Source organism: Tenebrio molitor, chromosome X (assembly GCF_963966145.1).
Source record: "Tenebrio molitor chromosome X, icTenMoli1.1, whole genome shotgun sequence".
NCBI lineage: Eukaryota > Metazoa > Arthropoda > Insecta > Coleoptera > Tenebrionidae > Tenebrio > Tenebrio molitor.
In genome coordinates this window covers 9,459,414-9,603,592 of record NC_091055.1, presented here as the reverse complement: position 1 = coordinate 9,603,592, position 144,179 = coordinate 9,459,414, and the positions used below count along the sequence as shown (strand labels likewise).

The 144,179-nt window shown below is 34.8% G+C and overlaps 3 protein-coding genes and 1 long non-coding RNA gene across 9 annotated transcripts; all 4 read left to right on the top strand.

Annotated features, from left to right (window-relative positions):
• Positions 1 to 55,634: 55,634 nt before the first annotated feature.
• LOC138139789 (uncharacterized) lies at positions 55,635 to 106,712 on the top strand. Its single transcript, XR_011162376.1, has 3 exons — positions 55,635 to 55,961; positions 56,072 to 56,172; positions 103,346 to 106,712. It is a non-coding gene; the product is annotated as an uncharacterized lncRNA (long non-coding RNA).
• Positions 106,713 to 123,266: 16,554 nt separating this feature from the next.
• On the top strand, positions 123,267 to 126,039 carry LOC138139788 (M-phase inducer phosphatase-like). Its single transcript, XM_069060276.1, has 3 exons — positions 123,267 to 123,468; positions 123,982 to 125,043; positions 125,100 to 126,039. The coding sequence occupies exons 1-3, from the start codon at positions 123,416 to 123,418 to the stop codon at positions 125,377 to 125,379; spliced, it is 1,395 nt and encodes a 464-aa protein (XP_068916377.1). The 5' UTR covers positions 123,267 to 123,415; the 3' UTR covers positions 125,380 to 126,039.
• A 555-nt stretch (positions 126,040 to 126,594) lies between these two features.
• On the top strand, positions 126,595 to 129,220 carry VhaAC45 (Vacuolar H[+] ATPase AC45 accessory subunit). Its single transcript, XM_069060090.1, has 8 exons — positions 126,595 to 126,802; positions 126,948 to 127,059; positions 127,111 to 127,381; positions 127,431 to 127,516; positions 127,571 to 127,725; positions 127,779 to 127,871; positions 127,924 to 128,116; positions 128,169 to 129,220. The coding sequence occupies exons 1-8, from the start codon at positions 126,699 to 126,701 to the stop codon at positions 128,373 to 128,375; spliced, it is 1,221 nt and encodes a 406-aa protein (XP_068916191.1). The 5' UTR covers positions 126,595 to 126,698; the 3' UTR covers positions 128,376 to 129,220.
• A 278-nt stretch (positions 129,221 to 129,498) lies between these two features.
• On the top strand, positions 129,499 to 133,944 carry Strip (striatin interacting protein). 6 transcript variants are annotated; one of them, XM_069060089.1, is made up of 12 exons: positions 129,500 to 129,645; positions 129,705 to 129,783; positions 130,232 to 130,635; positions 130,687 to 130,862; positions 130,911 to 131,224; positions 131,722 to 132,087; positions 132,140 to 132,384; positions 132,436 to 132,663; positions 132,714 to 132,885; positions 132,940 to 133,144; positions 133,200 to 133,294; positions 133,350 to 133,944. In XM_069060089.1, exons 2-12 carry the CDS (start codon positions 129,706 to 129,708, stop codon positions 133,512 to 133,514), a joined length of 2,448 nt encoding a protein of 815 aa, XP_068916190.1. In that variant the 5' UTR covers positions 129,500 to 129,645; position 129,705; the 3' UTR covers positions 133,515 to 133,944. The 6 variants fall into 6 exon arrangements, with proteins under 6 accessions (XP_068916188.1, XP_068916190.1, XP_068916187.1 ...); XM_069060087.1 differs by having other exon boundaries at positions 129,499 to 129,645; positions 130,687 to 131,224; XM_069060086.1 differs by having other exon boundaries at positions 129,566 to 129,645; positions 129,705 to 130,635; positions 131,737 to 132,087.
• Positions 133,945 to 144,179: the final 10,235 nt, after the last annotated feature.

The window sequence follows — 144,179 nt, the reverse complement described above, 5'->3', positions numbered from 1 at the left end:
ATGTGCAAAAACGTTACTCAAACTCTTCCGTTTTAATCACTTACCTACACCCTCAACACACTCTCCAATTTCCAACCCAACTCAAACTGTCGTTCTTGGGAAACTTTCTATTTTATCGCGCGCCTTTGCTCCCGAAACATCCACCGAACATGCAACGGGGAACTCACACGAACCGAAACTGCAGAAATAATTAAAACACTACAACCGACGGCATCAACCTCCCAAATCAACACAACAGCCTGATAACAAAAATTAAACTAGTGGCTGGCGACACACCAAAGACCACTCTCTGATTGATTCGTACCGATTTAACTGTCACATTAAAAATGAGTCAGAGGTGTCGATTAAGATTGTTTTCTTATTTTTGTAAATGAGACAAGTGTGATGTGACTAAAACTAAACGATATATTAAAATTTTGTTGTTTCTTAATAGATGGAGCAACATTAATATGGATCATCGACAGAGAAAGATGACGTGGATCTTGAGATACTTGAAAACTAAGCATCCCTTATCTGAGCTTTAAGCTCGTCGGCCTCGATGGCATTGATTGGGTGACAAGTAGTGGTCGTAGTCGAATCGAAAAGCTAATAAAAGATGTCGGTTTGATGTGATAAGAGTGTTTATGCAAGTCGATTTTACGTCCAGCTGTAAATATACCACAAAGTCAAAAATTATCGGCGGCCGAACTGATGGCGGTAATCGGAGGGAAAGGAATGAAAACAATTCATTTTCGCCTCGCCTTCGGCCGCGTTTACTACGGAGTAATTGCCAATAATAGCAATTACTTGTACTTGAATCGCTAAATTGTTCCCTCTCACTTGCTCCAACACGTACAAGATTGCGAAAAAGAAAAATACCAACTTGGAAGGAACTGGTGGTGACGTTAAATTGAGCTACGTTCGGAAAAAAGTTATAAAACAACTGATATTGTCATGTTCTTTGTCAAGTCAGCTTCAAGTGTCGAACTGCACTAAAGTGACCGGAGGTAATCCTATAACTCACCGACGGCCGTAAATTATCAACAACTGAAACTATCCGACGACGACACTTCTATTACAAAAATAGATAAATTCACGATTTGCCACGAAAGTTTCAAGTCTCCAGAGACCAAATCTTGACGCAAGAAAATAATTAATCGAACGTACGGAACGCTTGACCGCATTGTTTCTACAAATTTTCATTGCCCAGCAAAGAGAAGAATATCACTTGGTTGATCTACAAAACTCTGATCACTCCTTCCGACACGGTGTTCACCTAGTTCCAAGTATTAACACACCCCAGTTCCTATTTAACACACATGAGGGTCACGACTCCCTATTTAACATTCGCGGGGGATGTAAGCAGTTATTACCGCGTTTTGCAGTGAAATTGCTTTAATAAGACTCCAAGCTCCTCGGGAAATTTACGAAAATTCAACTCCATTTTTAAATCCCGGAAAGGAGATTCTCGAAGGATATAAAAAATTATAATTTAGAATTTATTGTCATGCGGTTGTCGCTACTCCACCACAAGGCGTAAAATCACCTACCAATCGCTTATGTGTCTGGAATACCTAATAGAGTCGCTTTCTGTTAGACCAAAGCTGCGATAGATTTTTACTGTCACAATAACGAAAATTTGGACAAAGCGAAAGTCTGCGAAAATGAATTTATGTGTAGTGACTGCTGTTGACAATATTTCTCTTAGCTGTAATTGTTCACGATCAAAAAGCCCAGGAAGCGACAACCTGGTTTGTTGCGAGCTGGATAAAATCTCTGAATTCGCTCTCACAGATCAGGAAACGAATTTCATAAGCCAATTATTCGAGGATGTTTGTTAACATATCTAACAAATACAAACGAAAAGCACGATTTCCAAGTCGTAAATGAATAAGCTGTTTAAAAAAATTAATTAACACTGGGACAATTTTTAAATCTATTAAAATTTGATAGATATAGACTTGTGTTTTTAATATTTTTTATTAAATGTTAAAACTGAAAGATTTGTTAAATATTTTTTGATAAAAAGTATCTATTTGTTTAATTTTAGTGAGTGTAAGGTTTGACTTTTGTTAGTTGTTGTTTGGTAGGTTCGTGTTGTTAGGAATTCCTCAATCAGCGTGGACTAATAATATTATCTCGACAAAGAAACGTTGAACGGAGTGAAAGTGAAGAAAGAATGTCGTGGAAAATATTATATTAAGATACAAGAAAGCAGTTAAAGGAACAATAAGAAATGTATTAAATAAAAATTTATTACGAAAAATTCTTTTATTTCTTGGAGGCCAATAACGTCATTCTGGTACGGTTATTTAATTAATTACGCCTTACATTGGAGAATTTCGTGAAATTCTCATGTTTTATTATTAAAAAACTGCTGACGCTTTTATTACATTCCAACAAATAAACATGAATTCCGCAGTGTTTAGACATCCCACTTCTTATGCAAGCAGATATGCAGTTTTGCAAGTGAAATTACTTTTTTATGTGGGTAAGAAAATAAATCTCTCGGTTTCTACACGTCCCTAAATGGCCAATCCATATAATTCAATTTCAATACTGCTATTGCTATTGCAATGCTACACTCGCTATCACTATAACTGAAGCCTACAGTCATTTTCTCTTTAGCATGTTTGTTATTCTTGCATTATTTAATCTGAGTTTATGGCAACGTATACGTTCGAGTTTTATGGGTCTTTATTTGTACAGGTAGTTTCCAGGAGCAGACACTTCTAAAATAATTAATTCCACTTCGATTGGTTGTCGTTTATGATCGCTGAGCATTGCATTGCATTGCGTTAGGGTGACTTTAAATCGCCTGATTTGGCCGAAGGAAGTTTAGTTTTTCCGAGTCTATAATTTAAGCTAGCATCTAGATGGAGAAAAGGAGAGAACATAAGCAATAAACTTGCGGTAGTCGTGATATTAGATCCTTTTTGTGGAGTATGGCTACAGCCAGGTCGCGCTTACTTGTACAATATCCCATGAATCTCTGTCAACATTCGCGCTTTCGCTTTTAGCATCGTCCTTTTTCCGGCATTCACAACCAAATTATTGAAATCTTATTAAATTCGTCATGAATTCCGAGCCATTTATTTCCCGGAATTAGAAGCACAAAAATCGCGTGTAGAAGACTAATGAGTCGGCTGTCAGATTTTCCAAAAAACGACACTCAATGAACCGATTCATTGTTGAGAGTCTTCCTAACCGTGAAAATATCCGCTGGACTGGCGCTACTTCGTGCATGGTTAGACACAATTCTATCGTGAAATGTTTTTATAGATAATTATTAATTAGAGATGGTACATTTGGTGGGAATGTATGGAAAAAGTTTTATTCGAAGTGCGTGCTCCTGTCGAAAGTTGGGGGAATCATTTAGTGGGAAAACGTTAATGCGTCTGCTTATCTATGGTTGGCAGTACTTCACTGTTCCCATTCAGACAACTTTAGATAGAGAATTTTCTTTAAGCCAATTGTTGCTATTCAGAATTTCCATTAATATACTTTAGAGTTTGGTTTACCTTCAAACTCTTGAATCACTTACCTCGATTCTGTGTGGGCACAGTAACAAAAACAATATTGGATAGAATAGGGATGATTTTATCGCTTTAATTACTGACGTTAAAATAATTTGTGTGGCCGTATTTAAGGAGGCTTTAATTAAACAGCTCACAATCAATATATTCGTAATTTTCGGAATTAAACGATCAACTTGATTAACTCTAAAGACTCGCCACCATTCACCAACATATTCATTTCATCAGTGACGGCTCGTGTTCCGCGAATATGGGTCGGCCGAACATGGGTAGATCGGTAAAGCTCTAATTAGTCAATTTAACTTTTTGATAGGCATCCGCATGGCAAATGTAGGTGCATAATTAAAAAAAATTCACATAGCAAAACAAGAGCAAGTTACTATTGCGAGCAAAAAAAGAGGGACATCAACGTCATTGTCTTGCCTTTTTATGTGAAATAACCCTTATCTGATTCTAACCCTACTTTGAATTGATTGACGTTGTCATTAAGTACTGTAGGTTGTAGGGAATGATTGTGAGTAAGCAAGTATATAGTGAGAATCGCCCTCAAATGTCACATGATTTATATTGACAAATCACAACTCCGAATTGTTTGAATAGCAACCAATCACAATTTAATTAAGCGGAAATTTTCCCTAGGGAAAATTTCCGATGTAATTGACCTAGGGAAAAAATGTTTCGGGCGATTCTCTTCCAAATATACCTCGGGGCAGATATATATCGCCAGAAATTTTTTCTTGCAGTCCAACACTCGTGTTTGTCGCTCAAAATTACCCTCGGGCTAGCGCCCTCGTGTAATTTTCTTGCTACAAACACTCGTGTGTGAGGACTGCTCGAAAAAATTTCCAGCAATATATCTGTCCCTTGGTATATTATATATGAATATTTATTTAATGCAAAGTTCCAATCAAAATCTACCTTTATCAAAAGAAGAGGGCATTTGGAAAAGGAAAATAGGAGTATAAAATAAATGTTTAAACTGTCAGCTGGAATAGTGTCAAAAAAAAATGACAATAAAGCTTACGCAATACGGCACTGTTAATTCCGTCATAAATGGTTTTCATTAGAATTTTTGTTACCGAGTCGATTAAATCGTGGTAATTGTTCACTTTAACTACTTCTGGAATTTTCGCGTTTTTTCTGGCTAGACAGCCTCAGGACGTCCTCCTACATCGTTTCCCACCAGTCAAACCTTGTGCAAATGAAAATTTTCCTTACCCTTTAGTTATACTAAGACTTGGCGCGACCTTGACGCGACCTTGAAACACAACAAGAGAGAAAAAAAAAAGCATTTGCACAAGGTTTGAATGGTAGGACACGATCTAGGAGGACGCCCTGAGGTTGTCTAGCCAGAAAAAACGCGAAAATTCCAGAAGTAGTTAAAGTGAACAATTACCTAAATCGTTTTGCATTGTTTTTGATAGCCCAGTCAAAACAGGAGATAAAGAAGGATCTATAAATTTTCTTCTAAAGTAGCGGCAAATTTGGCTAACTCTTTAAAATTACCTTCATTATCTGATTCATCATTACCCCGAAATGCCAATTCTTGTGCAGACAAAAAAATTGTCATATTTATTAAATGTTTAACCATTTCTCGATTTTCCCGGACCTTTTCATTGTATTTTTTAATATATTCTTTATGATCGGATTGACCACTGTCGATTGTGTTTACAATATTTTGTTTATCGAATAATTTAAATTTTATTGCCGAATGTGTATATTCTTTAGGTATTTCCTGTTTAACTAAAGCGCGATGAATTTCTTTTAAATTGTCGTACCCTATCGAATTGTAAGGATTTTTATTTACCGAAAAGAGTACACAATACCAGCAAAACAATTTATTACGAACCTGGCTGCCCGTTTCTGGTACAGAGTTTTAGAAAACTTTTTGATTGTATTAAATCAACCATTGAGGGTGTGGAACTGGCAATTTCTTCACAAATATTTTGTCATCATAAGACAATGTATGAAATTTATTTACCAATAAATAATTAACCAAATCGGCATTGGTACTCACTACATCTTTTAGATTTGCCATTGTCGGTGTCTTTACCTACTTACCACTTACACTCACAATTTAAATAATACTATAATAATTACATAATAACAGATTAAACACACAAAACGGAAACAAAAGACGATACATTAAACGGTTAGGAGCAGACGAGCATTTGAAGTTAAGGAATTAATTAATTAAACTACGCAAACGCAAACTCTAAGGTTCTCGATGATAAATAAGGTATAATGTTTTATGGGATGTTTGTATCGTGTCACGCGTCACGGGATGTTTGTATCGTCTCAGTCTAGCAGCGCCACAGCGCTGCAACGGAATCTCGGCCAAATTAACTTTTGCCGGGGTTGTGTGAAACGAGCTAAGTTATCCGTTACAAGTTACAGCAACATAACTTAAGATTGGTGAGACGAGACAGCTGGACGTACTTCTGAATGTATTCATCGTTTCAAAATCGCAGTGCAAAGATTGGTCTGTGTGCACTCGGCAAATACGTCACTGGCCGAGCCTTCCCCTTCCTTGACCGAATGTATTTATTATTTACTAAACACTTGCCGCAGGAGCCTAGGAACGGCTTTGTCAATTATTGTCATAGTTTTGTAAATATTCATATGCATTTAATTTTTGTAATGGTGAAAAAATAACTTTAACTTCAATATGTAATTTAAATTGGTCTTTACTGAGGCAATTAAAAAAAAAGATGAAGGCGAACAGACATCATAATTTATGTTTAGAAGAATTTTGCGTTTATTAAGTGGATTTTTATTTACACACATTTTTTTTTATCAAAACTATCCTGGAAGCGTTTAGGTATTTATAGGTACTAATATGTGTATTTACAAAACATACGGTACACAGTACAATGTAATTAGGTACGAGACAGAAATGAAAATTAAGTTGTTATTTGGGTTTGAAGAAAAATAACGTAAACATTTTTTTATCAGAAAATATGAAAATAAAATTCGTAATTTTGTGTGGTACGGCCCGGCCGACTCTGCCGCCCCTAACGAGCCGTCACTGCATTTCATTACTCTTGATAGTTGTAAAAAATCTCTAGAGACATATTTACACTCCAACGACAATTTATCAGTCAGACAACACTTTTTCATGTTTTTCACTAATCAAATTAGAACTGGTATTTTAGTTCGTTCGAGAAAGAAAGCGTGAACCCGATGATATCGTATTTATAGAGAATAATTTGAGAAGTAAATGACGAGCTATTGTGTTCAAGTTGACTATAAATTATTGTGACTAAGTGAAAACATGCAGAAAAATCATTAAAATCATTACAATACAAAGTAAGAGCCGCAATGTTCGCTATTAAGTGTCATTAAATATGTTCGATTGAAATTATGTTACAACAATTACAATAAGAGTCATAAATTATTCATTTAATAGGTTCCCCGGGCAAGTGACATTTAAATTCATAGAAAAGATATCAACATTGCCTTAGGAGATTACGTGATTCGAAATGAAGAAATGTATGCAGAGTTCGGTAAAAAATGACAAATCTGCATTTCTCCTAGCCGTTAGTCGCCCTAAACGACGATTTATTTCGAATCGAACTGTACATATTAAACGATAAATTGGCACATGTAAGTGTACGCAATGGTAGAAGCGTCCGTTATCTCTCATACTACACGTAAACATTATTTTCTACAAAAATATTTAATCAGTGTAGTTTACACCGGATGAAGCCGGGAGAATCTGAAAAAATTCACTAAAACCCTGTAGCAACTTTTTGCATTTTCTTTTCAAAAAAAAGTATTTTATCATTATAGCACTTACAACTACATAACTTACAACTTTATCTTCAAAATGATGCATTTATTTGGCTCCCGAGCTTTTCCGACTCAACAAATTGAAATGTGGAGTACTTTTTAACGATAAAAATAATAAATGCTACGAGTAAGTAATGTAGTAAGTAATAGATTATAAATGATCAGTGAAGAGTCATAAATGCACAGTAACACTGAACCTGCAGAAACATTTATACCGTTTATTATTTTTACCGTGCATTTATTATTTCTACTATGCATTTATTATTTTTCCTTAGCTTGTTGGAATGGAATGCTGTGCATGTTTTACTGCTTACTTTTAATTCTTTACTCTACCAAATGTAAAATTTCACTGATAATTTCTATCTTTTTAATGTAGAGAAATGAATGTAGTATTTTTTAGTAAACAAAGGAGAATTGATTAGTGAACGTTCCACTATTACCATTCTAACTTGCGTCTGCACTGCCAAAATGGTAGACCATTACATATTTTAGTTGCAACATGAACACACAAAGTTCGAAACTGCTCCGCGATGAATTATAAACATGTTCACAAAATCACTGCAACGGCCACTAAAATATCAACACTATACTGTAATTATTGCATTAATTCTCATTTTGTTCTTAATCCCATTAGACATTTGTCCCGGGTCGCGGCTAATTGTTCACCCCATTGAGTCCAAGTTAACACATTCTATTGCTGTTTAAATAACTGTAAATACTTTACGTTATTTAACTAGATGGCATTTTGGGCGTTTCTTTGTGATACATTCTCGGGCAAGATTTTCGAGATCAAACCCCGTATATACATATCACATATTCGTTACGCTAAAGCTCTACCCAATCGAAAATTTGTTCAACGGTTTAAATAATATGTCTGAAATTTTTCATTTGTTGGAGCAAAACAAGCTTTTAAAGCACATCCGGTGTTGAATTTCCTATTGAGAGATAAATCGTTCTCGCATAAACCAGCTATTTTATACAGAATCAGAAAGTATAAAAACATTATTTGTACGGATTGTAATTAATAGCATTTTCTGATATTGTACCATTTTCGTATTTTTGGCTTCACGTACACGCTTAAAATAGTAAGTAATATACTGTCTCCGATTATCTTTTTATTATTACTTTGGATTCCACTATTAAAAATACGTAGTTTTTAGTGCCTCACAGTAGGTGTCACAAGATATTTTAAAAAGCAAAACAATAATAAGAAAACGGTACGACGCCATTTACCGCAAAATAATATAATTCTTGTGTAACTAGTGTTGGTACCAATGTGATTGTGTAGTCTCTTTTGGTTTAAATCGGAGTAAATGTTTCGATTGGTTGTAATTCCTGAATTTTGACAGCTTTTCAATCGGTATTTGTTTTAAAGCAAATATGTATTATTAAAATAACATTTCAGTACATACAAATGTTTTAAAAGCAGAGTTTGCATTAAAACTTTTAATAAACATTCAAGTCCAGTTCAACATAACTTGTTCAAAAATCAATCACTATAACGATACGAAACGGATATTTTCCGTGGAAGGAAACCGATTTTACATTTTTATTATTCCTTGTGACATGTCAAAACAACTACAAATTGGTGACGGCTGCAAATTGGATTAATAACTACTTTATCAGATGGATTTCTACATTTGCCAACATTGAATGTTGTTTATTCACTTCTACGTTCGCCTTTCATTTCACTTCGTTTTTTATTATTCCGGTTCTCATAACAAAACTATTTGTTACATAAGCGTTTTGTTTAGTTATTTACATAAAGCATTGTTGTTAGCATTAGGACCGTAACATTTAAGACATTTTCATATTCTTGAAATTTGATAAAATGAGACAAAGTGTACGGTCGACAAGGTTTTACCATCTGTTCTGTATATACATACTTTTTATATAACGCAAGGAAATTTTTACGAGCCAATGGGCACAAGTCAATAGTGAAATAATTTGGAAAAGGTCTAGAGGCAGATCAAAGATCGAGCTGGTTCGAGTGGGCCTTTTATCATTTTCGTTAATACTTTAAAACAATTGTAAATTAGGTATCTGAAGTGGGTAGTTAAGTAAAACGAGTTAAAAAAATTGTTTTAAAGTGTGCATTGTTTACAATTGTCGCTACACTTTCACACAATTACTACTAATTTGGGTGAACATCTCCGAACCTAATGACTTAATCCGCTCGAAATTTCGTATAATGAGCACTTTTATACTTGGGCGTAATTATGCAAAAAATTGTATAATTAGAACAATATAATACAAGAGTAACAAAAGCAATTAAATTATTTTCAAATTAAAAAGTAAGCTCTCCCCTTCGACTTAATTTCATATTCATAAAGTTCGATCTTTTTTTGATTAAATCAATTCGGAGTTGAAATTTCTTCCATGTTCTTGCAGTTTGGAATTGTTTTTTATCACCAAGTCCAATTAATTTTCCGCTGATTGTTGAAAAATTTCACACGACGTGGACGTAATGAACGAACGAAATCATTCGACTGAAGAGCGAAACAACTGATGGGCTTAGCAGTTGATCGTTTCGATATTTCGTAATTTTTCGTCATTCTCTGCTGAATAAAATATGTCGTATAAAGTAAACAGTCGAGTCGCGGATAATAAAAGTGATATTAAAATGAGTAGCGGAGTCGGCAAATTTTTCCGTTTAAATTACCGCAAACCCACTTCACTTTTGTCGATATTAGCTTTGATCAATACCAGAGAACTGCAAATAACGGCAGAAGTGGTCGAGAACAAGAGTTCCTTAACAGTAACATAAAATATTTTTATGGACATTGGTTTTTCGGCTATTAATTTCTCTTGCGACAATTCACCAAAATAAGGCGACCTCCAATTATTGTACAAATGAATCAATTCGAAGAAACGGCGCGCTTTTTGATATTTATTTTAGAAAAATCATTTCTTCGAATTTTAATCTCATATAACTGTCTTCCCATTCTGAGGAGATAATTAGGCACTGGTAATTTAACACGATCATCTTTCACCAACCGTGATAACATCCATTTCGTCAGAAAAGCCTTTTCATTCATCAATCTCTAAAATCATTCAGGAATTGATTATCTCCACCGCAGCTTGTTCATTCAGAATTTTGGGACATTGTCAAAACGGAAAAATTGTCCACTCTAATAATAATTAATTTGTCTCTGACACGTTTCACTTGTCTCCAATTTTCTACGCTTTCCATTTTATTTAGATTACTAAATAGAAAAACTTGTGGTGGCAAATGATAAAAAATTATTTGCAACGGATATAACTGTATTAATAAATTGCAGCAATTAATGACACAATTAATGCTGTTTTTAAACATTTTCTTGTATAATTCTGTGTATAGTAATGACACGCTTTGTTGGACCTGATATGCGGCAATTACACCTGAGCTCATGGCCATACCATGGTATCTATCGGGGTGTTTTCTCTCTACATACTTATTATTCACAACTGTGATGTATGATTTGCGTTACGATTAATTAATAAGGCAATTACTTGTATAAACATTTGAGAGGAATTTACAAGAAAATATGGCGATAAAGTTTTACATTTAATCCCAAAGATGACTGATAGAGCTTCGTACTTGGAACGTGGAATTAAATTTCGTCGGATCTTATATTACAACGAAATAATTCGAGAAATTAAAAAAAAAACTCTCACCCAGCAGCTTTGTATATTATTAAGAACGGCGAATTATGAAGTTTGGTTGAAATTGAGTTTTAGGTAACAGGTGACTGGGCAACTATTTAGTCTTTCTCAATATTAGAAATAAAAAGTGTTAAATGAGATAAGAGCAGCTCATTTAGATGTAAATTACAGTTATTAAAACAAGATTTTAATTATTTTAAAATGTTCATAAAGAATAATAAAAAATGAAAATTTTGATTTTGTTCGTAATTAATGAATAATTCATTAAGACGGTGGATTAAAATTTATATTTCTATTTAAAATTAGTTGTTGAATTACGAGTCGGTGGGGATTTGAGGAAAAATGTGTACATATTTGTTGAACCACTCGTTATAGAATAATCCGAGTAATAAATGTTGAAGCAACCTCAGACATCAGAATACCCCAACATTACAGAAATTGCCGCAGTCAATATAATGAGCCCAATATTTTAGATTTCCCAAATGTAAATCAGCTCTTATTTAGCCGAAATGGTGATGGGCGGCTTAAAATATTCTGGGGGCGGTTTACTGAATATTTAAGCAAACTGCTCCCTTGTATAAGCGAGATCGCAGAGGGAAATATATTTTTTGTTTGTTTTAAGTTTGTTTAAATTGAGATTCGATTCTTATTAAAAATAATGAATGTAATCCAGTAATTTAAGATGATCTTAATTTAAATTGGCCGCGGTCATTAATCAAACTGCATTATTATAATAAGATTAATAAGACAAATATAATATGTGAAATACGTGTTTAAAAAAAGCCAGTAATAATAGGTTTTAGAAATGAAGTCGTGTTAAATGAGGTGTTCGGTGCGTAATTTGCAAAATTTATTTGTGGGTTAATTAAAGTGTTTTGAAAGGAAGAAAATGTATTATCCCTGTAACGGATATAACTGTAATAATAAAATGACCGGTGTAAATAAAAAAAAATATATTAATAAGTCTTTTCGTGTCGATGAATTTTGGTAAAAATTCGAACCGGTCCGTCAATTAATATTGCTCTGTTTAAAAATACGCTAATGGTTCGATGTGGATTCGACGAAAAAAATCGTATTTTTTTGAATTGGCCAGAATTGTACGAAGGCCGTCCACATTTGGTCCTTCTTGTGGGAGCGCGAGAAGGACGGACGACGAGGACCGACGAACAACTTCATGCCTTCTAATAAAGATTGCCGACGAGGAACGTTTATAAAGAATCTTACATTAATTGCATATGGACACACATGCAGCGCGACCATGGGCGCCCCAACGGGGCCACGCATCCATTTATTCCGACAACGTACACAAACCGACACAATACAAACCGAACCCTTCACAATAAAAAAAAAACGCATAAACTAAATAACACATTTACTCTACTCCTTCCTCCGCTCTTAACAATGAACACTTATTAAATATAATTTACAATAATAAACGCAAATTATTTGAAAATAATCCATGGGTGGGTTTTCGCAATATATATTTAATGGAGGAATTGTGTGTGAAAACATAATTGGGGACGCCCATGGAGCCACAGAAAAGGGAGTGGTCAACAGAAACGCCGTGTGGTCATTTTCCAAAATTCCTCGCGCTGAGAATTATGTCATTTTTTTTGTTTAATTGAGGTGGTCCCCGCATTTTTTGACTTCAACTGTGTTTTTTATGTCTTTGTTGATGGAATGTCTTTTTTAACTGTGCTCACTTGGATCATAATAGCGTTCGGGACTAGTTTATTCAATTTTAACTCTGCACCTCTCATTATCTTATCTAATATTAAAATATCTCAATTTACTGTTAGGGTTATTACTCGAAAATAATTTACATACGGTGGGTCAAGGGACGAGCCAAAGAAGACATTTACGAGAATCATAAATGTACGCTTATCTGGTCCTTCATTAAAATTAAATCATTTAATTTTTTTAATTTTTACGAGTCGTTTACAAGTTTTAATATATTCATTAGCCTAAAACGCCTAAAAACATGTAACTTTGGCATCGTACCATCTGAAAAAAATCATTTGCCAACTGTTTCACCTAATTTATAAAAAAATTGAAATATGTACTTATTTTTTAATTCAATAGATTTATACAAGGTGTCCAAAAATGGCGCACTAACGGTGCACTACGGTATAGAACAGATTGCCGTAAACGTCAGAAAAATGTTAAAAAAATTCTATTGGACTTCTTTGCTAATTTGGCGGTCTTTGAAAGTGCCATGAAAACTACCTTGAATCGTACGTATTATCATAAAGTACAAGATCACGCTACCAATATCTAATCCTGCATAATAGAGAATTTAGAAGCTTTGAAAATAGTTTTTTTTTGTCTGAAAAAATTTTTCCATATTTTTTTCATGTACCTACATTTAAACATCCTTGATAAGGTAGTAAGTAGTTAGTGCGCCAATTTTGGGACACCTGTATATCCGATTAATTTATTTAATCATATTTTTCCACATCTAGTAGTAGAATCTATTTTATTAAAGCTGACTCTACATCATTAATAAAAAGATAAAGAGAGGACCGAGTGCACCGCCCTGCGTAACACCAGATACAGAACAAATTTCTTTTGATTTGTATCCATCACACAACACATGCTGTTTTCTTCCTTGTATGGATAATGAAGTCTTATAATTAACATGTTGATTTTTCTTTTTATTGAACGACTTCTTTTTCTGACAGTGAACCTTCGTCATATTCTTTTTAGTCATCACCATTCAATATTCTTCGATGACTCCTTTAAGAATACATTTTGCTTTAAATCTCTCGTATCTGTTCTGCGTTAAATTCCAATTGAAATTTTTTGCAATTTTTGACTTTGACCTACACTTTTACGTACCACTGGATAAAATGAAAACAACTACTCAACATATGCAATGTTACAAGCCTTACTTTACTTTGCTCTCACCAAGTAGATTATTAATTAATCCTTATTGCAGTTCAAAAACAGAGCATGTTCTATGATTTTTATTTGTAAATAAAAAATTGTATAATTTTAATGACAATTTCCATTTCATCACTATAAATAATGACTTTTTTCATGGTAAATCTTCACCGTTATCTTTTAATTACCGAATTTTCATTCTTCCGATGTTTGTTTTACGTTTGGTAAAATATTTATTCTGAATGATCTAAAACATGTTTTGAATTAATTTTTTAACTGAAAAAATGAATTGTAGATTATTTGTGCGATAGTGTACCTACATTGTGATCGGAAAAAGTTGAAAGGATTTGAAAATTTCGGGTTAATTAAATTTGCATAATAGATCATATTTGGGTAACTAGAATCAATATTTGAAAATATGTAAATGTAAAAAGTTAATATAGGTATTGGAACAACAATTGAAACCTTGTTCCCGATAATTGAATACGTTTATTTGTGAGTCGGTATGAGCTTTTAATTCTTTTGTCGAAGGTAATTTTAATTAGACTTCCTTTGTGGGGTTTCAGCTGGTGCCCCTGATGGAGCAAGTAGGTGATGTACTTTTCGATTGCGTAGATTTCTACCCGAGGATATTGGAATTATTTGAAATAAAATCGTTGAGCCGAGGCGACCAACGGAATAGCTCAAATTCGAGTTAATTGCGTTGTTGGCGTTTGTTTTTTCGGAAAAAAGTTCTAGATTTTTACAATATAGAGAGGTTGACGAGTTTTGCTTTGAGCAACTCTTTCGGCGAGAACAGCGTTTTAGCCACACGTTATGTGCGAGCGTATTTCGGATTCCAGTTATTGTTTATGACAGGCTATATAGTGAGGGGAGGAAAATAATAGCCCCTCATATTTTTAAATTCCAGTGTATATTATATTGATCATGTGTGCAGTGTGCGTGAGTGGTACACAGGCTGCACAGATCATGTTTCACCTATTATTTAATGCTTCCAGACTATGAAACTCTCCACTCTAACACAATGTCCGTAAATTAATTGAGGAAATCTCATTGTTTTTGTGCTTACCTCCCCACAAATCTACAGCTAATTTCATAACCCGTCGCAAAGCTCGTCAAGGGCTTTCCACCTCCGTGCCTTAAAAATATAATTAATAAACTTTCGAGGAAGTTTCCGAATATTTCCGAATGAAACGTGGCCAATAACTTCCTTTAATGTATCTGATCAACATTAATTATCTCGTTGGCCACCTGGATCAGAGCTATGCCGTGGTACCCCATCGAGAACTTTTACCAGCAGCTAAACAATCAACTCTGTAACCGAGACTTATGTAATTATCGATTCAAAATTAATTGAGGAAATTTCACCTCCATACAAATTTAAAGCTTATTTTATAATCAACCTCAATCTACCCGAGGTATAAACGCTTTTGAGCTTTGTGTTCCAAAAATATAATTAATAAACTTTTTATGCGGTTCCCCAGTACAAATACATAACTAACATTATGCTTTGATGTATCTGATATCTAGTAATTATTTACATACATATCGCAGCTCAGGGGCATATCATAGTAATTTCAGAGACTAAACATTGACTAATGCTTTTTAAAAAATAACTCCAGCTATTTCGTATTCCAAGCATGATTAATTATTAATTGGCTAATATTCGATATTGTGGAACACAATCCGCCTCAACCCTTATCACAGCCTTCTTCGCCTAATTACCACCAACTATAATTAACAAACTTTTTAGGACGTTGTAGATATAATTTTACATGGAAACAACGAAGCTCCTGTTGTACTTAATTAACAGAAACTATTTCACTGGCCACTTAAATCCAATCCCGTGGCGCCGTATTTATCACCTAAACTTCACCAATCATGACACAATAAACCACTGAAACATCGCTTAATTACAGATCACACCCTTTTTAATTGAAATTTTCAAACCTGTTTTCTTTTTGTTGATTCCCAAAGTAAAAATTGCAAGTGACATTTCGAAATTGTAGCTCTTTGACATCAATTTTAAATTAAAAAATCGCTTTGTCCTTTAACATGAGCTAATTTTCCATACGCTTTTACCACACAAGAGCACTTTTTCCCTTAATTAGAAATTAATTGAGTAAATTGCATTATTGTATACTTGCCGCCACACAAAGTACCAAAAGCTAATTTTATAGTCCATCACAACCCGCTAAAATGTTTTTCACTTCGCTCTCTAAAATATAATTACTAAAGTTTCCTGGCACATAATTTAATACTGGAACTAAGGCTTGGTGCATCTGACCAACGCTAATTATTTCAATAGACACTTGCTTTAAATTAATATTACCGTGACAAAGCAGTTATATTTACTGCTTAATCCGCAAAACTACCGAAAATCTGTCTACAAAGCTCTACGAATTACATCTCAAAAAAATGTTGTCCGCTCTTGTTACTACATTCCTTTGTCAGTATAAAAAAAAATCAAAAAATTATATTTCACTAGGTCTAAAGTCCATCAAGTGTAAAAATTTTGCATTAATAATTATTATTGAAGTGAATTGTCCAAACAAGGAAATTTGTTATGTCGTTGTCATAGCTACGTTTCAAACACATGCACCAAGACTTGTAGTTATTTTAATTGGACATAATTCTTCTTGAGTCTTCCCATAAAGCATGGTCTTTAATATGGTGGCATCTTTATTTGTCTAATTAGGTTTGATTACATCACATCGCATTAACATCTGCTCTACATTATTTGATGTAAACAAAACTGGTCTCGTCATTTACTCGAAAACAACATAAGAAATTTTTATGAAAATTTTGACACGTTTGAGGAAATTCCTTTTGGTAAATTGGGTTCATTTTCATAACGAGAGTAGTGAAAATGATCTTTCCTTACAAGAGTCTGTCAAAAAAGTGATTTCATAATCGTTCATGTATAGTATGGAAGATAAAACATTTTGATAACGTTTATAAATCAAATATATTTTAACAATAGATCACTATCTAACACGTCCGTATTTTGTATTAATAAAAATTCACTTCTTATTGACGTGTTTTATTAAATACTCTACAAACACGAGACTAAAAACACTTCGATTTAATCCTGATATTAGGCTACTACGATTAATTCAGCGTCAATAAACAGCTTCACTGCATTTCTAGGTTGATTTCACGCTTCCTGGTTTAACCCAATATAAAAGACCTATACTGATGGAAAGGAAAAGTCAGACTAAGCGATATTTGCAATCTCGACACATCTAATTTAAGGACGAAAACTAATAGAAAAATAAGTAAACAATTTTTTCCAGATTACTGAAGCGGCATTGATATTTTATAAGAAATAATTTTTGTTCGTTTGATTCTGTAGTAGTCCGGAATTATCGATACTGCTCCTGCACCAAGCACTTAATCACCCTGTAATTCAATTGTGACTCATTATCAACGAATCAATAAACTCTGAAACAGAAGTGAATCGGTAAAATCCCCTTTTAATGAATTTTTTTGTGTGGCATCATTGAAAATTTTAACGTTGGCAATAAAGTTGGTGTTGTAAGGGCTGGCGGGTTTTTATTGATCTTTTAACTTTCACTAACTTAAAACGCCTTCGGTTAAAAATTAGTGTGTACCAGGAAATTTGCGAGGTTTTAGCGAATTAAAGAATGAAGATAATAACACATTGTTGTACTACATCGGCGATTAGGAGTTGCGTGGATTTTAACCGTTTCCGCTTTTCACGGAGGATATTAAAAAAGTGTTTTTATTGGAAACTTCGTTTCTCAATGGATGAAAAACAGAATATTGGTTCCGGTCCGACAATCTTCCTGAAAGAGAAAATTGTTATAGATTTTCATAAAGCTGGATATATTCCCAAATCTGGCGCACAATATTGAACCGGAATTAGTTCGCTGAATAACAAATAATTTTTATTTTACGGACACGGTGCAACAGATTTTTTAGTGCTATTGACAATGGATATGAACGACTGTCACTTACTATCAACGGAGCCCTTCGGCAGAATCATTACAAATAAAAAAAAGTTTTCACATTATTTTGTCGATGCCATAACGGTCAACATTTGTTCGTTATTTCGTATCGATCACTCTCCTCAAGAATTTCAAACTAATCACCAACAAAAATCTCCTGATTATTTAATTTATACATGTAAGGAATATTGGCAATAATTAAAATAGACCTGAAGCCAAAACTTTATTTTAAAAATCAAATATTTATTCATAATTATACCGGTTACAAAAAGAATTTTTCACGTATCATATGATAAATATTATTCTATGTATTTTACTGTGACCATGAGATATTGTTTTTCTAATAATACACTCGTTAAATTATTTGGTGTCGATCACATTTTCTCTATTAATTATTTATCAGTCGAGTCTGATAAAACCTAGACGTAACACGTTGCTGTGAAGCAGCACGAAAAAAAAATGTAACAAGGATCTGTATCCTTTTCGGCGAAGCACAATCGCCGTTGATCAAAGGCGCGAAGAGACTGGAGTTTTTCTACTTAGGATTATGTTATTATTACGTCTGGAAACTAGAAACTTTTTTTATTAGCAACAATCAGTTAAAACACCCTTTATGTGTCGTAAAAGCCTGTCAGAGGCTGCATTAGAGAGTCCGACATTTTATCCCTCTTCTGCGTCATAAATTATTCAGAAACATCGCCCCGTAATTACGAATAAAACCTTAACCGCGGATTATTATTGAAAAATTGAGATTTTAGCCTTCTAGGGTGATTTTTTTACGTTCCTTTGTTTACGATATGATTATTAACTCGTTTTATGTTTAAAATGGCTTTTATCGGTGTCATAATTTATGCCATTAAATGAACTTTTTGTATCGCAATTACCTACTTGTTTACAGCTTTTGTAATACATTGTTAATTCCGACAATTCATTAATCAAATACTGTCTTCCGGTATGGGCCTGTGACAAAATCGGGTCAACAATTATTCTAATTATTTTTTAGTGTCGACGTTTTATGAATGTTCGTTTTTACGATTCCTTGAAAATTGTCGTATAAGCTGTATTCGATTTTGCTAACAAGGCTATGAATATGTATTAAGAGACTAACATGCAATTCTGATTGTGGGTAAATATAGGAATTAAAATAATAACACAAACTTTTATTGACGGAGATAACTGACTTATCAATATGGCGTGTACGTTGTCATCTCGAATATCTATCTGCCATTATGGATCTCTTCGTAATAGTACTTTCAAGATGAGGTGTTTCGACGTTTCGTATAAAAGCTTTTCCACACTTATAGAGCTTATTCAATTAGGTTTTTATTAGGCAAATAAAATGATTGATGCGCCATTCTTACTTACCCTTCTATCGAACTAACATTATTTGACGGTAAAATCGCAAAAATCCATCATCTCTCTTATCTAATTGATACAAAAATTTCTCAAATCCAATGATGAAATTTACATACGCCGCAATAAACAATAAACTTCCCTTGACCCCTTTGTTTTTATCTTTATAGCGAACTGTTTTAAGTATATCAAGTTGTCGTAAATTTTCCGGATGTTTCATAAACTTTATAACGTCACTCTACTATAAGTCTCGAGTAAAAATTCCACTAGACCTTATTTTTTCATACCACAATACAAAGAAAAAATTCCACTATTACCTTTTAGATTTCAAATTAGTCGTTGGTTGCTTTATTATTTTTAAGCTAAGTCTATTTGCATAAAATTAACGTAGTTCAAAAATTCAATGTGTCTTGGTCGTTACTAATAAGTTAAAACAAATTAGATACTGTTACTAAATTGGTAAGAGAACTGTCAAATTATTGATCCTTTTCGGCTATTTTTGCAACTACATATGTTGCTTATTTAATTTAAATCGCAGAGTGCTATTCGTCATTAACTGGAAAATTGAATATGCCAAATATGCAACAGTTCCCATGACATATTTCAGTTTGGCATGTCCATAATTATTTAGAATAACAATAAGTGAATCTGATTCTAATTATCGATAAAAGTAAACTTTTTACACAAACATTGTATTATAAATTATACACAATTATGCTTCACCTGTGTTTTGTTTTAATTTAAACAAAAACTTTGCTTCTATTGATTTTTTTACAAAGAAGCACAAAATCGACAATTGTTGTTTTCAAAACAAAACAGCTTTCTCCTTTGTTTAAATCCAAATTTATAATATTTAGTAAGGATGGATGCCTTATTTACCCAACAGTTTATAGTAGCGGCCGGGCAAAATGGGAATCTGACTTCTGTTGTAAACAAACAGTCGCCCTTTTATCAGATAGGTATACAGGTACTGGCAGGTAAAAATTTGTCCCCGTCCTAAATCTTAATAATGATAATCCTTACACTTTTATTTAAATAGAGCCCAAAGTTACTTAAATCAAAAAGTCAGATTCCCATTTTGCCCGGCCGCTACTATACATAATTTTTTTTATAAAACAAAATGTAAAATATAAGAAAAGTAATTAGAGAATTGAGTAAGAAATTAAATAAAAATATAAAATTACCTAGGTATTGTATATGCATATAACGGCCTAACAGGTGACTAAAAATAAAACGAGTCAAAAATATGAATCGAGGATTTCATGGTATCATATATTGAAGCTAAGTGACAAACCAATAAACCATGAATTTGTTTCAAGATATCTCAAAACTAAACATAACCCCACTAAACCTTATAAGAATAGGGCATGAAGTAAGAGTAATTTATGGTATTTTATTATCAATGGAACAAAAAATAGAATCATAATGTGTCACGAGGAAGGTGGTGAACTCTTTCAACACCTTCCTCATGACACATTCTGATTCTATTTCTTATTCCATTTATAACATTTTGGAGTCCACGTGTTGTATTATTACACTCACCGGCACAAAAAACGACTCACTTTGAATTTTATTAATATAATTAAGTAATTCATTGTCTTAGAATTTTTTTTTGATATCATGTTGCATTGATAAGTGTTATTTAAGTTATTCTTTTCCAAAGAATATCCGACAAACAAAACATTAAACACAGCAAATAAAATTTTAATGAAACAAAAATAAAAGTAATTTTTTAGAAAAATTTTTATGTTATAAAAAATTGCCAAAATTTGAACAGCATTTTGAATTAGTATCTCGTATTGTCAAATTAAATCTTTTAACACGTAAATCAACCGACAAAAACACAACATGGAAGTAGCACAAATTTTCTAATAATTTATTTAAACAAAATGATTCAGTTGCCATGGTGACCATAGCACCCCCGATCATTGAAAATATCCCAATTTAACACTAATAAAGAAAAATAAGCACAAATATAATTTCAAAATCATTTACATACTAAAAAAATCATAATGAGTCGTTATTTGTGCTGGTCAGTGTACTTTGCTAACATCTTATTAGTTGTCTTTAATCATTCAAATGGTTAACTAGAATATAAGTATGGAACTTTTTTAGGCCAGCGTCCAGAGGTAGAAATCACAGAAAGTTAAGTCACATGAAAGTGGGGGCCATGCAATTTTTGGTTTTCGATTGATGGCTGATTATCAAAAAATAGTGCCTCCAAACTATGTATATATTTGGAATAGAATGAGGTGTTCTTACTGAAAATATTCCTCTCGCACCTCATCCTCTTCAATAAATGGTACATAGTATGATTTCCTCCCCTGAGGTTTAGTTTTGTTAATTATATTGGTCTCCCCGCTAATGGTTACCAGGGTTTCTCCGGATCTAAAGGGGACTTAAGGTACAAGTGTAATTTTTCTGCATTCGGATGTAAATAAATTGTAAATTCACATATCCCGTGTAATAAAACCAAGCTTCATCAGTAAAAAAAGTTTTGTTTAAAGTTGAATCATTATTGTGCAGCGTGTTTAAAAACCATTCACAAAATCTTTAAGCCGAATCATCAGCTAACGCTTTTCGAGACAAAAATCATGCCGTATTATGCGACACAAAATATTCCACAGAGATATTCACTTATTGAGATAAATGACCGAAGGAAGTTCTTGGTACATTCCCCATAATTTCCCCAACTACCTATAGTAAATTAATTTTTCTAATGACGAACTAGAGTTACTAAATTTAGTAACTTGTGTATGTGAACACACCTTTTTACCGCGAATTTGGGCCTTTAAAATGTAAGGTTATGGGTTACGTCATTTGCTTCTACAATTTTGTACTTTTTCATTACGTTTTCATTATCTCTTGAGTAATTTCTTTTATTTTGTTGAAAGCCTTTAAAATGTGCTACTTCGTCTGCTTGTTTATTGACTCCGTTTTGGAAATTCTTTCATTATGGCAGCGACAATAATATGACAATTTAAATCTTTACCAACTGTCCAATTTTTATTTATTTTGTAAAAAAATCTAACAAAAAAAAGTTCCAACTAGGTAGTTCGTCATTACAAAATCTATCTACCATTTTTTCCAAATCGGCAATTTTTTTTAGCATTACCAGTTAAAATTAATGTATGTACTTATTTCTATTACAGGCTGTATATTGACAACTTCTGGAGTGCATTTTATTGGCTTCACGTTACCCTTTTTCTTGTTATATGTACTTGGAGTCTGCCAAAACAATTTTACAGTATGATCTAAACACTCCCGAAATTGTTTATGATCAACGACAACCTGCATAAACTGAAGCTGAAATTCTTGCAAACAATCGGTGCGATTCTAATTCAACATGGTTATCCCTTAGCAATTCCAGAAATGGTTATGTAAACATTTTCTGGTTATGTAAAAAGTTTTGTCAAAAAATGCTATTCTAATTTGCCAAATCATAACCAATTTTTTAACAATCATGGTTATGAAAGATTGTTATATAAACGTGTGACAAATCATCTTGCTAATTTGAAAGTTGGACTTGGTTGCAGCAAATTTTCTTATGCATTTTCAAAATAACGTGGAAAATGTTGAAAATCTGTAAGAGTAATACATATTTAGGTCAAATAATTGAATAACATATCTCTGATAACATGTACCTTTTTGCCATTATGAAGTTCTGTTGTGCTTTCAAGGCCAGTTTGAGATTAGAATATAAATTGATAAGAAATTAAAATAAATTAAAAATTACTAAAATATGCTCCTTCTCCAACGTTTGGACCATAATTTCCATTTGCTGGAAATTAGTCTTCTTGTTCCTATTTTTAACGTTAGCAGAAGAACGTCGAAAATCAATTTTTAATTTAACTGATACGGGTTTGACGTTTAACTTGAGCAATGTCCACTAGGTAAGCAAATTGCGCATACGCGACGCTTGTTAAATAACGATGTTCATAATAGACCGCCGCAATAACAATCATTGCTCAAATTTTGTGGGTAGAATAGGAGAAAATCATAAAATGGTTATCGACATTGTTACAACATTGCAGAGATAGCAATGTTGTTACTTAGCAATCTTGAATTAGATGAAAATCAGAATCGCACCGAATGTTGTACTGAATAGTGCCTCTCGTCGCTGGCCTTACCATTGCGAAAATAACTTTCTATGAAAAAAACTTTTTTGCTCAGTTGCGTAAATTGAGCACAGTAATCTACGAAATAGAAAACGAGTGGAATGAAAGCTGTAGAAAAACTGACGACTAGAAAAGTAGGATAAACTACGCGAAGAAAATTTCCAAAATTTTTGAAAAAATGGAAGGGAAATCGGTTGATGATATAATTTTTATAAATAACACATAGTTCCTGATTAGAAAACTGGGAATAAGATCCGGACCATTGCTAAAAAATTGTGTCGGATTGACGTGTATTTAAAAATCCAATTGGAATGTTATTGCGAATATAGATGTTACTATTGCAAGCTAATTAAATGGTTCAACATGGAATTCATTTTAAACTAATTAAATCGGCCTGAAATAAAGTTTTGGGAAGGGTTTTCGACTAGCTCTAAATTCAGTCATTCATGTTAGTCGAGCAATAATTATTTAATTAACCAATTTGTAACTGTTGATACCTAGCTAAATTAGCTGTTGCAATTAAATGTGATCGGTTTTAGTATGTGGAGTGTTGGGCGAACATAATTTAAATATTTTTCGGATAGGTACATTATCCGAGCACACAGGCAAGGGCATAATAAACAATTAATTTGAGGAAATAAATACGGAGCTCCTTGTATAAATGTATATTAATGTATTCTTTTAGAACGTGTACATGCAAATGAAATCAGTATGTTAATGTTAAAGTCGCCAAATAATATGCAAAATAGCGTCCGGCTTTCTGATTTTCTGTAGGTAATTTATTATTTCATGAAATCGCGCAAACGTAACCACCCAATAAGTCCGAAAGGACATGATTAGTGAGCAAGTATCTGGTGGAAATTTAAAGTTCCTCGCATCCAGCTGCTTTTCTCGTTTTCATTTGTCTTCACGTCCAGCTTTCCCTTGTCCTTTTCCGTTCTCGCTTATTATTATTATTAATTTCCTGGCGTATTTGCCGTGCAAAAGTAAAACAATGCAAAAACACAATAATTGAGCGAAAACACAGGTATTGCTGTTCGGTCCAAACAAAACTGATTATTAGTGACGGCGTGCTAAAATGCAAAAACATGTTTTGCGATATTTCATGCATTTTAATTTGTTTTGGTTACAAGGTTCGATTGGGAAAAATCATGATCACCACGAAAATTGATAGTTGATGGTTATTTTTCTGTTTATACCCCGCAAGTACGTTTAGTAGGTAATCGACCTGTGAAATTCAAATTTTCATGACCACGCCAAATCACTATTTAATATGTATTGTTGTCGGGAACGTGATATATTTAGGTAACGTTATAAATTTAGAAATCCGATAATTCAATTTTTTATTGGACCGCTAATGATTGTTTTTCGAAAGGCTCACCCACATACATTTATTTATATTTTCAATTTAAATTATTCAGAATGGATGGCGTGTTTTATTCGATAATTACCAGACTGTCGATACCAGTCGTAAGAAATAACACTTGTTATAAAAGGGGTTTGTTACCCTCCCGCCTAGATAGATACAGGTTGTTAAATTTCGACATCGCAAACAAAGACGATTGGCGAAGATAAGAAAACTGATGACGCATCTTTGTCAGTCGAAAGGTTTGCAATTTTGCAGTAATGTATATCGAATTGGCCGTAAACCTTGCTCTTTTATATCGCCATATTATTTGACGAAAATTTCTAATTCTATTTGTGACGGAAAAACATCGATAAATTCAAGTTGGACCTGATGAGAAAATAAAGACGAGCCAGTAAGACACAATTTTTCTGAAAACCTGTTGAATTACACTTTATCACGAATTCTGCAACGACTTTTTTAATATTAAAAAATATTGTCCGCGAATAAATCAAATTAGATTAATTAAATTGTTCAGAAAATGGGTGGGAATTATTGTCGGAACATATTCGGTGTAATATTAAAGCAATGTTGGTTCCTTGGCAAAATTAATGGTTAGGTGGCCGATGTGTGTAATGGAGCGACTTCGTAATTTGCACCAATAAATAAGTGAAATTTAGAATAATGGCTATGTAGAATAAGTGGTAAAGCTACATTTCTTAATTAAAATCAGCGTAAAGTGTATCATAAACTTTATCGCACCCTTTACGATATAGTTTCAAAATTTATGTCTCTTGTAGTTACGAAATGAAACCATACAAATAATTCGGTCCAGGTAATTCGTCTAATAAGACAGGAAAAAATCCTTTATCAAAAGTGACCACACAAAAACCCAACAGCTGTTATTATAAATATTAAATGTAATAAATGGAATGCAGTTAATAATTTCGTAACGACAAAATAGCGTGACGTAAGAAAAAATATTTTTAAATTAAATATTAATTTATAATTATAGAGGAGATACGACAGGAAAATTTTAAATGGAGACGAAGTTTTGAGCGGTCTTGTAAAACTTCCTTATGTCGTAAACCACCTATATAAAATATTTACTTACATACTAGTTACACTATTAGAAGCACTTTTACGTCAGAAAGGTCAAACTCGGGTTCATTACCTCCACTTATATTTTATAACCTATTCTTAAAAAATGTAATAACCACCGAGTTTTAATGTGGCGGGACTAAATGTTTCCTCCCTAATATTGTCAACGCTTTAAAATAAAATGTATAATTAACCGGATAACTCGACACTCAAAATGGCGACGATCGACACTTCCATATTTTTATCCACGAGTGTTGTTTTTACGGTGAATGGTATTTATTAGAAATCAAATGTAAAGCCCTGGCTTTAGTGCGCTCTTAAAATTTGGCATAAAAAGTGTATCTCGAGAAAGGCTGTAAAAAGACTATTAGGAATTTTGATGGATGCTCTTAAACGATATCGAAATGTATTCCAAAGAATTTCTTATATTACATGAATTACTTCTAACAATGACATCTCTGAAGGACCGTAATCAGCCATAAGTATCTGGTAAGTTGTAGGTTTAAAAAGCGCAAACAATTACGTACTGAACCAATTAAAAATTGTAATATAAAAGACGTTTTCAAAGACTACGTGTCTCACTGTACCTGTGCCTTATCAGATCTGCATTTGCATTATTCCCGTGAAACCATTAAGAGAGATTATCTGTAAAAATTTAAATAGCCTGGACAGATAACTAGTACAAACTGATAAAATCGTTCTAACGGAATTTATTTATTGTAATCTCACTTTAAAAAAATAAATTAGTTTTTAACGTATCAATCTGTACACGGGAAATATTTTAAATAAATTTTACAAATCGTTGTTTATCAAATATAACTTTTGTAGATCGACTTTCTGTGTATTGCATCCGTGACAACAATGATAATAAATCAATACGTTTTAATGTGTTAACTCCTGAACAATAATGTAGATCTGTGAGGGGTGTCCAATGACTGATCAAGACTTGTCAACGTGATGAACTAATTTAACAATCAAATCAAAGCTGCTATTTGCTCAATTTTGCATAAATATTTGTAAATCGGATATGGAATTATGTTGTAATTAAATCTGTTCCTGATTAGTGGTTTAAATTATTACGGTTGTAAAATTTAAACGGTCTAACAATATATTTATGCACGTTTCTAGGCAACTGATAAAAATCGATTATTTTGTTAAAAATAATTTGGTAATTTACGATTAGCATTTTAAATGGATGTTTTGTTGTCCCGCCCATGTACGATATGTTTGTCAGTGCTGTCAGAAAAAATATTTGTAAAAGCACGTGGTAAATGATTCGTAGGATTTTTATTTTTATAAAAATAGCAGGAAACCACAACAAAAACACAATATTATTTACTATAGGAAATGTGTACTTATTGATGGATTTTTTTTGTGTGAAATCTTACAAGGATCAAATGTTGTTAAAGCTGTGTCTAAACGCTTTGGCTGGCTTATTTCTTCATAAAAGTAAATAAAAGAAAAGTCCGAATAAAAGAAATAACTGCTTTAAGACATAACATATAGAGTGAGAATATGTATGTTTGAGATTTATGTAAAAAACGGTTTAAAATATTTCGATTTAATCCGGTGCATATAAGAGAGCTTAGCTTAATAATAACGCATCAGCATTCCTTTTAACGGCTAATAAATTGAAGAAGAGTATTAGTGGCGTTATAATAAATATAAAAAGTGATTATAACAATTTTGTGACTTGATGTGGATCAAAATCGAAAACGGTCGATATTGCAATGTCGTGTGTTTAAATAAATTTATGGTCGAGAACCTTTCGACAAAAATTTTGGTTTTGTCACGTATCTCGTAACTTAAACTTAGAGAACGTCAGGCGTTCAGTTTATCCTCAAAATTTTGTGTTTGGACGGAATATTCATTCACAAATTATACGAACATGGAGCGCAGAGAACCTACACTTGTGTCTTGACACCCAGAGATACTTGGTGTAGGGGTAGCTATTAGTAGTAGGAGACTGATAGGATCAAGTAGGTACATTTTTAAAGATAATAATCCATGTCATTGCAAAAAAAAACCGAAATGAAGATGGTAATAAATCGAAATTGAAGATGAGCTGCAAGGGTGATTTTCCAGTGCAACACCTTATTCTACTTCAGATAGTTCAGATGGTCTAAGACAATTTTTTGATAATCAGCTTATCAGTATAAATACAGAAATTACATGACCTCCATATTCATATGACCAACCACTTGCGATTTTTATTTCTGATCTTACCTAAAAAATACCATTTATTCTGCATTAGTTAACAATTTGGATAATCTAAGACAACAGATAATAGATAAGTGAAAGCAAATTAATAACATACCTTGTGTGCTCCCAAAATGTCATAATAATGTGTCATGAAGAAGGTGGTGGGCACTTTTATTAAAGTACCATAATTTACTTCTTGTTTTATTCCCTGTTCTTACAAGGTTTAATGAGGTTATGTTTAGTTTTGACATATGTATCTTGACACAAATTCATGGTTTGTCACTGGGTTAAAATACATATATATGATACGATGAAATCCTCGATATACATTTTTTTTTCATAGAATTGTTGACCAGTTTCATTTTTAGACACTGGTTACTTCTTTTTTATATGTAATATGGATGTATACCGGGTGTCCCAAAATTCACGGAACAACTCAATGGGGCAATGTCAACTCGTGTTAAAAATAATAAAAAAAATCTATATCTTATAGATTTCAAGATATGAGGGTTCAAAAGGCGCAGTTTGATCTCGTTTATTTTAAATATTAAAAAAGATTTTGACTATTTGTTTTTCACTAGTCAGTGCTATAATAATTCTGAATTATTATGATCAGGTTTGCAATTATTTACTTCATTATTTCCAGCATTTCCAAGAAGTGATTTTATGTTGATTTGAGCTCAAATAACGCATGGCAACATGGTTTTGATTTTTCTTTTTTATTTCCATGGATACAACAAAAATGAAATATTTGCAGACTATTGGGATACATGGAATGTATATATTCCCATATTTAGCGTAACAAATAGGTCTTCTACAAAAAATATGATTGATTTTTTGAAACATTTTTACCAGATATTTTAATGACTACTTAAGAACGTACTGCTAAGCTGTTCCGCGAATTTTGGAGCACCCGGTTACAATATGTTTTTTTTTTTAATTTAATTTTTTACTCTCTCCAGTTACTTTTCTTGTATTTCTCATTTTGTTGGTTCTGTAAATAGTGTACACTGTTGGGTAAATACACCATTATAATTAATTATTATAAATATGGATTTAAAAAAATGGGAAGGCTGTTTTGTTTTGAAAACAACAATTCTCGGTTTGTTGCGTATTAATAAAAAAATCGATAAAAGCAAATGTTTTGTTTAAATTGAAATAAAACATACCTGGAGCATAATTGTGTATAATTTATAACGCACTGCCAAATTCTACAACGGCCTTTCTACACTTGCAAAAAAATAAAAAAATAATCTAAATATTTTTATTATTTTCAACTTCTTAAAAAACGCATTTTACCATGCAGTGTGAACATAAAGTTTAGAACAAAATTCATAAAGAACGTTATTTGATTTTTTTAAGAAAATTGCTCGGATAGGTCGATTTTATTTCAAAAAATATCATCGTGTGACAGGCAATTTGTTTACATAACTTCATTGGTTTTTGCGCAATGACGTCATTACCAACTCTCACTTTTTTCTTCTCTTTCTGACAGACCTTCCTACTACCCAAACGATGAATGAAGAAAATTAGTACCTTACATAACAATTTTTTTGAGAAAATGACAAATCTTACTTCAAAAATTTAATTTAATTTTTAATACTTATATTTTTTTTGTATGAGTTTGTTTAAAACAGAAGGTTTATGTTAATAGACCCAACAATTTAGAGGATTTACGGCAGAGAATTCGCGCTGAAATGGAACAAATAAGCCCTGACATTATTGAGCGCAGTGTACAAAGTGTGGGTAAGTGCCAAATGGTTGGCGGGGAACAATTTCAACACTTGCGTTAAATTTTATTGTTAACCTTAGATGTTTGTTTGTTTTTGTTTGACGTCAATTAAAATTAGCACACTAATAAAAATTAGGTTAAAATTTTGAAGTAAAATTTGTCATTTTCTCAGAAAAAATGTTATGCAAGGTAACAAATTTTTTCATTCATCGTTTAGGGAGTAGGAAGATCTATCAGAAAGAGAAGAAAAAAATGGCAGTTGTCATTAAAAAAATAAGTGATGACGTCATTGCGCAAAAACCAATGACGTCGTCACTTAAACAAATTGTGCTTCACAGGTGGCATTTTTCGAAGGTAAAATAATAAGACCTAACTTTTTTATCGGATAAATTTTTCAATTTTACGAAAACTTTTTGCTTTTGCATTTTTATTCTGGTTAGGCTCAAGAGCTTTAGCTCGAGGGTTTAATCTTTGAATAAAAATGACCAAATATCAATGAGTAAAATTGTCTAAACCAAAAATGTTTAAGTGCAAATTGGGAAATGTATCAGAAATAAAAAATTTGGTCGTGTTATTTTTGGCAAAATTAATTGCAGGATACAAACTTTAACGTTAGGTAATTATTTATTTATAATATAGTTATTAAAAACACTTCGAATTATTAAAAACAATTTGAGAATCTGACAGGAGTAGCATGCAATTATCAATTTTGACAGATGAGAGAGTAGTAGGACGTTTTTACCGCGATAAACATTTTTGATTGGATGAAAGCAGGCGCTCTGATTGGCTGAACACGCACTGTCCGAGCGATTATGAATTTTGTTCCAAATTTTATCTTCACACTGTAGGTACATACGTACATGGATTTTGCTTCAATGAACCCTTAGTTTTCTATTCTTATAAAAGTATTTTAAATTAACTTTAAATTATATACATAATTCTTAATAAAAAAAATATTGTTTTTATTTCAATTTCCTACCGATGTTTTTTTTTAAACTGCGATTTTATGAAAATAACATAATGATGAAAATTGTAGTTAATTTTTCTACACATTTTGATGTGGTGATCCGGAATTGGTACTTTGATACAGATTAAATAATAGCTTCCATGAAATACAAGACTATTGTTTGGCTGACACAGTCTCTAAATTAATAAAACGTTAACAATGCAATGCAACCAAAGCGTAAAAATGTTGAAAATCGTCGACACAAGAGCGCCGTATTATATTTGTGAAAAACTTTTTTTCAATTGGGATTTTTTCATGAATTTTTTTCCAACGATTTGATCGGGTAATTCATCAACGTCTTGTACGGCTCGAAGTTGATATTTCGCGATAGTTAATGAATATGCAAAAAATTATGGACAAAATAAATATTTGACAGTGTTTGTTGGGCGTTGTTAGTGGCGAATAGAGGCAGTTTGTACTTTGCAAAACGTATTATGTATATTTTTTCGCTATTGTACGTTTCATTGTTCTTTTAGCGAATTCATTGGAAAGCGTGGCGTAAACGCGCCGTTTAACGGCGTTAATAATTTGAAAGCAATCCACCCGGCAAAATATTTAAAAAATTCATACCCGCCCATAAAAAAACCGCCGACCACATTGTATGACAATGTTCCCACATATTTTCCAGGTATTTATTATTTCACTACCGAGTAGTGGTCCAGACATGTCTGTTTCGTGTTTTTGCCAGTTTGTTTATCTCTTTCAAGTTCTGTTTTCCTCCGACATTTCTTGTATGTTTACGTTATTTTCGTATCAAGCAGTTTGTTTATCGTTGTCTACATCTCATGTGCTCCTCTCCCCAGCTGTTAATTAGTCCCTAACTAAAATACTGGAGGCTTCCTGAAGGATATATTTATACAAGGAATAAATAATGGTGCACACTATATAGCGAAACTAGACGTTCCAAAACGCATCCAGTTTCATCACAATTAGAACTGAAGTCGGACGAGTTCAAAACAGACCGATCGTATCGAATTTATGTTTACCATAATTACATCACAGACACATCATGGGATTCGCACGAAAACGTACAATTCCTACCTTGTTTATTTTAAACTGAACGCATACAGATTTTCCGACTGAAATAAATGACGACAACACTCAATAATCATTATCTGATATAGATTACCTACCTGAACTTTCAATCTAGATAATACGTATAATTTCATTCCTATATTATTTCTGTAGCATTGATTGTTTAGAAACTCAGACAACAACCAAAATACCACTCAACATGAAAAGGAAAATGTGTCAGCTTTACCTAACACATTCAAGCGAAAACTTTTATAAATAGCGTACTACAAATACTGTACAGACGTTGCTTACATATTGAGAAGCGGAAATGAAAACAAGACCATTTCAGAATCATTTAATGACCATCAAAGTCGTTATCTTCAAATTTTCAATAACTGCGAATTTCAGAATACGTTATGTTATGTTTCATAACGAGAAGCGGAGGCTCTTCGGACTGCGTCGTGTACACAAGTGATTGCTATATTGCTCAACTGAACAGGGTATAGTTCGGTATTTATTTTATCAGTTGAAGATTTAAAATACATATTAACATACATATTATTGGTGATATTTTAAAGGAACGACAAAATTAATATGATATTAGAAGTGAACTAATTTTATACATTAAGTTGTCCGGATTCGTTTAAGTCTAAATAAATAAATGATATTTACTTCATGTACAATTTGCATTGTTGAGATTTTGATGGAAAAATTGTATAGGTGTGTATAATAATGAATCAATTAATAAAATATTTTGAATAATTTTTGAAGAGATCCAAACGTTTCACTTATAAATGTGGAAAACGAGAATGTTTCATGAAAAACAATGAATTTTATGTATGAATGTAAAGTAGATAAAATATTACGTTTACAAATGGTAAATATTTAAAAATTTTGAAACGTGATATCGAGTCAAATGCGGTTATGTTTTATGTTTTTTGTTTTTTTGAAAGGACAAAATGTGGAGCGATAAAAATCGTTCGCTTTGTGGTGTTCAAAGTAGATTTGTAGAATGGAGATTTGAATATATTATCAGCTTATAGCGAGTGTGTCTCTTGTATGATATTTTCCCCCTATCCCAGGTATATGGCTTGTAACAATAAACGTATCATTTTAAAGTGTTGAACGATGATTAAGTAATAAAGCATGTGATAATAAAAACGGCGTCCATTTTAGCACGGTTTAGGTCAGCCGGTGGTTGACTACCACCAGAATGAAGCGGAAAACGTATAAAGGAAGCAGGAACGGGGGTAGATTATGTTATGTAATTATAACGGCAAGCCAACACGCTCGATTGCCCACTTTACCCTGATGCATTCTGCAATCTACAAGGGTAGCGGTGCAAATCAACCCTCGCGCCATTTTACATGCAATTAGTAGCATAAAAGAAATTTGACGCCATTAGGTATTGTGTTCAACGAGCGCTTTTTCCTCCCGTGTTTCCATCAATTTCAATATATTTGATAGAGTATATTATACACCACCGCGGAACTTCGTTACCCTTATTACTCCATATCTGCATTACACAAATAACAACAATTGTTGTATTGTTAAGCGGAGCCTCTATTATGGCACACAAACGATCTTTGGTCGATATCGACTTCAATCACCTCTACAACACCACCAATTTTACACATCCAACCATTATTAACAACAGAATTAACCACACCTTTGTTACTTTGGCGTCAGGTTTCGCGATTTTAAGTCGACTAAACTTAAACCTGCTAGACTTTCAACGTTCAATCATTCCTCCAAATGCGTCTCGTTCTGTTTGGGAACAAGCCAGGAACAATGGAAAGACATTCTCCTTCCGCTCTATATTTGACTTTAGCATGTTTCACAAAATTGATACGGATATTGTTGTTTTCGGAGCTAAATTTCTTACACCTTATATTTTCTCCGATGCAGACGTCAAATCTCCGTTTGATTAAATACCAAACGGGAATTAACCTGATTTTGTACCATTAATTGATCTAATCCTCACGACAGACTAATTCACTTTTTAAGCCGATTTCTGGCGATTTTAGCACATGGAGAAGACTAAGAAACAAATTGGTGGCACCGCCACTTACCCTTCGTGAGAAAGTCGAGAAAACAAGATTAGGTGTTCTAAACTTACAAAGATTAAACACCACATTACAGCGAGAGGAGCTATACATATTTTACAGAGAGAAACGCGTGAGGTTTACGTACAACCGATTAGCTAAAGTAACAAAAAATAAACAACACAGAACTACTCCAATAAAACTAATAATAAATATTTCTACCAATTCAAACAGGAAAGTACGTATCCTAAAAACAACACAAAACAAACAACTTTTAAAATAATTTATTTTAGAATCTACACACTACTAGGACACAAGGTTGCAGGAAACTACTTCTCTAATAACAAATACTTCTGGATCTCAGATCTTTCGAAGACCTCGTCAATCCTCTTATTATCAGTCTTTCAATCCAAAATGATAGTAACAGGAGAGTCAAGTGTAAAGTAGAGAATTTTAAATTAAACAAACAGTTATTTGTAAGTACCTACTTATAAATAATGTCTTACTTCTTATTCTTCATTTGAAGATTTGACGTGAGGACTGAAAAATAATTAGACGGAAATTGACAATCAGTAGATATGGACAATCAAAATGACAACCGCTGTCAAGTAGACTAGAATACCCCGCGAAAATTATTTGCTCGTTTATTTTTCGTTTACAGCTAACAAGAATTTGCTTTTTTTCATATAGGCGCCGCAAGTACTGACGGGAATGGGCTGTTTAATAAATAAGTGGAGGAAATACGTTTTTGTGAGCATCTAATTTATTGTTGTTTCCGGTTAAGAGACATGATATTATTTAGATCGTAGCCCCAGTCACCGGTTGGTGGTGATGCTTAATCCGAAATAAATTACGGAATAAAGGTCAGCACGTATAGGCGTGAATGAATTTCCCCTCAATAAAGGATGAATGGGGCATTTAAATAAATTTTAATTTTCTCTATTGTATATCCGATGAATTTGCTACAACCGCAGATTCTTACATACTGTCAAATCATTTTCGAACCATTTTCTGACCCCATCACATTCTAGTGAAAGTTTTAAATCGCGAGATCGCGATGGGTGTACCGCCAAATATTTCGGTTTTTCTGGAACAATTTTCCGCCCAATTTACCTCTAATTGGATAAAATCCGACAAGGTGCGATAAACTTTTTTTACACAAACTATAAACTTGTTACACTCTAAGAGAATTTACTTACAATTCTAATAAATGATACGCCAGTGGCGTCCAACTGACACTGATATATTTGTAACAAATTGAACTTACCTAACTAGTTCTTGTGGTGATTTTTTATAATGCGGGAAATTAATATCGGAGAAGCGTCTAGAGAAAGTGCATCGAGACCGACATCGTAGTCAATAGACATATTTTAGCACAGTCATACAAGAAATTAAAACTGCCACGGTCCCATCTAAATCAGTTGCGGTACTCTGCAATCCCTAACCTAATCCAATGACGTAACCGCAAAATCGCATTTCAATATTCCGATAATTGTTCGAACCATCGCCCTCCGGCTAAAACTATCACACTTTCACCAATGAAACAGTTTGCATTTTATTCCTGAGGAAGAGTGTCCCATAAAAAATGTAAAATTTTTGAAAAAAGTCGTGCAAGAGTTTGCGGTCGTACATCAGGTTTGATTGAGTCATTTGCGGTCCTAGTTTTGTGATGTGTTATTACTCGTCATGACGTAGTGTAAAGTGTGGCTACGCGATAGGGCCCTAAAGTGTATTAATTTTCTATGCAACGATAATGAAGGCGTTATCACATGAAATCGACGAAATATAGGTACGCAACATTAAACATTTCCAACACGAATCCGTGTTTTCTCCCTTTATAATTTCCTGCCATATCGAAAATAACGACTCGAATATGAGAACAAAGGGTGTATTTATTTAAATCGCTTCTAATTCGTAATCTTTTTACGAGACTCTTAGGTAAACGATATCAAATTAGATGTTCGGCGACTATGTGGTTCTTTTTTCGAGTAAATTAAAGGGCAAGCTGTATAAATCACCGAGACAGCCAAATGGATGCCAATAACACCCACCATTGCATATTAATATGGACCGCCACAAAAATACTTCCACTGCCACTACACCACGTATTTAAAAACTCAACTCCAATTTCGAAATTCATTTCACGCAAGAAAAAAGAAAAATAAACTTATATAAATAAAAAGTTTGGCGAAGTATATTCGGGTTGCCAGTCACGTACTGTGACGTTTATTTAACTAGATTTCTCTTAATTCGTCCGTGAAATGATTTTAGGATAATTGTTTTCCCCACGAAATGACATTTTTGTCAACCACCCGTTTATGACTTTCGATTCGTATCATCATGACTCTCCTTCCTCATTACCTTACACTACACTTTCATCTTGTAGGAGTGAAACTGTCAAAAGATCACAAAAGACGATGTGCACCCCAGACGGTTACTCGTTAAAGTGCATACTAATGTCCTTGAAACGCAGTAGATTTGTGTAAATTAGGTGATTCTGCACTTTTCTTCTTCAAGTTGTTATTATTCATTGAGAAAACTGGAAAGCTTTTTTTAGTTTCTATTTTGCAAACGCTTGTCTTACTAGCAGGTGGTGGAAAGCTTCGCATACAAAGCTCCTATTTTAAAAAGCGGCTTTTAAGCTGAAACAAAATAAAAAGCGCGCAAGTGCAAGCTCTGAGGATTTCTACAATCGGCTTCAAACGGTGAGCGGCAATTATCAGCGACGAATGCATCATAGACAGGAGTCATCAAAGAATCATTTTCCCGATTTGCATTAGAAAAAGATTGGCCGGTTTTACGTTTGCATAAAAATCATTTTTATAGTATTAAAACTTAACTGAAACGTCCCACTGTTGGATGTTTACAAAGCTTCATAAACATTTTTACAACTTTGGGCTTTTCGATTGTCTGTGTACAATGTGCAACAACTTTATTTTTCATGACAATACTAAAATGAACCTCCGCAGATTTTCACTCGACTTGTAATAAATTTTTAGGGGCTACTATCTCGCCTTAAAAACGAATGGACATCAGCATAAAATTTTCTTTTACAAGGAGGAAATAAAATAATCTCGCCCCGCAATATTCCAGTTTGTGGACCAAGAGAGGGTCGTAACGTTCAATAAGTTACGTAACAAACTTTCCACGCCACAATTCCAAAATTGTTAATTGCTAGCTCAATCCGGAATAATCTAATTCACTGTATCTCGAATTAAAAAAAAAACACAACAACCGAGAAGATAAGAAATGGACAGGAAATTTTAAAACAAGACAGTTTTCAATGAAAATTTCTAGGACTAAGTAGCTCAGAACACGAATATTTCAAAAATAACTGTTCACTTTCTAATTTACCATTGTAGTGATTTATTTCTAAATCTGGAATCATTAACTGTATTCGTTGTGAGTTTTACAGCATGACCCTTGATCACAGTTTGAATTATTAAGGAAACGTTCATGACCCTCAGAAAATGACAGCACGCTTAGGAGTAGCTCTAATAAATGAATAATATCGTCGATTCTAATTTTCGATTAAAACATTTTAGATTAAATATTGATAAAAGCAAGAATTTTAATTTGCTGCAATGAGCACTGCTCCAACTTAAATAATTTATTTGATTTGTTAATTAATAATTCTGTTTGTAATTATTCCAATTAACTTTCAATCAATCTATATTTAATTTGGCATTTGTGAAAAATCTCCTGTCAAATTATAAAAACATTAACTGTTGGTGGCGTGCATAATTATAAATTTAATACTAAAAATAAATTGGTCATTTTATAGCCTGCAGATCTTGCGAGAATTTTTATTGTCAGACACTTTTTGATCCACTGTTGAAGTCTGCATGAAAAGTATTTCATCTAGCGAGACTAGAAAGTGTTTGGTTTGTTTTATTTACAAATGTTTGCCGCCAAAAGATGCATATTTAATGACCACTATAAATGTAAAAAACTTGGCATAAAAAAATGTTGTTATTAATCTTTTTTAGTTTTTTGCCGGGTATGGAGCTATCGGTAAAACATTAAGAGGAGGTTTGCAATTCAGGTCAAAGACATTATCAAACAAATTGAATACATCCGCTCGAATCGATTAAATATAATACAATTAAAGGAGGCATTACTGTGAAACTTTTTACAACTATACAACACATGTCGTAATGGAATTTAAAATACAATCTAATTCGAGGTAATTATCTTTATATTATACCCACTTATTCTTTCTTTATGCATTTAATAGTCCCCAATTTGCGTCTTCGTACATTGACGAAACTGTAATTTTCGTTGTTAGATCGTGCGCAAAAATGGCGTTAATTTCGAAATAAATAATGCAAGCCGGTGCAGTTGCATAAATATGGAGCTAGTGTAAATTATAATGAAGTAATTTGTATGTATGATTGGATATGTAATGCGGTGCGAGAGCGAAAAAATGTGGATAAAAAAATTGGGTCTGTGGGGCCGTTTGAAAAATAATTATTGTTGTTGGTGATATAAATATTGCTGACACGTTAGAATATATTACATAAAGAAGCATGTATTACCCGTACATTTATTCATAATTTGAAGATATAAAATAAATAACGCCTGACTACCACCTACCAACACGGTAATACCATGAACATAAAATTTAATTAAAACAAAAACCGTACAAATAACAGTCGGAATATACGCGGCAAAATTAAACATACTGTAAATATGAAATACGAATTAATAACAACCACATCGCTCGGGTTGAAGAAACTCACTATGATTTTTCACAGAATGGGTCCAAGCGAAGAACAAATAAACTGACCGCTGGACTATGGATCTGTCGCGAACAGAGCTGGATTAGTGTCATTTCCCAATATGTAATAAAATTATTTCAGATTTGTTCAGTTTGTTTTATCCGCCAATTTAAATCTGATAGCTAGTCGATAAATAACGGAGCGATCTGCTTTTAACACGACCTACGCAAATGGCAAAATCTTATTTTTTTTTATTCTGTTGTCAATACTGATTATTCGTGAAGTTGCAACAGGAGCTGACTCTCACACAGTAAAAAATAAACAAGGACACACTCGTGTCCACATCCGTTTCAGTTTTTTATTTTAAAACAAATATGTGCATGTTTTTGGGAAATTTTGACGTTTTTCAAAATTCGAAAAATATTTCCGGTTTCAAAAAGGTTGTTATTTTTGTGTGGGCAGCGACCACATTGAAGATCTGACCGAAAATACGCTACCAGTTTGTTGTTTTGGTATTGAGTCGTCGTGGAGAGTAATCCAGCCCTGTGTGAAGCCGGTCCTGTATCTGTAAGCTAATGGTCAGCGGGATAATGCAATTTAAGACCACGCTGTTATAGTAGTCGCACACAATCTGGGTGCATGCATCTCCATGTGGCTCCTCGAACTAAGCTACTAATTAATTTGAACTCTTAAGGATCTAAAACCTATTGATAAAGCGCTTAGTTGCGGTTGACTGTGGGACTTTATTGGCTTTGCTAAATTCCTACTGACTGCAAATTAAAAACAATTACGCATTCGGTTATCACTGTTGTTGTCGTACGACATCGAAAATACGCTGGATCGAGTTAATTATCCTGGAGGTCGGTTATCTGCAATTCTTGTTAACCAATTAATTCATTAATTAATTTATGACACCATGCCTGGTTACTACATAGGTCATGCTAAAATATCGTGACAGCCGACACTGTAAAGTATTAGTGACAGTATTGATTCCCAAGTAACGACAGGAATTATTCAATCCGGTAATTTGAATAATTTACGTTGCAGCACGGACAAAAGTATAATTTGAATATGTCACTTAGTTACAACATGTAATTTCTTAATTTGTGATTCTTTCACCTTTCAATTATTCAATCTTTCAAGACTTTTAACCGCACTGACGTGGTATTTTATCTTTGACTCCAAAGAAAACTCCCCAAAAACTTACACCCTTCCAATACTTTCAATAAAAAATAATCGTCTTTTATTAATTCGTAATGAATATTTTAAGGAAGTAGATTATATCTTTTAAAAGAATCTACCAGTAATAAAGATGAATCAATATGGGTTAATAACTACGCAAATAAAACAAAACATATATACAGCGCATATGTAACATACAGCATATATACAGCATTTATACAACAGATATACGACGTATATAGAGCATACAGAGTGTTTCTGAAATACGTGTGTTAATTTTAACCAGTGGAAGAACTCCCCAATTTATGAAACTTTTCTCTATAACATTTTGTAAAATTCGTAAAAGTATTCCAAGATTTTTTGCCCCACAATTTTTACCAAACGAGTCGTTTTTTGTGATTAACTAGTTTCTATTTTTTGTAACCATGAGAATCTAAATTTTTATTATTTATTTTTTTCTACAACAATGGAACTTTTTAACAAAGCTGTGTTTCTATCACAACAGAAAATTTTCGCCCTACCCACAGGCGGGTATACACTTTGATGGTTAATTTATTCCAAATTTTAAGTCAATTTGTATTGCTTTTTCGTAAAAATGTTATAGAGAAAAGTTCCATGATTTGGCGCGTTCTTCCATTGGTTAAAATTAACACACGTATTTCAGAAACACCCTGTATATACAGTGCGTTCATAAAGTTCGGGATAAATTCGATAAAACTGTAAGTATTAATTTCTGAGAAAAATCCTCGAAGAGGTCAACTTTGTTTTTAAAAAGTGCATTTTCTTCAGTACTTTACTTATAATTTTTTTAAATGACAACCCCCGCTTTTTTCTTCTTTTGCTGATAGGCCTTCGTAGTAGCTAAACGATGAATGAAAAAAATTGATACCTTACAGAACAATTTGTCAACATAAGTAAAGTACTGAAGAATATGCACTTTTAAAAACAAAGTTGATCTCTTTTAGGATTTTTCTCAGAAATTAATACTTACAGTTTTATCGAATTTATTCCGAACTTTACGAACGCACTGTATATGCGGCATATATGCAACATACTCGTATATGCAGCAAATATACAACATGCATACTGTATATCTACAGCATATACAGCGGATACATAAGGCAAATACAGCATAATTATATACCTACAGTTACAGTTACAGTTGTTCCTACCCCTAATAAATATTTTTTAAATCTGTGCACAGTCTATAGTAGATTCGAACTTAACATTGTGGGAGTTAAGTAGACATGAGTCAGTTTGAGTTGTCAGTAAAGTGAGTTTTTTATTTTACGGTGTACCTAGGTAGAAAAACATAGTTTGAGTCTGTTTTTTAATCAAAGAATCGCGACCTGTTGATTTACGTTTACAAATATAAAATTTTACTAAATTTAGGGAAGTTAATGATATCTATTGGCTATACCAACCAACGCCTGTCATTTTTAATGTCCTTGAAAATACTCAAATTCGCATTTAAAATTTGAAGGTGTTATTAAAATGCTGTGTTACTAATATCTCTAATAACCTCAATTTTTATATGTTGAGATTTTTCACCCTAAGTCAAAGTGTACAATCTTGCCAGCTCTATTTTGGGTGTAAATTGCCGTGTTGGTGGTTCTGTGATAAAAAAAATAGACTGTAATACAGAGTTATTATAAATGTTTCTAACATCGTAGGTGGCTGTACGCTATGCTTTAGTTGTGCCGCTAGTCTGCTACGCCAACTAGATGTTAGAAGCATTTATAATAACCCCGTATATCGAAGTCAATTCTGTATGTAGTGTGCAGACTGCAGAGATCGTTTAAACGACTCACGCTGTATCGCCTGAGCTGCAAAGTACGCGTGATATATCATCGAAACGTTAGATTTCGATGTAAACATATGAGACCTCTGTCGATCGGGATGAATTTCGCACGCATTTAAAGTGATTTTTCCAAGATAAGTACGAAATGATTTATACAGCGGCCATATGGTGTATTTTGAGTTGAATGGTGTTAAATGCAGTGACATATTGAATGCATCCTTAAGTAAGTTACAGCTACAAAATGCGCCACACTAATTCCCAATCTGTATGTATGACATGACAATAGCGGTCAACATGCCAAAGAATTAATTTATGTTGCATTATCCTGTACGATAAAGGGAAAGCAGTTTCGTTTATTACCTGATGCACATCCTGCATTTCAACTTTATGCGTTTATGTAATCATTATCACATGCCGCAAGACCATTCCTACACCTCACACGGTACGCGTAGCGTAAAACAACAAAATATCTCTTCTAAAATGATCAAAAAATAAGAACTTCGATATAAGTTATCTACTTAAGTGCAAATAATAGGAAATAAAAGCCAGACACCGACTCGTGGTATTTAAAGATGCTGGTAGAAATTATCTCCAGTCAATATTTATCTAAATAGGAGTACAATGGAGATGGAGTTGATAAAAGACAGACGGTAGGCAAATAAAAATTTAATCTCACATTTTGATATTCTGAATATAAGTAGCTCGTTATTTTTATTCATTATCTGGGGAAAGGTTTCTTTTGAAATGATATACATTTTCAAAATGCAATTCTATGCTAATTCAGATCCCGAGAGTTGACCGACAGTCTGTATATATTACCGTTCGTTCGTTCAAACATGTCGAAGATAGATTTATGATCGCCAAAGACCTAGAATATTGAGTTGATGTGTACTTGACTGCAGAATCGAGCTTTCAGTTACATATATATGTATATATAGCATACACATACTCACTTTGTAGCTTCTCTAATGCTTTCGGGGTTTCATTAATAATATATACGTACCCATATGTAAAATTCAAAGCAGTTTTGTCTCCATGAAATTTGTCTTAATAACCCCACAAATTCCTAAACGAATTATGCAATATGTATATCTACACAACGCTACCAACAAAATAACTTGCGAGAAAAGTAAAATGATAAAAAAATAAATAAATTGTAAGATGGCGAGTGACTGTCTATGGTGGTGTGAAGTCATTTGCAGGGACAGAATTTAATATAGCTTCGCGGCATGAAAACATGCAGTTATATTGATGATTGGTAATTAACAGCGGTCGTCATATGTTCGATGGCTGTTAGAATTCGATTGACGTTTGTCGTTGGGCGTTAGTATGCCGCAGGTATAATAAATATCCTGAAATGCATGATCCTGTTTGCACTGACGCCCTTGACGTCCTCGATCATTCCAAAGCTTCACTACCACGTGGAAACAAAAATGGTGAAAAATCAAAGATAATCGAGTTAGTGTCCAGCAATGGGGAAAATAAATAATTCTTAAAATTCCAACGAGTGCAACGAAATTTTTCGAAAATACCCCATCGATTCGTCGGTGTAAGGAAAATTTAATTATAAAACCAAAAATACGCAAATGGCAAAGGGAATAAAACTGTTGCAAGCATTTACAAGTTTATGAAGGAGGGAATGTCAAAAATGCAGCATTTATGCGGGAAATTGGAGTTCAAACGACAGTGCCGGCTTATTTGTAGATTAAAAATGCGGTAACCCCTTAAAGCGGATGTTTTGGCGAATTGGCTGGCAACAATTTACTAAACGCCTAACTCACTTACCCTTATTGATCAGTTTTTCATGTCTCGTCATACGAAAACATGACATCCTGAAAAATCCCGCACAATCGAATTACTATAACCAAATAAACAGGCGAAAAGCAAACAATTTAAAAATTCAGATACAAAAATGCTCCTTAACGACGTTTCCTCTAAATAATGAACACAAATATAATAAACTGTCGCCGACTTTGGGACGACTCAAAAATAACGAAAATGAATGACGTTCACCGCGTCGCCATTTTGCCAATAGATTTTGTTCTATTTCGGGGGGGCACCCTTCTGACAAATTTCTGGTTATTAATTAAAACATTATTCCCGCGAATGTTTTGAGATGTAGGAGCAATTATTTCCGCCGGTTTTATGTTGAATTAATTTTAAGCAATAATTTGTCATAAGTTGGTAATATATTCTGTTGAGCGATATCGTGACAAAAGTCCATTTGCATGTATAGTGGCAAATACTTTTCCGATGCGCCACTGTATAAAGCATAGCCAGTCATATTTTACGAGCCTCTGATTCTTACACTATCTTCCACAATCCGTAGTACCCTATCAATACAAAAAAGGGAAAAAATGATAGGCCTATTACTCGGATGCCCTTTTCGTATATTCGGTAAAAACAAACTACGAGAAACAAGAAAGTAAACACATTTCGTATGGCAAAATGATTAACAGTTTCTGCTACCAACAATTGACAGATATTTGATCTACGAGTTAACCCTCTTCGATGCAACGACAATATATCAGGAACATAAAAAAATAACCCGAATCCTCTTAATTCAATAATTACAAAACATTCTCGCCGGTCCTCACATCCTAATAATTTAAAATGTTTTATTGCAGTACTTAACGTTTTTATTGCACAAAATTTCATTTTACTTAATATCTAAATATGCGTCGTAAATTATTTTATTTTATATCAACGAATAATTCTTTAACGCGTCTGTTATGACGTAAACACTATGATTACACTAGTAAGCTGTCAAATGTGTTTTAGAGTCACGTGGTACACTAAATCTCGACGCCTTTTTACTTTTATAGCTCCAGTATAAAATTAAAGTAGAAAATAAATTTTGATGAGAAAATTAAGATTTACACCTGTCCTTCATCTTTTACCAGTTGCGTTCGACACGTTGACTGCGGGAAGATTAAAAACTGGCCGCCATCTTGGAAAATGGCCGAACAAAAAATTGAAAAATTATAGCTTCATCTTCGCGGACTTGGTTCGAAATTATTTTGTAAACGCTGATTGTAATTAACGTGAACTCACACTTCATTAATAGTTTGGTGTAAACACGTTTAAACACGTTAAGGTATGAAAATCGATGTGATCAGAGTAGACTGGAAAATCGCTTCTACTCTAACAGTAGTTATTTGGACTAAACTAGATAATCTGAGACGTGCAAATTTCTTCGAAACAGATTACTAAATATGCTAAAAAGAGCCGCTTTGTCAAAGTGGGGGTGTATACTATAACATTGTAACGAACACATATCAAAATTCAACAACGCTACTCTCTCAAATTTCTTACTTAGTCCCTCTTTTTCGGTTGTTTGCGTTCGCTAAGTCGATTATCCTGGATTTTTCAGGATTTCATGTTTTCACATGGTGGAACAGAAGTGAGATATCAGACCGATCAAGAAAGAAACCAACACGAATGCCCGATAAATTATATGCAGCAATTAATTTTTCATATGCTAATCCGGCTTATTTTCACCGTCTAATATGAATAAACTTTCAAAATAAATTTAAATTGAAATTTTACAGCTTGTAACTCGATCAAGAATAAGTTAGTAAGCTACAGACGTGAAACACTCAACCCTGTTTCAAAGCGTTCGCTTTTCATTTAATAATTTACCAATATTTTGGAAAGTTTCAAATCGAGGCGTGAACATCACAGTTTTAAAAAGCCTCGAACATTTTCCACCTTGTATTCATTTTATGACTTTATTAGATTAAATAAGAACCCTTAAGGCGGACACTTGATTTCTTGATGATCCAATTAGCAAGTCACGCACTATTTTTCAATGAAATCCTTACAAACAGAGATACAGACTCGTACAAGTCACTTTGTATCACGCCTTAAAAGAAAATTTTCAGCTTACTCATTTCAAAGTAAAATTAACCAGATAAACGCCTTTAAAAATTAATTTAAAGGGAATTATTTATAACTTGAGGCGTCTTATCCTTTGAACTCAATTAATCTATTTAAATTGTAATTCGAATTTTTTATTGAAATTATAGAATCGTTTTCGTTGGCGCAAAGATAAAAATATATTTATTAGGTCAATTTGACGAATAATAGAACGTGAGGGTGAAATGCTGCAACTGATGCTACAGTTCGTCATATTTCAAGGTATTTAATATTTAAACAGTTCAAACAGGTATGAAAATACATTTTGTGATAAATCAGGACGGAATTAATTTGGGTCGATCGACCGGTTTCGCCTCTTCCTCCGATTTTCCAGATCTGCAATTTGTCCGTTTTCGATGAAAAATTAACAATGACGCTTTCACTTCATTACGAACGACTAGTCGGAATCGGTTATTTAAGATGCTTCGGTTTGTTTTTCCGAAATTTATTGCGACTCTAACTATAATTTAATTGGTTGGGTAAATGTGCCTTAAAGAGCGAAACGATCCGTGTTATAAAATTTGATTTGATTTGATTCCGAGTATTTTGGCGGCAATATGTGTCAAATAATGTTGTATTAGTTGGGTTATTTTTCTGATTTCGTTCCGGTATCGGTTGGCTGTGCTACATTTGGTAGTTAATCAAAGCATATCGATTCAGTTTGAGCATATTGTACGAAGCTCTATTCAAATTTTTATCCATAGATTGTGCTTTTGTATAGTTTGATGAAAAAAAGTTGTTGATTTATTACCTGTAGATAGACAATGTACAAATGAATTTTCTAGAGGAATCTTGAAGCGATTTTTTTTTTCAAAAAATAAACCAACTTGCGCGATTATTGAACGGAAATTAAGCACGAAGAGCAAATATTCTCAATAATGTGGATGTTTTTATTCGTTTTTTGTGGCGTTCTTGCTGTGTTATTTCTGTTGTAATATTTCTCTAGTCCCGTTTCGACGAAGAAGCAATTATTTTGAGCACAGTTACTGAATTATAAATGCGCTAGTCTTGTATATTAATGACACTAGGTATAAATTTGAAGGTCGCTTGTGATTAAAACATGAAGCATATGTGCTGAGCTCGGTCTACAAGGAATACATTCAAGTAACAATTTTACCAAGCGAGCGACTTAAGCAAAATTACCCAAAGGAGAACCCATCACCTTTAACAGGTCATTTTTCAACGCGTTTATCTACGATACTAGTCGAACACCCTGTAAATGCAGTCGTATTTAACTGACGGCAAAAAGTGCGGAACACAAACCGAGATTAATCCCAACCTACACATGTCGCTCAAGTTTTTAAGGGGAAACGTAAATATTTGTTTAATTACACAAGCAGACAACACATGCGACCTATCGTTTTGTTTTAAACAATGCCACCATTTCGACTGTCACGGTGATCAAACCTTACAACAAAATCAACCTTTTAAACACTTACATATTTTATTGCATTCCAAGACCGAATTAACACGACGTTTTATGACTGAATTCAACCGCCTCGCGCCGTACCGTATACAAACACAATCGCATCATTTATCAAATTAAATAATAAACCGACAATTCTCCACCGAAAGGAGTTAAATATATTTTTAGCCAAAAATACTACTCTTACCTCTAGTAATCAGAGAAAAAATGAGGCATTAACGTAAACTTACTTGCTCAATAATACAATAATATGTCAGCACCTATGGACAACGATAAAATACATTCTTGTTAGAGGTACATACTGCTCGTGTAATACTTACGAATTAGAACATAAAAATGGATAACAATGTTTTTTTTTTCAAATACATAATGAGTTAATGACATTTCCGAACAGTGCATAGCATTTTTACTGCCAACTCTACAAAAAATACAACTCTAGCGTTCTCACTTCTATTGAAGTACTCTAATGAAGAATTCCTTCAGACTTTAGTGTCATGTTCTCTGCACAAAATTTTCGTTGACCTAACACAACTTGACCTGATCACATCTAACTTAATGTGAGCAGATCAGAGCTGACCTAACCAAAGGTAACCCGCCTTGACCTGTCTTGCGAAATATCGAGTAATTTACTTCTATGGAAACAGTAAGTAATCATGGCATTTAAAACAAAATTGTTATTTTTAATTAAAATTCAACAAAGATATTTGCAATAAATTAGAACTGTGACTGCAATTTGGACAGATTTGCAGCAGATTACTGATAAAATTCCTATCACTGAATAAGTGAGGTTAGGTTGGTGTCGTAGATAATTTAATTTTTCTCCGTATTAAAATGAATCGTCCCACAAATTTCTCTTATAGATTCGTATTCGTCGCATAAAAGAATCTGTTCCTGCCAATTTCTGTAACGATTGGTCGTTTGAATGCTAAGCTAGATTTACATCGGGTTTTGTTGCAAAAATGATGTATAGATGATTAGTAACATTTGATGAGTTTTGTTACCATTTAAAATGTACGTATTTCGATCAATCTTTTATTTTTATTTATTTGTGAATAATAAATATGTAATAAAATATTCGCAATTAAAAAATGCACGTTATGCAACCAATATTACGTGCAATTTAATGTCAGGTATTAGTCGTGTAAATAGAAGTTGTTAATGATATACCTATCCTATATGTATTTTTATTTTTATACCGTACCGTAGGAAATTAGACTCTGATTCAATTTAGTAGCTTAGAGTAGTACAAGAAATGAAAATAGATAGCAAGATAGCTGTTAACAACTTGTCGTGAATTTTCCATTTTGAGATTTATGCACTAGGTAGTAAATCAATGCTTTGTTATTTTGAAACGATTAAGTTTCATCTGAAGCTTCCATGTGCACAAGTTCAGCTCGTAAATCCAAATTAAAACAATTAGCTCACATTCGCAACGCGTGCTGTATGAAAGTCGCCAGCTCTCGATAAATAAAAAATTGCCGACAAGATGTAAAATTCTCATCAAAAAATGAAATTTTAATCAGAAACATGGGCAGTCGTTAAGGCTCCCACGTAAAATATAAAAAGTGCAATATATCCAGTTAAAACGCGTACCCGTCTGAGGATTGTCATTAGTTTCAAAGCTTTATTAGCCATTTTTGTGGCAGGGCCTCAATTAGAATTTGTAAAAATGGGTGCAAAGGCAATATTGCAATTTGTATGAAAAAGCGTGTCTGGAAAAGGCGGCAAGAAGCTAGTTAATGGAGATAATTAGTTTCTTGCAGACTTATTTACAGTAATTGTTCCGAGTAGCAGGCAAGGGTTATGGTCAGGTATTGTTTAAGCTAATTTGTTTTGTCTTTGCTTTATTGCATTTCATACATTTATGGTTGGCGTAATTATTTTTATGACGTAAGAGTAAGTTGGCGCTACTGGTTCTGCAGTCTCTCACCATCAATGTTTTAATTGAGAATGTGTGTTATGTCCGACCAAACTGACATGTTATAGTACGTGTCAAAAGCACCACCAATACAAAGAAAAACACTCAAAAGCAACCCTTCTTACGTAGAATATTGCCGTTCTTATATACTCTCACCCCACACCTACACAATTCGTTATTGTTTTTGGCGTGTGGGGTGTCAAGAAGGGAAAGTACACCAGTCATCAACTTATTACCGAGACGTTTCTATAAATTGAGTTGTGCAACGCTCGATGATATGCCGATATTAAAATGGAAAGTATGTGGGATTTCATTTAAAATACTCCATTGTGATCAATCAACGCTGATTTCTATTATAATCAAAGATTTTATGATGAATTCAATTTATAAATTATTCACCAAGGAGTGTAACTGTGCTAATTTCCTTTCTTTAACGTCTTTTTATCTCCTGCTCAATGGAAATGTCATATAACACTGTTATATCTCAGATGAAAGATAATAGATAAAATCTTGTCACCTACACAATAAAAGCAAACAAAGATAAAAGATCTTTTAAACGTGACTTCTATCTACCATTATGAAAATTGCAATCTGAAATGAACAACGGAACCTAACAGGGACTCTTAATTTCGCGACGATTTCTCACTTACACTCCTATCAGGTGATAATCATCTTTTTTTTGTGTTCAAGAAACAAATTTGTCGTCATATTTCATCTTTACCGTCTCATAAATTAAAACAAGTATCAAAATGTCACAGCACCAACCACCGACGCACTTCTAAAGGGGTGGATAAAATTCCTCCGCAATCATCTTTATTTATTCATTACACATCGTTCTGTAAACTTTATATTATGTGGAGAATAACACAAACCCACCCCCCAAATTATTCAATAATCAATATGGCTTTATTCTTTCCTAAAGTCATCTGTTGTTTCAATTTCGAAAATAAACCCGACTGATACATCGAATCTAATCTTGACTCGGAGAAGATATTCCAAAAATAAACGAAATTGGTTCTTCCAAAATGAAAACATTTTGGAACGTTTTAAAATGATTGTTGTGTAGGCAAGAGTAGACTTTTAAAATTACCGAGTAGATTAATGACTCAACAAGGACAAGATAAAGTGAAAAATGTAGCGCATGTCTATATCTAGATGAAAATTTATTTGGAATTGAGAGATAATCCGAACAGTAGAGAAATTATTTGGGTGACAGTAGTCAGTTAGCTATATCTAGTCAATTTGCATTACGAATGGAATGCGCTTATTTGAGATAATAATCAATAGAAACAGTTGTGCTAATCAATCACTTAATGTAATATGGCATGAGATACACAAATCGAACTGTAACCGGGCACACAGGACGATCAAAGCGTTTCCATTCTTTGCCTAGTTTGGAAGCGCTAAATTCCCCAATTGGCCCAATTTTTTGCCAAAATATTTCGATTTTCGCAGATGCAAATCCTACATTCCTGCTCGTTCGAATTCGCGTGATTCCATCTTGTCTTGGTGGACCGGCCGACGTATCGATTCGCGATTTCGCTATCATTTTTGAGCGAGCAGTGTGGGGCTTAGATTAGGTGTGCAACTTGTTGTAATCCCACTATTGGATGGGCGTGTAAGAAAGGTCTTGCCGTCTTGGTCTTCTTGCGCCAAGGAAGGTTTGCCCGCGGCCACGGCCTTTCAAATAACCAGCCATAAAACTTGTAATGAGTTCCCCCAGCTCCCCCTGTACCCTTCCACACCCATATCTGACACCTGTTCGGTTGTTCGTCTCACTCCGTCGCTATCCAGATATGCGCGCCCCACTCCTCGCTCCACAGAACAAATAACATTTGATGTACACGAACGTACTTGATAGATACATCTCGAACAAACTGAAAAAGTCAGGTCGGTAAGCTAGGAAACTGCGCCGGTGTACTTCCCCTAATTACGGTCGCGATAATTGCGCCACCATGTGCACACGGTACACTCTTGAATTAATTGTAAAGGACCGAATATACATGAAACTTGTCCAGGAGCGAAAATTTAGCGGCGACACTTTGTTTCGTAATGCATCCACATTTAAAACATTATTCGCGCGACCAGGACGTCGATATTGATTTTGGGAGGTGAAATAAAGGAAAGTTAAAGTCCTGAGCGACATGTTTGCCTGCTGCTATAAATAAATCAGCATTAAGGAATTTAAAAATGACCGTGTGAATATTCATGTGTTGGAGCGAGAGCTCGTCCTGCTATAATCGCAGATCGGCCCCAGTATATAATCGGAGCCGACTCAGTGGCGGCTCGGGGATACAAAATCCAAATCTGAACACCGATCCCAAATCCCACATCAAAGACAAAATTCATAAACAATATATAACATTCCCCAACCCCGGTTCTTTTTACACATAAATTCGATATTTCACATTGACTGCTGTATCAACATTTTCGCCACAAAGAACGGAACAAGCGCTACCGGTCACGACCGGGATTCGACAAGGTTCCGCACCGAGACCCCTCTTATGGTGGTCCTCCTGCTACGAAATTAACCCAAATTATCTTCTCCGATAGCTTCCTTTTTGCCGAATCTCTCAACTCTACTTCCCTCCATAAAACGCCCCATTAATCCACAAATAATACGATTTATTTTCTGAAGACTCACCACACACAACTATGCTCATATAAACCTACCTGTCACTAATTTCGATAACGCTAATATAAAATACAAAACAATTACAAAGATCATCATTCTACAAAATAGCATCAGCGCTGTAAGTAAAATTTAAAAAACAGTCTTGTTACAATGCGTAAGATTGATTTTTCAGAAATGAAACAGACATATGTATTCCATTCAATATTTGTCAACAACCAACAAAATAATTTCATTAATGTCATCGGAAACCGACTTATTACGGAATCAGGCGATTCAAAATCAAAGAAATTCCTTTTCGAAAGGATTTCCCTTGCTATTCGACGTGGAAACGCTACAAGCATTCGGGGCTCTTTTCCAGATTCCGCATTATTATCGGAAATTTTTATATTGTAAACCAAAAATGTTATGTACTCAAGTTGATTAATAATACTTTTCTATGTTACAAAATAATTAATATGTATTTTATAGAAATAGTAAATTATTTAACGACCGGACGATAGATATTACACGCGAGTAGAATACAGTACTGTTTCTAGTACATACAAATTTCACCATTTTCACTACGAAAATTCATTCATTATTTATTTTTGATAAAAAACGTACACAGACTATCATTGCTTCATAACTTCTAGTGGATCATTTGAAAATCAATTTTGTGATTGGTCACAGCCCGTGATGTAATGGGTCACTACTGACGGCTGTGAGTAATAAATAGCATTGTGTATCTAACAGTAAACGCATATACAGGGTTATTCACGTAAGATTACGAGCCTGACCAGGTAAAAATGCAACCCAAAATACATTTTACAAAGCATTAATTAGGTATGTTTTGGCATTTAAAAATGAAATCAGAAAGCCAAGTAGGTATTCTATTAGTTTGAAAGGTATGTCTGTCATTGCATTTTTCGTTCATATTTAGTATGTATTTGAAAATATTTTCGAACGATGATAGAAACGACATGATCCTAATTACCCATTTACTTTTATGATTTTAATTGTTCATTATTGTTATTAAATCATACTTTGTTGAGAGAGGCTGACGTTAAAAGCTATCTATGTTTTATGCATTATGATAATGTGATAGGGATCGAGAAAGCTTTATAAATTGTATTTTGGGTTGCATTTTTATTTGACCAGGCTCGTCATCTTACGTGAATAACCCTGTATAATGCACGTATTATTTAATACGAGGGTAGTTTGATGAATAACTTGGTTCGCATAGTCTTAAAAAGTGACAGCCATAACTTTATATGTAAACATCAAGTAGGCTTCCTATAAATGACACTTGTAAAATCTCAACGAATTCCGTCAGTAATTTGTTGTTGTAGAATTATTTTAAGTTAAGATTGTCGAGTGATTGTGAAAAATGGATAAAATTGCAATTCGTGGTGTGATCCAGTTCTTTTTTTTGGAAGGAAAAACAGCAAAGGAAATCCATGAAAGAATTTTTCCAACGTTAGGCGACTCATGTCCTTCTTATGAAGCCGTTCGTCTTTGGGTTAATGAATTCAAGCGTGGCAGAACAAGCATCGAAGACGCACCACGTTCTGGTGGGCCAAAAACTGCAGTCGTACCAAAAATAATCGACAAAGTCCATGATATGGTTTTGGCTGACAGACGGGTGAAAGTGCGTGAGTTAGCAGAAGCTGTAGGCATCTCAACCGAGCGAGTTCATTTTATTTTGCACCATGAATTACACATGAAAAAAATTTGTGCAAGGTGGGTGCCGCGTTTGCTTACACCTGAGCAAAAACGGATTCGAATGACAACATCAGCCGAGTGTTTGAAAATTTTTAAGAAAGATTCAACGGATTTCTTGCGTCGTTTTGTAACCATGGATGAAACTTGGATTCACCACTACACCCCAGAAACAAAACAGCAGTCCAAACAATGGACTGCACCTGGTGAACCAACCCCGAAAAAGGCAAAAACTGTCCCGTCCGCAGGAAAAGTCATGGCGTCAGTTTTTTGGGACGCAAAAGGAATTCTGTTAATAGATTATCTCGAAAAGGGAAAAACTATTACTGGAGACTACTATGCAGCCCTTTTGGTCAAGTTAAAGACGGTCATTGGAGAGAAACGTCCCGGAATGGCAAAAAAGAAAGTGTTGTTCCACCACGACAATGCACCGGTGCATTCAGGTCGTGTTGCGAGTCAAAAATTGTCCGATTTAAAGTTTCAAGTTCTTCCCCACCCACCTTATTCGCCGGATTTGGCTCCCTCCGATTATCATCTGTTCCCAAAACTTAAAACATTCCTGGCTGGGCAAAAATTCCAATCAAACGAAGACGTTATGAAGTGCGTAAACGACTATTTTGAAGGGCTCGAAGAAAATCACTTCCGCGAAGGGATAAAAAAATTTGAGAAACGTTGGGGCAAGTGCGTTGAACTTCGAGGAGACTACGTTGAAAAATAAAGTCCTTTGTAAAATTCAAATCAATGTCTTTAATATCAAACCAAGTTATTCATCAAACAACCCTCGTATGATATCCTTATTTTCCAGTACGAAGAAGCACTTTTCAAAAGGCATGAAGCACAAGTAGATATGACACTTGAAGGTCATTTCTCGAGGTTCTAGATTTTTTTGGTAACTGTTTGAATGTCTTTGTGAACACGTACATAGGGTTTAATAGGCTCTGTGAAAGAATAATAGTCGAATATAAGTATAAGTACTATTTTGGAATCAATCTTATTATAATTTCTAAATAATCAGAAAATACTAAAATTTTAACAGGTCTGTATATTTTTTACTTACCTAATATAAAATGTGTTATGCTCAAGGAATGACTAGAAGAACGTAATGCATTTTTAACTGTTACTCTAGATCGTGGACTTCACATTGAAGTTAATAAGACAGGTGATTATTTTGAGACCAAATTAAACTAATGTAAATTTGAAGCTTATGACATTCTCCAGGCGAAGTGTTGACTAATAGTCAGCAACACAAAACGATGTCTATATAGAAAAAATAAAAAACAAACAGGGGCCCACGATTTGACCCCTGAGGCACACCAGAGATTGTTATTAAAACTATCGACCAGTGAGTGCGTATTCAACATTGCAAATTCCATTAAAAACGTATATTTCAATGTATAATATAATAATGAAAATGTGGACTTTAATTTATCAAACAGTTATTCGAAAAATGGAACGTTATTATTATTTGTTGTTATGCTAAATAAAACAAGCAGTTATCGTCGCTTTTGATCAATGTAAAGCAATCTCAATCATTAGCTTATAAAAACAACAATTGAGTATATCTGAGAAGTGTAATACTTACACATATCACTCTACTTACATTTCGGGAAGTACTTAACTTCAATTGCTTCTTAAGTACATGATTTTATTAGCGGTATTAGGCACGAGATAAATTATGGCGATAAAAAGTAGTAATGACAAGAATATAACATTATTTATTAAATGTACCATACAATTTACAAAGTGACGTAATAGGTTGTAAATCTGTCAGTATGAGTTATGATTTTATAAAATTTAACATAGTAATGGAGCAGATATTTTTTGTGTTATAGAAAATATCGGTTTTATTTGTTTGTTTCGATTAAACATTACGAGACAAACGGTTATGCGTTGAAAGTATTTCGACGAGCAAAATGCAGGTGTCATCTGCATCGTAATTGCGCTTATTTATAGTATGCGCAACCGAGCAAGCTTCTAATTGTATTACAAAAATAATATGTTTTGTACTTGTTAAGCATAAATAAATCCAAATATAATGAACAGTGGAGCGTAATTTATGTGTACCATGGTGTAATTACAATTGTTCCGTCTGTTAGAAAATTATTGGTTTATTGCGGTCTATAAACATAATTGCATGTACTGAGGATATTACCAATTAAAAACACACGGTTTCCATTCCAACCTTATACAAACTAATACGTAACCGATTCTTGAACTATTGATAAGACGAAACACTCAACACCGAATTAATTCGATATTTAGATATTCAAATAATCGAGATACGTTAATTAATAAGAATGCAACGAAATGTCTGCCACGTCAATTATATATTATATGAAGTTGTTTTACTTTAGTTGGTACGAGATTGTCGACGAAAGAATTTTAATTAATCCAACCTCAAATGCTGTTTTGACAATTTAATTGTAAACAAATCGGACAAACTTTATCGGCAAATCCTCGACAGACTGGATAGGAAGTAACGCATCCCAGATAATAAATATTAATCCAATGTTAATTATCAATTGAGGTAATTACGAATCGTCGTCTTGTTCATATATGCGATACAAAATTCACATCTCGTTCAAAATTGCACGACGATTTCCAATATTGATTGCAGTGTTGAACTACGTGGGGCATTAATGACTAATAATGTCTACTGTCTGTACTATTCTATTTAACCTGTTGCAGCTCTAAATCAGTCTGGTGTAAGTAGTACAGATAGAGACTTAGGAACAGACACGAGATAACATTTGTGTTGAGAAATTGCAAAAAAGTGGTGTCACATCGTTTAGATTGCAAGCACTTTACGACTTGTTCGAATATAATATTAAAAGAATTGTGCTACACAGATAAAGAGTGAATCAATGTTATTATGTTGGAGTGCTTTCACGAGTTCAAATTGCATCGGAATGAAAGACTCGAACTACAAGAAACCGAATGGTGAGTTTTATAAAATCGAAGGGAAGGGTCCACGCACGGTTTTATTCAACAATCCAAAAACGAATGTTGTCTATTTTGTGGGGAAGAATTTTGCAGTTGGTGTTTTACAGAAAATGGGCAATAAAAAATCGAAGGTGTATTTTTTTGGTGAAGGAAATGATCTCTGGAATAACTTCTTAAGTGGCATAACATAACAAGTCTGGAAAAAGGTGTAAGTGTGGCCGTTAAAATGTCAAATAAAAGCAGAGTTACCATTAAATGTGCAAAGCCGACAGCTATTACTTTAACCAGCAACCCATAGGGTTTTATGTAATAATTCCAGCTTTCGCATCCCCACAGTAATAAATGGGGAGTTATTCATAATACGTCAATATATCATCGGCGAGTTCTTATTATATCCGAATTCTTGTGGCCTTAACATTAGGAATTAAGAAGCTAAGTAGCGCGGATCAGTTGTGTGGCATACTTTGTTGGTAAATGCAGTTAAAGGCCGTCCCGACGTTTATTTGATATATCGGTACTAAAATTCAAGCTCTAACAGAAATAATACGCCTAAAGACAACTCTTCCGACGATGTATCGCCGCTCGATGACTTCTGCAAATGCTATTTTTTAAAGCGAGCCGCTCCAGACTGAATACATTTAACACCGTTAAATTTATGCCCGAAATGACGTTTATTATTTGCAATAAAGCTGGATTTTCATGGATTTTTCAAACTTGAATATACATTGCAACAATACAATCCTTTTAGCAAGTCAAAAGTTTTGCAAGACGTAATTATATTACAGTGTGACTTACATGTTCATTGCCCTCCTTCCTCGACGACTTTCATAAATTATTTTCAAGGATAATGGGCCAAAGCGGCCATTTTCGTGAAAGCTCTTCGGATACGTTAAAAAAAAATAAATACGTCCCAAGTTCGTGAGTTGAGTGACACTTAAAAATAAGCTTACATTTTCTCAAGTTTTTGAGATGAGCCAACTCGGAGCAGATCGTCGCAAAATAAACAACTGCATCCCTGTGTTTATCCCCTTCAAGAAAAAATCAAATCTTTTTCGAGCGGATCGGCTCCACCGATCGATGCCTTTCTTGTGGCAGAAGCAGGGGTGTCTGCACTTAGAAAGGAAAATTTCAATTCATGTCTCAGTGACGATTAAAGATGGCGCGTCGGTCAAATCAATTATGTAGATGACTCCATAACCCTTTCTATGCATGAGCAATTTATAACGCGAATATTACAATCAAGTTTCACTTTTGATGCATAAAAATTACGAAATTGATGCCGCTAAATATGTTTGCCGATGAGAAATTTTCATCATCACTATCAGCTTCTTCCCGAAAGCTTTATTTTATTAAAAATAATAATAACACCTACATTCTGATCCCATTTTGTTATTGATGATTTAAATTGAATTAATTTTTGATTATTGCTATCGAATTAGGCAAGCCATTCCATTTGTTGGAATAATCCAGTTTACTCACAATTCACTGAAACTAACATATTTAATATTCCTACACGCTGAATATGTTTGTAACTCCATGTAGATATAATTATTAACCAGTAATAATGGGAATGGTAAATTGGTATTTAATAATGAATTGTTTACTGTTTGATTAAACATTACATTAACCATAGTACATTAACCGAAACGACACATACTTTTTTTTGTAATATACATACTCGTAGATGTATCTAATAAGGAAGGTGCTCCGCACGGTACACTATTCTGACCTATTTTCTTATTATAAATGATTATCCCATCGTAGTTGGCGTTGAAAACCCTCACAAATTTTGGATGTGCCGCCAGCCTCGCAACGTTAGACAAACTATTTTTGTAGTAGATAGATTTCCACTACCGCGGGTAGCGCCACCTATCGGCGGTACTAGTCTCACTCATGTTATTATGAGGCTTGCGGCACAATCAACTACGTCACCAACGCCTACTGCGATGGGACATTTATAATGATCCTGTATATAATATATGTTTTTCATGGAATTTACAATGTTGAATACGCACTCACTGGTCGATAGTTTTAATAACAATATCTGGTGTGCCTCAGGAGTCAAATCATAGGCTCCTGTTTTTTATTTATTTTTCTAAACAGACATCGTTTTATGTTGTTGACTATTAGTCAACACTTCGCCTAGAGAGTGTTATAAGCTTCAAATTTACATTAGTTTAATTTAGTCTCAAAATAATCACCTGTCTTATCATCTTCAATGTGAAGCCCACGATCTAGAGTGAGTAACAGTTAAAATACATTCAGTTTTTCTGATCCTTCCATGAGTAACACATAACTATTCTCTTACAGACCCGATTTAAACTCTATCGAAAATATTCGCAAAAACAATCAAATATGTACATAGTTACCAAAAAAAATCTAAAACCTCGAAAACTGACCTTCAAATGTCTACTTGCACTCCATCTTCTTAGTATTGAAAAATAAGATATCATATTAAATAATACGTAGATTATAAATGCGTTTACTGTTAGGTATATTACATAATACTATTTATTAACTACAGCCGTGAGTAATGCCACATTACATGACGGATTGTGACCAATCACAAATTTCATTTGCAAATGATCCTCTAAATGTCTAAAAGTTATGATAGAGTTATGAACCAATGATACAGAACAATATTGATGCCATGATCATTTAAAATGTCATAATTCGCAAGTCTGTGTACATTTTCTAACAAAAACAAATAATAAATTAATTTTGGTAGAGAAAATGGTGAAATTTGTATGTACAATGGCCGACAAAAAATTTTGTCTACAACTGTCATTCCACTCACGTATGCTGTAAAGCAGCCTTTAGGAACGAATAACTTCATTTCACATGTTGACATGTGTCAATCAAATTGTGTATATGTTCTTATGGGTGACAGTAATAAATTTCAAATTTTAATTTGCCAACGTCAATCATAATGACAATAAAGGTTAAACTACACCTAATTTTTGTGAAATGGCAGGAAAAGGGTGAACGAAATTTTTTGGCTGGAATAGTATACGTAGCAGACACAGTACTGTATTCTACTCGCGTGTAAGGCTCGTGCTGAAAACTTCTAATTAAGTAATTCCATAATAAGTACACACTCGTTAAATAATATGTTATTTCTATAAAATACATATTAATTCTTTTTTGTCTGCTGGCAAATATTAAAGAAAATATGTTTGCTTGATTAACGTGTTGTTATAAGACTGTTTACTTAATTATATCATTTTGTTAAAAAAAATATTTTGTAGCGATTGAAGTTTTCAATTTTCAAAGTTGTTGCATGACAAGGGCTTGTTGTGTGTGGGCATGTGTGTGTGGTGAAGAGCTAGACCGAGACTTAATCGAGAGTGAATGTAGTCGATAGTGTGTATAATAGAAATCCTGTATAGACAAGATAAGATGGATGTAATGAATATTTTGGGTCTGTATTGTTGAAATAATGCGTTCGGGTAATGGAGAATGCAGACTAGAGATGTCGTTATGCCGTAATATGAATATCAGAAGTTGCAAATCAAGGTGCACGGACACGATTACAATGGTATAATGAGTCAAGTGGATTGATTCTTTGTTTGCAGACAAGGAACGTCGGGAGGTTCAGACATTAATCGGTTAATCTATTTAAATAAATCAACCACATCTCATTTCAATGCAAACTCGCTTAAAAATCGTCCAGACAAAAGAATCGGATGTCGTATGCATAGCAGACAGTCACTTGTTTCAATGTTGGAACAACAAAAGAATTGCGTTTTTGACATCCGAAGTATGCGCTATACGTCTAATTGAAAAATACTTCACCTGGTTTGTTATTTTGATAAAACCTGCATATTTCCCTTAATGAAGAATAACTCCCTTTATACGCGATAAACTTATCCGCAGACGACACCAAATTAAATTAAAAATTACGGATTTTTAAACAGGACAAGCTCGAAACGCAATTCCATCGTTTCAACGAAAAAATTTTCAACAGTAGCGGCTCGTCAGTTCCTTCAATAATACGAACGCCGCATAGATCGGATTAAATTACAATGTAGAGAGGTGCGTGCAGTCTCTACGTGTATTCCGCGGGACCGGAATCTGGACATTGTGGTGGCCAGTTGTAGTTTGAAGTTTTGTGACACTTTAAAAATTTTTGCGAAAGCGTGAAAATACAATTGAAGATTATTCGTACAGAGGGAGCGAGCGTCGCAGACTAATATTTCGTAATAAAAAGCGACGATAAGACATGAGAGCTCTGCAGGAGTGTGTTGCTGTTTCATTTAATATTAATTCAGTTAATTCGTGGATTGTTGTTTTTTACATTGTTTTGTTGAGGTTTGTTGTTTGTTTGGCGCGACTTGAAAGCAAGTGAGCATAAATTCTGTTTATATTTTTAGTAGGCGACTCTTACTGTATATCATGCACAATTAAAAGCTAACTAGTGCCACAATTTAATTATACTTAAAGTTTACTTACTGCCAGTGACGACTGCTAACTTAGCAGAAGTGTGGCAGAGGACTCCATGGGTATTCGCGATCCTTACGGCAAATTCATTAGCACGCAAGGACAATTACACGAACAAAAGATGCTTGAAAAATGATTAAATAATCTTTCTTTCTTGGTGATTATGTATGGTTTCTTTTTATTCAATTTGGCCGATGTTTAAATTGCTACTGCAGTCATTTGCGGCGTACAGATTTTCGTCGTAATATGTCATATTTTTTCTCAAAGTGTCATTACGACAGGATATCATTTATTCGCAATAAAAATACTGCAGAAAAATAAAATATGTATTGGCTAATGACATACAATTACGGTTTATTTAATAAAAACACTTCAATGTTTCGGGCCACGGTCTCAAATCACAAATTGATGCTTTGCTCGAGATCGTGCGACCTCACGCGTTTCCTACGATCACCAGCGATCTACCACGCATTTCTTTAAAATATACCACTCTCAAAGTACAACCCGACCTCTGTCACATCTAATTTAAAACACTTTAATATGTGATCTATCAAATTTTTGTAAACATGTTATACATGCATACAACATCAAAACACTACAGTTTATTCAACTCATTCATCAACCCACCAACACTCTTTTAAGTCTTTACTACAACATTTAAACCAAATTATTTAAAATATTTACAAACAAATTTTATTGCAACCATTTTTTTATACACTATTTATCAATCCTAACGCATTTCTATGTTTTTTGAACTATGTACATTTCTTCCTTTATTTTTTGGCTGTTTTTCATTATAAAATGAAAAATAAATATTTTATGGAGCCTTGTTTGACTCTTATTCATTTGCTGCTGCCCAATATCTGCTGTATAGATTGTCGATGATGACTGATAGTGATAACTTTAGCTAGCTTGCACAATACAAAATAAATAAATATATTTTTTAATTTGATTTTTTGAGTATGCAACCAACAATACGGGAGAACACAAAAGAAACGATGGCGGGACAAGACACCGATGGCCAAAAAAACACATAAATAATTCAGAAATATGAGTTCGACGTTTCACAATAAATTCTATAGATTCCGCAATTTTTAATGTTGAGTGGCGTCAAAATAATTTAAAACTTGGAGTCAGTTAAAAGCAACTCGATACTGAATAAAATCTCATTAATCTGATCCAGGTCGTGCATATTCAATAAAATGAGATCGATACTTTAGCGTATTACCAGCCGAGATAATTATAATTTGAGGAAGTCATCTTTATTTTTTGATAGATGAAGTTTTGATGTGATATTGTCGAGATTTTTCCCATTTAAGTTGAGAAGTTCGCGTCATACTTTAATCCAGAAAGTTTACATTATGATTGCGGAGTTTTCTGAATATGGGCGTGAAATTCTGTCATCGAACGTAACAATCTCGAGTAAGAAGTTTTCTAAAGAACGAAAGAAAATAAAAATAATTAAGCAATAAAATTGCATTACTCGTCTTTTATCTGTTCTAGATATCTTCTCGTGTTATTTGTGTGGAAAACTAGGAGGAAATTCAGTAACTACACAACCACCATGTAACCAAGTTTTAAATTAATAATTCTTCGGTGCAACTGCAGGAAATAAAATTTGTTCCAGCATACATTTTAAATTCTTCTCCATAATAACCAGTTACGATCAGATCCTATCAGTAAATTACGATAAAAAAAAAGAATTATTATTGTGGATCTGTTTGCTCAGGTTTTGCTTTTGTTTATTTATTTAATAACCGACTCTAGAGAGTTCGTTTAAATCGTCATTTCGCATTTTTGCTAATTAACACGTTAGCATGTAGTAGTAGGTAACTACTCACCTCGAACACTATTTTATCTAGTTCACGAGATTATCAACTGGCTTCCTTTAATTAAATTAGCTTATCGTTGCCGCCAATTGATCTTTAGCAGAAATTAATTACACGAAATTAATTTAATGGACCAAGCTGATAAATACGGTCTTCCTCGAAAATTAAGCCATTTACAGCACTTTTTATTATTACTTTTTAATCTTCAAATTACAAATTTTAATTGGTGCAGATACTTTCTCGACGTCGGAAAAATCGATGCAGATTTACTCGGTCCTTCATTTTAATTTAATACCTCCAAGTTACAATCTGTAAAGCATTTACTCGACAATACACGAGTTAATGAACCCCTAGGAATATCACCCTCGATGACAATCAATCAAACATTAATTTAGCCGAACCAGCGAGAATAAACAAATAAATAATAAAACAAAAAAATTGTGTTTAGTTCGAGCGATATAATTTCATTGTTCTGTCACCCCGGTCTAAGACGATTATTAATGGAATATATATTTCAATATTAATTTATTTAATGGCGGCAATCTTCGGTGACAGGGGCGTTATCAGATTTTTTCCGGGCGGATTTCAGCATCAGCGTGTGAGAAAGAGACACCACGCAAAACGTGATATTTTAAAAATGAAATATTCAGACGTGCAAAATGCACACTGCCCAAGATCCGACCTCTGCTGTAGGTAAATTCTCATTTTACTCTTCGTTTGGCCAAATTTATTATCTTTAGGTGTTACGAAATATTCGGATTAATTGGGTCGGCGACCTCGGCCTGAGTACAGTCCTCGGCCGATGCGATGGTCGGCACGCCCCGTCCGAGGCTAGAAAAAATTCGGATGATTAATCGAGCCTAAAGGGAGATCTCGTGGGGTGCGGGGGTCGAGTGGCCGGCGAAGACGCGAGGGGTGCGCCTCCGGATCGAAATCCAGAACAAGACTTAAACCAGTAGATATTTCAACCTCAGCTGCATTCTCTCTGCTTATTTATTGCAACCGAGCCGGTACTAGATTAATTGTCCCTCCCGAATTCGGTACGCATTTACGGAGCGCAAATATTTAACGCGTTTGCGTTAATTATTTATCACTTCATTTACATTTCTCTATACAAATACCCTTATTAATTGCTGGATAAACCCGAAGACTTGTGCACGTAGCGGTGCGCCACCGGCACACTCCTGTTTACCTTGGCCACTCGCAAAATTGCGCCAAAAAAGCCAACAAATATTTAGGGGATATTCGTTAAATATTTACGGAACATTCGCTAAATATTGGAACGGCAAATAACATATCAGGACCTCATAATAAATGTATATCCTGCTGACGATTTTTTCACCGTTTAAAAATTTTATACGTGTTGGGATCTTTTCATGGTGTGTCTCTCGGTGATAAATAATCATAAATAAATTAACTAGTTTGTTAACATTAATTTACTTCGATGACGACGAACCGAAACTGTGTTACGTTGAAATATTAATGTACCACTTTACTATAAATACGAATCAACCGATAAATTCAACTTTCACATAATACAGCCAAACAAAACCGAATATTCGAAGAATTATAATAACTCCAAATTTTACACGTACAAAGATTAAAATGAAATTAATATTTCATTAAAACATCACCCAAATCAAATACATTTTCATTATTATTTTAATCATCCAAAATATCATGATAATTATTAAAATTAAAATAATATCGATTACATTTCTAACTTAATTTACAACTAATTTCATAATGTCCATTATTAAATTAATAGAACTTTAGCTCTCTACTTCTTTAATATTTAACAACTCAAAATCAAACCAAAATAACACAACTAAATATAAATTATTAAAAGAATTAATACTAAGAAATTACTTCCCCAACTGATGGTCTTGAAAAATACCTAAAAAAATCTTGTCTCATTTACAATTAAAGTTAAATATTTGATGTTTCGAAACAAAGAAAACTGAAAAACACAATATGCAAGGTACAAAAAAAAATGGACTCAAACATTTTATGCAGTCCAATTTTTAAAACAGACAGAAAGATGCTCTAAATGATTTTTGTGGCTGTAAATAAACATCAAATAAAAATAGTTAATTGATTTTTTCAAAACACTTTATTTATAAGCGCATTCGATGAATGTTTTGTTTTACCACTTAAGATTCCATTTTAATAAATAAAAATTTTTGTCGACGTTAAATTTAATTAATTTAGATAAGAATTATAGTTTTAATTTTATAAAGATGAAATTATCGCGACCATAAATTAACAATAATTAATGTGTAGTGGAACTTAAGCAATGCAAATGCATTAAAAATTGTGCAGGTAGATTTTTAAAACAAAATGACAGAACAAAATGAAGAATGATGCTTTTAGTGATTTTACATTTTATTTTTTTGTGAATTAACGACCTGATAAGAGAAATCATAATTAATTGATGTTGTTTTTAAATTACGCCGAACACTTTCTATCGATTTTGGTAAATGTATTTTTTAAACGTCTTGTTATACCACTTAAGTGTCCATTTTAATAAATAAGAATTTTTATCTAGTTTAAGTTAAATTAATTTAAATAAGTGTTACAGTTTTAATTTTATGAAGATTAATCTTTATCGTATGTTTATGGAGAAAAAATTTTGGTATGAATATGTATATTTCGAGTTGTGGAAATTTGTCAAATTTTTCATCAAGATTGTCAGGTAATTAATTTGGAATTCCTCGATATAAATGCATTCAGTTTGAGAGAAATACTTAAAATCCGGTTTGAGTCCTCTTAAAAAGCTTTATGTAAAACAGTGCTGATAATATGACTAAATGGAACTTTTAGCTGTTATCATTCGTTTTTATACATGTGTAAGAAGTGCCATTTACAAAATCGAATTCTTGTCGTGAATAAAAGCAAAAAAACGTTGTTGGTAAAAGGTTGACGTTCGAAATGGATGTGTTTTATTTATCCAGCGTTCAATTAATATACGTTCTCTCGATCTGGTGAAATAATTATGGGGGAGTGGAGTAAAATTGGAGAGAACGGCCCATTTTCGGGGCGCTTTTGTAAAGTGACACCCTGATAGTGCAGCCAGAGGTGTCGTCTACTTAAATTTTGAAAGCGTGTATGGACTTACCCTCGATACAAGTTCTCCACAAATAAAATTCGCAGGGTTGAAAAGTCTTGTATTAAATTGATATATAATTTAACAAAGCGAAATCGTGTTTCCGCCAAATTGAGACTTCTCGGGGTTGCTTAACTATGAAAAATCACCGGAACCGACTCCAGAACTTGACACTAGTCTCAGACTTCAACTTTAGAGTCGACGTCGATCATGCGACGTCGCCGCAGATAAAAAAAAACACCTTTCTACCCTTCTCGACTTATAAGGAATTAATACAATTTAAAACGCATCAACATAATTTATTGCTCCTTTGAGAGCTGAATAGGATCTTGAGATTTGGTAGAAAAAGCGCTTGGACAGTACGAAAAAGCCGCAAGCTCGTATATTGGCAAAATGCGAGTGTTATGTGCGAAGGGCGGATTCTAGGCCCTTGTGTAATGTTAGTCGATGTGATTGTGGATCGCAGGTGTTGTTCCGAGAATGTGTGACCAACAGAGTTCGATATAGAGCAAATAGAGCCTACTTACCGACGTTCGGGTTTTTACTTAGGTGACCATCGCTCACGAGAGATGAAAATGTTTATTTATATGGAGAGAAATAAATTGTTTCGTCCGAATTAGAACCGGTGTAAAAATTAACATTTCTTTGATTTTCTAATTTTTACGTTTCAGAGTCGGCGACAATTACCAGATTTAATAAGGTGAGTGGCGAAATTAAGAATCCGAATGGTGTAATTTAAAATAACAAAGCAATTAGAGAGTTTTTTGGGGCAATTTTAACCTGTCTCGTTGGTAATTAATTGTGGAAGGACCCATCGAAATTAGCTAAAAATAATCCGTTCAGAGTTGAATCCCCTCTTTATTAGGGACAATCCCCATTTCTATAATAGATGCAATTTTTGGTAGAGTCGGCCATATAGATAGCAAAATAATTAAGATAAAATAGGGATCGTGCAATTTGGGGTAACCTACGTAGATAATATCTTTCTAAGTCGCCGTCTTTTGTCTGGTAAAACTTTTGATTAAGTTTAGCATGGCTATTGTGACGAGACCTCCGAGATGCAATTGTTTGCCAAGTATCCAGGGCTTCGAGACAGTTACAGTGCTTTTTAAATTAAAACTATCCGAAGAAGAGCGTTATTGGCAAGAGGACGAGCGCCATCTCCGAACAGTCGATGCAACTATCGGAAAAGCGTACAACACATACGTCGTTTTTCAAGGTTTTCCAGGTCGAATGGTGTCAAATTCCTACCATTAATCCTAATCGTTCTAGTTAGCGTTCGGTAATTAAATGGAGTTATTAGCGGATTATATATCTGTCACATAACCGACGATTAATCAACTTCTTGTGTTGCATACATGTCAGTTTTATGAACGCCAACAAGATTCTAATTACTCAGAATAACAAATATAAATACGGAGTGGGCTATTTATAATGATTAATCCGTAAACGGGCACGAATAACGAACGGGGAGAATTAATTTTGTTAACAATAGTTAATAAAATTAGGCATTCTGGTTCCCTGAGTGATGGTACAAATTCTTGGGAGTCGTTTTTAAAAAGACACCCTAACTTGATTTATGGCCTGACTTTTATTGATTTAATATCTTCAAAGGATTGTGTTTCATTGAGTTACATTATCAACCGTGCTAGCATCTCGACCACTTAAACCGCCAATAAAAATTCCTTTTACTACTATTTCACGTCACTTCTCTCATATTACATGTAATTATCAAACAAATCAAAAGTATCCGACCGAAATAAAACTGTGACAACTTTATCTCTGGGTCACGAATTTTCTGTCACTGATATCGGCGCAACCTCCCACAGGAAATTTGATAAAGGGGAACAGACTTCCGTATGTGATGTGTATTAATTTAGTGATCAAAAGCATTAACCGACTTGAAAGAGAAGGGCAGATCATAGATTCACTGAAAGGGATGTTCGCTTCGATTATGATTAAATTTTGCATCTATTTATCTAAAACAAACATCTACCATAATACTCAATAACACCTGCAAAACCAAAATGTTCAAAGGAAATATAAATATTTGGCTTTTCCAATTATCGATCGATCGATTCAAACCCAAAAGAAAATTATGTATATAAAAGCCACTGAAGGAAAAAACATCACTCTATGCTGACTCCTTTAAAAATTAATCCAAGCGTTAAACCATGATTACTGATTATTTTATTTTTCTAAAATTCCTATCTCAACGTGTAAACAATACATATGTACAGGGTAATTATAAAATATTGTACCATCGTAGTTGGCGTTGAAAACCCACACAAATTTTGGATGTGCCGCAGCCTCGCAACGTTAGACAAACTAGTAGACAGGTTTTCACTACCACCAGGAGCGCCACCTATCTCACTCACTAAGCCACAAACGCCTACTACGATAGTACATACAATATTTTACAATGACCCTGTATATGCTGTAGATACGTCGTATTGTACCTTTCAAAAAAAAATATAATCAAGGACTTTGAAAAACGAAAGCATCGAAAACATGTGGGGCAACAGTACACTCTTAGTACATATTATTATATCGGGTGTTTTTTTAAATTTTACCTCGTAGTAGGCGTTGAAGGATCGATTGTGAACGCACCACTCGTGTAAAACGTAAGATTTTAAAGATCTGATCCGTGATCCGTAACCTGTATAGTGCGTTCACAATCAACTCTACAACGCCTACTACGAGGTGAAATTTGAAAAAAACACCCGATACATAACCACAAACTAAAATTCGCTTAACCCAAATTTGAATTTGGGAATCACAGTGCTAGGATCGTATCTATAGAACTGCGGCTCATTCACATAGAAACCGCTCGCAAAACAAAACCATTTTTGATCTTCGTTCATACCAACTATTGTAATAGTGATATTTACGGCTGGATGCTAGATTATTCAAGTCAAGTCATACGTTTTCAAAATTTTTGTAGCCCCTCTTGATCATTTTTTGAAACACATGGTATATAGGTCGTGTATATTCTTCAGTGTGTCGCACTTAAGACGAAGATAGCCTAATATTTTCCTTATCTGTAGGAACAGAGATTTGAATTTCTGTTCAGTCGTAGAGCTTCATGAGTTGCTTTATTTTGAGATACTCAACTCAACTGTAAGTTGTAACTCCAGCCAATTGCGATCTCGCGAATAGGACCAATTCCACTCCAATCAGCTGTTTGTATCTAACCTCACTTTTTGCGTTGTTTGTGCTTTTACTATGCAGACTGACGAGTGGTACGTTCACAATCGACTCTTCAACGCCAACTTTGAGGATAAATTTAAATGTAGACCCGATATTTTTCATTTTTAGTTTTTAATAAAATGCCATCAAAACGAAAGATCAAAAATTATAATAATAATAATTATTATTATAATTAAGCTAACTACCTGAAAAGATGCACCACATGAAAATCTACGAGTATACAAAAATTAAGATCTCTTCTTTTACAGATAACGAAAATATCAGGCTGTCTTCATCTTAAATGCTACAAATGCTACACACTGTATATACATAAATTGAAATAATTCTATACATTTCCATTATCTGTACATTCTTTTATAAACATTTTTGAAATATGTACATATTTGATAAACAACTTGGAGACAGAAGAATGTCGTACTTATTTATTGATTGATATAAATCGAAAGATGAAAGATATATTTTTACTGAGGAAGAAAAATGAGTAATACATTTTTTTGTCACTTCGCATAAACGAAACTGTTTATTAGATTAAAGCCTTTATTGACTGTAGAATTTTTACTGGACTTTTAACCAGAATTTTATGTATAATCGTCCAAGAACTTTAACGTTATATTGCAGACCATATCGTTAAAAGGTTAACCGCCTTAACAAAGAAGGAAATAGTGGACGCAAATAAACAGATCTTTAAATTTTGTAAATCGACTCTATAATTAAGAGTCATTATTGAAGTTAAAGTGTACAATGAGTTACGAGAAATCAGCATCTGGACTTCGGCGAGCGCAGCATCGCCCGGAAACCATTAAGTTGGATGAAGTGAAATTTCAAATGCAGATGTAAAAAATCAATTTGTACGATTTTAGGAAAAAGTGTTGGTGACCCTCATCACGATCGGGTGATTGTTCGGGTTTGTTGAAATGTGGTAGATGATATAATTAATTTTGAGTAAAATCATCGAGGTGGAAGCGTGAATTTTTCTGAATAATCGGATCGCGTGGATATATCATTTTAATGAGGGTGCGAATTTAGTAGTTTCGGGATAATTTATTTGCGAATGCAGCAACAAAAGATCGGTGATTGTGCGAAAGTTCCTGGGTTGGAGTGTTTTATGAGCTTATGTTCAGCTGGACGTGAGATGTGGGTAAAATCCAATGTTCTTTCGCGCTGACTTAGAGTTAATTACACCTTCCTCGCAGGACAGAGCAAAGTTTTGTAACGCAATAATAAATAATCAGCGGCGATCAAGATAGTTGTGATATATATAGGTGTGGCTGAAAAAGTGTCGTGTTCGGGGATGATATGGCGAGAACAAAGAAGTAGCCGAAAACGTTTCTCTCTTCTTTGTTAATTAATATTTGCTTTCAGAGGGATCTAAAGTTTTTCATTAGGGTTATGAATGGCCATGAATTATCGCGTAAACTTGTAGTGGAAGCACTGCAATTCTGCGGGAAACCTAGTGAAACCATTAAACAAATGCGGTGCGGATCCCGCAGCCTAGGGGGTATGAGGAAAATGGCGGATTTTCTTTAGTTTAACCACTTTGTTCAGCAATGACATCCCCTTTACCTGCTGCGTTTTCAAATAACTAACCTCTTTGTTCAAAATTAATACACAACTACACACTACATGCCACTCTTAAATTCTCCGCACAATTAATTTACTTTCTTTGTACCTTCCCGTGCACTTTGATTGCCCATTTATCCGCCTCAATAAGAAACTTTGATCATACATATGCCAACTCCAATATCATTTCTCTTTGTTTCGGAAATTCACTCACCCACCAGCTAATATCGCGGTTTTAATCTCCTTTTTCTGCCTCTAAACAGAAAACGTTCAAAAATCCTCCTGGAATTACTTTTTCTCATATTAAAATACTCAACTCGACTGAATATTTTAAAAACTTATCCGTCAAATTCGCAACGGGGTCACATCCACCATCGAATTTACCACACATTCGTTCCGAAATACACTAAGACTTCACAAACTTAACTCTCGATTTTCTCGTTATTTTTAATCACCGTTTTATTCTAAGCGGATGTGGGAGCTCTTCAAAGATACAATCTTTGCTGCTCCAACTTAAAAATTACACCTCTCTTAATGAATTGAAAAAAAAGAACTTTTAATATACTTTAAATAATATTTATTCAGTTATAATGACTTTTTTTCACCGGAGATAAAACATTAAGCGGTCGACATCCAAGACACACCTAAATTTATTAACCGTCGAAATCCAAATTATGACAGTTTCTGGACTCCAGAATATGTTTGCACAAATTGACAATTCTGGAGTCCTAGTTAAGCAATAACAATCCATTAGAAAAACACAACAAACGAGTTGGTCCATAAAATGACGGCCAGACTCGAGATTCCCTCAATTTTTTTGCTTACATTATATCCTTATTAATATAATCACATTATGAATATTAATATTATTTATTCTTTATAGAATGTATATGTTAATATGATGGAGCTGTAGCTAAATTTTGCCCATTCACATGTAATTAATGTGATTGTTTTCTACAAATAACAGAATAAATCAAGAGGCGGCTCGCTATTTACTTAAATTTCTATTTAATGTTCCCGAGACATTAACATGTACATAATTTTTTATGCAAATCATTCGTCTACCGGTTGCTGATTTATATCTACATCGAGTGTCATCAAATAATAAATTTTTTCTCTAATAATTGTGAATTACACACGCATAGGAACTCTTCGTGAGGTACGATACTCGAACCACCTTTAAAAAATAATCCAAACACAAGCATTTTGTCAAGGACCACCAAAGAAGTTGCCAAAACATCATCAAGCAGATTTACAGTTGCGTACGATGCTGTACTGCAGCCATCACGGTTATAACTTATAAACATAATTTAAATATCAACAGTTCTGTATATCTTGTGATTTTTTATTATGCTAGAAAAATATTTTATTAATGTGGATATCCTCTCAAAAGGCACCTCACTGAGCAAAAACAAAAACAAAAATAGTTTAAAACCAAAACTACTTGTTTTTTATGGTTTTAATAATGTTGTATTTCATGTTAATTAGTTATAAAAAATAGTTGCTATCTCATAATACAGGGTTTTGTATATAAACTGCGAATACGCAATGTGTACGTATGTGCTCGTATGTATGTATGTACTCGTATGTATGTATGTATATCATGCGTTCAAATGAAAACCTAGGCTGAGTAGGCGGTGAGAAAAGTAAACCATTTGGAACAGTGTAAAATTTGAATTTCCCGCCGTTTGACACGAATGACATTTGTTTGTGTTTAATCGGCATATGATTAACATGTTCCTTTTCAGCAAAAGGTACCCTTAGCTTGGATATTTGCTTCTAGAATAGATATCGTTAGTTATTCTATTTTTAATACAAAACATTGCCAAGAAAAAACACAAAGATTTGTTTATAAATTTTAGGTTAGCTGTCGACATGCTCTAATTACTGTCAATTAATACACAAAAAAAGCAAACAAATGACGGTTTCCAACGGCTCCCCAGTCCAGGATTTCGGTAATGTTCACTTTAACTACTTCCGGAATTTTCGCGTTTTTTCTGGCTAGACAGCCTCCGGGCGTCCTCCTAGATCGTTTCCCACCATTCAAACCTTGTGCAAATGAATTTTCCTTACCCTTTAGTTATACTAAGACATTGGCGCGACCTTGACGCGACCTTGAAACACAACAAGAGAGAAAAAGGCATTTGCACAAGGTTTGAATGGTGGGAAACGATCTAGGAGGACGCCCTGAGGATGTCTAGCCAGAAAAAATGCAAAAATTCCAGAAGTAGTTAAAGTGAACAATTACCAGGATTTCATTTGAAGGCCCGATATATATTTTGAATTATGAAGACCAAAACTTTACTAATTTTTATAGTTCTGTTATACAGGGCTTTCATAAATGATTCATGTCACAAGAAGGCTGTGTCCCCATTTTAATAAATGGAGTCACACCACACCTGATGCATGAATCATTTATGAAAACCCTGTATATGTTATCCATATTTGTGTTGTACAATATAGGCTGCAATTGTGATGTAGGTACCTGTGTTGTGATTGTTAGTGTGTTAGTGATTTTCTTTTTGTCCAAATCAAATATGTCAAACCGAAACCTAATATTTTAATTGACTGTACATAGGACCTAATCATCCTATTACTCATCCAAATTTCAAAAGATTATCATTAATTACTTATATCATTTTGAAAAACTCGAAATGTCAAAATGTCTGAGTTTTTTGCATGGCTTAATACGTACTTAATTCGTTATAAATGTGGATCTTAGGCGGCTTTGTAAAGCTGATTTTGGTTTGGCAACCCTGGCTAAAGACCCGCATCTCGTGTTTTGTTCTGTTATGGTTGCCAACCATGTTGTTCTGTCTGAAAATGTGCTAGAACAATTACATAATTTGTATTTTCCGTCGAATGTATCAACAATAAACAAATTTTGAGTAAAAGCGTATCATTTTAAGGTTAGAAGCGGGGGCCACTCGCTCGGGCTCGTGTCATTACTCATTACTGTCATTTGTCAACGGCTAGTAACTTTTCTCGTGAGAAAGCGAAAGGTGCATTCACACTTCCATTGCCTCCTAGATGCACATTTATAATAATGGAGTATATTTGATTTTTGCCGCTCTGTTCTGTAGCATATTCTGGTACCAAATAGAAAAACAGAGGTTATGTAAGTCCATTAATGACAGGTTTTTAATAGACTGTTGTAAAATGAAAAATAATTAGAATATAGAAAACCTGAACAAAACCACATGTAAAACAACTAACTCACAACTAACGGTAAGATCTAATAATTTCACATTTAACTGTTGACATCTGATTTGACGGCTTCAAGGGCTCGACACAGTTGGACTCAATAAAATTATATCAGGCCTTCAAATAAATATATATTTAGAGTAGGCGTAGGCGACATTCTAATTCTGTTAACAGTGTAAAGTAACTTTTGTAGGTATCCAATTATTCTCCGGAGTTACACAGGTTACATAGTAAGTTTTTTCCCATTTTCATATTGTCATATTCCGTGGAGGAGGAATAGGGAGAATTCACTACAAAAATTCAAAATATTTTCTAACCTAATTTTATTTCCTTAAAATGTCAGGCGTTTATTGTATCATTTTCTACGCTGGAAAAATGTTGCAAACAATTGAATTTCCACAGGTTGCTCTAAATATAAATTGATTTGAAGGCCCGTTAGAACCACACGATTCTTGATATACATTCTTTTATAAACATTTTGTTTGTTACATATATTTTGGATTTTAACGCAGTTCAAAAAGTTTTGTTGTCTAAATATCGCGCGTTCAAATGAAATCCTGGGCTGAGTAGGCGTTGGAAAAATTAAATCGTTTAGAACAGTGTAAAGTTTGAAATTCCCGCCGTTTGACACGAATAACATTTGTTTATGTTTAATCGGGACATAATTGAACATGTTTGTTTTTAGCAAAGGGTGCCCTTAGATATTTGCTTCGAGAATAGGAAGTTATTCTTATTTTTAATGTAAAACATTGCAAAGAAAGAAAAAAAGAAAAAATGTTTGGCTCTAAATTTTAGGTTAGCTGTAAACATGCTCCAATTAATCTACGCTTTAAAAAAGCACACAACAATTGACGGTGTCCAGCGCCTTCCCAACCCAGAATTTCATTTGAACGCGCGAAAGTATGAAGTTCCTCGTATGATATATTTAAGAAAGCAGGAGATGATAGGGTGGGAAATATTTATATTGACATTTTTAAACCAAAAGATGATATTCTCTATTTTTGATAATACATATTTCAATCTCACCAAAACTGAACTAAAACATTCGAAAATTAAAAACTTTTCAGTTATGGCTATGCAATTCAATTATGTTCATTTCAGCGAGAAGACCAGTCCATCACATGCTACAGATGGTATTTTATGTCGTATATTCATGAGTCGATATAAACTTTGCAGGGAATTTAGATCGTATTTGCTGAACGATACGTAGGATCAGCGAAGGATTCCAAATAATAACCATTCCATGCATATTTTTAAATTGACGTACTCATGCGAAGATTTTTAATTATCCTGTGAGCTAAAATTTTAGTTTAAAAATGATAAAACTAACAAATCAAACAATTTCCAAACCCATTTCGAGACACTGAATTTCATATAATTTTATTTAATTAAATGATGTACGACCCAGTAAAACTGGTAATAGTCCATGTACATTATGAAGTTGATCAGCTGCATTTTAGCTGGAATGAAAATTAGTTGCGATCTTGAAAACACAACATTTTGCCAATGAATTAATTACGCATTAGTTTCACTGCATTCGCAAAATGGATATGCTTGTAATTAGTTATTATTTGATGAAATTGAAATGGAAAATAAATTACTATGATTGTTGCATTTTTAATAGGAAAAGTTTGAATTCACTCGATCGACTGACGTTTTCAACTCTTGCAAGTTTAAAAGTCCGTCACTAGTTATTTATAAGTTATAGATAACAATATGTAGACAGTAAAACTTACAGTGAGGTAACTTACAATAAGTAGATTATAAGTTTGATGATGTTAATATTGAAGTTTGTAGTTTAGACATAGAGCTGCCGGTTAGTTAGTTTTGTAATTAAAGATTTTGTTTGTTTATTAAATTTTTACGCCCAACTTTGTAGCATGGAAAACAAAACAAGTTTAAGCAGAACCGTTGAAGTTTTTGACAATCTGATGGAAACTTTCTCAGCATCAGCTCCAAACACATTTATTGCTTTGTTATGCATCGTACGCTATACCAATTTGATTTAACTTAATGTCTTTCTTTGCTCTTGACATTTCAAAATTTATTAAGAGCTTCGTACCTACGTTATCTAGTTTGTGTTGTATTTTTTGCGGTTCTTGGCACGTGAGATTAATTTTACATGTCATTTATATTTTTTGTTCTAATTCAACTAATATGCCCACCGGGTCGCGAAACAGGAGGTAGAGAAATTCAATAATGAAGTTTCTATCGAATTTAAAACATTAACTTCAAAGAAATATTGAAATATTTAGATGCACTTTCTCAGATTACTACCCATACCGTTCCCAAACTTCGAATAACTCCGCCCCATCCAAATACATCAACAAAACAAATTTCAAACTACATCATTTAATATTTAATAATCAATCTTTGTAACTTAGTGTACGGCGAGAAAGGCAAGTCTACTGTTCTAGAAAAATACAGCTACGTAGTAGAATAGGTGAAAATGTAAATGCTATTGGCGCTGAAGAATTTTATTTAGTATTTATGCAAGCTGGATACATCCGGGGAAGTTTATGAAACAATAACGGATGAAATAATGATAATGTTCAGTTTTGAGGAGTGAAATGCTCAAAAATGAAGGGTAAGGCAAATCCCTGAGAAGCCCCTAATGTCAAGTATAACGTGATTTAGAATTGAATTCACAAGCAGCAAACTGCGAAAGCGTTACAGTAATTATTAATGACATTGATATAGTGAGGGGACAACAGCAATATCCCAATTCCGAAAGATCGTTATATCTATAAATTTAGACTCGACGCATTTAAGTAATAGAAATTTCGTGATCAAATGTCGATAGAGACGTGCCGTTATTGTTTATTGCCCTTTCGAAAGCTCTAAATATTTTATGTGCCAAACTGCACGGAAAATGAGACATTAAAGAAACTTACTGATCTGATTACGAAATCTAACTTCGGCGAAGACGATTCGTGTTACGAATTCAATCTGTAAAAGTGACTCCAAATTTAAAGAAGCACTTCGCAATTTGCATAACAACGCATCACTTCTCATTTTTAGAATGGCACATTTTTATATCTACCAATAACATTCACTTCAAAGTATCAAAAAGTGGTCAATTCTCCAGAATAATCGCGGACCTTTTTCGGTCGGATTGTCGAATTGTATCACGAAAAAAATAGTTGTGATTCAAAAATTCAAATGAGTTTCCTACTGCCAAACATCCCTATAACGATCTCTTGATTCTTGCTTTTACTAAGTACACCTTGGACCTTGTGATACTAAGACTTCAAAAATAAACGAATTTGAAACTGGTCTTGATTTTATGGTAAAATGTCTCAAAAGAAGAGTCCCACAGAGCTCTATTTTAAGACATGTACTACTTCCTAAGCAAAGTACCTATACTATGTCACCAAATCGGCACATTAACTAATGTAATACCATGCTTCTCGCCACCTTAATGTAGACCTGTCATAATTATGTTTTTACAGAAGAAAGAAAAACTTTCCTGGTAATCAATCTTATCACAATCGTATCAAAATATTTGTTTTATAGTTGTGTATTAATGTAAAGCTGCGCGACACGTTCTCCATGTTTTTCTTTTTTGATGAATCGAAAACCCAATATTTTTTTTTTTTTAAGAAAGGGACATGTTCAATTTATTTTAACCTGATAACTCAAATAAAAGGGTTTAAATGAGTCGTTACAAAACGATTTAGAACAGCCTAAAATACGGTGTTCGCCAGAAATTTGAAATAACGGAAATATTTTCTTTCCAGATGAGCCTTTCAAAATCAAGTGGCAGAAATCCTTTCCGATAATTTTTCCATCTCCTGTTTCCGTGCAATGTTGTTCTTTCCATTTCTTTCAATGGTAACGTCCAATTTTTGCAAATCTGGATAGATTATCAAATATTGATTTATACCCAGGTTCCATGTCTGACTTTTGGACTGATGGTTTCTTGAAATATCAATTTTTTTAAATTAAGAAAGTGGTGGTGAAATCCAATTTTACACCGAGGGTCGCACAACAAAAAAAAAGAAAAAAAAAACACCTTTAGGCATGTTTTTGAATCTAAAGGCTGTATGACACGATGCTAAATTTTGTAGAAAATTTGTTAGAAAATGAGAGGACCAATGAACGATCAGGATCTGAAAAAGACAGACTATGATCCTGATCGTTCATTGATCCTGATCGAGGGTCTCTCTCATTTTCTAACAAATTTTCTACAAAATTTAGCATCGTGTCAAACAAGCTTAAAAAAATCTTCTTGTAACAAAAATAATCAAAACAAGTAGGTACACTAGTTTTTGGAACTTAGAACGAACATCTTGCAGATTGCTCTTGTTTTATCGTAGATCTTTTCTCCACAGGATGAAATCACCGCCTGAAAATGGACGGGTTTTTCGTTATTCACTTGTACAGGGTGATTCAAGTTTTACCACCGCACGAAAAAGCGTATTAAAAAATGAGTAAAAATTACGAAACGTTGGGATTCTATTTCCTTCATATAAGGCTTCAAATGTGTGCAATCAATTTTCCCGTATCACTTCATTCAGAGCCATAAAATTTACAAAATCGATTTTGGTCCAAAAAAAAAAAAAATTCGTACACGCTCATAATTCACAATTAATTCAAAGGACACATTTTTGAAATTTGCATAAAAAGAAAATTGTTAGTTTTTGAATAGTTTTTGAATTATTCCAATTTTAACATTAAGACCGAAAAATGACCAAGATTTACAAGTGCATTGTCGTAAATAAATACGTCATTGTTAGTAAACATCTGTTGACAACTTTTCTAGTGATTCTTAAGCCCCTAAAGGGCACCATAAACAAGCCTCTTTTGTGAAAGTGACCACTCAATTTAATAATAAATCAAAGCTAAATCTTAATATCAAATTCCATTTATTTCTGAAAACGGTGATATTTTCATGATTTCAATTACACCAAATTTTTCCTAAATATTTGAAAGGACTCTCATCGAAAGATTATGCAAATTAATCTAAATTAATCACCCTGTACAATGTGATCAAAAGAATCCAAATCAGAGCAGGCGTTGCACATTATCGGTCACGTCATACGCAAATAAGCGTTCAAACCATGGGCGTAGACAATTTATAGTTTCAAACGCTACTTCATAAAAAATGATATACCTTCTGAATTTTAGACGTTGGAGTTATAATTGTGCATTTTATTATTATTATAAGATAATGAAGACAATTTATAAAATAAACAAGAGCAACATTTTACATTTGTAAGAATAGCTAAATTACCAGCTTTATTGCCAAACCCGACGCCACTGGTACGACGAACGTTTCGATAAAACAAAAGATGAGGTAGCACTCTTGTTTTGTTTTCTTGTGGATTACTTTGTACCTTGTACCTTGCAAATTAAAAGAGTTAACGAAAAAATTCTAGTAGCAACAATTTTCGTTTTTTCACAATCTACAAGATGGTGTAAAAGGAAAAAAGAATAAATATCATGTTTTTCCAAAAATATTTGGTACCTTCACCATCATGTTAATTTCCAATTTTTTTTTCACTTTAAACCTGCATAAAACAAAAAATATGTACAAGTATTATGTACATAGTTACTATTAGCTATTACTACATACCAATACATACACACATTACTAATATATACATATATGTACTATTAATTATTATACTGTGTGGCAACTACTTATGGAATAAATTACAAACAAGATTCTGTACTGAAAATGATGTTATTTCGAAAAAATATTAAAATATATTAAATTCTATTTTTTGTTTCCATTTGCCCTTTTCATAACTCTTCTTGTAGAGCGCGAGAAATAGTAATTTATTATACGAGTTTTATAAGACACCATTTGTCGCACGCGTTTTTTAGAGCACGAGGAGCGTAGCGACGAGTATAATACAATATTTTTTCTATTTTGCCCCTTAAAAAAGTTAATAATGCTAGGAAAATTATATTTGGCAAATATAAGGGTTTGTAACGCTAGTAAATAGACGAACAATTGTAAGTTTTGAAATTAAAGTGTCGTGAAATGCAGTGATCAGTGATCAGTGATTACGTAGCAACCAACAACTCACTATGAGTCACTGCCAACATTAAAAATTTTAAAAACGCGTATCGAAAAGAGCTCCTTTTCGAAACCCATTTGAATGTTATACTGACTGTTATACTCGTAGGTGCAAAATAGAAAAACGAAATTTTTGCAATTTGTTTTTGGGATATAATCGAAAACGAAAAAGCTCCGATTTTCAGAGGGTGATCTCTCACTCTTGAAATATGCATCTAAGCATTAAATTTTTTTGGAACAATTCCAAAAAAAATTCATTCAATAACAATTGAACTGACATCGACAACAATATTTTGTCAATATGTGGAAATTGCTTGCTTATTTTGAGGAAACCAAACTGCGACTGACTGAAAAACTAATGTAAAGGAGAGGAAAACTTTAACGAGCTGTCGCGTCATTGTACCAGTTTCAGAAGAGTTGTACGGGAGTTGGGGCGATAGATTTACGGTGTTAATAAGAACAGTGGTGGTATAGTACCGGCCGAGGAAAATGGGAATCTGGCTTCTTGACTTAAATAACTTTGGGCTCTATTTAAATCAAACTGTAAGGGTTACCATTAATAAGATTTACGACAGGGACAAATTTTTGCCTACCAATACTTGTATACAGGGTGTTTGAAAATTGCTAGTACAAAAAAAAACTGTGGCATCTGGAAGCCCTAAGAAATCCAAGAAACCAATTTTTAATTTTTTAAAACAAAAGGGATAAAGTAACCCTATTCCTGCATATTCTACGCCTCAGGCGGGGCAATATTTTTTAAACCTTGGTAACCAAGCGTGATGATCGTAGTGATAATGAAGGACTATACAACAATATGAAAAATTTATATTTTTTTGCAAGATCTTGGCAACCACAGATTGACAGTTTAAGAACATCAAATTTTTTATTTCGTTATTGCTTAACAACGTGAAGTGTCTTTTTAAAATACCTTAACTCAGTGGTGCACTAACAATTTTAACCCAATTTTTAGTAATTTTTATCTCGAAAACTAGAGGATTTTTATTAGAATTTTCTTTTGCCGATGACTTCAACTCACCATCACCAATTACCAGGTTTTTTTTGTACTAGCAATTTTCAAACAGCCTGTATAGCTACCTGATAAAAGGGCGACTGTTTGTTTACAACAGAAAAGTGCCTATGGACCGCTCGAGGTCGTAAATCTTAATAATGATAATTGATAACCATTACAGTTTTATTTAAATACAGCCCAAAGTTATTCAAATCAAAAAGCCAGATTCCCATTTTCCCCGGCCGCTACTATACCACAAGCATTAAAAACATATATTGAATTTTGATTATTTGTTGAAAGAGACTTGTAGTATTTACATTTTCGTTGTTTACGCAATTATCCGACATATTCAATAAAATGTGCAGAATTTGCAAATAATAAATGTTTGTAGTGGTATTGTTCAAAATCCACATTATGTTCCCAATACGACAAAATATATAGAAATTGTTATGTTGAAATAAAAAATTATGAAACTATCAAAATATTGGTTATCGTCGGTAACAAAGACCTCTCAGTTTTGCACGTTTATAAGCTTTATAAAATGAATAGTACAAATTTCAATCGAACAAATTGAAAGACAACAAAAATGTTAATTACACTTATGCGCTGCAAGTTTTTCGTTTGAACGGAAATTTTCATCGTGACTGTAAAAACGTGCATCAAAATGCAAAAAAAAATATGACGTGGCGACAACCACCACCAATTAACTAGTTCGGAGTATTGTGACATGCATTTGTTCATTGGGAATTGCACTCCACCTGCACAAAATAAAATGAAAACGTTGGAAAAAAGTTCGTGACAAAACGGCGAATTTTTGGTAGTTGTCGGTCGGGAGATCCGAGCCGTAAAAATCCCGCGAAAGTTGATCTCTGTTTAACGACAAACGGATTTTTATGCGTCTGAATAGTTTAACAAAAACAATTCGGGGGTGAATTTTAAGATGGTACCGGCGACGGCACCACGTGATTGGATCATGAAACAGGAAACAACGAAAGTTTTCTAGGTAATCGGCCCTAAATTCGCCGACATTTTAGATGTGGCAAACATCAGAACTTCTTAAACAGCAATCTCAATTCACTCCAACGGGAAGTTTGAGCAATTTGGTGAGTTTACCTATGCCCCCTTTTAACGGCACGTTCGACACTATACGCAAGGGTCACATAATGTAGAAACACCGGTAATATGATTATAAACTTTACTAACTGATATGTATTTTTTATGACGTTTACATTTTACAACACGGCAGGGTGGTCGCAAATTAAAGAACCAAGTAACTTTAACAACGTGTCGAAATAGAGCCGCCTCCGCCGTCCGAATCGATTCGCCGATCGCCGCAGCTCCCGCCGCCACAGTTTCGCCCAAACAAACTGATTTTTAACCGATGGCGGTGTTTCTCGCCGTTGCACAAAACGTTGTTCACTTCTGATCGGGAAAAATTCATTTCGATGGTCGATCGGGTAGAGGAGCGCTTTAATGGCCGCGACAACGGAACTCTGGCGACATCTATCGACCGGTTTTTATGAGGGGTCATAACGAAGGTTGTTTCACTTTAGGACCAAGCTGTAATAAAAGTAAATCATAATATGTGGCGATTTTAATATTGATCCGGCGTAGGGAGCGAAATGTCAAAGTGTTCGCGTTTGTAAATAGTCATAAACTAGGATTATGTCATATCGGTAACGCAAAAAAGCCGAAGTTATACCCAGAAAAATGTGCGTTTTGCTGTTGTATATGTAATTATTTAGTACGCACGCGAAGTAGCTGTCTCAAAAAAGGGGATAAAATAACCGGCGACTAATTAATGTACCTTACTTGTAGTATGTCATCCGAAGAATTCTTCGGAACCATAAATGGACCACCAATCTTGATAAAGTTTTAAATGGACGATGAACTTGACTTCTTTAAAATATCCGAATTATTCACGCACATATGCTCGGATTACAACAAAAACTTAACACAACTACCGACATAACTCTCCTTTCAAAAAAACACACAGTCTTCACATAAATTAATCGTAATTATTATACTTAATTATAAAACCTTCGGACGTCATTATCTCGAACAACGCAGGATTCACTCTAACAAAAAATCTAATCCTGTAAGAAATTGTCTCAAAAAATATCATTTCTAAATCTAGCTATTTTCCTGATTAATCATGGTGCGCTGCCCGATCGATAATCCACTCGTATGTACCTACAACTAGCACGGGGTTGGATTTTCATCCCCAGTATTACATAATAGGCACCCTCGTGTACATTTTAGCTTTTTACCTAAAAATTCGATAAACCTAGAAAAAACAACTATCTTTTTACTTGATGTTGACACCGAAAAATAATATTTCCAACAAATATTTTTCTTTGTTGGTGTTTCTTATTTATAGATTTTCTCTCGATACCTACATAATTGCACTAATAGTATGCAAGGGCAAAACTTTTTCTTGCTTTCTCAATTGATCCTTCTCGCTCATTTTCTCATCAATTTTAAAATTTGTTTAAAAGGTATGTATTGTAATTTGTCCATGCAAATTATTTTTTCATAAATCTGTATGCTCAAAAAAAAGTACTAAATATCATTCTTCGAACAAGAATTGTCGTCCGTAAAACAGTTTTATTGAAAATTGAATATTAATTCTGCAAATATTGTTTGAAGTAAAAACTGCATCGAGAATTAATTATCGGTATTTTTCTCGACAAGTCTGGGCGCCTTTAAAATATATTAATATTCCTGATAATGCGACATTCAAGTGATCTTAATAATAAATAAAGTGGTGTGATTCTTCGTCGTTACTGATGACGATAAATCTCGAATTTTTTGATAATTGATTTCCTCTTAATAATTAAAAGTAATTGATTATGGTAACGAATCGAGATAAATACAAATACAGACAACATAAATAAAAATAAAATTAAAAATTGTTATTTAGCCGTATCACGATGTACGTGACATTTCTGACATTTTATGTCTCTGCCACTGATTTCTTCAAGTTTACTGCATAACAAATGTGGCTAAAATAAATATTGAAACAGCTCTGAGAGCTGCTTGTAGTTTATGTCTTTCAGCAATAATAATAGTAAGTGAGAATAACCAGTTTGTCATGATAGGTAGATAATACATCGCACCTTAGCTCCTTATTCCTCTGGAGAAAGCAATTTCAAAATAGTGTGCTTAAAGTATCGGAATAATCCTGCCAGATTAAACCGTTATCATAATAACCCCCTACATTAGACATCCATTGATAGAAGATTGGAATTGGGAGAATAAAAGCCCCACAGTATTAATGATCATTCCTATAATACTTGATCAATTACGCATATAATAAACGGGTTGTTCCATTAAGGTTTATTCAGCTAAACGGCTTATATATATTTAATTAGCTAATCATGCAGCCGACCCCCTTTTTAGGTAAGACTATCAACCACCTAACTACTTGAAGAAACTTTTATTTTAAAATCTGTGTAGGTGGTTTCAATAATTAATATATGAAATGTGGCGTTTAAATATTAAATTATAGAGAAAACGGTATCACTTATTGATGATAAGGAATTATGAAATTTCCATTCTGTACTTAAATTTTAATGCTCTTTCGAACTGCATTAATAATTATTATTACTACAAACTTATTATTGATGCGATATCGAGATTCGAGAGGTACTGATGTACTGAACCACAACTAGTGCCCTCTATACTGGTTTCTCAAAATGACTTAAAATTTATACGTCTTGAACGAATACAGAACTCTGTACGAGCTGGATTACAGTTAAATGTAATGTTCGATCTGGTAGTGAGAGTTCTCGTGAATAGATGGCGCAGCTTAACCTGCACTTACTAAAGTTTCATAATACATATTCAATTTTATTTTTTATTTCTTATTTATTTAAACTACTATATGGACTTGTTCAGTTCAACACTTAAAATTTAAAGGATTCACTACAACAGTTAAAATTTTAAGGATTATGCCCTGTTTTTAACTGTAGTAACGATCAATACCTAATGTGTTTAATTTACATTAAAAAAAGACTCCTCATTAATTTGAGAATCATTAGTCGTGATGGTGTTAATACACATTCAAGACCTGTCCTGTTAATTCAGGATGGTTCTCCTCGATAGACACATACCTATAAATGGTAGGTATCTATAAGCTGTCGTGAATGAGAAGATGCTGTAAGTAAGAATTGTAGTCTGAACAAAAACGGGGAATGTTTTGGACTTTTTTTATTAACTCAGTATATATTGGTTTGGAAATTTTAAAGCTTTAAGAGGTGTTTTAAAAAAGGACCTTTATAGAATTTTAACATTAAAATTGTAAGTGATTTTCAATCAGTTTTTTGTGTGCCCAATTTTTGGTGGTCTATAGATTTTGAAGATACATAAAAATTAGGTATTTTTGAAGGATTTTGGGTCATTTTCGGTTATTTCATATTCTTTTTCGGCTGTTTTTCAATGATTTTTGAATGTGGCAATTTGCCTGCTCCAGAAATAAAAACCCATTTTAGGGTGTCTTAAAACAAGGGATTTTGTAAGGTTTTTTGATTCTTTTTCGGTTGTTTCATATCCTTTTTTTTGGTCGTTCTTCAATGATTTTGCCTGCGCCAAATGATCTGGTCCAAAAGTAAAAATCCATTTTGGGGTGAATAAAAACAAGGGGCCGTTCAAAAATTACGTAAGGCATTTTTTCACCGTTTTAAACCCCCTTCCCCGACCTCCCTTCGTAACTTTCTGTAACACTTTACGTAGTCCCCCTTTAAGATTACGTAACAATTGTGCCATATAAACCCGCCAACCCACCCAAAAAAACGCAATTTAATTTAAAATATAAAAATGTATAATGAAAACTGAGAAAAACCCATGACTAAAACCAACTCATTTTTTCCCGGGTTGCAAAATTGCGTCAAGTTTATGCGTTACGTAACGTAGGAAACACCCCCCCACCCCCACCCCCACCCTATGTAACAAAAAATAACGCTTTAAGGAGACCCCTACCCCTCTTTCAAGCATTACGTAATTTTTGAACGGTCGCCAAGGGATTTTGTAAGGTTTTTTTGGGTGCTTTTTAGTTTTTCGTGTGCCCAATTTTTAGTGGGTATTTTTAGGGTACACAAAAATTAGTGATTTTTTAAAGATTTTAGGTCCTTTTCGGTTGTTTCATTTTCTTGTTTTGACGTTTTGCTACGATTTTTCCATGTGCCAAATGTCTTGCTCCAGAAGTAACATTTTATATACTACTACATATTTAACACTAACAATAAATTCAACAAATATATATAAATATAATAATCCAAAATAGTGGCAATGATTTTCCAATATTTTTTCTAACCAACAGCCAGTCCAATCAGACGAACCCTTCAGTTCACAATTATGCACAAACACAATACAACCTTTTTTATCTCAGGGTTTATCTTTCTTACATCTGCAAAGATCCATTTTTTTACTATTTTCTTGCTCTCCTCGCTAGAAAGTATGATAATGATCTCATCTGGTTCGTTTGCAGTGGGTACTTAGAAACCGTTACTTACAAATGTTAATTCGAAATTTAGACTGTTGAAAAAATAATTTGCATACAACCATGCTAATGACGTTTCGTATATTTTAATGAATTATAACTTTAATAAAAATCTAAATTAGGAAAGAATTTTATTGTCGGGGGTGCTGAAATGTGTCTGAATCCGTCGCCATAAAACGTTTTATTATCCGATTGTTTATACATCGATCGACGACTGAACGAACAAATTTTACTCAGATGTTTGCAAATTGCAAAATGAAAATTGCGGATGGTGACGTTATTCGATATTTTCTCAAACATAAAAATTACAAATGAAAAATTTTGTTACAAATGAAACGAAAAAATATTTTGTGGCTCCTCAAAGAAATAATGTCTAAATTAGAAAGCATAATTTAGTTGGAAATTCAAATACCAACTAAACATAATTGCTAATTAATAAACATTCTGAGGTGATATCGATGCGAATAAATTTAATGTGTTCGAAGGACTCTTTGACGATCAGAGGAAAGTTAGAAATATTTTAACAAACTTAACATGATTGTGATCTTAATATTTGGAGATGAAAAGATTTGATAGCAAAAAAAAAGATTTCATTTTTCTGAAATAAAATAGTCAAAAATGAATGGAGTGTTTGTTGTTTACGATTTAGGACATGGTGGTTTGACTAAACGGAATTAAACTTTCACCTAGACTCCTAGACATAAATATTAAAACGTAGAAGGGGACCCAATTCCACCACCCACATTTTCTGTTGGACCAAATTGCGCGGTTTGGTCTCCTCCGAAATTCTGAAGGAGTTTGCTGAACAAAAGCTTCAGTTATAAAAGGGCTTTAACCTCTATACTGGTCATGGAGATTTGGAAGTGATTTAAATTAGGAAAGGAGCGCGTGCCAAACGGTACACAAAGCGTTTGATTAACGCTGTTGCACATATGCCACTGCACCCCAAACTTCTTGAGAGAAAGCTGCACCGGGGTGTCTTAGGGTAAGAAACGGCAAATCGCTAAATCACAGCTGCTAAGGGTTTATTATACGTCACAGCTGCCCTTCAAGATCATACCAATCACCCATAGCACCCAAATAACATATTTTACATAATTAAAATAAAAAGAAAACCGTTATTAACAACGTCAACAGAAATGAATGGTTACGCTATTATCCTTGCAACCCCAAAAGAATAAAAAAAATTGTGATAATGAGAGAGGCTAATTCGCATTATCCTTTATCACCGCGATCATTAAATTTATTAATGGGTTTGTTTATTGTACGGAGTGCGGTAAGGAAGAGTATCAATCTTAAGTTATTAATTGTCATGACTTGATGCAGGAATGAAAGGGTAATGCCCTTTCAAGACACGTGTTTTTTTTTTTTCGTTAACACCAGACGTTTCATAAAAATTTCGTCATTTTGAGACTGGCCAGATCTGTCAAGATATTGACAGGTATAGGGGGTCCAATTATTCGACAAGGGTAGAATTTACCGCCTGAAGTTTTCCGTTATGTCTCTTGTCTCTTGTCTCCGTCATGTGTGCAACATATTTCATGTGAGATATTGCCGATCAGTAATAAACAATAAGTAATCGATTGAACTGGACCCCAGACAACCGTGAACGTTATTATTCCTAGGAATTTTGATAATCCCAAGTAGACCGCTATTTTGCTTAATGGCCGTTATCAATCAGCAAATCCTCTGAGAGGTCATTTAACATTCAACGATGATCTCAAATTGTTGATAAATATTTATTTATAACAAATGTGACCCAATTACCATTAATTTTGAACCGGAAATGCCAATAACAAAATAAACATAAATAAATCAACTATCCATTCAAACTGTTTTTGCATAAACACATTATGTGCAATAAATACAGCTGAAATTTTTTTGTTTATGTACGGGTCAAACTAATCGAAGTTCAATTGTTTTCATAAAAAATATGAATAGCGATAACTGATAAAATAATCCGTAAATCGTGTATTTATGGTGTTTGTTTGTAAAAAGGATGTCACATGATACTAAATGTGTTTATTTAACAGTAAAACCGCCCGTGAGGCACATTGTGTGGAATATTAGTGGTTTTACAGGTTCCTAACCTATATGCAGGTGCACCGCCTACCTGGACTATTTATTGAATGCTTTTCACCCACTAATCCTATTCATGTACACGTGACATATTGTTACGTGTGCTGTTTGTTACTACGACCTCAAATATTTACCCCGGAAAAATTTTTGACTTTTTTTGGAAATTCTCCAACCGTGAACATCCGATTATCGGCGCTGACCGTTACTACAAATGGGTATTGATCAGTTTGAGTTGGTGGTTGGGCGTCGTTATCCCGCATCGACGCCGCTTCGACATGTGTTCGCCACACGTCGGTGCGTCTCCTGGTGGGACTCCCCCAACAGCCTGCAAAACAATCCGTTGACTAATTGTCACTTTCTCTCCTCGCGCGTTTTTATCACTTACTGATCCATAATTTTCGCTCGTTTTCAAGAAACGTGCACTTTTGATCGAATAATTAAGTACACGTGTCCACTTCCTAGTTCGTTAACGGCTGCTGATCCACATGAAGTGGCACCTGGTTTGGCTCGCGCGACGAACAGGGTGGATATCAACGGCCGATAAGGGCGCGCACCCTACCGTATACACAACGCCGTCGCTCCCCCCATCGCGCTGACGCATTACCAAAAAAGCCAGTCGCAATAAAAATCACAACTTCGTTGAGGCTTTAATTGCGAAACATTAACGAAGATAAACGCCAAGCGTTAAACAATTTATTGGCTCTTGCCTTAATGGAAGAAAACAAACGTGACGAGTTCAAGAAGCTTTGATATTTTGTTTCAAGTCAACTTTGACAGTCGACTGTCAAGGGTTTTTCAAATTTCCTGCTAAATCTATTTTGCGGATGGTAATTTGCTTCGGGGTGTTCGTTAAGTGTTCGGTAAATGAAACGCTCGATAGACATTAGATCCACGTGTTTGTTCACAGACGCGCCCTTATGGGGTGAGTAGTGCATTACACACATGCTGGCGGGTGCATTCACATATGGTACATATGGGGGACTCGGTACCGCTAAGGCCATTGCTCCAAACTGAATATTGATTATTTCACATGAGGGGGTGCAAAATTACACCAGCTTGCAGTTTGGCTTCCCTCTGTCTGGCACAATTCATATTTCTTTTGATGTGTAGACTTTTTGGGTGGATGCGTAGCACGTTCACCTCACCCTCGACGTTATTGTGATGCACGCGATGGAGGTGGATCACTGATAAATGTATGGTAATATGATTCGTAGTTCACCTTAGTAGACTTAAGGAAGTCGCTAAAAAGCGACCGTCATGCTTTGAATCACACAAACACGTGCATAATTATACAGACGAGCCCTTCTAGCTCTTCCTTCCGTTCCTTTCAAGGCGCGTGCACCACTCCGTTTAATTCAACAACAAATATTACTTGAAACGGACCCAGACGGTATTATTAAATTCGTGCAAGACCGGACCTGCAAGCCGTGTCCCAACGACATTATCTGGAATTTATTCCAGCACTGACTTTCAACACAACTTTCAATTACAAAATAAACTTCACAGGAGTCGCACTCGCATTTTATTATCTTCCACAAAATTGTTTTCAAAAATTAAAAATACAGATATTTTAATTTTTTCACAAAATCTATTCCTCCCACCTTCTGATTCCTTTCACTTTACCAATAAAAAGAAACTTATTTCTTTATTTACATTTTTGGTTTGTTCAGACCAAACATCCAGTCCACCCTTATTTTTGTTTGAATTTGTGGTTCGAAATTAGTAAAAACCAAAAAGTGCGCTATGCAACCAGTAACACATGTGTATGTTAGAGCTGTCGACAAACATCCTAATTGATAATTTTTTCGTTGAACATGTGTCGAGCATCAAAGTCTGGCGTTATCGGAGCTCGGCCCTTTTTTATTTTGGTATCGTTGCGCCTCCACTAGACTAAAAAGTAGAAGTGGAAAAAAATCTGTGCAGTTTTGCACGCAGGTGGTGCAGTCCGAGCTTAACAGGATGTCTCCATCACGGCCATATGCCTCGCTTAACAAATAACCTCCGAGGAGAACTTTTTTCAGTCATCATTTGCAAGAATTCATATTGCATGAGCCGTTTGAAATGATAATGTCTTGACCTAATGCACTACATGTAAATTTACGGTCGAGATTGCATCGTCCCGTCTAATAATCGTCAAGATTCGTTGCGGAGGAAATGAAACAATTGTTTAAAATTGTGTAATATCCGGCGGAACTTTGCCGTGTGCTTTCTGTAACCCCCGAGAATGCACCAACCCTCCGGCGACTTGGATTTATTTTTATCGATAACTTAACATATGGTTTTGGAATGGGCGTCAAGGAAATTATCGCAGCCACCCTTGAGATAAATGTCGTCTTGGAGAAACACGTCGAGGGTGTGACTGAGCCGCCACAAACCGCATCCGGCTCCTTGTTAAGGGAGCGTCTGCACAAAAACTCTTCATTTCCTGAGAAATGACAACCGTATTGAATTAAAGAGGTAATTAAAATTTTAGACTAATTTAACGTTTGAAATATGGCGATAAAGATATTGCCGTTGTGATGGTAATAATAATATTCCTGGGAGATATGAGCATGTGTTGAAAGTAGCTAGGGGGAATTGTATATGTCAAAAATGACATATGTTAAGTGTTACTTGACGCAACATATGTGGCAGCTAAATCGGTGGTTTTGCTTTGCACTATTGTTTATATCTTTTTTTACTATATTATTTTTATGTCGACGACTAAACGAGAGAATTATTGCAACTTTCACAGATACTTCATCTCAAAATTTTGACCCTCCCGTGTGACAATCTGTTCCATCTTTCTAGACAATTTCTTGTCTTGCCGTTAACACACCAAATGTCACAGTCCTCTCTGAGTAAATTAAAGAAAACATTTTTGGTATGCGGCACATGAATGGACAATTGAATTGGGGCGCCAACTCATAGTGACGTCACCAAAGTGTGGTGCTAGTTCATTGAAATAATTAGCTCTAATTAGCAACGAATTGACATTGACGGGCGGCAATTGTCAATAACAATTACTTTTACAAACAAAAAACCACTTTACCGAAGTGTACAATCAAAGGACTTGAATTCTTTCGACTATTATTTTTATTCATTCACCACTTCCGTTTCAGAAATTCCAAATACAATACAACTTGACAGTAGAGGTGTCAAAGACTGGTCAAATAGTATAACTCGGGGTGCCCTTGTCTCCTTGTGCATACTGATTTTGACCCAAGATTACACTACTTTCGACAGTGTTAAATAAGGGTGGGGTCTAAAACCATTCATACTATCTTCATAACATGCGAATGTAAATTCTTTGCTAAATTTAAATATTCAGTTGAGAATGTAGTCTTTGCTAAAAATGATAAGTTATCCAAATTCTTAGAATCTACTACGTTCAATATGATATTTATTATTTGTAGTGTATTCATACAAGTTCCGTTGAAATTGAATGGAACCCCTAGACAAGAAGAAACGCTATCAGCACGATAAGTAAAAATATAACATTCTGTGTAAACAAAGCTTAACGAGAAACCACATATTTTAGATTACGTTAAAATTTACAACTTCCTATAGAAATCTCAAATTTGGAATTGGACAAATTGGTTTTTTTTTACCATCAAAATCGATTACATCATCGGCAGGTATTTCTTGCTCAGGTCTTACAAGAAGTGGGTATTGTGGTCTTTTGTTGGTGGCTTTCGGTGCAATTTTGATTAGACCGAAGCTTTTTTGGGCGCCAATAGAACAATTACAAATCATAATGTGGGATTGACGATCAACGAATAAAACGATCTTGAAGCTTCGGCAGCTACCTGTTTTTCATTGTTTACAAGAGAAAACGTGAAATTGAAGGTAAACTTGACAAGTACCGACGTCAACTAATGGAAGGCACCGCTTTGTAACTTTCGGCGTTTTGTCAATAACAATCATTTCAAAGGTTTTACAGTTGCTCTGAGTGCACGTACAATGGAAATATAACGGGAAATTCAATAGAAAAAAAAATGTATTTGCAAAATTTCAAATACTTACTGAAATACTTGTGTTAATTTTAACCAGTGGAAGAACTCGCCAATTTATGAAACTTTTCTGTATAACATTTTGCAAAATTCGCAAAAGGATTCCAACATTCCGAGTCGTTTTATGTGATAACTAGTCTCTATTTTTTTGTAAGCATGAGGAGTTTTTTAATTATTTAATTTTTTCAAGGCTCCGTTTCTATCACAACAGAAAATTTTCGCCAGTACCCATAAGCGGGCATACACTTTGATAATTAATTTATTCCAAATTTTAAATCAATTTGTAGTGCTCTTTCGTAAAAATGTTATAGAGAAAAGTTTCATAAATTGACGAGTTCTTCCACTGGTTGAAATTGACACATGTATTTCAGATGCACCCTGTATATGTACCTCAAATTATTTTCTCTGGGAAAACGTTTGACATTTTTTTGAGCTTTCTTTTTGTCTCATTTTATTAAAAGTTGTTTAATAAGACTGTAAATTGTAGGTGTGTATGATTATTCATATCTAAAAAAGCAGACCACTTAAGTCCAAACGTAAGTCATAGTGGTACATAAAAATGACTTTTTTTTTGTTTCGACCATTTACATAATGCAACTTTGTCGCAAAACCGTACACGGGTACCACCACAACACGAACTGACTATATTTTCAAGAAAAGCGTCTAAAACACGACCGGTTTAAATGTTTTAATAGAGCTGTTGTTTTTATTGTTTAGTCTAAAGAATTGTTTTATCGTTTTCACGTGTACCAGTTTTTATGGTAAAGAGGGTTGAACTCGAACAAGTAAATTCAAATTGAGCTTATTCGGCAAGTAAAAAAAGCAATCGAAGGTAAAATAACAAAACCTAATTTTTTTATCGGATAAATTTTTCAATTTTACGCAAACTTTGTGCTTTGACAATTTTACCTGATGAATTTGGGCATTTTTATTCTGGTTAAGGTTTACCCTTTAAATAGAAATGCCCAAATATCAACGAGTAAAATAGTCTAAAGCAAAAATGTTTATCTGAAAATTGGGAAATTTATCAGATATTAAAAATTAAGTCGTGTTATTTTTGGCAAAATTAATTTCAGAATACAAACTTTAACGTTGGGTAATTATTTATTTATAATGCAGTTATTAAAAACACAATTATTAAAAACAATTTGAGAATCTGACAGGAGTAGCATGCAATTTTAATCACTTTTGACAGATGACAGAGTAGCAGGACGTTTTAACCGCGATAAATATTTTTGATTGGATGAAATCAAGTGCTCTGATTGGCTGAACACGCACGTTTGAAGTATGTGGGAATTAATCGATAACAAAGTGACACCACGACAGCATATTATAGATTTTTTTAGTTTCACTCAAAAAATATTGTCTTCTATATTTTTAAAAAACAACTAACTATTTTGAAGAAATCATGTTTCGTTTATTTTATGATTCGCATAACTAAAGAGTGATTATCAAAATTTTTGAATCAGATTTCAGGATTTAGCAAATAAAACAAACATCTCGTGGCACCCTAAAAACAAGCACACGACACACCGGTTGGGAACCCAGGAACCAAAATATTCAAAACATATTTTACTACATATTTTTATGTTTCAGCATTTTTTTTTGTTCATTTATTCTCTTCTATAGAACGCGGGACAGAAAAAAAATTAGTCCATTTTGATTAGTGTCAAATTTGTTCAGTCGCAGTTAGTAGGATAAAAAATAATCAATTATCCCGGTTAAATATTTGTACAGGAAATTGTTATCGAAATATTATCGTAAATGTGTTCAGATTTCGGTATCTACTAAATATATTATGTATGGTTAAATTTTTCTTTTAGTGTTGGCGGACGTTTGAATCCCACGTAACATTATAGTATGCATACCAATTGATGTTGTTTGTTTCAGTTAATTTATTACAATCATTTCTCAATATATCTGAATAATTTCTCCAAGATTTCGTTACAAGGGCTATTAATAATAACTTGTTAAATGATTCCATCCCTCGCCCTATTGAAATTTTACAAAAACTACTCGTCCACTCCTCGTACGCTGCAAAACCGGCACGAATCTATTGCAATTCAATCTGCAATTGCGCTGTAGCAACATCGTGTTACGGTTTTACTTTCGTTGGTGAATCTGTGTCTTGAATTCGTGACCAACATATTTTCCTACTGAGCTAATTTATTAGCGCCATAAACGACTCGTTTTTATCTGAATTCTTAATACGGACGACTGAAAAAAAACCATCTCATAAAAAAATGCCAAGATGTGATCGACCGGAAGTGTAACGTCAGAATTTTTGGTACTGATCCAGTTTGAAGCGGGTTTTTTTCATTTGTTTTTGTTGTAATTGACGAGTTTACTATGATGATGACATTGACCATTATTTCCCGCCAAAACATTCGGCATTCCCGCAGGTAATCGCGAGTTTTAAGACCAGTGGCGCGCCCGCTCAAAATTTCAACAGTCGAGGCGGAATCGATAGGTGTCAGGTCTTGTCGAGCTGGTGGCGCTGGCCTAATTTTAACGGGTTCGTTCGGACAGGACGTGACGGTTCGATTGGAGGAATTTGTGACAGTTCACGTGGTGAGACCTTCCCGGCGGAGGAATTCCTGTCACTGGTGGAAGTGGAGGTGATATGGTCTAGTCTACGCCTATGTGTTTTTATACCATGGACCGGTGAAGCAGGTTTACATACAGGCTAACGACCTGAACATAGATTCCCGCGTTTGTCGGTTAGAGGAACTACGTTGAGGGGGGAGGAGGGGCGCAAAGTGTATAAAAAGTGATGAACTATCAAATCAATTTCATTGATAGAAGAACTAATTTTACCTACAGCGATGTTTTTTGCCGCGACGCCTCCGCTCGCCACATTATTCAAATATTTGAACGAGAGGGAACCGACTGTCGAAAATCTCCATAGATTGTCAAAATCGATCATTAACAACAAAACACTTCAGGTCCATCTGTTTCGAAAAAAATACACTCGCTACTTTAACCATATTCAAATCATATTTTTTATGTAATCCAGATTTCACCTGCTCCAATCTGGCACCTGCCTCCAATTTTTTTACATATTTTGGTCATCCGAACCTATTATTTTTTGCGTGCTCTTTTATAACTTTTTTTGTTGCAATTTTTTTTTTCCGCCGTACATTAATAGTACCTAATTTTGAAACGGCCGTTACTGGACTCTTCTTTGCTTTATATAATCCTGTCGACTTATAAACACAATATGTACCATTGAGTGCCACTAAACATGTTCAATTCAAACTTGCATTGTTGGAAAACCATTAAATTACTTATTTAATGGCTACGTGCGGTGAGCAACATACAAATTCGTAATAAAGGCTTCAGGAATTGTCTAAGGTTGATATTCAACATCAACAGACGTAAATCTTCGAACGTGAACCCTACACCAACAGGTCCCTTTCAGATGCTACCTATTTTTGCACAAGCAGATCCACACCTTCAACATTGCAATCATCACTATTCTCACTCCATTCGAAATCCATCCTTTCAACAAATTTTCAAAAATTTTACCATTTTGAAACCAAACAATTCCAACGTCTCAAAAGCCTGCAGCAAGCTCAAAATGATTTTTTTTTTACAAAAATCCGTCCTTTGAACTAACTTCCAAAATTTAACCCGTCTTTGAAACCAAACATCTCTGCACGTTGAAATCCAAACATTATGTATTCGTTTTCCAAAAATCCATTCTCTGAACTAATTTTCAAAATTTTACCAATTTTTCAAACCAGACAATACCGAATCCACAAGTTTAAATCCAACAGACTCAAAATCATTTTTTCAAAAAATCGAAATCACAGCTGGTGTGAAAATATTTTACATAATTCTAAGACCAGTTACTTAATTCGTGTCGTTCGGTGATGAACGAGGTTGGTATTTTTTCTGGAAGTGAAGTGTTTTTCTCTGTAGATGAGAAAGCTTATTCGAGTGAACACGTAAAAAACATCGGAAATATCAGACAATTTATGCATCTTTTTCAGTGTATTCTGACGCCGCCTCTAAGCGTGTAAAATCCCATGAACACATTTTAACATCTCTGTGGGCGTTTTCGACAACAACGTATTTATTCTATATGAAGAAAAGTCGACAGACAACCATTTGGAGGAGCGAAATTCGTCCAGGTCCTAGTTTCGCAGGTACTGGCGTCGTCTGTGGCCGTTTTCGCGCGTTTTTCGCACCAACCATGTGAAATGATAAGAAATAATGAATAATCTGAGTCGGAATGTCGGTATAGTTCTCAGAACGGCAGTAGTAGGGAGTATAAATGAATAGTTATTAAATTCAATCGGATGTAACTTGACCTTTGTTATGGTGATAAATTCCTCAAGTTACGACGCTAAAATTCATTTTAAGTCCTTTGGAATACATAATAAGTCGAGCTTTCCCGACTAATTGCTACCTTTTGGCAGCTACGGGCGGCCCTGCTATTTCACTGGATACTAAATTAAAATTTGTTACATAATACCTCCTGGTCGACGATTCTTTCTCAGTCACTTCAGACCTTACCTGTTGTCCTTGGTGTGGAATATTTTTCTCACCGTAAATTCTCAGAAATTAATTGTTTGTTTATGGATTTTTCAGGACAATTATTGACGTTTGCGTAAGCACTGCACCTGAGGGCAGTTGACACCGGAGCAGTGTTCCTCCACCCGTTCCTAATTCCTTTTTAATTGCTGTGTTCTCCGGCCCTAATGAAATATTCAGGCGAAAGCTCGAGCCGCCATTTTTCCGTCCTAGTTGAATAACACGTCGTAAAACGAATTCCAAGGATTCGTCGGAACTAAAAAAGCTGAAATCTGCATGGACGTTAAAAGCAATCACACTGAAGAACGCGCGAATCTCCTGTCTGATTATAACCACTTGCTCCACACATTCTCTGTTTGCCTTTTGCTTGCAACCAGATGTGAACTCCAACGGTCCCGCATTTTTTCGCGAAACATCTGCAACCTCCGAGATGAACTTAATTAGAGACATCCCGGCGCTACATCGCCACCAACCATGCCCGATCTGATCCATCCGGAAAACAGGTGGACAACAACCGATGGATTTTCACTCAACCGAAATTATTTCACACCGGAGATGTTCCACAACACTTAATTAACTTCACCGATAATCTCACTTTCACGAAAAATTTTCACTTTTGGCGGGAACTCTCTCAAGTTCAATTTCACTTTGGGTACCTCAAATTTTGATTTATACTTTTTCCAAGAACGGTCGAGAAGGCAAAGCTCGTTTTGTAGGGGCTCGACACCCGACTTAAATCCCGCAATAAAAGCATCACCTGGTTTAAAATGTTTACACATTTAATGCTAATAATAAATCTGTTCACTACTCTTCTAATGCAAGTTTGTTTAGTTGCATTGATTGCAGCTAAGGTATCGTCCATGGGATATTAATGACATGATCTCCCGTCGTTCTACTAAGTTTTTTTGTAGTCCTGGAGATGGTGCCGATAAATACCACCGACGTCTACAGATTATTTGTGTGGATTTAACCACCCCATACTAAGATCTACCTACATTAGCCTCACCCAAAACAGAAAGAAGAGTTCACCGAGCCCCTAAAAATCTCATAATTGACCGAAGCATGATTTATATCGTCAAAATTAGATTGGGATCGGTTAGTAGAAAATCTGGCGGGAAATTATGATTGTTATAAATGTTAACGGCGAAGTCGCGGCTTCGTGCATGACACTTGTCTTGAATACCAATAAAATCACAATTACCAGTCACTTCAAATAGAGATGATGTATCGACGATAATTTGCTTTTTTCTTCTTTATTTGTGCTAATGAATGTAAAAAAAACTCAATCTCTAACGATTGTTCGGAGCTAATCTAGTCCACATTCTTTGTTTTGAATAAACACAAAAAATTCTTACAAAAAATACTAAGGTATTTTTGGTATTTTATAAGTTCCTAGTCAAATCTTGATTTCAAATAATAATGATACTAAGAATATTTATAATGGGATAGTAATTTACTATTTAGGGGAGAGGGGGCTAATGAGAAACTTTGAGATTAAAATTCAGATAGCACATTGTTTGAAGTCTGATTTTTTTAGTAAGAAGTGCGAACAAAGAGAATCTTATCAATCTTATCATTTGCGTCATTTGCGTTAAAATATATGTAATTTAAAAGTTATAATAAGGGATATTGACAGAAGTACATATATTCATACGAGTATATGTATGTATTTATTAATTTTGGAATAATTAGAAAGAGAGGACGTGTCGAGAAACTGGTGAATGAAATGTGATTTTTGTGTTTTTGGTTGATAGTTTTGTGTTTGTCGTTCACAAACAAAGAAAGAGTAGGAAGGTCACGGTATCTTGTAATATTTGGTGATACGCAAAGATGTGAATTTTGGGTATTTTCAAATAACTGATCTCATTTATGTATAACGTAATGCGTTGTTATCTGTGTAAGAGTAAATATGAATGTGAGATGAGAAATTGAAGACGTGTGTGGAAATCTAATCAATTCGGTTGGTCGGAATAGTAACGGTCGTCCTTGAAACAGCTGATTTGAGTCGAGCATACCGGGTATGGTATATCAATGAAAGCGGCGGATACAGACGAGATTTAGCAATAAAATAGTGAAAAAGCCGTTGGTGCGGATTATGTAAGTGTAGGAAAGGATCGGTGGCAAATAAGCATTATAATTATTTAATCGTCAGTGAAAAGTTGAAAAGCGTTTCCGGTACGAGAGATACCAGCGTGATTTAGCTTGAAGCTGTTTTGCATTCTAAAGCGCGTCGGTTGGTCATGTTCCGCGAAGAGTTCAGTCAATACGACTCAAATCGGGGTTGCGACGAGGTCGATATCGAAAATGGCAAGGGCGATTAAAAGTTGAACGGTAAATCGAGATGTAGGGTTTTGATCGGAGTCCGGTCTGGGCGAAAGCTCCGAATAAAAACAAATTGTTGTACCACATGTTGTAATAGAAGATACACTAACGACTCGTCGAGATAGTTGTGCCGTATCTCTATCTCCCAGCATCAAGTCCCAGAAGAAATAATGATGAAGCAAGAGTTAAGAGGCGTGGCAGTTAGGCCTAACCGCCACTTCGACCGATGAACTTCCCTTGACTTAAAGAGATAGAAGAATATTTTTTAAATCACTTGTTATGCAGCACGTCGTTCGCCACGAAGATCCTCCATTCAGTGAGGAGCGTTTGAATCGCGGCACTTGTTACATGCCGTTAATTACTCGCCGCCCCCTTCGATCGCGCTCTGCGCCTAATTACGACGTTACTTCTCAATTCGTCAACTTGACGAGGTGGATTTTTCTGTTTTGAGTGGCGGCGCGAGCGAAGAAGTGGGGCGAGGTGAGCCGAGCAGGAAATGTCATAAAAGCTGCTGTAGGTAATACGACTGTAATTCGTCGAAGAATTCCGAGAACAGGTTGAGCTTGAAGGATGTATGGAGAGTTCTCGCCGCAAATGGTCCGCATTATCCGCCCTAAAACGCCCTTTGTGCCCACCGAAAACCACGATTTTCACATATCGTTCGCCGATAATCGGCTGGAATGTTTCTGGTAGAGTAACTCGAATTGTTATTGATAAATCTTTATTGAATGAATTTATTATGGGAAATGAATTGGCGCCAAATCGCGCACAGCGCAGATTTCACGACAAATTATTCAGCAAATACCAAAGATCGAGATACAATTCAATTAAATTCTTCATGATTAGCTTCACTCGTGAATTGCCGGAGATGTAAATAACCATAAACATTCCCACCATTAAACCTTCCATCAATATTTAGACAATATACGAATTCAATATTTGTTCTCGAGATTTGGCGCTCGTTTTTTTCACTCCCACCGATCATCATTTCCTACCAGAGGTCCTCCGGAATGCCACAATTTATCTTCGGAGGCTGGAAGATAACAGACCATTAAAAATATCATTTTACCGAAACTGGAGGGAAATAATCCCGCCAATATGTATGCGGAATTGGCGGGATATTCTCGTGGTCGGGCACTGGTCTTTCAGCTTCCTCTCTCTTTCTGTCACAGATTCTATCTTAAATATTAACCATCATTCTTCATAATTGTCACCGTTCTTAACACTCTTCAACACAGGTGGATAAAAGACGTTCAACAAATACTTCATCCTTCAAACAAGTGATCTTCCTACAAACCACAAAGACGAGGTGCAGGACCGCACTAACCAAATTCGCAAACATTCTTTTGCATATTTTTAGAACACTGTCATCATTATTACATGCCGCTCTTCTAGCTAAATTATACTGACGCTATAAATATTCAAAACTGATTCTTTTATCAAAGGTGAACAGTGAATTATTCTTTACACAAATATAGTAACACTAATAATTATAATAAATAATGTTTATTGTGTCTATACAATGCATATACAATGAAACAAGCCAAACACTTATTAACTACGCGTTAATAAAAACAACAACAAATTATATTACATATACTATTTCTCGTCAAATAAGGCTACGTGGCTCGTCATAAACCCTTCGAATCCTCAATACTATACGTGATCTTGCTTGACGGGGAATAACATACCTACTGATAAAAAATTATATTTTTCCGATTTTTAAAATGAAGCAATTTTGATCCATTTTAATCAAAATCAGACGAAAAAAAAACAACAAAATACATACTAATTGTTACATAATTATTATATAATTTGAATTGTAGTTATATCGGGCGTTCAAATGAAATCCTAAGCTGGGAAGGCGTTGAAAACAGTCAATTGTTTTGCTTTTTTTAAGTGTAAATTGACAGCTGTAATTAGAGCATGTTGACAGCTAACCTAAAATTTATAAACAAAAAATCTTTCTGTTTTTTTCTTTCTTTGCACCGTTTTGCATTAAAAATAGAATAACTAACGATTCCTATTCTTTGCCAAAACAAACATGTTCAATTATCTGCCTATTAAATATAAACAAATGTCATTCGTGTCGATCGGCGGGAACTTTGAACTTTACACTGATCCAAATAACCAATAATTGTGGTAAAATATTGTCGATCAAAATGGAAGAATCTGTTACATATTTGAATTACACCTAGTATGGTGCGTTTATAAATGACAATGTTTGTATTTCTTCATTTCTTGGTGCACTTTAATTTAATTGTTGTTCATTCGATACTTAACTTCGATGGATCGATCATCCGATATATCGGAAAAAGTGTCTATACAAAATATCAAGTATCGGAATCCAGAAAGTCGATACCCAAAAAAATCGATACGTATCCCCAACACTAGCTTCAAACTGTAGAGACAAAGAATAAGAATATTATTTTCTGGTCGGATGTGGTCACAGCAAGGGAGTACTCGAGAACGAATAAATTTTTATTTAATTTCTCTCATAAGCGTCAATTTTCCTTTATGTTGGTACCATATTTCAGTCCTCTAGGATTTGTAATAAATGTACAGATTTTATGACTATTGTTGATAGAATCATATTGGTTGAAAAGACTCAAATTGGAAATACACACATATTTTGAGACGTACCTAGTTGTAATTATTTCGTTATTTAGAGTGCCCAAACTGTGCAAAACGTTTACAGAAAGAAGTGGAGGAAGAATTTAAAATAGAAATAACAAATAAATAATGTATTGAGATTTTAATCTTTTGATAGTTTTTTTTTTCTTATTATTCTAGTCTAGATCAAGCAAAGTCAAATCGGTGGCGGCGTGTAGAGTTTGTCATGGAAAGTTGACGAAATTCGGTGTAGATTTTTTGCCCTTCTGACCGTTTAATAACAGGGTTGGCCCTAATTTTTTTTGAGGGTACGTTACCCGTCAGCGTCAGGTTTCCCTGGCGGGCCGTTAGCAGCATAAAGACTTTTATAATAAGTATTAGCATTAAAATCCGAACTGACTCGTTCAGGATCTAGAACTAGAACTAAAAAAGCGATACGAATCTGCGTTAAAAACGAAAATAAAATCCCGCGCTGCGACAGCCACAAATCGTGAATAATAAAAATCGAGGAACAGGTCTTTGTTATGCGAACACTCCTACAAGTCCATTGTGAAATTTCGTGAGCAGGTTCCTGAAAATCCCGCGCATTTTTCGAAAACAGCCTCACATTCTCGACTCGGCCGTGTATAGCGATCCGACCGAGATCAGCTGTTAGAATGGTGCAGTTTTCGAGGAAGATTCCGGTCGCCTCTCGGATCAGCTGTTCACAGTCTGAAAGACACCGAAGCGTTCTTAGAATGGGTCCAATTGGAATTTTAACCTGACCGGTACCTGATGGTCATAATCAGCTGACAAAGACTGCCCCCTGAGAGGCCTTGCAACAATTTTCGGACCAATCAACAAGTCACAAAAAATTCATTATTGCAACTTGTAATTCGAAATGCATGCAAGTCAGCTGACCGCTACCGGCAATGATCCTCGACCGAAAGATCAACGACTAAAATTTATTGTACGGCTTTATTATCGTCTTTAAAATTTATGGACTCGATACGAATTGTGCAATTAATTTTATTATGTCGTCTATATTGACGTAAGTTGAACTATTAGCCGTAAATAAATTAGCGACGACTATTTGTTCTTCCTATTGTCACTGTTTCCACTGGTTTAGGTGAAAAATTGGACGTTTCAGAGTCCTTTGTCGCCAGTCGAGCTTTGTCGAGTCTATTTGTACCACCACCACCCGCGTCGCCGACATTTTTAAATGCCTGGGAACTTTACTTTAGTCAGCTGACTGGGCACTAAGAAACTTCTTCAAGGCGGGAAGACAGTTAGGTTTTTGACCCACTCTTCAATCTTTGTCTGACGCCTTCGAGAAGGTTTGTTTGATAATCTGTACGGGACGGTCAAACACACCATTTTTTCTACACAGCTTTCCCGCGACAAATATTTTCAAAATCGACCCACATTAATTCAGCCACAATTAAATATTCTAATTTATTGCACTAATTAACATTTATTTCATCTCAGCTGAACTGTTTGTTTTATTTGGATAAATTTACATCAAATCTATTTATATCAAACCGATACAATTTTATATTTTTCCATAAAAATACCCTCTTTTTTTTTTTAGTAATAAGCAAGCATACTATAAATTTGAACAGATTAAGGACTTTCAGATGTTCTACAAATTTGTAGTTATTTAACTAAAACGTGAAATTAATCATTCTTTGAAAAAAATATCTAATACATTATAGAAATGTCTTAAAAATATGACATTATTCTACTACACCAAATTATTGTAAACTGACACAAAAATTATACATGAAGCGTTTATTATTAAAAAAAGAAAAAAATCGTTTTTAATATACATGTCTAGATAAAAAGATGATATCTACCGGTTTCAAAAAATCAAATATGTAGTAGCTGGTTTAAGAAATGTGATTCGTCGTCAACAAAAGTAAAAATCGATCTATCAAGATAACAAGAGAAATGATAACAAAATATTTTTAGGATAAGCCATAACCAAAAATTCAGAATAATCCAAATATCCAGCTGTCGCCATAGATGCCACATTGGACCCTGAAACAGATATGATCAGCACCATGACTTTTATCTTTTGTATTTTAGATATATGTATGTATTACGGAGAAATTATGTTTATGTTGATGTATGTATCGGATGTTCATTTAAATTTCTCCTCAAAGTTGGCGTTGAAGAGTCGATTGTGAACGCACCACTCGTCAGTCTGCAGAGTAAAAATACAAACAACGCAGAAAGTGAGGTTAGATTTAAACAGCTGATCCGTGATTCGTAATTCGTGGTGAGTTCACAATCGACTCTTCAACGCCAACTTTGAGAGGAGAAATTTAAATGAACACCCTTTATTTTTACTTTAAATTAATGTGTTTCAAAAATAATTAAATAACAATAAAATAATAAAGGAAGTGTGTTATTTCCCTACAGAAAATTGTGTACATATTAACGTTTTATGATTATTTTATCTCAATTTGTGGGTAAATACAAAATGACATATCTATGTACTGAGTTAACGTGCAATGTGGATGTATGGATAATTAATTTTTTTTTTAAGTGTGCAAATTTCAGTATGTCAGATGCACCAAATGTACGATCTTAGTTCCACATATTTTTCTATTTTGTATTTTTTGAATAAATTTTTGAAACTATTTTATTTGCGTACGTTATTGATAAAATACATATGTGTAAGTTCAACAGCTGTTTGATACGTTACTATTATTTCGTTATCATAAATAAACATCCTCATTTGGGGGATTATTCGGTGCTCCCTTAACAAATATTCTCAGGCAGTTATCTATGAATTATTAGTATTATGTATTAAAGTGCAATCTCATTTCAGTTATTCAAGATAAATTTAAATAGATAGATAGGATTTTTGGGCTGTTTACTTTGAGAAAATAAATTTGTGTGAAATTTCAACAAAGGCGTCATCTATCGAAGAGCATATGTTTGCTGCTCTAGTTAAAAATCGTTGAAGGATATTAATTTTTAAAATCAATATCGAATATCTCGTAGCCATACGACTTGCAGGAAACATACGGAGAATGTGGTGTAATTCTATACTTACCAGGAAAAAAACAGAATATTCAATGCTATCCTATTGCAGGAAACCGAACTCGTTTATTTTTTAACCAACCGTGAGTCCTAATTATGCCTCAGGAGCAGAAAATATCGACCGGTCATGATTGCATCGGTGCATCCGATGTGAATATTGGCACCTCAATTTCGACCGAATTTAAATTGCGACATTATTTTTTAAACAAAAGTAAAATAGTGTGGCGGCGTCCTCTGTCTAGTTTAATCTATTACCTGAGACTTTCATCAAGGCTAAAGCTTCGCGCCATTATTTTGTACCTGGGGTCGTAATATCACGGTGAAGAGTTGAAACTACCCGTCGTCGTTCACGCAATTCAAAAATACAAGTAAACTTCGACGGTGTCCTTTGTCGCATTCGGAAGATGAAATATTAGAGGTGACGTGGAAAATGGCGCTAAGGCAGGTAGGATATGATTTTTTTCGATATGGATCTGACGTCCAGGACTAGGAATTCTATAATAAATGTTTTGTAAAAGCAGGTGGGTGTTGGGCAAAAATCCTCTACCTTTAAAGGCAAGTGCATTTTACCTTTTCTGGCCATTGAGCAAGTGCCGCTGTGGCCTTAAAAACGGCTTTGTCGTCTCAACTCCACACATAACAAACAGAATGAGGCGTTACAAAAGCCACTAAAATATGTGGATTTTCGAATCAGCACGTATTCTTTCACGGATCTTTCCCTCTCGTAATCGTTAAATATGTTAAAATAAAAACGGTTACGTAAGGCGTGGGTTTTTGGAATTTCGAATTTGGGATGGTGCGCGGACGTTCAAGATGGGCTCCACAGGATGGCACGTATGTCACGTATGTGTTGTATGACATAAGACACAGCTTCCTTGTTAATGTTGGTTTATTAAGATCGGAGTCGTCGGCGTGTTTTCAAAACAACAAGTGAACAGCGGGTGAACGCACCCACCATTGTCTTCTCTTATTGCCCTTTTACTGGCCGGATACAAGACTATCCGGTCGAGCAAGCACTTCTGAGGATAAGGTGTGTACACCTTGTACCATTGCGCTATTTAATCGCTATTTTTCAACGAACGCTAAATTTATGCGCGTAACTGAACGATTCGTCTACAATATGTCGATAAGGCACTCTCACGTACGATCGTCACGTGCTTGCCAAATTCCTCTTTACAAGTGTACAACACCAAATTACACCATCACGTATTCGCCTGTTCCGGTACGTCCGGAATTCTTAACTAGCATTGCTTGGGAATTTCAAATTCGTCCCACTGATTGCCCCACCAACCTTTCGATTTTCTTCCAACCGTACGGGCACCATGGAAAGAAGAATGTTGTAAAAGTCTCTGTATCAATCGGTTTCGAGTGGTTAGGTTGAAAAATTTATTCCAAAATCATTTTCGAACATTTTGGCACCAAAAATGATGTAGTTTTTTTGTGAAAACAAATCCAACAAATCCAAAACTATCCTCATAGATGTTACTAATTCTGCAACTGAATATTTGTAATGGAAGAATTAATTTAAAGACAAAACGCCACTGAATTGCAATCATTTTGTAGTCCCAAGTTTAGAATGTTCGTAGGAATCTTCCTCGAAAAGATTTTAAAATACCAATTTAAACCTTTTTGAACTTCCGTGAAATGCGGAAGGGTAGAAAAGACACAAACAGAGAAGTGTTTCAGTGTTTTGGAAACTTGGAATGAGAAATTTGAAAGGTGACCACAGAACAATAGTTTTTTAATCAAATTTTGCAGAGAGGTTTGTCAAAGAAATGATGAATTTGTTTAGAAGGAACAATAATTACGTAGTTGCAGTCCCAAATTGTATTAGATTCAATTAAATTTTGAAGCCACTTAACAAGCAGAGAAAATTTATACGAAATACCAGAGGTCCAAGAGTGGAGCCTTGCGAAACGCTGGATGATAAAGAATGTGGAAACCACTGAATCTATTAAAATTGTTAGTTTCTTTAAAATGAACAAATACATAAGACCGACTATAATAATAATTTCTCAACTATTCATTTGAGATGCGCAACGTCCAAATTGAAAATAAAAACAATTAGTCCTTATTTTATCAGTGGTGTGCAGAAGAAATGTTACGGAGTTGCAGCTCGGTTCTGTTTTTTGCCTGTAGCTCTGTGCTTTCTTATTGTCTGTGGTCAATTGTAAACAAAGCCACGTGTTGCATTCACATGTTTATGTTTAAACTATTTATTTATTTATTTACTTTTTCACGGTTATTTTCAAACTAATGACCTTGGACTCCTGCACTGTTACGAACGTCACTGGACGCGCAGAAACGCCACGCCCACAGGCTCATCTCTGTTGAATTGTGCTCTATATGGCTCTCAGGAGCCTGAAAGGAAATGCAAATTCAGCTTTGCACAAATTTACTTTTCGTTTTTTGTTAAAATAATAGGAGTACAAGTTTTCGCTGTTGTAAAATAAATCATTATTCATTATTCTCTTTTGTGTTTGCAAATTATTTTTGTCATTTATTATTATTATACTTTTGCTATACAATTTTCAACGCAAGGTGCCACCACACCTTGACTTACCGTATTTCTACAATTTTGCCGTCGACTTCATAGAATCATTTAAACAAAATCCTAGAAAACAAGGATCATGTCATAAATCAAACGTAAGTCAAACTCATAAATCTAGCTGTACCTGTGTACATCTTCTGCAACATTATTGCAATAAGTAATATTTAATTTTAGTAACTCCAACACAGAAAATAAATTGTCTGGTTACAGAATTAAATTAACCAAACGTCTTAAATGGAGACTGTCAACTCCGGGAAAGTTTATTGGAGCTTTACAACTATTTGGGTGCCATAGATAAGCGTTGTCACTCGGACAATTTAACATTGTTTTCTGTTAGTTCAAACGCCAGATGTGCCCGCAATAGTAAAAATGGTCAACAAAAACTCATTCTACTGTTGTTTTGTCACTTCCTTGTCAAGACTACGAGTATAATTCGTATTTTATTAGTTCGTTCATAATATTCGTTGTTACAGTTTAAATAAAATAAGCAAATGCAGGTATGGTGCCACTGAAATAGTTATTTGTGTATCAAGGCCAAAAAGTGCATCTTTTTTGTCCGAGTCTGGGTTTTCTAGCCGAGACGCAGCCGAAGCTTTTGAAAACAGGTGAGGACAAAAGGCATTTTTTGGCAGAGGTGGACATTACATTTTTAGGCTAACTCACGAACTATTACGCAAAAGATTTATTTTGTATCAACTTTTTTCAAAAATATAGCTAAATTTATTAATACATATTAACGACTTTTTTATAGTATTTTTTATCAGCTTGCCAACAAAACGAGAAATTTACTATTTGCAATATAATTACTTATTTACATAATTTATGGTGACAGGACAATAATTGGGATTATCATCGGCGAAGTTGGGCGGCGTATTAGACATTTATTCATCACTTTCGCTGTTGCTATCGATTACATATATGAACCACTGCCATCTTTATTGTAACACAATAAAGATGGCAGTGCATGAACGTTCATTTTCTTATTATGCACCAAATAAGCACCAAAAATAAACGTTACAACACTTTTTCCGGTAAATAAAATACTCTGGTTAATTGAACTGTCAAATATCCATTTGTTTTCACTCGGTTTACTCGATTTTGCCGGTTTCGTTGTTAACTTACTAAACAGACTAACAGATGGCGTCACGGTCACCCTCCGAAAAAGTGCGTCCAAAAAAGTGCGTAGGAAAAATTGCGTCCGAAAAAGAGTTACTCTTCGTCCACTTGGGAGGACGTAGATTTACCTTTTTCATTAAAGGTGGCTTAAAAAATATATTTTTCGAGACCAGAATTTTTCTAATTTGGATTTTGTTTAGAATTTTTTGAATTTCAGAAATTTCATTTGTTTTCAAATTTGAGAGCAACAGTTACTCGTATATTATTTTTGAAAGCTAACACCTTCACCACTAATTTCAACAAGTTCTAGAATATAGTAGATACGAATACAAATTCAAAATTTTTGTTTGGATGGGTCAAAATTGGAAAGTTTTTGAAGCTCGAAAAACGGTTGGCGAGTTGTTTTTGACGACTCCAATTTATTGTATTCTTGGCCTTGTCCTATTAATGCGTGGCCAAAATAGGAAAGATTTATCGACTTGTGGTTGATCCGCACAAGCATTTTAGCACATTATCGCTCGACAGGATGATCCTTGGCCTTATTTTGATTAAACTCGTATTTACATTTGTTATGATATAATTCGAGCCGGCGACGCGGCTTCCTCTCTAATTATTCTTAATTTAACAGCTGCAAGACCTCATTCAACTCAACTCTAAGGTCCAACCAAATCAATTGGTCATTCGAAACTGAACTCCCATAAAACAATACATTACTTTGCAATGCTCCACTAAATTTCAATTACAAAAGGACACGTACAAGGATAATTTCACATTTTTCACGTACTGATGCTATCTACAGTGTGAACATTTTCCAAATCAAAAAATCAAAAACAATGATGCACAGGTAGTCTCGCGATTACTTTGATCTTCTCTCGTTTACCACGGGATAGTTCCTTTGTGGGGCCCATTAATGAGAGAGTATTGTGCCATCTCATCAGGCCAGCTTCAGAAATGTCAAGCTTTGTTCGTCAGACTATGAAATGCAAAGGTAACACAACTTTTTTTATGATGCGGTAACACGCAGTATACTACTCTAACCAAACGCTCTTAAAGATGTTCTCCACGGATATGGGTTTCAGACCTTTCATGGTTCACTTACCATTTCAATCATTGCATTTCCTTTGTTGTTTTAATCATAAATGCAGCCCGGTGCAACAAAATTAGGAGTCACGCCGACACGGACAGCATCTCTTAAATTACTAGCTACAAGAACAAAGAGGTACATCCTTTAACCCTCTCCATACAATTATTTATCATCATCGTTAATCCTCGGTTATCTGACATGCTATTTTAACCGGAAAAGTCCTCTTTCATTATTCACATGCACAATAACACAGCCCCAACGATACATACTTTCATCGTACACTTTTGCATACACGAGAGATTGAAAATTCAAACAAAATTCAAAGGATCAAGAATCGTTACAAATAAATACAGGTGCAACAGTAGAATCTCAGGCAAAAACAAAAAAATATTGTAAGATCTATTATATTGTTAGATGACAAGGCAGTTAGTATAATAACGTTACCTTGCTAGCATTATACCCAGTGTTGATACTAAATTGAAGGTTTTTATTTTTGTTTCTTCTGTTGCAATAGTTGGATTTGCTTTGCTAACAAACATTTTTGCTTTCTTATTTGGTGTAAATTTCCAGACTCATGACCAACAAGTTCTGTTTGACGAGTGTTTAGATAGTTTGTGCAAAGTTTCAATTTTTAATTTTTCTGATTACTTTGTCCCTTGAGATTTGCATTAGAATCACTTGGTTCCCACCTGGCGACTCTGCTGCTTTTCCTAATTTAAAAATAAATGATTTTACGTTGGCGTTGTCAAAAGAAAAATATTTTATTGCGGTAGTGGCAGATTTATGAAAAGTTGCATCAAAAAGAGAAAATAAATTAATGTGAAAGAGGAATTCGCTTGAACTAGTGGGAAAGCAACTGTGTATTCTAAAATTATGAAAACTGTATTTGGAAAATGCTGGTGAGAAATAATAAAAATAATAAAGAAGAGTATAGATTTTTGAAAAATGGAGCGAATTTGTGGAATTTGCTGAAAATTGTCAACTGGAGGAAAGAATCTGTAACGTTAGCACGTGTAGGTACTGGCGTAGAGATTTGTGTCGTTGTGGTGAAATTAGATAGTTGGTAATCGTGGGAACCGTCAAGTGTCAAGACTGCTAATAAATAAAACCATTTAGTACAATCGCGTTTTTACGGTGGCAATAAAATTTTTGAATAATTAATTTTTTTCGTTGCACGGATGATGTCACTTTGTAACGTCTCGAATCAGTTACGTGTCAAAAAGCTGTAAGCGCAGCTTTTTCTCCGGATTTCAGGTAGACCTATAGGTGGTCCGGAGCTCGCACCAACCGTTGACCGTTGGATAATGTTTATCGTGTTTTCTCCACGTTCTATACCTTTAACTTCCTGGCTATAAGTATGGACCAAAGAGCTTGGCCGTTCTATCTTTTATTAAGTCTCGTCTGATGTCTGGAATGCGGTTTTACCAGCACTCCGAGCCCGCTTCACCCTCAATTGAATTCATTTATATCTTACCCGTTGACGATGGACCAACGTTTTTAACTAATAATACACAAATTTGAGAAGGATCTCGCGGTGATTCCGTTGTTTCAAGCACAAAGCTCGCCGATGATGGGCGCGCAATTTACAAATCAAAGAAATGAATTCGCGTCGGTCGATTTGGTTCTTTTTGTGGCCCACCCTTAATTCATTTCTCCACGCTTTTTTTACTTTTATATCCGCCCGCGTCTCTCGTAAACGAATTCAAAAAGCACGGGCGTGGCCTTTTATTAAGCATGAATTAGTGGTTGTTTATGAAATATCCCGGACATGTTTCTCTCGTTAATTGGAACCGCACCGTCGAACTCTGAAGGGTGATGAATAAGGAAGTAAATTTGCTCAGAGACGATTTTTTTAAACAACAAATAAAACTTGGATGTAACAATGACATAAGATTAACTTTATTAGCGTTTTACTTTTCAAGGAACATACCATTCTCTAGACAAGGACGTTGTGATTACACAATAAGTGCTGTTAAACAGAGATAGCATCAAAACATTTCAGTTCTCACACACACAACGCAAGACAAAAAAGACAAGTACTCTCTCGCTGAGTACTGGAAGTTAGTTTTGATGCCACATAGAATATTGTTTGTTTACATTTGCTTGCTACGACTTATCGAATTTTTTTTCGAAATCTTACCCCACGAATTACATTTTGTTTTATCTAAATCCGATTTTGTGTGATTTTTTTTTCGAAATTATGTTGAAAAAATACTGATCTGATCGATACTAATCCTTTCCGCTGGCGTGAGTCCGTAGGTACTACCAGCTGTGACCATTTCTGCTTGTACTAAATTTTTCTTATATTTTGCATCGCACATTGACCATTGAATTCTTTAAAAGGAAAGTCCGGAACATTTATGTCCCATCTCTTTCTTTCTATTTCTGTTCAGTTCTCAGTGGCGTAGAAAATGCAGAAGAGTTCGGTCCACTGGCAAGCAGTATGTATTAGTTCCAGTGGAAGAATTCTTTTGTGACATGATTACAAGAGGCAACGCCATAGAGCGAAAATTAAGGAAAATTTTCAGAAATTTTACCTGAACTTTCTAAATTGAGACGCTAAGGGGGTACGAGTGAGCAGTTAGCTGGGGTCATCACTGACCCTAGTTTCTAAAAATCCTAAAGAGAAATATGATAATTTGACCTACGCTTCAATATGTTTATTATTTATTACTATATATATTTATTTTTGTCGTTTGTCAATAACACTTTAAAGATCTTGAGATAATTCAGTTTATTCCTTCCAAATAAATCTTAAATCGAAAACTAGTTAAAAAATTTGCCCTTACATGATTTAAATGTTTTATTTCAAAAATAAAATATTTATTACATGAAACATTTCTGATTGGAAGTAAAATAATAGTCTTTTGTAACGTACCTACTTGATTTTTCGTTCATTTCATTTATTCAAGATATGTAATCAAAACGTGATGTTATATCGTGGGTCAGTTATGACCCCTGCTTGGTCAAGTGATATTTCACGTCTGTTGTTTGGGATGTAGGTTGAGAAATGCAATATGTACAACTAACTAAAACAAAAAAAAAATCATTTGAAGATGTACATAATTTTGTTTGAGAGAAATATATAATTGACAGAAAAAATATTTGGAACAAGAGACATGAAAATGTAAACATTATTTTTCTCATCGACCGGTTGAAAATCGCGTGTATCTCTATAGAAACGGTTTTTGTAACCGGACTACACTTCAAATCCAAGGAGTTGAAATGTCCACAGGCGGCTCGACCGTGTCAAATATAAGGTCTTTTGAAGCATTTCTCACTATGTATTTATTTATCAATAATTACACGAAATATTTAATAATTAAATTATCCCTATTTAAAAAAACCTCTAAAAAAGCGAAATAACGAAATTATTAGCCAATATTTAACCGGTGCCGCTGTGGTGTAAGATGCATGGATGACAGATGTCAAAATCAAAAATAGCAAGATGGCTGTTCAACGTTAAAAAGTAAACTTTAGAATTTAGTAGTTTTTACTAATACATATTATTGAACCTTCAAGTACTAATAATATTACAACAAGAGAACTAGGAATTACTGGTGACTTAAAATTTGAAAATTGAAAACTTTGAAAATTATCATTTTACTCTAATTGCAGCAAAAGAAAATAAATGAGTTCATGTCCAATTTTTTTTGTGATCCGCTTGAAGATAAAATAGTATACAGGATGTTTCTGAAATAGGTGCATTAATTTTAATTGGTAATAGAACTCGTCAAAAGGAACAACTTTTATATCTACCATTTTGCCGAAAAACAATGTTTAATTCCAAAAAAAAATTGGAGAGATTTTTCACTAAAATAGCCCTACGCCACTAAATACTGCAATGGCTAATTGAGATCAGCGCTAATATTAAAAAAACATCCATTTTCATCCGGAAAACGTGTTTTAACGCCGAAATTGAAATTCAAATAAATCTACCCGTATAGCAAAAAATCCACTTCGTAAGAATCTGGTTGTTTCACGTTTTTAGGTAGCTTAGTTTTAAGAAAATCTTTCCTAGTTTTTTAAGCCATTACGCAACGTTTTTCGCCAAAATGGTAAAGAGAAAAGTTGTTCCTTTTGATTAGTTCTATTATCAGTTAAAATTAATGCACTTATTTCAGAAACACCCTGTATATCAATCAGAGTAGAAGGTCTTTTTATGTTTCGCCCAGTTGCCGACCTCGACTTGGTCTAGCTAGGTCTTCAATCTGTGGGCTTGCACAAAAAGACTCACTTCTACTCTTAATGGTATAATCTACTAATATTAGTGAAAATTGTAATCGTTCCAATACAATTTAAAAAAATTATAGTTTTTTCCAATTGCCCAAAAACAAACGATTTTAGCAAGAATTGAAAGAATTTGTTACGCTGGTGTCGTTTATGCAGATTTATAAAAACGTTTATAATTTAAATCTAAAACTAGTACGTTTAAAATAAAATCTAAATTGTAAAACATATTTATTTTTTTGAACAATGCATTTATCCAGCAATTTTAGTCTCGAAAAATATTTAAATGATCAATATCCTTTGAAAATTAATTTTAGAGTTCAGCTTATTTTCCTGTTTCTGAACATAAGAAATTGAAATCTTTCTTCCTGGAGTATTTTTTTTTGTAAAATTGACTGTAACTAACCTTCAGTCAAATATTACAACCCTTGACGACGAAATTCTACTTCAATAGGGATGATTACCTCATTTATTCTTTTTTAATTCTGCAAAATTTTCCACTTGCTTGTGATGAAATTGTTCTGTACAAAGACAATAAAATAAAATAAATTGAATTTTGGAAATTGATACATACATATTAAGTACATACATATATAAAAAAAAAACACAAAATTTTGTTAGATATTGCTAACCTCAAAGAAATTGTATAATTTAAGAGGGAAACCGCAATACCATTATCAAAACACAGATAAGAAAATAACGGTAAAAACCGAAATATTAAGTTTATCAAGTTGTATTTAAATATTTGTATTTTTTGGGATAACATAATTGAAAACATATGTACGAAAAATGAAAATTTAAGGAGATTATTTATTTCTTGAACCCACCTAAAAATAATAATAAAAAACGGAAAAAGAAATTCAGTTCAATTTTCTTATTTAATTTTTCATTAATTGATTTTATTTATTTTCTTAAATCATTTTTCCCTATTCAGTTTGAATTTTTCGCTTGCCATAACATGTTAAACATGAATCACAATGACACCTGTTTCATAGATTCACCTCTTTATGAAATGATTTTTCAAAAATATTCCCGTTCGTATTTTTTTAACCAGATTTTGGGGCGCTGCTTTTGAACTTAGGTATTTGAAAAACAAGGACACACTTTCTAATGTTCAAAAATCTTCTCATTTTTATATATAATACCCTTGTCAAGTTTTTAATTCTTGTATTACTGAAAATCGTGTCAGCAAAAAGTTATTTTCATTTTTCCTTGCATACAAGAGGTAAAATTAGCAATTTAGTGTAAACAAGAGTGATAAAATATTTACATCCGTTACTACTATTGTGCTAAAAAAGCTTCAGATATCATTTATCGGGTAGATTGTGACCAAAACCACACACCAGAGACTCGGAGACTTTTTTGTTGCACTGAAAAATAATATTATTTCAAAAACGACACCGAAGCGCAGATCGCTCCTCATTTCGAATGATGAAAAATTCGTTAAACAAAAACCGTTACGTTCTTGTTTAGGAACCTTGTGTTTCAGTGCACATCTCCGAAAAGACGATGAAACCGCAACCTGGTCGTAATTGCGAAGTGGTATTTATTTAGCTTATTCTCTCCCTCTGGTGGTAAATTCGGGTCGAGGTTTGTGGATAATTTATGGGTGTGACGGTTTACCGATGGCGAAGAATCGTACAAACACCACGCTAAATTTGGAAACTGAAACTGTACCAAGACAGGGGGCAACGACGGTTGTACTAAAATTAGCATTAACTGTTATGTGCGGGATAAATAACATCCACCAGCAGAAGACAAAGTTTCGATGATAACCAAACGTCAGTTTAAGTGGGCGTACTCATAGTCAACGGATGCAGGCGACTATGGACCATCACGAGAGAATAAAATTTGTCCGTTACAAGACTCGTCAAGCTTTTACCACACGTGATACGTTCAATTTTAAAACAATATTTACGATAAAGTCCAACGGCCGAACGATAATCACGGCGCACGCTGCAATTACTCAACACCCTTCCCACGCACACCCACCCTCCGCAACCCTTCTTTAAATCACGAGGAGGATAGTTATTTCCGTCAGCGGTGTACTTTAACCCAACTCTTATCTATCGTTTCATCCTTTTTATGCACTATGTTAAGTTATGCGAATTATAAAAGGGTGATGTCATTTATGGCCTCTGTATTTTCCACAGCCTAAGAAGTAGAGATTTCTCGTCTACAAGCTCAAGTGCGACTGTGTTTACTTCGATTAAATGCACTAGGACCTAGGACCTATTCATACATTATTTAGCGAATGATGTCATTTCTATCGAAACCAGAAATTGTATTAACGTTGCATTGTTACCGGTCAAAATTTTTCTGTTTGACACAAACTTACACATCCTACGTGCGCGTTGTGTAACTGAAATATTAAAAGCATTTCTTCATAGCATTTCTTAGAAACTTTAAAACTGTTAATAAATACATGCATACCTGAAGCTGTTTACATCTTGAGAGTATTTGTAACTGTTTTCTTACATAATCATGTAAAGCTTGAGCTTAAGCATAATTACTAAATTTAAATTATGGCAACACTACGTGTCGAATTTCACCACCCTGCACTTAGATATTTTGACTATTGTAACGAACTTTTCAAAACTCTAGCACTTAAATGACATTTATGCACGAATGGATGAACTACATAATAATAATTATAATTTTTTCTTTTTCATACAACCCCTTAAATTATTGCCCTCCAAAATACATTTGTTTTGAGTCTTTTTTTTTAAGTAAAATAAACCGTTGTTCTAGTCTAAACTCTACAGACAAATATCATAACTCTGTTAGCAGTTTATCAATTTCTTACAAATTTCTTAGAATAAAAAATAATTTCATCCCTAAACTTTTCGTATTGTGGTTGCAGTTAAGCTAATATGACAACCGTTTGATAAGTGCGTCACGCAGAATATACAGTGTGTTTCTTTGAAAAAATTCAGTTTTTACCTGGCTGTGTAATCTCTTGTCGGGTGACACTACCGGCTCTGGCTTTGTACAGACAACTTAACTGTCGTTGACAGCTGTCATTTGAAGCCGTGATAAATCTTGAAAATTTATTTTAGATATTAGTAATTGTACTTGGTAGGTTTAGTCCAGTCATAAACATTTTCTTTTTCTTCTTAATTCGATACTAAGAAAAGGGGTTGTGGAGCAGAATTTCGAGGGTGGTGTGTGGACCGTTTGTCAACGAATAACTTCTGACTAGTTTTGGCATTCGATACTTTTCAATTCGACTAAGACGCTTTAATTTAGCATTGAAAGAGTGATTGAAAAGAAAGTGAAAATAGGTCCAGAATCCCCGATCTAGTTTATAACAGTGGGATCTAATACCGGAACTACCTGAGATAGGCGGAAGTTTTGGCGGGCGATAAAACGTTATATACCTGATGTGGGAATATAATATATGATAACAACGTGTGTATATATAGGTATATAAATTATACAAGGGGGTTACTTGCGATACAGCTGCTTCTTCAACGTACAAGATTCTTCTGAGGGTTCCCTCGATATTTTTGACAATAGCGCACGAGCTAAATTTATTGTATAAAGGAAACAACGTCTCGGTCTATGATCTAAGACTTATATGCATATTCGTGAAGGTCCAAAGTAGCCTTAAGGGATAATTTTTTAAAGTATTTTCTTGCTGTAATTACAGGTTAGTCTGACCACTTTTTATACAAGGGCTGAACAACGCCTTGACTAATGTTCCGTCATTTATTGCCCAAAGAATTTCTGCGGCTCGAAGTGTGATTAGAAGGGCTAATTGTGGTCATAACTATTCTGTCAACCACAATCCTGTCAAAGGAATCACGTTTAGCCGCCGATTTGTCAACTTTAATCCGCTCAAACCGCAACGCCAACGCAATCATCCAATTTTCACTTCTACCACGCTGAAAAATTCAAAATTTTGTTTATTTATTTTCTTTTATAGATGAGCGCCTTTCTATACGAATTTACTTATGTCAAAAAATCAAAAATAATTTTACGGCACCCCTGGTGCGAGGTTTAAGAACCTTCACACAGGGGGGTAAGACAGAACTTTCAGATTATGTATTTGAATTTCAAAGTGTATTCTGGAGAACTGTGGATGCGTCAGTTCGTCATTCGAATTCGGAAAATTCAACAATCTAAATAAAAAAAAAAATCTCGTTATGAAATTGTAGCTCACGATAAAAATTAAACGTCTAAAATATAATAATGCATTCAGAAACAACATCTGTTTTTTATTGCTACTTTTCTGTGCGATATTTTGTATGTTTGCATTTCCTATTAGTGGCTGTCCACGCGTTAGCAATTTATGCATTATCTACAATTTTACAAGTTTATTCTTCATGAAGTTATCGACTTCGTACGTGCAAAGTTGTGCCAGATCTGTCACCGCGAACTAACGCTTGCCGAATCGCGAACCTCGAATGCGTATTGCGCACTGTTGGTTTGCGAATTGGCGCACCACGAATTACGAATCACGAACTACATCGGGAGCCGGCTTAACGAATGTGATTATAATGCATCGAATCTCTTTATTTTTGCCATCTATTAATCTGCGAATTTTTCAAATAAACGCAAAACGATTTCGTTTTGGTCTGATTGAATTTCTCAATTTGGATTTTTACGATCTGACATAAATTCCTGGGTCTAGTCATTATGTAAATTATCTTGACATGAATAAGGCGCGTATTTTCTAGGAGACGTTAATTTTAGCGCCAGTGAAAATCACGAACCGAATCAAGCAAGGGTGGCCAACCCTTGTCCGCTAGCACGTGTCTCCTTCGTACCCTCTAGAGTGCATTAACCGATACTTTAATGAAAAATAAATATACTTCATGTTAATTTTTTCACTGTGGTACTCCCATAATTGATTTTGGAAAAGCTTTTGCAAATGTTCACCAAGGATAGCAGGAAACACATTCCAAAACACGTGGTATTTATTCTCGTTTTAATTCCATCTGTATTAAAATTTACTTAAGTATGTATTTAACCGCTGAGTAAATTAACAACGTGCTTAAGGTGAAAGCTAAATAAGCTTTATTTATTTTTTAACACACACACATGACATTCTTTCAGGAACGTTCTGATATTTGGACTTTCAACGGTCACGTGGCCTATCTCAAAACGTAATACTTCACTCTAATTTTTCACTTCTATTCATTGTTTTATAATTCGAATAGGTATGTTGTAAATAAATACAAAACAAGGACTTTCGTTTGTTTAATAACGAAAATAAAACTAACATCTGTTATCTTTAATAATTACCGACTCATGTGTGTACAACACGGTTACATAATACAAGTTTACGGTTTGTATATATAGCAGGGGATCTATAACAGAACCTTGCGGTACGCTAGATGCACTTTTATTACTTCCTCTTCCTACTTGACAACAAAATGTATTTACTTAAAAAAAATCGTAATATAACACACGAGGAATGAAAAGAACACAGTTGGGTCCTCCAAATAACTCAAAAGACGAGGAAACAGAATTTTCATTGTTTCATTCATTAGAATTTTTCTTAATTTGTCAAATATCTCATTACAAAATTAGCAAGTGACGTTAATTAAACTGTTCACATATGAAACGGTAGGTACTCCTCAGGGACCAAGTCTTGGACTTTTCTGCTCATAAATGGTGCCGTATAAAGTCATGAATGCTTTAAAATAAATGATCGCCTTTTGTGTGTAATTAATTAGGTATCGGTAACATACGAATGTAAAATTAATTAGTGACTTGAATTTAAATAACGCGGGGTTGTTAGTCGCCATCTTTACTAGTGATTGCCTATACTGTTGGACGAAGTGTTTTTTCCTTTTTAATTTTTATAATAAACCTATTAAATTATTTTTAGTGATATCATTTGAACTATTGTTGAACGAGTCTTCTTTTATTATTATATGAGTTAATTATTTGTTTAAGTAATCATAACGACAAGACGGTTCAGAAATTCTAACCTAAGTACTCAACATTTACACTTCATTTCCGCAAAGTGGATGTGACAATTTGCGTTGCGGCATAACTTGTATGAGAAGAAATTTTCTCATATAAATTGTGTTCCAGCTTTTTTCTGAGTTGTAAAAAGAGAAGTAGCTTTTGTGGTGAGGAGTGAAGCTTTTAGCTTAGCATGGGGTAAGCGTTATTTTTATGTAAACATAAGTATAAACGACAATGTCGACAGAACAGGCCGCGAGTAATTAGGCAATTAATGAATTGTTCCAACGGCCAGAGGTCGCTGTAGCGGAGTCAAAGGTTGGCTCATGTAAATATAAATGACCCTATTTGAAACAATACACAGAGCGTAACAGCAATAGTAAGTATATTCGCGGGGGTCAAACGGCGCCATGTGTGCGGCCATAGGGCAGATGTGGACTCGCTCCAATGAGAGCTCGCAGACCGCGACACCCCCTTCCGTTTATTACCAACAAATATCACACATGACTCTTAAATACATAATAAAACAACAGCACCTCACTTTCTCCGAGTGAAATGCCGTGTTGCACTTGACAGTTTCTCACGAGGCTGTCAAGGACACCACTAGTGTTACCAACATTGGTATATACAACGTGCTTTGAAAATTTGAGATGCGCCAGCATCGGCCGCGGTCTCTGATTGAGTCATTGAGAGGAATCGAGCTGAGGTCCCGAAGGAGCCAACGATTTTCGGGCCGACGGAGGGGAGCTATAAATGTGAAATTTGTAAGATACAACGAATACGTCGGCACACAATAGGTTTATGTTAACCGGGAACAAGACCTGATATCAGCTGCTTGAAGAAATCAGTGTAGGAACAGTAGTACAACCAGCTGTCTCTTTGCAACATCAGACTGGTTAGGGGTGACGTACTCGCAAAAAATTGTATCACCCAAACTAGATAAACTGCTACACTCTGTATAGGGTAACGGTGCCGAAAGACCTGCCGTCTTTTACTAAACGTGTCAAAGTTCAACACAACTTAAGGCGAAAGGGGTAATTAGGAAAACTACACCTGCCCAGTTTGTCCAGCGTAGTTTAATCGAAATCGTCAATAATAAAACCAAAATGTGGGAAAACAAAATTAATCATGGTGGCTAATATCAGGTTGGTGCGTCACGTGATGTAATATGGTTACGCACAGAGCCAACTTGGCGATTTATTATTGTTGTAATGAAACCATTATTTTAAATTGAACTTGCTACTTGTGCAGTCTCATTACGTGATTAACTTTATAAAAGTTGTGTTCTACTTTTACTAGAAAAAACAACGATGGCGCCACTGATGACGTCCGAACAATCAAAACTTTACCAAGAAAAAATTCAACATTATCACAATCACAAAACAATCATCAAATCACCAAATTGAATATAACGGCTCAAAACATTACCGACCATTTCCTCCAATTTTATCACGTTTTTTTCTTTTGCTTATTACAGTGATCGACATTGAAAAATCACAAACATTTTACCACAAAATTTCAGTTCCTAATAAAGTTGCGACATTTTGCCAGTCATGGAGTCCCTTCAAATTTTAAATCTGACATACAGATGTCGAAAATACTAGGTACGACTATTGTTTGTTCCAAGCACTTTCCCCGGTAATAAATCTGTTGGATTTGGAGAGCCATTTTGCATTTTGTATCTTTTTTGATAATGTCTTTCAGTTGTCGGTGCCTTAGCTTTGTTCGAAATGGCCAGACTTTGGATTAACTTCTTATAAAGTGCGAAGAGAGCCGTTTGGAATTCTGACGGTCGAAAGCAGGGGAGGTTCAGGTAGAGTGACAATTACCTCCTAAGCAAAGTACGCTTATTTGACTTTGAAAAATTATGTCAGTCTCTCACTTGGGGTATTAATTTATACGGTTGCAATTTATATTGGGATTGGGAGTGAAATCGCGAATTTGCGATTTTCCCTCGTGATGAAGAATGTTAATCGAGTGTCCTTTGTCCTTAAAGGGAACAGTGAGGCAGAAATATGCAAATCTCGTTATGCGCCGGTTAATTACTTGGGGTGAGTCGAAGGGATGACCTGAGTAAACAGGTACACGTAGTGGGAACGTCGGCAATTTGCCGGGATAAAGGTAAAATTCCCTGTCTGTAGCCAGTCGGCGCAGCATTTCGCACAATGACCCAATTGTTCGAAGAGTTCCCATGTCACATACAGGGAACACATTATTCTCACGCGAATGATCCTTCTCTCCGATCTCTTCCTATCAGGGGCGTGCATTACGACTCACTCTGATAAAGTCATATTCATATTTCAGAGGCGTCTCACCTGCAGATCATTTGCTGCAGATTCGACACATTCTGTACTTATCTTACAAAGATTTTTCTCTCAAGAGTAACACCCTCAAACTCCATGCCCAATAGAAATCGATGTGTCACAATGGTGCCAACTTGTCAAACCAAGTGGTAACTTAAGCCCTCAATATTTTTCTCTTGTGACTCATAAAAGCCGACCACCATTTTTGATCTCATTATCTTACAACTGACAATCAACGCGTCGGAATTATTTATGTGTTATTCAAGAAACAGACGTCGTTCTCATTTTGCCAAAGTTGATATAAACGCCACAAAACAAGACGCGAGATTGTAAATAAATTCACTTATCAGGTAGAGATAACGTTGTGGGTTGTTTTTGCCGATGTTATACCAATTCAAACGAAAATTTTCGAAATTTAACTCTTATACTGCATTTTATAATTCAATAAAATCAGTAAAGACTCAACAAATTATACAGGCTGTCCCATCACTTGTGTCAAGTAGGAAAATGACTTTAAAACTCCTACGTACAGCAGGCAAAAAAACTATCACTTACTTCTACTTTATGAAAATTTATGGCAGACAAAGTTAAGTTTGTGGTTATTGCTTTTTTCAGCAAGAGGGTTTCAGCGGTACCTGCCTGTGTTACGGCGATAGACAAACTGCAATCCCTCATAAATCCATAAATTTTCAAAAAGTAGAACGGCCCAAATTAATTTAACCTAATATCTTTACATCAAAACATTTTAATTGAATTGTAATCACGGATTTTATTTCTCTATAGTTTTTTCATAACATATACTAAATTTGAACTGCATCGAACAAAATTTAATTTTTTAAGTGATAGTTTTTCGCGTGCTTTTAACAATTTTTGTGGCGGTGAACAGTATTTATGCATCTATTATGCCTTCATATTATGTAAATATAATTTAGTTTTAAAGTCATTTTCCTACTTGACACAAGTGATGGGACATCCTGTTCAAATGTACACCAATTGCCAGGAGCTTGTAGTAACGAAGAATCAAAATTTTGAAACTGAAATTCAAATCGTCAAATTTTGGAGAGTTGCGTTATTGAACTCGATATTTAATTTTATAATTTAAAAAAATTAAAATTCGCAGTAGCGACTCTAATTTTTGTATTTGCGTAACAGTAAAGCTGCTAAAAATTGAACAATTCCCAGGTCAAAATAGCTACTGATGTAAATTTGTTCCAAGAAATGGTTCAGTATTATTTGTAGTTTAACATACGTGGGCTTGAATAGTTTATCGAGGCAAACGGATGAAAATATAATTTATTGTAATCGTAGACAGATACATTTTACTCGCTTTGTAAAAACGTGTGACAAAAATGATCGTAAACGTGTTTTTAATTTTTGTAAAATAATGAGGTTAGAAAAAACTTGACGTACCTGAAAAAATTCGAATTTCGGTTGTGATTTGTTGGCTTTTTGAACTAGTACAGGTCGGTCCGGTTTTGTATTTATTTCCAAAAATAAGGAAAGGGTACGAGTAGAAATTTCTCATGCCTAACGCCCCTCCAGTCTTGACGTTGTTTTGGCGCCCTTGCCCTAACTCATGGCTGTGTAGGGTGTAATCCCCACCATCGAAGTTTGTGTTGTGGGGACAGGCAGTTATAGCATAAAGACAGAGGTAAGCTACATTCACTTCTACTAAGTCTGGTTTGTGTGTGTTGAGTGGACGTATCTCGTCGTAGTTGCTTGTTGATTGTGTTTAGTTTAAGAACAATTTAAAGGATAACTCTATTCCTATAGACACATTCTCCAACATGTGGGAATCTATGGGTACGGATTTGTGCGAAGTCTGCCAGTGTCCCCCAAGGTAAGTGTTATCATATCTGTAAAACTTTTTGTCACCTTTGTCTCCACATTATTATTACTCGAGTCACTTCTTGCAGCATGATCCTGCCTAGTGCAAATTTCAAAAGAACAAACAACAGTAATTAATAATTAATATTGTGTAAAAAAAGTTTTCGTACTGCTCCCGAAGACGGTCATGTTTTATTTACCCTGTTGTGCGATTGTAACCCGGTATCCCCTATCGTAACAAGTTTGATCGGGTATTAATAAATCGAATAGTCGGCACGTAAATGTTTTTTTTTTTTGGGTGATACGTTGTTGCAAGGACACTCAAAATAAAGTGTTGTTGTTGGTCGGTGCGAGCGGGAAAACACGGTTTTTACTGTTTGCAACGAAGGGGACAGGGCCGGAACCGCCCGTTTTGCCGCCTCATTAAAATTGGCAAGTGGCGGCTTGAAGGTCACGGAAACGAAATAAATTGTTAATGAGATGCGAGGAGCGCGAACGTGAATGAAATGTAATGTTGTTGTTTCAGATCGAAAAGAGGAGAAAGTGTCTTTTTGGACAAGGAGAACATCCCGCAAACGCTGAGTCCCTCGAAGAACGAGGACTTGTCGTTTTATGGAAGCTCCAGCCCTCCGAGCACCCTCTGTTCGGGGACTTCGCCGAACCACTGCAACCACAACATCGTGACTCGGCGGCCCCTCGAGGACCACGATCCGAACTCTCGAGACTCCGGTTACATAACAAATTACAATGGCGAGGGTGGAAAATTCTCGTCGTACGCGTCACCCTCCCGCGGCTCGTTCGAATCGGCGTCGATCGGCTCGATGGAAGACGAATACTTCGAAGATTTCTCAGATATCGAGCCTCTGGAGGACAACTTGCCGCAAGATTTCAGCAAGCTGATCAGTGGGCCCCTCTCTTATCAAAACAAGAACAAGGAGAGGACGGTGGTGAAGTCGACATCGCCCAAGGACCTGGTGATCCGGCCGTTGTTCCGCAGAGCGTTGTCGTTCCAACATGACAGGACCACACCGAATAGCGGTAGGGCTAGGTCTTGCCTGTTCAAGAATTCCGGCGATCTGCGCCCGTTCAAGAGGCCGGAGCCGCCGCAAGAGTTCGACAGTCCGACCAACACGAAGAAGCTGAAGGTGATCGACGACGAAGAGGAGGCGTCGGTGCCAACGGTCGTCAGGCCGCCGCTCCAACGCACAATCTCCGCCACCGAAGAGAGTATCATGTGCGCCGTGCAGCGGTCGTCGGTGGAACCAGACCTGATCGGCGACTTCAGCAAGACGTTTTGTTTGCCGTTGACGCAGGGTCGGCACCAAGATCTGAAGTCTATCACGCCGGCGACCTTGGCGGGACTGATCAGAGGCGAGTTCAACGGAAACGTCGCCTCTTTCAAAGTGATAGACTGCCGATACCCGTACGAGTACGACGGAGGGCACATCGCCGGCGCCGTCAACATCTACACCAAGGACCAGTGCGCGAAACTCCTGAAGGACGTCGACGGATCGAGTCCGGAGCCCCGCAAAAGATACAACATCCTGGTGTTCCACTGCGAATTCTCCAGCGAGCGCGGACCCAACCTGTAAGTCGGCGTGTTCCATCAATTTTGACCGTTTTCGATCCCGATTTTGTCCCCAGGTATCGATACTTGCGCGAGCAGGACAGGCAACTCAACCAAGACGCGTACCCCTCTCTTCACTACCCCGAAGTGTATTTGTTGGAAGGAGGCTACAAGAATTTCTTCGAGCAGTACTCAGATCTGTGCGTTCCCATAGCCTACACGGAGATGCTGCACCCTGAACACGAGAGCGAACTCCGGTACTTCAGGTTAAAGTCGAAAACTTGGAACGCGGACACGCGCCAGCGGCCACAGAATCGCCCCAATTCCAAGAGGTTGGATTGTAAATACGAATTTTGAATATCCGTGCCAAAATTTGTGAAATAGTACAAAATGATACAGTGCGTGTATGGTTGAACATGTTTTGCCAAATTTTATGTACAAAGTAAAAGTAATGTGCTATATTAGCATGTATCCTGAAGACTTGGTCTTCTTAGTGTGTATATTACGTGTATATAAGAGAGTACCTAAATAGCTTGCTCCAGAATCATTCAACGAGATGAGCTCTTTCCTTTTGCAATGCTAAACCACCAAAGTTTTCTTTTTGTTAATTTTTGACAGTCGACTTTAAAGGATCTCACCGGTCCTTCTTTTAAATTTATTTTTTATGTGCAATTTGATCAGCAATAACGATGTGATGTTGCATTCCTTTACCAGTTCATTATGCTTTTTCGGTGTTTGTGCTGGTGTTTGTTTGCAGATTTTTTTTATGTTCATTTTATTAGTTTACTATAGTCTAAGTGTCAGTATTGTTTATTTGTATCCTTCAGCATATCGGAATGTGTTCGAATGCAACTGTTGGGAACTTTTTACTAATTGATTGTGATTTGTTCACTCTTTGGACAGACTGATGTTTCCCCAACCGTTGCACCATAGATTTGAAAAGTGATACTTAATATTATAGATCTGTACAATGTTTAATATTTTTTTAACTTATAAATACATTTTTGTTCTATTCAAGTATTCAATTTTTAAACCAGCCATATCGATCATCTAAGTCAAATTGACTCGACGATCTTTTCAACTTCCTACAACAGTACAACAGAACTAGCGAGCGTCCTCTACGTGCTGGTAGCAGAACTTACAAAAACACTTAGCAGTGTTCTGCACCGATCGGCAATTAATTAATTATTTCAAAAATTTTACGTCCGAACCGAAAACGTAATCAAAAATTGAAAATTTCATTGAACATAAAGTCAGGATTGGTCAAGATTTAAAAAAAAATGTTACAGGCAGCTAACCATCTAAATTGAGACAAATCTAAAAATTCGTCAACTGACCATCAGATGGCTTCAATCATGTTGCAAGTTTGTTGCAAGTTTTGTCCCAGCTGTGTTTTACGGTTATATAAATCTCAATTCTAGACAAAAAGTGCAAAAAAGAGAAATACAATCAAAGTGTTGATTTTGCGAAAACTCTGAAGGTCTCTCTTTGTAAAAAAGCTTCGGTTACTTAATCTTTCGATTACGAGATGTCGCTTATGTCATTTGCTAAGTTACTCGATGACTCGATGTCGCTGTCGTTGGCTAGTCATTTGTTTCACCTGATTGTCAAATGTTCGCTACTCCCAAAATTCACGTGATCTTGTAAAGTCGTGAAAAATTTTTAGTTTTAGCAGTATGGCCTTCCACAAGTTCTTTTTACCTTTAATATTAGCAGTATTAGGCACTAATTGTGGTGAATGTGCGGAATTTGTACCTGTTTACATGTGGGGGACAAACAAGTAAGTTAAATTTTATTTGTAGTCGAGAGATAATTTCGTACGTGTGCCCCAAATCGAACCCGTTGGGGCACACGTTTTGAGGGTGAACGTCTAATTGTGAAAATCGTAAAAAATTGGGAATCTCTGGTCACATGACTTATTTCAGAATGTCAGAACATGTACCTGCTTTGCACAAAATCAGCGAAGATTCGTTTAAAGACACACTTTTAGAATATTTAAAGGACGATCCTTACGTTCTTGTGTTCGCGGAACACACTGTGAGTCTGATTTTGTCAAATTGGAGACGTCAGTTTATTAGAGTTTTCTAGTTGAGTCCTGAAGATTTTGCTCAACATGACCAAAACGGTGAAACAGCGTTCCCAAAACTTTACGAGTTGAAAAAACAGAAACAGCACGTCACATACAAGCCTTATGTACAAAATCCAATCGGGGCTATCAAGCAGCTTGATAAGGACGTCACTGAGTTGTCCATTGCGTCCTTGCTGAGTACTTCTGATGTGCCTAAGAAAAACATTTTGATCATTGATTTAAATGATGCCAAAGATGATGAACAACGATTTCATATGCTAAAACGTCACGGTCGGTTTTGAACAACAAAAGTGTACATCACTTAATCGACTTTTTCTAGATTCTGATATTGTTTCCATTTATAAGGACATTCTTCAACAGCATAAAAATGTTTTAGTTATATACACTGCACACCACACTTCATGGGTATAAAAAAGATCTGAAGTAGAGATTAATTTTTTGTAAAATTACCCATTTTAGGTGGCACCTGAGGAGGTCACTCACAGAAAATTGCGAAGTTTGCTTCAAGAGCCTGCAGAAGACAAGGAAGACACTGGAATTATATTTAATAAAGACAATGTTCTCTTATATTTAACTAGTAATGGAGAGTTTTCTTCAAGGAATGATTCAAAAAAGTACACCTACTGATTTAGTAAAATTCTTCCATTTTTTATTGATGTGTTTTTAGGATCAATATAACAAAGGACTTCGAAGTAACAGTATCTGGAAGTGATAATTACACTGTATCTGTAAAACACGATTCAGATGATTTAGAAATTGAGTAAATTTTAGCCACTTAAAAGTAATGCAGGTATTTTAATGTAACATTTTAGGATTGTAATAACATTTAGTAACAGCACTCGTTATTGGTACATAAATTCAATTGCCACAACTTATAACCGCCAAAAAATTGTTTTGAAAGTTAGCAAGGACTACTTTGCACCGTTTGGATTTTCATACCATTGTGGAGGCTTTAATTTGACAAACGAACGTCGTGATATATCGCTGTTGTTACCAGGTTTTCAGGTATTGTTTCTTTATGACAAAAAAAAAAAAAAAATCTCACATAATCTTACAGATTCAGCCATTCGTCCCAAATGCCACTTTCGGTGATGCTTACAATTGTGTCGGTTTCACCTCAGTTCCTATATGGTCTGGTTTGTTTGTAACATTTATTCTGTTACTGATCATAACTTTCGGTCTTACAATGATGATGGATATTAAAACGATGGATCGCTTTGATGACCCCAAAGGAAAAACTATTACAATTAGCGCTACCGAATAAATTTGGGAGATTGTTGTGTGTTCACTTCAACATTCGATAATCACCCTTTAGTTATGCCTTCCACATATAGCTCAGTATTGCACCTGCACAGAATATTTTTTACGATGGCAGGTTCTTGTGATAACTATAAATTTTTTTTTTTATACCGCCATCTACATTTCTGTCAGGTCCGCAACTGTCGGCTTAACTGCCATGTGGCTTGTCTTCAGACATCTCTAGGACCTAAAATTGTTATACAATAAAATACTCCACTGAAACTTACCTAACGAAACCGCGTCCTGGAGATGTAAAGACGTAATTTATATACACAATTTATATTATATGTATATATTATAAATATATATGACAATAGTATTTTTAACATGTTTTGGATTTCATATAAATGGTTAACTGTTGTTCAGGTAGTTGTACAATAATTGTTAACGGAAGTAGCCTTGTCGTTGTTGTTAGAAAATAAATAAAAAGCTTAGGATTGCACCACTTAAAAGTGCACACTATAAACCCAAAATTCTTATTTGTTAAATATGTTTTGTAAATAGTATATATTTTGTAGCCCTGTTATTGTATAGTATTATATTTTAAAAGTGGCCTTAGTTCCATTTCATTCCAGAAACATCATCGTCATTTATCGAATGGATACGAATTTTTCATTTTTGACGACTAAAACGATACAACTGAACTTGGCCTCTAGTTTTAAGTTAAATGGTGTTGGGCTGTTGCAGGTTACCCGTGTAAATATATTACAGATTTAGATCCCATACAATCCCATACATCTTGGATTTCATTTGATGCCAAATAATGTAGAGATAATATCATAATAAACTGTACCCATTAGATCTAAAAAACCTATTTTTTTTTAATAATATGCCCTATCCTTTACATAACCAAAATCGTGTTAGTTATTATCGATATAACAAAAAATTCGTCATAAAACAAGAGAAAAAAGTAAAAAAAAAATTAACTCAAGTCTTGTTTTTGTTGCTAAGATGCTCAGTGGGGTATTCCCAAGTACAGGGAAGTTAAAAGATTCGATGAACAGATAATTTTTCCATGAATTTTGTTGGCGCGCAGATATGAAATTTTTGCGTGATCGAATATTTATTTTTTAATCATGATTTCAATTTTTGTTTTAGAATTATATTTTTTGGAAATAACTGTTCTTTTGGGCTGAAAGTGCTTTCGAATTTTGGTTGACAGATGGCGTTCAGGGTCCGGGTCAATATACGTCAGTAATAATGGAGGAAATTGTTTAACTGTCATAAAATTCTTGGTTTGCAATTTGTGTATAAATGAAAGAAATGTTAAATTTCTTAATGGTGGTTATTTCAGAATGGATCCTAACGGAAATGGAAAACGTGGCTTGCCTAGATTAAAAGAAATTATCAGAAGACAACGCCAAGACTCCGATGTAAGTTTCGTGTATTGTTAATAACAAACATTTGTTAGGTTAATTGTTGGATTAGCGCAAAGCCAATCACTTTCCAGATACCCCTCGGGACGTTTTTCTGTATATTTTTTGTTACTTTCAACTTGGTTCTCTTTCAGATTGTTTAAATAAAATTATTATAATCGCGAGAATGGCTGCGAGCAAACCGAAAGAAAACTACGCCGAAACCGTGAGAAAAATTAAATATGCTTTGCAAGAAATGGGGCGACGTCTTCCCATGCTCATGCGAAGAGTTTCGGATAACCGCCTCAGACATGTCGTTGACGGAGATGAACCTGGCCCATCTCACAGTTTTTCCAGATCCTCCAGATCCGTAATTTTTACAATTATATCCTTTCCTTCCTCTTTCCAGATTTTTTTATTGTTTACACTTAAAACTTCTTACATGCATTGTGTGTGTGGTTTTCAGGGTGGTGGAACTGACTCTCCTGACCTTGAATTTATATATGATGACACTGACACTCATCCTAATGAAATCGCCGAGTTGTACAGTTACACTGAACAACCTGAGCTCACCTTCAATGTTAAAGCCTTCGAAGATCAAATGGAACAATACAATTTGCCACCAAGTTGGCAGAGATTATCCCTCGATCAAAGAAAATCGGTAGTAATGAAACTCCTTGATCAGCTGGAAGTCAGCAGTAAACCTCTCAGGATGAGAGCCGCGAGATGTATTTTGTACATAGCCCAAGGATGTTGGGCAGAGATGCAGTCGGACGCTGAACAGCAACAGTGGGCGAGAGTCAATGTTATTCTGCTTTATCAGTTGGGAGTTTTTAGTGCATTCACAGACTTGCTTAACATAGAAATTGAGTGAGTTGCGTATTTTTTGAAATATCATTTTATAACAAAATTTGTATGTAGGAATAGCACCGCTGCTCACGTCGCGATGCGCAAAATCGCCGTTTCTTTAACAGATTCGCAAGATCTCCGCGTTATACTGTCTGTATTATACACGATAACTGAAGTAATAAGAAACGAAAAAGATTCAGGTTTGACTGAATATCAAAATGAAGTTGAAGCATTTTGTACAGATCTGGGTAATTACTTAGAGCGTGACAGATCATTTGGTAAAATATTCTTTGTAGCTAATTCCTCTGATGAAGAGTTGCTGATCGTGAAGCTGTTGGGAATGGTGACGAGATTCTGTAGTGGGGCAGCTCCTCATTTCCCCATGAAGAAGGTTTTGTTACTTTTGTGGAAATTAATTCTTGTAACTTTAGGTGGAATGTGCGTTTTGAAAGATTTAAAAGACGAGAAACGCGCTAAAGCTGGTCTTCCGCGTCTAGACGAGGACACAATGGAAATAGCCAAGACAATGAGAGCTTCATCACCACCTGCCAGTGCCTCAGACCTTTTGGAAGCGCAGAATCAAAAGAGAAACACCAGACCTTTCAGAAGGGTAAGCTACTTCACCAAACTTCACTTTGGGCTGGTAGCTGTGAGTTGGAAATCTCTCAACCTGCTAAAATGTGTAGAACTATGGCGTCTGCTGTACATACTGCACTATAGTTTCCTCTTCATCATTTATCAGACTCTAAAACTGTTGTCAGCTCATTGTTGTAAATAATCATTATTTCGGCGAGGTAATTGTAAGTGGGCGTGGCAAAAGGCATGAGTGGTAAAAAGAATTGAATGTTGAATCTTCTCTCAAACTTGCTTGTAAATTTCATAGGTTTGGTAGACTAGCAAGACTAAACTTACCGTTCTGTAAATACCTCAAACCTGTACGGAACTCTATAGTCGAAATTTTGGAGGATCCAAATGCACGAATCTTTGAAGACTTCTTTTAGGCTATCGCAATATAGATTAGACGCTTTGCTGAGGCGCGGGTAGTAGTCGGTGGAGATTGACATTGTGTGTCTATTCACTCGCCTTTTTGCTTCGACTCATTTGCAGAATTTGATGAAACAGAGCAGTTTGGACGACCAGGAGTCGTTGGGAATGGAATTGGACTCCGTCACCGGGGATAACGGTGATGACCTCGGCGAACTGTCGGAGTTTGACGAACGCCGCCCACCCGAAAACACCGAAAACAACCAAATGTACAGTAATTACCCGAACAGGCCTACCTCGCCACCTTTGCAGAGCTCGGTCGTGGTCCCGAGAGGGCTGCCGTGGAAGCCTAAAGTGCGCCAGAAAGACATTGACTTGTTTTTGGACACCGCGCGCTTGAAATTTGTCGGTTACAGCTTGCAAGGCGACCGCGAGAGTTTGGCCGGACTGCCTTTACCCATCCACGAGGGGGTCAAGACCCTCAAAGAGGTAGCCAATCGAAACTCTCATTTTATTTGTCGATATAGTCTGACGATTTCAGCACGTTTATACCTCCTTAGCGGAGCTACAGATACAAAAAGAGGAAGAAATCGCTCGCAACCCTCTGTCGACTTCCGAGGGCGAAATCGAATTGACCTCGACGGAAGTCTTATACCAGGCGATGTTGCCTAACCTACCGCAGTACATGATAGCTTTACTTAAGATACTACTAGCAGCAGCTCCTACCTCAAAAGCTAAAACCGACTCTATCAACATCATGGCGGACGTACTACCCGAAGAGATGCCGTGAGTCACTTCGATATTCCCAAACCAAGAGACTGACATTCACACTTTTAGAATGACCGTTTTGCAATCAATGAAACTCGGAATTGACGTTAACCGCCACAAGGAAATCATAGTCAAAGCTGTGTCCGCCATTTTGTTGTTACTTTTAAAACATTTCAAATTGAACCACATTTATCAGTTTGAATTCATGTCTCAGCACCTCGTTTTTGCAAACTGCATACCTCTAGTATTGAAATTTTTCAATCAGAATATCATGGCGTACGTTGGCGCCAAGAATGTGTAAGATCAGAATGACAGCGTCGACGCCATTATTTGAAAGATTCTTTCAGGATTCCTATATTAGACTTTCCGTCTTGCGTCATCGGCGATCAACCAGAATTGACCGCCGAGAGTCTCGAAATTGGCGACTCTGCACAGTTCTCTTGGCGGAACATGTTTTCTTGTATTAATTTATTAAGAATCCTCAACAAGTTAACAAAATGGAAGCACTCGAGGATCATGGTACTGTACCGTGATTTGTTTGTTGGTCCTTGTCTTAACATTTTTACTTGCTAGATGCTGGTGGTTTTTAAATCCGCACCAATTCTCAAGCGCACGTTGAAAGTGAGACACGCCATGACTCAGTTGTACGTCTTGAAACTGTTGAAAATGCAAACGAAGTACTTGGGGCGTCAGTGGAGAAAATCTAACATGAAGACTATTAGTGCTATCTATCAAAAAGTCAGACACAGGTTAAACGATGATTGGGCATATGGAAACGGTAATTTTTTATTTTAAATACTAGATTTTGTATGAATGTGTTTTGACTACTGCAGACTTGGACGCGAGACCTTGGGACTTCCAAGCTGAAGAGTGTGCTCTGAGAGCTTCAGTGGACAGGTTCAATAACCGTAGATATACACAAGTGAACGTAAGTTTTCGTAAACTCGATAAAACTAGGGTACTAGTTCAATTCATATTTTCAGCAAGACAGCGAATTTGTTCCTGTTGATAATTGTCTAAATAGCGTGCTTGGGACCACCTACGATCTATCCGATAGTTTTAAACAACACTATCAACTGTGGTTAGAACAAGAAGTGTTTGGGAATACTATAGAATGGGAGAAACTTCTACTAAACCAAAAGATATAGGGATCTTCTAGTTTTCTTTAATTGCAACACTCTTGACTCACATCACTGGGTGAACGTTGATGATTTTGATTTAGTTCTCGTTCATGTTACATTGAATCAATTTAGAAACTTTTTTTCAATATAAACAGCAACTGAAGTGAACATTTTAGCAATACTAATAGACGAAAATTTGGAAAGAGATTATTACTTCATTTGCTGTGTCCATTTAGTTAATTTTTTATGTTCATGACGTTTTATAATTGTCTTCTTTGTAGAGAAATCACTTTGTGATCATAAATTGATTTGTATTTGTTTTCAAATTCGTATGCGATAAATTACACTAGTAATTTTTGCATAAGTATTTAGTTTATATTATGTAGAAAAATAATTCTTCAACTGAGACAAAATACTTTGTTTACTTCAGTATTTAAATATATTTGCTATATAATGATTTCTGTAGTACATTATGTCATACTCTCTTAAGTTGGTTTAATCTCGAATTTTTTTTTATCATGCTGGACAAGTCACTAGATTCCTTTCCTTCATTTTCCTGTTTGAATTGATCATTAAAGTCTATCAGTGTTTATTGACAAGAAGCTATTGCAGGTAATGGATAGACAGTAACTCCAAAGGGAAACACTAGGTGGCGCCGGTTGGACGAATCGGTAATCGAGCATTTTCAATAGACGGTAATTCGAAGGCAACGCATAAAAGACGTTAATTTGTAGACTACCGCAGTTGATTAAGAAAAGAAAGAGTTACTGTTGAAATTATTTGCTTGTCGGCACATTTAGAGAAAATTACCGATCTGGCTACTGCGAAGTTCGAACGATTCCGCGATTTGGGACGTTAAAAATGCGTTAAGTAATTAAAAAAAAAATCGGTGACTGGTGACTGCCCGTGGAGAATCGAGATTGAAGGATAATATAAAAATATTACATGTTCTTTATATTTAGGTGATACATATTGCGAAAATATATTATTTGAGATAGTTTTTATTTCACTTACAGAATTGTTATACATTTTGTTTTCACTTTTGAAATTTGTTTTTTCAGATACCTGTGGCCGAACCGTTATGCGTTATCTATAGAACAAGCGTTTATAAACGTGCAAAATGAAGGTACGACGCTAAACTTATTTTGCTCGTCGACGACAACCTCTGTTACTTAGAAATTGACTCGCGAAAGCTAAGTAATTGTCTGCGTCTTTCGATTCTAGCGCGGCGCCGAAGCACAATTCTGCAACATTCCACCGTTCCAAAAGTAAACATATTTTTTGCGATGGTGGGATTTTGATTTTGAGGTTTCTTCGGCGGCGCGCGCCTGGTTAATTATCAACTGGAAGTACATATTAATTAATGTTGAATCATACGGCTTCCGAGCTCTCGCGGAATCATTTTTAAAAGAACGCAACAATTGAATTTTTCCTGTTCCAGATCTGTTTTAAAATACCTCCACAAAGGATCCGGCATGTGAACGTATTTAATTAAGCCCCAGTCGGTCGTTTTTGTGTATGAAAAATTTCGTTTTGCCTCGGATTCAATTTGAGCAAATTTCAATGTGTTAATCGAAGTGTTAATTCTTCGGCGGTTCTTAAATCGGTTTTAATGTCATTTGCGTTCAAATCCCCAAAGGTAAGGACAGAGCCGTTTAAATATAGAACAGTTTGGAGTTTGGTGGTGAACGGAGATTTATTTAGAGAAGTTTATTTTTATTTACCGCTTCCCTCGCAATACTTACCTAATTTCACTCGATTAAAATAATTAACGTATTAAAATCACAACTCGAAGCAAGTAAAAAAACGTTTGTTGTATCGCTTGGGGTTGTTTTTGCATAAATATTTTCTTTTATTATTCACAAATGAATAGCAAACTTGATAGAATATCTTTGCCCGTCTGGATCGCCAAAAGATATTTTCTTGATTTTTTTTTTGTATCAGCCATTCTTGTCTGTTTCTTTCGTAATAAATCTACAATATGTATTGAGAAACATATTTTTTGCCATATATTTCCTACGAATTAAACCCTTTCTCCCTTATGCAACCCTTGTAATAGCCGAGGTCTATATTGATTGCCTCGTCTGTCAGTTTAACGTTGGCAAAATTGAATTTGTGGTATTTTCAGATGTGTAGTGTCATATTATGTTCTTCGTCTATATTATGTATGTATACAACACTTAAATTACCCCCTCGTTATGTCGACTTAATACAATCAACCGTCTAGAAATGTTGTATTCCGTGGATTTCCCCGTCGTTTCAGTTCCACTCAATCCCGGACCAATTTATTATACACCCGCCGTTCGTATTAATACCCTCAGACAAACAATTAACACCAGAATGAAACACTCCTAGGAGAACACAAATAACAAAAGCTACCCCGAATTTCGAACAATACAAACAATGGTAGAAAAGACGGAAAATAGGTGAGCTTTCACGTCGCCTCCCCATTCAAAAAATAATAACTTTTACAAATGGAGTCTAGTGGATGCTCAATCTGGAGTTGGTCATGCTTTGGGTATCGATTGTGCTTACATTTTTATTCGGATTTAATATTTTGGACTTTGCAAGACTTGGCAAAAAGAAACTGACACTAAACGAATCGAGTCTGGGGAAAAAGGCACAAAACAAGTGCCGAAACAAGATCTCGAACGAATGGCCCAATTGGTGTTGAAATTGCAAGAGAACATCAACTCGGATGAGACCCGTTGCTTCAGATTATGCTGTAATACAAATAGATATTATTTGATGATATAAAATATATTTTTGGCGGAGAGACGAAACTCCAGGATGAGAGAACAAGTGAGTGAAATAACGAAGCGTTGTCCGACGCCTTCGTACTTATTGAAAAGAAATTTCTATTTAGACGCAATCAAAATGCATATTGTTTCCGGTGGTTCCGTTTTATTAGAGGGGATGGTAATTCGGATCGCTCCAGGACAACTTTAATAACGATATCATTAATAACGGAACAATCTGCTATTCATATGAGTTACCAAGAAGATGACAGCTTGAGATTAGACAATTGCCTGGCGCCACAACTTCACATATTGATATAGCAAGAATCCTCAGGAACTAAGCTTGTAAACGACAAGTTATTAAAAGTAATGGAATATTAGAATAAAAGAGTATTAAATAGATTACGTGGTTATTATAATTGACATACGTATAGATTTGCCGCCTCCTCTGGATTTGGAAATTTGGCATTTGGCACTTGACACTTGTCGCTTTGCAGTTTTTATTGTTTTTTATTTTTCAATATGTTTATTAATGTGTTCTGGGTTAGTCAAGGACGAAAATATTTATTTGTGTATCAAGCCCGAAAAGTGCATTTTTTTCGGCCGCGTCTGAGCTCGAGGCGTAGCCGAGACTTAAACAGGCGAGGACAAAAGGTACTTTTTGGCCGAGGTGCACATTACATTTTTTTAGGCGACCGCACGAACTACAAAGCAAAAGACATCACTGGAAAAATTACAAATTCATTTTGTATCTACTTTTTTCAAATAAATACATTTAGTAATACATACAGGCTGTTTGATAAAAAACGCCTCAACCCATAACTTTTTTATTTATTATCCGATTTCAATGAACAAAAAAACCGAAGATATGGTTTTTCATGCGCTACGAAGCAGTCATAAAATATTTTTTTTTGGCGTTATTTTCAGTAGCTTACGATGGTCAACTTTTTTTTTTAATGGACACGTAGTTTTTTAGGCTCAGTCTGATAAAGTTTTTTTTTCTGAATCTAACGATGTATTAAAAGTTATCGTTTGGTTCATAGCTAACTGAAAAAAAAATAAAACAATTTTTAATTGTGTGTATTATGAAATTTTCAAGTGTGCCGTGAAAAACAATTGGAATACAAATAGCAACAAATGTCAAGTGAGTTTGAAAATTTTCAGGTGCAATCTTGAAGGGTTTTATTATTATTTTCTTGGAAAACATAAATAATAATAATTATTATTATTATTTTTTCTATTAACTTTTTGTTTTTGACTAATTACGATTTTTCACGACCTGCTGTATAATAACCGGCCTGTTCATTTCATTAAAAAAGCATTGCGAAAATGTTTCCGAGAAAGAGCCAATTTTCGCCGATGAGGGCGCCACAGTACGGGCGCTTCCGAAGAATAAAAATGCGGAAAATAGGTTTAGACATGATTTTAGAGTTAAGACTGAGCACAGTAAGTTCATATTTTCTTTCTAAAACAATACTGAATACAATTGTATTTTTGTGTTTTCGATTTTAAATTCGAATGTCAATTGAACGAGAAAAACTCTCGGTGACAAAAACTTAAGATGAATAATATCCCCAAAAAGCGCCCGTACACTAGCGCTCTGCGGGGATCACTCAAATTACCCTTTTGAACAGGCCGGTTATAATACAGCAGGTCGTGCCATTTTTATTACACTCGAACATAAAATAATAGTCAAATGACTGCTATCCTGCATGACTGACAATGTTATTTTATACTTAAATAAAAAAAGTTTAAAAAAGCAGATGAAAACTTCTAAGCTGACGTTTAGATGACATTTATCGTACTTTGTATTCCGATTGTTTTTCACGGCACTCTTAAAAATTTTATAATAGACTGAACCACAAAAAAATGTTTTATTTTTTTTTTCAGTTAGCTATGAATCAAATGATAACTTTGAATACATCATTAGATCCAGAAAAAAAAACCTTACCAGACCAAGCCTAAAAAACTACATGTGTCCATTTAAAAAAAAAGTTGACTATCGTTAGTTATTGAAGATAACGCCAAAAAAATACATTTTATGGCTGTTTTGTAGCGCTTGAAAAACCATATCTTTGATTTTTTTGTTCATTGAAATCGGGTAATAAATAACAAAGTTATGGGTTGAGGCGTTTTTCATCAAACAGCCTGTATTAAGAATTTTTTTATAGTATTTTTATCAGCTTCCCAACAAAACGAGAAATGAACTATTTGCAATACAATTACATACTTATTTACATAATTTATGGTGACAGAACAATTATTGCGTTTATCGTCTGCGATATCCGGCGGCGTATTAGACATTTATTCATCACTTTCGCTGTTGTATTACACATTTCTTCATCACGCTGTTGCTATCGATTATTTGAACGTTCATTGTCTTATTATGCACCAAATAAGCATCAGAAATAAACGATACAACACTTTTTCGGGCAAATAAAATACATACTTTCGTTAAATTTAATTGTCAAATTTTCATTTGTTTTCAGTCGATTTATTCGGTTTTGTCGGATGGGTTGTTAATTTTCTAAACAGACCAACAGTCTGGGTTAGAAAAGTGCTACCGAAAAAATGCAGCCGAAAAAGAGTTACTTTTCGTCTCGTGCAAGACGTTAGTTACTGCATTGAGTAGTAAACATTTTTTTGAACTCACTAACTTCAAAATGACATTTCGCAAACGCAACAGTTAACCACGACCGTAGATTTCGCGCGCTAGTGCTTCAAAATCATCCAAAAAGCATGGGCCTTTTTGAGCATTCTCAAAATAATTTGACTTGATAATAATAAAATCTGGTTTACAAAATATCATTTCTCCAATTTGGATGTTGAAAATTTCGAAAGAATGAAAATAAATCGCTATTAATTCGATTGACACTTGGACAAGCGCCATCTATTCACTAAATTGGAAACCATTAAAAATGTTTATGTTCGTTTCAAAAAATATTGTACAAATCTCGATGCACGAAGACGTTTCGGCACATTGACGCAAATGAAGCACGCGCTCCTTCGTCGCTTGTGCCTGAAATAATGTGCTCATGTGCGAAAAATGTCTTCTCGCACTCGGTTCGTAAATAATTTTCTTCTTCTTACTTTAGCAGGAATGAAATTTAAATGACCTAAAATAGGATACAATTACCGTAATGTCGTATTATTGAAATTATTTAACCATAATAAATGGATAGTGGACATATTCAATGTTGCCGTAGAAGGCAAGATATTCCGATGTTTTAAATTGAGAAATGGTTTATAGGTCTTGATGGCCTATATTAGACTATTAGAGTTGTAATCAACAGATTTGTTGGGGGTATAAATAAAGGAAAATCAACTGGAAGACTTCCAGAATCTGAGGAAGCTGTTGAGGATTGAAGGAATGACTAACACAAATATATTGCAATATTTGAATATTTTAAAGACCAAATGATTAAATGACAGTTTAAAGACTACATGTTAGTTATAGTTCTCCCAGAGCTGCAACGATTTTATGGCCGGGTACCATTGTATAAACGTTAACAACACCGACAATAGGTTTAAACCGCAAGTACAACCCCTAATCGTAAATTCGTCCAAGTACTACCCTGTAAACTGACAGGTATAGAAAGAAAATGATGATTGACAGGGGTCTGTTTATGTCGCTTATCGGCATCTCAACAGGCGTAATAATTACTATTCCCCTGCCATAAAATCGCTGCAGCTCTGGGAGAACTATACGTCATACTAGTCTGACAATGTGATAAAACATTTTTGAAAATAAGTGAAGAAGAGTAGTCGAGTGTCTGGAACATAGCAGTGAACATTGTCTCTTTGAAAGCTATACCTACATTTCTTTTTGTGCTATGTTCTTGTTTTGATCATTTTTGAAAAAAAAATCAAATGGCCAGACGAAATTTGTTGTGGGGTGATTTGATGTTAATTATTTGTGACGATTTTTTAAATTATAAATTGCATTATCTCAAAGCCCCTTGTTTTTAGGCAACCAAGTAATCAGATCGATTTATCTTTAGGATAGTGTAGTTACGGTATGCATTGTAGGCGGCAAATTTCGCAGCCAACTATGACGTAAGAAACGTTTGTAATAATGTTTGTAATAATAACCCTACCAGTTAAGACACAATTATTATCTTGTATCAAATTGTTTCGTCCCGTTCTCCTCCAGGTTCGTTTATTTTTAATGAACAAAAATATTCTTTCTCGAAGCTTTCCTCCCGTTTTTTACGTCTGTTCATCAAGATTGTCAAAGTTAATTTTGTTTGTCTGGCTTTCTCCTTGAAAATAGCGGAGAGCCACTCCCTTTATCTGAGCGGTGCATGTCGCGTTCGTGGACTCGCAAACGAGGTGGTTAAGGTTGCAGCTTTGTGGCGGTGCAGGGGTCGAGCCTGAAATATTGACAAATAAGTGTTGTGCAGAGCGAACGTCTCGCAAAAATGCGAAATCTATCCGAGAGCGGCGAAGGGATTAGGTTGTTAATGTCGGTTTGAAACGGGGAATTAAAGTATGCACTGAACGCGTAATAAAATATTTAGGGTGGAATTGTGGTGTTTGGCATTTCGCTTGACGTAATGCGGGACGTAGGACCGCAAAGGGTCCCGAATATTTGGAATTTAAATAAATAGGGAAGGGTGCGGCGCAAGGCGGAGGGAGAGAGTTCCACATCCGTCACCGGGATTACGAATTGGAGACCATCTGCGGAGAGAAGTGCGCTCTGACATTCGTTAGTTGAGCTGGGAATCGCGAGGATAAGCCGGGCCAATCTGGCCGGGAACTGTTTGTGTGATTAATGCATCCAAAGCCTATCGACTAAGACCAAGGGCGCAGCGCACGCTGGGCCAAGTCGCAAATGCGAGACCAAAAGGCTCTAAAATGAACTTCACATTTTTTCCAAAATACTCTCCGAAGAGTTCGTCGATTCTCCACTGCAAATAATAAAATTCATTGGAGTTTATAAAAAATTTTCTCGACGTATATTGTCCGCTGATGACGAGTGGGGCGACCCGCGCCCACCCTCCCCTATCACATTTATCTCAGCATCGAGTCCTACTCCTGGCGTTAGATTGCTTCTTATTTCAAATTTTCATCAAATATTTAAAGACTCTCTCAACATAATCCACCCTTCCGAGACACTTTTAGGTTCTAATGTACAATTTAAATATTTACCTAACATTTTGTGTGCGTACGTCACAATAATGTAATATTAAAATCCCCGGATGAGAAATTTGAATTGCGTGATTGTGGATGTATCGCTTCAGCAGATTATGGATTCCCAAATTTCTTTGACTTGTTAGACGGAACAGATTAAAGCTTGTGCACATTCCACTTGAGTAAAGTATCAACGTCTTCATATTAGCGAACGGAGCTGAAAGCACCAGAAAACGCTTACCATCTGCGACTTAATCCGTTAAGCACTACAGAGAGTAAATATTGCACAGATTCTGCAGAAAACAACACTTTACAGCAGCATTCTATACAAACCCAAATCTCATGTGGGTACTGGAACATTTCCTATAAAACATTTACTTCTTGCAACCGTCCACGATCAGCATAATACAACTATGCGCTCACAAAACCGATTTACATTTTTATTGCGAGAGATTTTAAACGGACAACGTAAACGTTACTCTCGTGTCGCTTATTTACCAATCATCAAACATGTACTCTTAAATTTGTTCCATATTCGTGTATTTAAATCAATCCAGTTTTTCGTTTTGTTTTCAAGTCTACAAAAAGCACATGGAAAAGAGGAATCTGAGAGTGCCCAATTCATGCTCCTAGCTTTTTGTGAAAATATTGTTTGTACCAAAAAATACTCGTTTCGTTTTGATTACATTATTTTCAAATGTGAACCAAAAGTCTTCCTTTGCTGAACTGGTCTCGTCCATATGTATAATAATTTTCCGAATTATGAGGAGTGGGAAGACTCGTGAAGCTTTTGTTCTATTTTTTAATAGACTGTGATTGTTTAGAATTGTTTGAAGAGCCTAGATAATTGTATTGTGCTGAAGCGAGAGGCGAGACAGGTTTCAGAAACATCCGGTACAGTAGTAAAGAACTCTAATAAAATTACATGTCCAGTATAATCTTCGTTGACAGGAAATCGATATTTATACAGCCAGACACCGAGAAATGTGGAAATTCAATGCACGAGTCGGATTAAGAAGGCATTAATTAATTGGGTCGTCATCGAACCACCATCACCATCGGGTCGGGATTAAATCTGTTGCAAATAATTTTTCACTTTTATTTTAACGTTGTGAATAGTTCGAGTGCAATTAATGTATTGTCGAATATATTGTTTACGGCGTGCATTTTTGTATCTAATCCGAACGGAACTGAAAAGTTTTAGAGAGATGTCTGTTAACGATTGGATCTCGAAGATGAGGGAGACGGATATTGATTTATTTTAAAACTTCAAGCACACGCTTTCTGAAATCCGGTTATCAATATCAAATGCGGAATTAAAAACGTAGGCTCTCTAAAAGTTTTAAACAGTTATGGATGGAGAAAAAATATAATGACCTACCTTTCTTCGGCGTCTTTCCGGTGGCTCAATAACGCTACAATTAATTTCGGAGTCGAGAAAATAAAATAGCTCGGCAAAATTTCCAAGTGGTCTTCGTGAATACTGTCATAAGGCTTGAAAGGCACGGGAGAGACCTTTTTGATCATTAATCACTCGTCTGTTATTCTGCATATAATATTAGAGGTACTCGTAACTACTGTATTTGAGACGATCCTCAAATATAATTGCCTACTAGCTTATCATTAATTAGGCCTTAATACGATTATCAGTGCATTATACTGCATCAAATTGTATCTCCTCGTTTGTATGAGGAGGAGATCTGTCGCGTTGCCGCCATCTCAACAGCATAACTGTGCCTCCACCACTCAAAGCTCTCAAACTAAATCCAGTCAAGTTTTTAGATTGGGTTCAAGCGGAGTCGCATAGTCTTTCATTGTCTCCAGAAACTTCATAGTAAATGCTATTTTGTAGGATATCTTTGTAACTTTCAACATCACTCATACTAAAACCAGGATTCTCGCCACTCGCCCTTGGTTCGAATAAATTTTCGATTATTCAATTATTAATCGATACGGCAATTAGATTTTAATGTGCGGGTAGTTCATTCTCCCTTTTGATCTACTTCAACCCTCATTATAATTTTTACTGAATTATTCAAACTATTTGCGACCCTCGTAACGATAACACGCTCCAGGTTTTAAAGGAACAATTTTGTTGAAATAAATCCGAGTCGACAGTGTACCCCGACATGTTATTTATTCAAACTATATTCGCCATTTATTGAATAAAACTAGGAAATTAAAATGTGACCGAATCGGTACGATGAATTGTACACCGCAAAAACCAATAACTATAATGTAACATCAGGTTTGCTTTCCACTAATCAAAAACGGCTTCCCCCTAACTAGAGGGAAAACTCACCATCAAAGCAAATCGATGTTCGAATTTCGAATTTTTGCCGCCAACAAAAATTTACGCTCACTTCCGCTGTTTGCTTAATTTGTTTTTCTCTTTGGTGTGTTCAAAATTTACACTGTAATTTTTTTAGTTCGCTTGCATAAACACAGATTTTATTTTGGTCGCAAATTTTCTCGCGCCAAATCACTCATCACTTTTATTTATTATTAACTTGCGTACTCTCATTTTCGCCACACTGACACGATCAGTTAATTATTTTTGACGTGAACAAGCTCTCTAAAAAATTAATGATCTTTTTCAAATATTTACTTTTGATTTTCCCATGTTCAAGTGCTGGTCAAGCGAAATGTATTAATTAAAAACACCATCGATAAAGCCAACTTGTTGTAATGTATCTCCATTGCATCGTTGATTGAATTAGATGCACCAACTGTCATTTTATAACGGGCCTTCAAATAAATTTATATTTAGAGCAACCTATGGAAATTCAATTGTTTGCAACATTTTTCCAGCGTAGACACA

What these genes read in the sequence shown, in the direction of transcription:
- LOC138139788 (XM_069060276.1), top strand. Translation starts at nt 123,416, where the DNA reads ATGTGGGAATCTATGGGTACGGATTTGTGCGAAGTCTGCCAGTGTCCC. An exon ending in GTCTGCCAGTGTCCCCCAAG is followed by an intron (nt 123,469 to 123,981) that starts GTAAGTGTTATC and finishes TTGTTGTTTCAG; the next exon opens with ATCGAAAAGAGGAGAAAGTG. An exon ending in AGCGAGCGCGGACCCAACCT is followed by an intron (nt 125,044 to 125,099) that starts GTAAGTCGGCGT and finishes TTTTGTCCCCAG; the next exon opens with GTATCGATACTTGCGCGAGC.
- VhaAC45 (XM_069060090.1), top strand. Translation starts at nt 126,699, where the DNA reads ATGGCCTTCCACAAGTTCTTTTTACCTTTAATATTAGCAGTATTAGGC. An exon ending in CTGCACACCACACTTCATGG is followed by an intron (nt 127,517 to 127,570) that starts GTATAAAAAAGA and finishes TACCCATTTTAG; the next exon opens with GTGGCACCTGAGGAGGTCAC. An exon ending in TGTTGTTACCAGGTTTTCAG is followed by an intron (nt 128,117 to 128,168) that starts GTATTGTTTCTT and finishes ATAATCTTACAG; the next exon opens with ATTCAGCCATTCGTCCCAAA.
- Strip (XM_069060084.1), top strand. Translation starts at nt 129,953, where the DNA reads ATGGCTGCGAGCAAACCGAAAGAAAACTACGCCGAAACCGTGAGAAAA. An exon ending in TGATTGGGCATATGGAAACG is followed by an intron (nt 133,145 to 133,199) that starts GTAATTTTTTAT and finishes TGACTACTGCAG; the next exon opens with ACTTGGACGCGAGACCTTGG. An exon ending in GTAGATATACACAAGTGAAC is followed by an intron (nt 133,295 to 133,349) that starts GTAAGTTTTCGT and finishes TCATATTTTCAG; the next exon opens with CAAGACAGCGAATTTGTTCC.